General features: G+C 63.3%; 1 protein-coding gene across 2 annotated transcripts; it reads right to left on the bottom strand.

The window, feature by feature from the left end:
* Positions 1-27,519: 27,519 nt before the first annotated feature.
* CRISPLD2 (cysteine rich secretory protein LCCL domain containing 2) lies at positions 27,520-76,580 on the bottom strand. 2 transcript variants are annotated; one of them, XM_062175817.1, is made up of 16 exons: positions 76,493-76,580; positions 63,265-63,563; positions 59,530-59,648; positions 57,410-57,542; positions 56,784-56,899; positions 53,741-53,841; positions 52,856-52,981; positions 50,099-50,242; positions 48,393-48,453; positions 47,241-47,307; positions 46,687-46,817; positions 44,705-44,748; positions 43,268-43,340; positions 42,283-42,358; positions 36,854-36,987; positions 27,520-29,957 (listed from the first exon to the last, which is right to left on the bottom strand). In XM_062175817.1, the coding sequence occupies exons 2-16, from the start codon at positions 63,502-63,504 to the stop codon at positions 29,903-29,905; spliced, it is 1,620 nt and encodes a 539-aa protein (XP_062031801.1). In that variant the 5' UTR covers positions 63,505-63,563; positions 76,493-76,580; the 3' UTR covers positions 27,520-29,902. The 2 variants fall into 2 exon arrangements, with proteins under 2 accessions (XP_062031801.1, XP_062031800.1); XM_062175816.1 differs by lacking the exons at positions 52,856-52,981; positions 76,493-76,580.
* Between the last annotated feature and the right edge of the window lie 27,779 nt (positions 76,581-104,359).

Genomic DNA, 104,359 nt, shown 5'->3' with positions numbered 1-104,359 from the left:
GTCTTGACGTGGGAACCCCTCGGCGTCCTTCTCGGAGACACCGGAGCTCCTGAGGTCCCACAGAGGACCGGGGGCCACGGGGGCCACGTCAGGACTGAATTCGGGTTCCTCACCTCTTTGCTGGGGAGGGAACTGGACCATGGAACGATGTCTCTTCTGGAGCTGAGTTCTTGGGCCCAGCCTGCTGCTGACCCGGGCATGGCCACCTGGCCACAGGCGGACACCACGCTTGGCGCCGATGGCTGGGGAGACACTGCCTGGGCACGGCAGGGTGGAAACGCAGGCAGCGCCGTCACGCCCATGTTTATACTGTGGCAGTGAACACGTGTGGAGTGGTGTAAGTGGGGGGGGGCACTCAGGCCCAGTGTGCACTTGGGTGGGGGTGCGGCTCTGGGCTGGGTCCAGCAGGGAGGAGACAGAGTCCAAGACTGATACAAAAAACCAAACGGAGGCCAGCACTGTGGCGTGGTGTGTAAAGCCGCCGCCGGCAATGCCGGCATCCCATCCATATGGGCACCAGTTCGAGTCCCGGCTGCTCCTCTTCCCATCCAGCTCTCTGCTGTGGCCTGGGAAAGCAGTGGAAGATGGCCCAAGTCCTTGGGCCCCTGCACCCGCATGGAAGACCTGGAGGAAGCTCCTGGCTCCTGGCTTTGCATCAGCCCAGCTCTGGCCGTTGTGGCCAACTAGGGAGTAAACCGGCAGCTGGAAGCCCTCTCTCTCTCTCTCTCTCTCTCTCTCTCTCTCTCTCTGGCTCTCTGTAACCCTGCTTTTCAAATAAATAAATCCTCTTAAAAAAAAACACCAGCAAGTCAGCTCCGTTGGTGCTGGATGGGTCAGGAGCACAAGCCCCAAGGGGACCCAGAGCGGGATCTGGCAGCTTCTAGGGTCCCAGGTGAGGGCGCCAGGGTGAGGCGGGAGGCGGCGGAGCCGGGAGCACACCCAGGCAGGAACAAGCAGTGAGGAAGCCAGAGGGGCTAAGCCCGGGAGTGAGGGGCAGGGGCAGGTGGGGAGCCAGGCAGAGGGAACCGCAGGGGCCGCCGACTGACCCTGCCCATGGCCACGGGCTGGACTTACTGCCCCCGTGCTGGAGGCCGGACACCCAAAATCAAGGTGTGGAAGGCCCGCCCCCTCCTGCTTCAGGGGCGGGGTCTTCCTGCCTGTCGGAGCTGCAGGTGGCCGGGGGACCTCCTCCCTCACTGGGGGAACTCAACCTCACGGCCCCTGGATCACACAGAGAGGACCTGCTCCCCGCCAAGGTCCCGCCCACAGCACCTGGTGGACGTGAATTCTGGGGGAGTCCGTTCAGCCCAGGACAGACAGGCACCAGCGGCACCTGGACAGGCACGGGAGGCAGCCCACGCCCCCAGGGTTCCAGGCCCCCTCCTCCGGAACAGGTGTGACGGAGGCGCCTGCAGCCACCCAGGTGACTTGGATTTGGACTGGGGCGGGCAAGAGGCCTCGTAGGTAGCCGTGAAGCTCGCAGAGAAACGGGATGGTGGCAGCACCGTGGGCGGCCAGAGCGAAGCGGCAGCCAGACAGGACCTAAACACAACACTGCGTCCACTGTGTTCACTGGGGGCAGCTCCAGTCCCTACACCGACCACAAACCCTTCTGACACTCCTCAGCCCCTCCCAGCCCGGTCATCGCCCCGCCCCCTGGCCAGTATGGACGGTAGCTTCGGGGAACCTCTGTCACGGTGGGCAGGTGCCTCCCAGCCCCCGGCAGCTCTGCAGACGCTGCCCCTACACACATGCGCACAGACACGGGCCCACTGCGCCTTCCCAGCAGCTGCTGTGTGCCTGGGGTGCTCCAGGGAGAAACGGGGGTGGCCGTGCCTGGGCTGACTCCTTTCCGGCAGACACGGCGCAGGAGTGCGGTGTGCAAGGCAGGAGGCGTGGCTGGGCACGTGGACACAGCCTCAGCCTGGAGCCGTGTTGCCTGGGCCCAAGTCACTCGCCAGCCCCAGGGATGGCCTCGCCCCCCGGGCCAGGGTGAGCTGCCCTAGCCTGCGCTCTGACTGCCTCGTGGGCCTCGCCCCTCTGCCGGAATTCAGAGGACTTGGTCCAGTGTGTGGGCAAACAGAGGCCGGTCTGCTCCTACGGAGCCAGGGCTGGGAACGGAGCTGGTTCCCTCCCCGGTGGGGGCCTGGGCTCTCAAGACCTCCATTTTGCCATCTGTGCAATGGACAGTCACTCCCACGTGCCTCTGGGACTGCGCCCTGGGCGAGTCTGGGTGGGGGTGGGAGGGCCCCGACCACGCCACCCCTCCCCAAGGCTTCCTGCTTCTGCCGGATCAACACGGTCATCTCCCCAAACCCACGGACTCGGGCCCATCCCGCCATCTGAGGACAGAGAGCACCAGGAGGGGACAGGCTCCGCCCCCTCCCCATCCAGCCTTTCACGCCTGTGCGCTGTCAGACCTGCCAATCACAGAAGTGTCCCACCCCAGAGTGAACACGTGACACAGTCCATCATAGAACTCCCACCTGCCCCGGCCACTGTGGTAGGGCCAAGGAGTAAGCACATGACCAAGCCTAGCCAATCAAAGTCCTTCCCTGAAACAGCTGCCCCAGGCTCTGAGACTGGACATCTGCCAGCAGCTGCGCTCTCCAGACCTCAGGGAGACCCCACGGCTTCACCGCCACAGCCACGCGCCTCAGCACCTGACCCAGAATTCTGAAAAACCCACCAGACTCCTCGGAGAACTGAGAAAGGACCAGAGCTCCAGACCCACAGCCGCCTCTGAGCCTCTGCCCTGGGGAAGGGCAGCTCGGCGGCCCCCGCGGAGGGCAGGAGCCCTCTGTGACCGAAGGCCGGGCCCGGGGCACCGGCTCTCGTCAGGGCACGTGGGGACGTGCCAGGGTCCTGGGGCCGCCACAGCAACGTCTCACACTGTGGAGTTCATGTCTCACAGTCAGGGGCCAAGCTGGGCTCCTGGTGTGGGCAGTGCTGGGTCCTCCGAGGGTCTCCCGCCTGCTGTGGCCACTCCCTGCAGCCTCCACCTGGTAGAGCCGGCCAGCACCACGGGGCACCCGTCTGTCCCCCCACTGCCAGCACAGCATGAGAGAGGAGGAGGAGCCGGCGGACGGGGCCACCTGCCCTTCCCTGGCCACAGGGAGCACTTCCAAGGGGCAGGGGACAGGTCACGTGCAGGGCCGGGCAGAGCTTCTCCCCGGGGAGCGCCAGCCACGGGAGCAGCAGCAGCGAGAGCCCAGGACGGAGAGACATCCGCTCCTTCACCTTCTGGAAGGTGAGGGCGGCCCCTGGTCACTTCCCAGGCCCGGGTGTGGACACACCAATGGCCCAGCCTGGGCTCTAACCTCTAATGCCGCACCGGGCCTTGGGGGCGAGACCCTGCCGACCAAGACTCACACTTTCCGCTGAGTGCACACGGTCACCGCTGGGCTGACCCGAGACGGACCGTCCTCACTAGCAGCCCAGCCTCTGACCACTAAGGCGGGGCCAGTGGGGACCCCGACGGCGTGGTGGTTTCCAGCCATAACCCAGCCTGGGGGGGCGGGGCTAGTGGCTGGGACGCCCCCACCCCACCATGGAGCACCTGGGCTTGACTCCCAGCTGCCCCAGGTCTGCTCAGACAGACCCCGGAAGGGTGGTGATGGCTCTAGAGGTCGGGTCCCTGCCTCTTAGGTGGACGACCTGGACTGAGTCCCGGCTCCGGCCCCAGCCTGGGAGCCGTTACAGACACCTGGGGTGGCGGGGGGGGGGGGGGGGATGTGAGCCAGAGGATGGGTTAACACACATATGTAGACCCGCGTACACCTCGGGACCGGGTCCCCCGCGCATGTAGACCCGCGTACACCTCGGGACCAGGTCCCCCGCGCATGTAGACGCGTGTGCACCTCCATACGGCGTCCCCCGCGCATGTAGACGCGTGTGCACCTCCATACGGCGTCCCCCGCGGAACCAGAGCACAGCCAGAGCCCTGGAGGCGAGAGGACCCTGCCCCGCGCAGCAGGCGCGCACCCCACGCACCCGGCCTCCCCCGGCGCGGCGGCCGCAAGCCGTCTCACCTGTGAGCGAGCAGAGGCCTCGCGGACCCCCGCGGACCCCCGCGGGCTCTGAGTTCGGTCTCGGGGCTGCGGTGTCTTCAGCCGGCGAGGCTCCCAGGCCGTCTCACCGCGGGCGGTAGGACGTGCTCGGAAGGGGCGGGGTGAGTGCCCCAGGCGGAAGTAACAGGTGCAACGCGTCACTCACTGGGTAACCACCTTTCTCCGTGGCCCACGTGCTCGCCCCTCCTCCCCCTGCCCCTGCCCACGCGGCGGGGCGGGGAGCTGGGATTCACGGGCACACTCGCGAGGCTGGAGTGGGCCCACCTGGGCCGTGCGGGCCCTCAGCTGAGTCCTCCCACCTGCTGGACAACCCAGGAGCGCGCCCAGGCTCCGGGATCAGGGAGGGCGTGGGGTAGGGGCGGGCCGTGGATGCCACGGGATCCCCCCCCCAGCTTGCAGCTGTTTCCCTCTCCTGAGTGGGGCCCTGGCCCCCCTCACCCCCGAACCTGCTAGCGAGGACCTCCCCCGTCACGCTCACCCCTACCCCAGAACAGGGGCTGGGGTGGGGGTCTCATCTTTGCTTGTTTTCCCTGTCAGCACAACACGGCTGGGGCGCCCTGAGGCTGGCTCGGGACTCCCGAGGCTCCCAGCAAAGCCCCCCACCCCACCCCACCCCCGCGCATGCGCCCTGCCTAACGTCCCCGGCCCAGGACTCAGCATTGCTTGGGCCCGAGGATCACCGTGTGCACTGGGCTCAGGGTCAGTGCAGCCGCCTGCCTCTCCATGGTCTCCAGGCACAGGCCCTGCCTCTGGGTTCTCCCAGCAGCTCTGCGAGGCGGAGAGGGGGGCGGGGAAGGGGAAGGGTCACACCGCTCAGCAGGGGGGGGAGCGCCCGGGTTAGACGCCGGGCCTTCCTTCATGGCTGGGAGTCGTTAAGCCAGCTTGTACCGGGGAGGCTGTGATGGGCAGGAGAGGGGGGTCCCTGCTGCCCCCAGACGAGCGGAGCATGGCGGGGGTGGGGGCAGGAGCCCCGCGTGGGGAGATTCTGGCCCAACAGGAAACACCGGCTGCTTTCCCAGGCACACGAGGGGGCGCTGCATCAGAAGGGGAGCAGCCGGGACTCGAACCTGTGTTCCGATACGAGCTGCCGGCCTCGCAAGTGGTGGTTTCCCCCATGGCACCACAGCGCCGGCCCCAGCCACTGTATATTTAAATAAGGCCTGCAGTGTGCGGTATGGAGCAGGCTGAATAAGGGCCCTAGAACTCGCCAACGTGACCTTTCGTGGCAACTTTGCAAACGTGGTTGAGCAGGGGGCCGGTGCTGTGGCAAAGCGGGTAAAGCTGCCGCCTGCAGTGCCAGCATCCCATCTAGGTGCCAGTTTGAGTCCCGGCTGCTCCACTTCTGATCCAGCTCCCTGCTGGTGTTACTGGAAAAGTAGTAGAAGATGGCTCAAGTCCTTGGGCGCATGCGCCTGCGTGGGAGACCTGGAGGAGGCTCCTGGCTCCTGGCTTTGGATCAGCTCAGCTCTGGTCACTGTAGTCATTTGGACAGTGGATGGAAGATCTCTGGGTCCTCCCCCGGTGCCCCACAGCCCTGCCGGCTCCTCCCTTCTGGACTTGAGGCCCCAGAGACTCAAGACAGAACCCCATCTGCTCCTCTGTCTTTCCACGAAGGCCAGTTGGCCGCACTCACCCCGTCTGGGCTGAGGATGGAAAACTGCTGGGAGGGGTGTACTGGGGGCTGGGGGCCGTCTGGCAGCCCTGGGACCAGGGGCATCACTCGCCATCCATCTCCGGCAGAACTGGGCCAGGCAGGTGGTGCAGCCGTGGGTCCTGCGGGGGCTGGGGGCTGTCCGGCCTATGCAATGAGGGGGGTTACGGCATGGTGGCTGCATTGCTGCTCACTGTGTGGCCGTCAGCACAGCAAGCCACACCCCTGTCTGCAGGCCGGAGATTCAGGCCCCCCAGACGGTTCAGGGAGGGTCATGAGGACCCGGTCCTCTCCCCTGGCCCCACTCCCGATGTTGGGCCCCGCCCGGTGCGCACTGGAGAAGGCTCAGACTAGCCAAGGCTTCTGCCGTCTGCATCAGCTCCACGCCATGTGGGTGTGCTGTCTCCCACGCCCTGCACGCCTTGCTGCCTCTGCTGGGAGCCTGGCTCCTGAGAGCTGTGTCCACCTGGCGGTGGCAGGACAGGCCTTCTCAGGACCAGAGCAAGGAGGGCTTAGGGCAAGCCCAGGACCTGTCCAGGTGCCGCCCGTGGGCAAGGGAGGGTGCCATTCCCCACGCAGCCACCAGGCGGCGCTGTGCCAGCCTCCTGTGGCTTAGCCTGAAGGCCCGATTCACAAGCCTGGCTCACAAGGCAGGGGGTCGACCTGGCCCCTAACCTTTCCAGCTCCCTCACTCCCCTCCAGGCTCTGGTCCAACAACAGGGGTTTTCCCCCCAACTTCTAGAAAAGGGGACGTTGCCTGCGTCCACGGGGCTTTTGCACGTGCCCTTGCCCCTCCTGGAGGGCTGCTCCACTCCGATTGCAGATTTGGCCCAAAGGGGCCCTGGTGAAGTCACGTCAGCTCCACGGACGTCCAGGGACCTTGATCCCCTGCAATTCTGGCCAGAGATGCCACGAAGCCATCGAGTCCACTGTCTCCGCCCACCGGCTGTGTCCTCAGCCACCCTGTGGGTGCCCGGCTGTGCCTGGCTGTGGCAGGTGTACCGGGCCCTCCGTCCCAGGCACCAGGACTGGCTTCGAGTATTTCTGGCTCTCTCTCCAGGGCCCCTGGTGGTGGTCCTGTCTGATGTACGTGCGGCCATGTGCCCAGAGGCCAGAGCAGCACAAGCCAGCTGGGGCGGAGCTGGCCTGGCGCCAAGGTGCCGGAACAGTGCTGGGCAGCCCGCGGGCTGCAGAGACCTGGGGCGGCAGGAGGAGGTTGGTGCGGCCACAGCAGCAGGGCTGGGTTCAGCCCAGTCGGTCAGAGCAGCACAGCCTGCGGGGCCTCCGGGCTTCGACAGGGCCTGCGTGTTCCCGGCCCGAGGCCTGCACCCGCCGTGCTTCCTCCATGGGAGGAAGAAGTTGTGCGGTGGGCACTGTGCAGCAGGCCAAGCCGGCTCTTGGGTCTCCCACATCCCACAGCAGAGCGCCTGACCCGAGTCCGAGCTACAGGGTGTCTCCACCCCAGCTTCTTGCGAATGCACGTCCAGGGGGCAGCAGGTGAGCTCCAGGACGAGGGTTCCTGCCACCCGTGCGGAGACCTGGACGGAGCTCCTGGCTCCTGGCTTCCGCCTGGCTCAGCCCCAGCTGTTGCACGCATTTGGGGAGTGAACCAGCAGATGGAAGATTCTCTCCCTTTCTCCCCCTCCCTCCCTCTCCGTCTTTGTCTCTGCCTTTCAAACAAATTCGGAAAAAATAAATGGAAAAGGCAGTCCAGGCTGCTCTTTCTCACCAAATCTAGGAAACCCGCCTGGCCCCTTCGCAGCGTCTCTGGAACCGCGGTGCCGCTCGGCTGTGCGGGGCTGAGAAGGCCCATCAGGAGGCCCTGCCGTGGCCCCGACTCCCAGGCTGCACCGCGGTGAGACCACGCGGCTGGGAAAAGCCGGGTTCTGTAAGCGAAGTCGCGTAGTGTTTCCTGTAGGTTCGCTCTGTGCGCACGTCCGAGTGGGACAGCACCTGGGCCACTGCGGGTTTCCAGTGCCGAGGAGGCCAGAGCTGGGGCCTGGGCCATGGCCTCTGAGAGACGGAGCCGCAGGGCACGCTTCTCGCCAGAGGCAGCGCGTGGCTCCCCTGTGTGGGGTGGCTCCCCTGTGTGGGGGTGGCTCACCTGTGTGGGGGTGGCTCACCTGTGCGGGGGTGGCTCACCTGTGTGGGGCCCAGGAGCCTCAGTTTCCCCCCTTGTAGGTGTGTGGAGACTCAGGGGCCTGGCCCATGAGGGCTGCTCAGCCCCCGAAGGGCCACATGGCACCATTGTCGCCGGCTGGGGTTCCGGGTGCAGCCCCAGCCTCCGCGGCTCCCACACCGGGCACCTGCTGGCCGGCCGGCTCTGGGGCCTGTCCACAGTGAGCCACGCTTCTCTCCACCCAGGGGGAGGCGGCGGAATGAGAGTCCATTCAAGACAAAGGGCGCGGCCAAGGCCAAGCCCCGCCCTGGGCCCCTCCCGCAGCCCCGGAAACTGGCGGTGTGGGATGGCCAGAGAGGGGCCCAGGGTGAGAAGCCCGAGCTGGAGCCAAAGCCGCTGGAGAGGGCCAGGGTGCCCCCGGGCCATCAGCCTCGGGCCGCGCCCGGCCTGGCCCCCGCAGCAGGCAGGCCAGCTCTGTGGCTCAGGAAGTCGAGGGCTGCGGGGGCCCCGCGTGGGCAGGAGAAGCTGGGGGCTCGGGGCCAGGCCTCGGAGGGGGCAGCAAGATTCCTGGTTCTTTCTCTTCCCATTTTTCCCTTTCTCCAAATATCTGCTCAGGCAAATGCATCCTAGGGGAGTCGGCCTCGCAGGGAAACAGGAAACCCAGCCTGGAGGGAGGAGGAGCCGCCTGGCAGTGAGGGAGGCGACCGACCGTGCAGACAGGAGGGAAGCTCCTTCAAAGGGGCTACAGGGACAAGCAAACAAGGCAGGGGTGCCGTGCTGCGGAGGGCGGAGCCAGCGCAAAGACCCTGGGGCGGGAGTGGCCTATGCCCTAACCCTAACCCTGGCTGCCCCCATGTCCAATTTGTTTCCGGTTTCTGTCCCCCCCATTCCAGCCCTACCGGGGAGCACCCATGCCATGCCTGACGCCGCCGGTGACGCCAGCATCTCTGATTCAAGACCCAGCTGCTCCGCTTCCGATCCCGCTCCCTGCTAATGCACCTGGGAAAGCAGCGGAGGACGGCCCAAGGGCTTGGGCCCCTGCGCCTGCGGGGGAGACCCGGAAGAGGCTCCCCGCCTGGCCTGGCCCAGCTCCGGCAGACTTGGCGTGCGGGTCAGCAAGGAGGAGAAACTTACCTGTTTCTCGATCCGCGGGCCGTGGGAAGCCAGCGCTGGGTGCCTCAGATCCGGACACGGGGAGAGGGGCGGCCCCCACCCACGGCGTGACGGGCGGGGCCTGTGAGGACTCAGCTGTCACTCAGGCCCAGTCTGACAGGTGGGATCCCGATGGGATGGCAGAGGCTTCGCTTGGACAGGCTGTTCCAGAAGCTTCCATCTCAGGCCATCTGGCCGGACCCGTGTGCTCCTTCCATTGTCTGGAATTCTCGCCCCGGCCCTCTGGCCTCCCACACACATCCCGGTCCTCCTGAGCTGGTTGGAGCTCCCGCACCACCCCCACCCCAAGCCCCCACTTAAATGGCATGCATGGCGGAGCCGCTGTCCTCGACCAACCCACAGGCAGCCCGGGGCCTGCTTCCCCGCCTGCCTCCACCTTCGGCCTCTGCGACCTCCCTACCTCATCCAGGTGCGGTCGGGTGGGCCCGGCGGGAACCCCCAGCCCTGACCGAGGCCATGTCGGCTCCCCTGTCCGTGGCCTGCCTCTCGGCCAGACCCCGCCTTGTGCTTGCCACAGTCGGGAGTGAGCCCTGGGCGCCACCCGGGTCTCGGTTCCCTGTACAACGGGGCTGAGCAACATCCGGTTTTGCACCTGCAGCCCTGTCCAGCAGTGGTCCCGGCCTGCAGTCCTGTGCGCCCTGCGTGGACAGGGCGTGTCTGTCCCTAAGCCAGGAGTGGTGGAACCCAGGCGCGGCTCTGCAATCCGCCTCTGGATCGCTGGCTGAGCCTGAGCCGGGCTTTTGTCCACACCCGCGGTTTCTGCTGCAGGAACTGTGGCCAGAGAGGCCGGGACCGCAGGGCTCCGGGCCTGTGTCACTGTCACCATACTTCTGCAGTTTGGGGGACGGGGAGCAGATGTACGCGAGGGCCAGGCAACAGTGGAAGCTGTAGCCCCTGCCTACCACCCAGAGGTCCACACCTGGGCTAGGCACTTGGCGGGCCTGGGGGAGGGGCCGCTAGGGTCCCGAAGCCCCTCTCTCACGCCATCCAGGAGCTGGGCTGTGTGACCCCGTCCGCCTGGGTTTCTTTAAGAGAGCAGGGGATCTGCACGGGACAAGCAGATTCTACAGCACGCAGATCCCCGAGCCTGGCTGGGAAGGGGGCCTTGGCAGGGGTCTCGGGCGGTCCCCCCACGCAGACCCCAGGAGCGACGACATCCGGTCGAGTGCGTGCCCGGGGCCTCTGCTGCTGCGTTCGCAGGATTTCTGAGTCATCCGCGCCCTTCCGAAAGCCAGGCTGGAAATGTGAGCGAGGGAAAAAAAAAAAAAAAAAAAACCCGAAACAAACAAACACGAAAAAGAGGGCGGACGCGGCTGAAAGGGCTGGAGCCGACCCCGGGGCGGACCCGGCGGCCCACGCGGCTCCCAGCCCGCCAGCACCTGCAGCAGCCAGGGCACAACTGGTCCCCATCCATCCCGACGGGCTCTGGGCAGGTCCTAGCGGAGTCGCAAGCAGTAACTGGTTCCGATTTGGAAAAACAAACCCCAGCCGGTGACGCAGAGGCAAAGAGGTGCTGACCCCCACAGGGATCACCAGGGCACCCGTGGCGGGGTGGACGACCTCATCCACGGAGCGAAGTGAGGCCAGGGTCGGCTCTTCTCACGGGGGCGTCTTGAGCCTGCACCCAGCGGGCGGGGAGTTCCCGGCCAGGCCCCCCGCGGCGGACCCAAGAGGAAGCATAGGCCGCTGCCCCCCAGCCCCGGGCCCCACAGGCCGCTGGAGGCCACGTCTTGTTTGGGGTCTACCAGAGTCTCCATCTGAACAGCCCCGGGGAATATGGTTTGCAGACCTCAGGATCCGCCGAGTCATCCTTTTACGGCCGGCTCCGGAGGGCGGGCTGCAGGAACCAGCGGCTTCCCCGGCAGAGATCCAGGCGCGAGGGGGTTCAGGTGCTGGCACACGCACCGCCCCCCCTCCCCGCCGCTCCTGGAGAGCCCAGCCTGGGCGGGGGTGGGGGGGCTGCACTTGCGCTCCGGAGGCCGGCATTGCCAGGCGTGGGAGGTGAGCAGTGCCCCGGGAGCAGCCCGAGAAGTCCACCCTGGCCCCGGTCCAGCAGAGCTCAGCACAGGCACCGCGCTGCCCTGCTAAGTCCATCAGCTCAGCCGGGAGCCCTGTGTCAGCATCGAGACGGAGGGCAGGGGCTGGCGGCCAAGCCAGCAACCCGGGGTCAGCACCGGCCCCGCCAGGCTGAGGCCATGGAGCCAGCACAGGCCTGACCCGGGGCCAGGCGGGCGGGCCAGAGGCAGCACTGGATGCTGACCGGGCCTCAGAGGGCTTGGCACTGGGCCGCCACTGCTCCAAGGGCACCCGAGGGCACACTCTGCGCGCCCAGCCTGTCACCTGACCCCTCCCGCTGGGGGGCCGTAGCAGAGCAACCGGACGAACGAAGCCCTTGGGGAGGCCCCCGGCCCCCGCGCCTCGCCTCTGACTCAGGGTCAGGACTTAGCACAGGCCTGGAGGGGCTTCAGGAAAGGACCCCCCCAAAAAAAAAATTCCCAAACCTGTTGACAAGCCAGGGAAAGCTCGGAGAGGCAGCCTGGTCCCCGCGTTCTCCTGGGCCCTTCTGTCTTGGGTTTTAGGTCGGGTCCCCGGGGGCAGAGCCTGTGGCCAGGATCTGGGGGCAGACATTCAAGGGCGCGTGAGGGGGCACCCCACAGGGATCTCTGCACACCGGGGCCGCCGGCGCCTCCGGGTGACCAAGGTTTGCGGGGGCCTGGGATTCTCAGTGCACAGAGCAGAGCGGGTGGGTCCCCCTGAGAGCGGCCCCCGACCCCGGCCGGCGCCGGGGACAGCCCACGGACAGCCCCCAGCCCCCGGGCAGGGCGAGCGAGCACACACACAGCGGCCTGTCCGCGGGCTGTCCCTTGTCCTGCGCTCTCTCCAGTGCGCCCTGCCCTTGTATCGGTGCGGCCATGCCAGAAGCCTGGTCTGCGGAGGTCAGCGCCCGCGTGGCCCCGGCAGGCTGCGTGTCTGATTTGTCTGCTGGCAGCCGAGCTCAACCAGGCGTGAATCCAGGCCGTGGACGCCCCTCCCCGCGGGCAGCCTCACCCTGGCGTCCAGAAACCTCCGAGAAGCAACGGGGAAGCTCGCAGCGGTGATCTGGAGCCCCGGGCCGTTTTCCTGGGAGGTGACGGCCGACCCGTCTCCCCACCATGACCCCGTGGCTGCCTGGCTCAGCATGTGGCCTGCACAGCACACGCCCCTCCACGCCACGCCTCCTTCCCGAAAGGACCTTGACCCTGTGTGTGGCCTGACCACGGGCTCCAGAGGGTCCCTGCTAGGGTCTCTGCCCCCCCCCCCACAGGTGTCCCATCCAGGGGGCAGCAGGGTCCCCCGGCAGGAAGAGGAGGGGCTGCCCACGGGTGGGAGGAGGCCTTTGTTCTGACCCCTTGTTGCTCTCCACGCTTCCGTCCCCAGGGCTCTGCTGCCCCCTAGTGGCAGGCAATTCTGCGCCGCCCGTGGAACAGGCCGGAGCCCCTGGAGGAGTGCTCCCCGCGCCCAGTGCCCACCGCCCTGCATCTCCTCCCCTGGGGGACATTTACAAAGAAATCGTGCAGCCTTGGCTTTCATCTACACGGACCAGGAAAGGGGAGGGTCCTCGTAAGAGCCTGAGACCCCCAGCCTGGGCCAGCCGGCCTCGGCCCTGCCTCCCAGTCCTGGGTGCCCCTGCCCAGAGGGGAGCACAGCACAGCCGGCATTCTGCCTCCCAGGCTGCTCTCCGCCTCTGAGTGCCCACCTCGTGCTGAGGGCCGCGGCCACCCCACCCTCAGTGCAGGCCCACAGCAAAGGCAGCTCGGGCAGGCGAGAGGCGGGCTTCCTGCAGCCCAGGCGGCTGAGGCTAGAGACGGCCAGCGGCTCAGGAGGTGCGAGGGTTGAAGACTGGGGTGGAGGTGGGGCTGGGTGGGTAGCCGTGCAAGGACGGCCCGGTGCCTACAGGCACACAACCCGGACAGTTTGGGGCCGTTGGAAACTCCCCACGGCGCCGGCACTGTGCCTGGCTACAGAGCAGAGCCCGCCCCCTGGCACAGCGCCAGGTACAGCCTGCAGCCCCTGCGGGGGGGTAGGAGGTGGGCTTGAACTCCAGCGCCCGCCTGCCCCGTTCGTTTTGTTTGCTAGCTGATTCCGCAGTCCGGTACCTGCACATGCCCTGCTGGGGCTGGGTAGCACCAAGCAGTTTGGGTGGGGGCTGTGAGGGGTGGGCCGCGGGAGCCGGGCGGCGGCCCCACCTGGAGGAAGGTCTCTGCGGCTGTGGTTAAGGACAGACACAGGGGCCTGAAATCCTATGGCAGGTGACCTCGAGGCAGAGGAGGGGGAGTCGTGAGAAGGGGGCGCAGGGCCACCAGGGCCCCGGCAGCTGGGGGGGCAGGGGAGAGACCCCCCAGGGCCCCTGACCTGTGAGAGGGCGCCATGCTGGCTCAGTGTGAAGGTCACCAAAATGATGGCTGTGAAAAGGCCGTGCCTGGGTTTCAAAGATTTTTTTTTTGGCACCAAAATAAATTGGCTTTTTAATTCCATTTTCCAAACTAAGCTTTGTGGAGGCCGACGTCGCGGTACAGCGGGCTCAGCTGCTGTGTGTGACGCCGGCACCCGATACCGCAGCCCCGGAACGCGCAGAGCGGCTGCTCCACCCCGGCACAGCTCCTGGGAAGGCCCCCGAGGGCGGCCCGAGGCCCTGGGCCGCTGCACCCACGGGGACCCCTGGCTCCTGGCTCCCGGCTTCTGCGTGGCCCAGCCTGGCTGTTGCAAGCCCACAGATGGAAGATCTCTCTCTCTCTCTCTCTCTAACTCTACCTTTCAAATAAAAGTAAACAAATAAAGAAATAAGCAAATCTTTTTTTAAAAAGTAAAGCGCCTTTGCTTATCAATACCCTGCCTGCAGCTCCGGGCACTGGCAGACCTGCGGCCTCACAGGAGGGCAGGCGAGCAAGGGATTCGGGGTTCGGGGGCCCCCTGGACCTGCTGTGAGGCCGGCTGGGGCCGGGGAGGGGGCTGTGTCACAGGGACCAGGTGGTGGAAGGGCACAGGTTCAGCCTGAGGGAGCGGCCGCCCCCTCACTGACCCCTGAGGCCGCTGGGCAGCTGCTGGGGCCCAGATGTGCAGGGTCACGGGGACGGCTCCACCCCCTGGGCCAGCCGCTCTGGGGAGGAGGGGTGTTGCCGGTGCTGGGGTTCACCCTGGGCACGCGGGGCCTGCCTGAGGCTTCGGCAGCTGCTCCGGGAATTCCGGGGCCAGGGAAGCGGCCAGCGCTGACATCCTGGGAGCAGCTGGCGGGGGCAGCACCAGCTAGTTCCTTCTGGGCCTCAGGCAACACTTACGTAACTGGGGGCAAGTTTGGATGCTGGATTAGCTCAGGAGCCAGACCAGAACAGAGCGTTCCGCACACGGGCTGGGGCGGGGTCCCGGGAACGCGGATCCCGCAGGGCCAGGGACAGGAGAGGAGGGACCCTGGCTCGCAAAGTGGGGCCCCCCGGGCCAGCGGCGCAGCACCACGGAACCTGCTAGAAGCTTAGGAGCACTCAGGTGGGAGAACCAGCCTGACCTGGGGGAGGGGTCAAAGAGCAAAACAAACCCAGCCCCACCCCCCAGCCCCAGACCCCGGGAGGGGGGTGGCCAGCGACTGGGCTGAGACCCACGAGCTTGGATGAGGGGCTCACAGGGCGTCTGGCTGACGAGACTCGGATTTGAACCCTGGCCCTGCCTCTTCATAGCTGGGAGAAGGCCGGGCCTCACTCCCTCTTCTGCAAACTGAGCCCCTCCCCCCGGCCCGTGGCGGTCAGAGATCAGGTGCCCTGGAGCAGAGGGGAGGCCAGGGCCACTGTGATCACGGCCGCTGTCGCCAGCGTCACTGCCCTCACGGCAGCGCCATGGCTGCCCCCCTGCCTCCTGCCACCGCCATGGCCTTGCCCTCGCTGTCACTGCCGTCACCAGGACTGCCACGTCTCCCTGTTGCTGCCAGGCAGCGGAGCCTGGTCCCCCTGTCATATCTTCTCCGGGGCCACAGACCCAGGCCCGTCCTGCACCCAGAGCTGCCCCACCTGTGGGAGGGAAGCCCCCTCCCCTCCCCAGGACAACACAGGCACGGGGGCAATGCACACACTGCGCTGGGAAAAGCCCCGGGGTGACAGTACAGTCTGAGGTCACCCCACGCTGGGACCCATCTCTGCTGGCACCTGGGAATCTCCCACAGCAGCCGGGTCCCAGGTCTGCTCCCCTCGCCCTTGGCAAAGCAGCGAGACGACAACAAGCCCACATGGTCTGGAAGGGGAGGAGCCAGCCAAACGGGAGACCCTGCCCTCTGTCCCCAGCACGTGGGCCGCGGCCTTGTGGCCAACACTGCCACCACCAGTGACTGGTGCTCCTGGGAGGGTCTGTGCCAAAGACACCAGAGGGTAGGAGCTGAAAGCAAGACCACGGGGCTCAACTCACACCCCATCCCTATCCACACACCCCAGGTAAGGGTGGGTGCTGGCCCCAGGGGTTCCCTACGTGTCACACCCCCTTGTGCAGCAGTGTTCAGTGGCAATGCCAGCACCCCACCTCCTGGCCAGAAGACCGCTGGCAAATTAATCACACACTGGGATCCTCAGTTTGCCCACCTGCGAAATGGGCCAACAAACAGTCCCTAAACCACGGATTTGCTCAACACCATTGTGCCTGCTCTCCTCTTCCCTGGGCTAGGCCCCATCTCCTCTGAGCCTTGGCATAAACACCCGGCCCAGACAGGAGGGCGCCCCGAGCACCTGCATCCCGGCGGCAGCCGCGTGTTCTCTGCCTGGTGGTCCCCGAGGGCAGCGCTGGGGTCTGTTTCATTGGCTACTGGGCCGCGAGGGTCAGCAGGTGCCTGGTGCACACTAGGTGTTTTTGTCCCCATGGAGCCGGCAGGAGGGGCCTCCCAGGCGATCTGAGTGGTGAGCAGCCCAGCAGAGAGTCAGAGAGGCAGCCCTCAGCCCTGGGACCTCGGTCCCACTGGGACTTGCACAGGGAGTTTAATGGCTGGGCTGCACCAGCAAGGCAGGGGTGGGGCCGGGCCCTGGGCCCCAGCAGGATCACCCCCCACTGAAGGGCAGCTGGGCCTGTGGGAAGCTGGGCAGGGGTCCTGCCTCGAGCTGCGTGACCTCGGCCAAAGGACTCGACGCCAGCCTCAGTTTTCTCATCTAACAAATGGGCACATCACGTCGCGGGCTGCTGTAAAGACGCGCCAAGTTGCCAAGGCACTCAGCCAGGCCGCGCTCGCCCCCTTGGCCTCCCACCTTGCTCCTTAACTCCCCTCCCCTGAGGGCCCCCTCCCCCGGGCCTGGCCTGCCCAGTGCCAGCAGGACACTGGCTGGTCCCTGCGGGACATTCGAGCTGCACTTGTGTCCACACCCCACGCCGAGGGCCATCTTGCCCCAGTGGAAGGTCAAGTGAGCTCATGTGGGGCCGGCGCTGTGGCGTGGCGGGTGAGGCCTCAGTCTGTGACGCCGGCCTCCCATGTGGGCGCCAGCTGGTGACCCGGCAGCTCCACGTCTGGCCCAGCTCCCTGCTAACAGCCTGGGAAGTGCTTGGGCCCCTGCCACCCACATGGGAGACCCAGATGAAGCTCTTGGCTTTGGCCTGACCGAACACTGGCCGTGTCGGCCATCTGGGAAGTGAATCAGCAGATGGAAGACCTCTCTGTGTGTAACTCTGACTTCAGATAAATAAATCAATCTTTAAAAAAAAAAAAAAGTTCGCTCATGTCCATGGCCCAAAGCAAATGCCTCCATCTCGGTGGCCCATTTGGCCAGAGCAGGAGCCTCCGGGCCGGCGTGAACGGAGAGGGTGGGGGTGTGGGCGGACAGAGCGCAGCCAGGCCGTGGGGTTTCTCTCGGGTTTTCCACGCGCTCTGGACGGCGATGGCGCAATCACGGGTGACTCAACTGGAAGGAAGCTGGAGAGAACCCCCCCCCCCCCGGGAAGTCCGGGCTGAGAGCTCAGGGCGGGAGGCTCAGCCGTGCCCAGCCTCAGTTCTCTCATCCTCAAAAAAAGGGGGGTGAAGGCACGGGCTCCGGGGGCTCCAGGACTCTGCAAGCCCCAACCTGGGTGCGCAAGCAACGGTGCTGATGCGGGCCTGGGAGCTTCGACTCCGTCCCTGTCCCCGCCTCCTCAGAGGGAGAATTCGAGGCGGGGGTGTCCGTCCATGTCGCCCGAGAGAGAATGAGCAGGGACTGCTGTCCGAGTGGAGCCAGCTGTCACGCGTGGGCCGGGGGCTGCCCCGAGAGTGAGGGGAGACCCTGCGGGAGAGGTGCGGCAGGTACCTGAATCGGAGATACACACAGCGTGGGTCCTGGCCCCGGGCGAGACACGGGGGTTGCCGTGCTGCGACTTCCAGCTCCCCTACCCCGAACTGTCTCCTTACACCGCGTCGGTGCGACCTGAGCTACGTGAAACCCTTTGATCAAGTTGCTTCAGAGACACAGAGAAAGCTCCCAGTCACTGGTTCACTCCCTAAACGCCCACACCGGCCGGGGCTGGCTAGGGCCAAAGCAGAAAGCTGGGCGCTCCATCCAGGCCTCCTGCCCCGGGGGCAGGGGCCCAGCTCCTTCAGCCTGAGTCAGCAGGACGGGAGCCATATGGGATGCCAGTGTCCGAACACGCCCAGCCTGGCAGCTTCATTTTCTGTAACACAACTTGACCTTTAGACCCGGAGCCCCTTGCCCCTCCCCACCCGCAACAAACCTGGAGATCGAGCTTTCTCTAGCCGTCCGGGAAAAGGTCGCTTTTCCCCGTTATTCCAAGTTCAAGTCCATTCGTCCAGATGCTCCCCTGTGTCCCTTCTCCGTGGGGAGGTCTCGAGCAGGGGCCTGGATGGCTCCCCATTTCCCTGCCGTCAAAGCTTGACAGCGGTCCTGGCCCCGGTCCTCCCCTCCGCTGCCCGTGAGGTTGCACGGTGGTCACTCCCAACTCAGTACCCCGAAGCTGTCCTTGTCCCCTGCCTCCTCCTTCCCCTCCACCTCACCCCTCTTCAAACGCCCGCTTCGCAGAGGCTTCCTCGGCCCTCCTAGCCAACACCAGCCCAGCCCCTGCCCAACACCCGGCGCCTGTCCCTGAGCCACGATACACGTCACCTGTGCTCCTGTTCATTGCCGGCCTCCTCCACACACATACGCTCCACCGTGAGCAAACACGTGTGTGTGTGTGTGGTATCTCTAGAACTTAGAACAGTGCCCAGAACACAGTAGTGATCAATAGATATCAAGTGGAGGCATGGTGGGTGGATGTGTGAGTGCACAGAGGGTGGGTGAGTGGGTGGGTGGGTAGATGAGAACGCGGGTGGATGGTGGATGGTGGGTGGATGGATGGGTGGGTGGATGGTGGATGAGAACACAGGTGGATGGTGTGTGGGTGGTGGATGAGAACACAGGTGGATGGTGTGTGGGTGGTGGGTGGGTGGATGGTGTGTGGGTGGATGGATGGGTGGGTGGATGGTGGATGAGAACACGGGTGGATGGTGGATGGTGGGTGGGTGGTGGGTGGGTGGGTGGTGGATGAGAACACGGGTGGATGGTGTGTGGGTGGTGGATGAGAACACAGGTGGATGGTGTGTGGGTGGTGGGTGGGTGGATGGTGTGTGGGTGGATGGATGGGTGGGTGGCTGGTGGATGAGAACACGGGTGGATGGTGGATGGTGGGTGGGTGGTGGGTGGGTGGGTGGTGGATGAGAACACGGGTGGATGGTGTGTGGGTGGGTGGATGGTGGGTGGCTGGTGGATGAGAACACGGGTGGATGGTGGATGGTGGGTGGGTGGTGGGTGGGTGGGTGGTGGATGAGAACACAGGTGGATGGTGTGTGGGTGGTGGGTGGGTGGGTAGATGAGAACACAGGTGGATGGTGTGTGGGTGGTGGGTGGTGGGTGGGTAGATGAGAACACAGGTGGATGGTGTGTGGGTGGTGGGTGGTGGGTGGGTAGATGAGAACACAGGTGGATGGTGTGTGGGTGGTGGGTGGGTGGGTGGTGGGTGAGAACACAGGTGGATGGTGTGTGGGTGGTGGGTGGGTGGGTGGTGGATGAGAACACAGGTGGATGGTGTGTGGGTGGGTGGGTGGGTGGGTGGGTAGATGAGAACACAGGTGGATGGTGTGTGGGTGGTGGGTGGTGGGTGGGTAGATGAGAACACAGGTGGATGGTGTGTGGGTGGTGGGTGGGTGGGTGGTGGGTGAGAACACAGGTGGATGGTGTGTGGGTGGTGGGTGGGTGGGTGGTGGATGAGAACACAGGTGGATGGTGTGTGGGTGGTGGGTGGGTGGATGGTGGATGAGAACACAGGTGGATGGTGTGTGGGTGGGTGGATGGTGGGTGGCTGGTGGATGAGAACACGGGTGGATGGTGTGTGGGTGGGTGGTGGGTGGGTGGGTGGTGGATGAGAACACGGGTGGATGGTGTGTGGGTGGGTGGATGGTGGGTGGCTGGTGGATGAGAACACGGGTGGATGGTGGATGGTGGGTGGGTGGGTGGTGGATGAGAACACGGGTGGATGGTGTGTGGGTGGGTGGATGGTGGGTGGCTGGTGGATGAGAACACGGGTGGATGGTGTGTGGGTGGTGGATGAGAACACAGGTGGATGGTGTGTGGGTGGTGGGTGTGTGGGTGGTGGGTGGGTAGATGGGTGGATGAGTACACAGAGGGTGGGTTAGTGGGTAGCTGGGTGGATGGATGAGAACACGGGTGGGTGGTGGGTGGATGGGTGGTGGGTGGGTGGGTGGATGAGTAGATGGGTGGGTGGGTGGGTGGGTGGGGGGTGGATGGATGGGTGAGTGGATGAGTAGATGGGTGGGTGGGTGGATGGGTGAGTGGGTGGTGGGTGGATGGGTGAGTATGTGGGTGGGTGGATGGATGGGTGGTGGGTGGATGGGTGAGTGGGTGGTGGGTGGATGGGTGAGTATGTGGGTGGGTGGATGGATGGGTGGTGGATGGATGGGTGAGTGGATGGGTAGATGGGTGGGTGGGGGATGGATGGGTGGGTGGATGGGTGGATCACGGTGTACATGTCATTCTGATTTTCAGGGAGACATCAGGCAGTGGGGACCATGCATTCGGGATGGCACTACCCAGCCTCAGCTGAGACGCCTGGGCTACCCCAGGCCCTGTCCCTGTGGGGAGAAGGTGCCCTTCATCATGGTCTCAGGGACACGGGAGCCACCGCCAGCCCTTCGAAGGCACAGCCATCGAGGACTTGCTGCCTCCCAGGCGTCTCCCTCGCCCCAGTGCCTGCGCACGTCCGGGGTGGGAGTGGGGAGCGAGTCCCCTCTGCTCTCAGATTTTCCAGAACCAACCTGGGCCTCGCCCCTTCTTCCCTCCCCCCACCCCCGCCAGGGTTCAGCTCAGTGGGAGGCGGCCACAGGTGGCCCTTCCTCATCAAGGTAGAAACTGAGATAGTCTAAGGACCCCAGGACCCCCCATCCTGGCGATGCGGGAGCGGGGACCAGGCAGGGCGGCTCTGCTGCCAGAAACGACACCCAAGGCCGCTCCAGGGGGTGGCTCTGCGGTCTCCCCTGCCGGGCAGCTGAGCCCCAGGCGGCGTGCTTTGCTCCATGCGGCTCCCAGGGCAGAGTTAGTCCTGGAGCTGCCAGATAACCCACAGGAGGCCCTGGGCCACATGAACGCAGAGGAGCCAGGAGCAGATTTTCATGGTGAGCTTGGGCCACCTGACCTTCTGTTATTGTCATTACCTGATCTCGCCAACGTCCCAGCCCGCTGGCCCTGAAGTGCCCACTGCTGGACCCCTCCTCCTTGCATGGGGGGGCTCCCAATGCAGAGTCGCAGGTGCCGGCCAGCTGCAAGGGAGTCTGGGAGAGCGAGCGTCGCACGCTCGGCTCCTGTGCAGGAAGGGGCTGTGCCGCATAGGGCCCGGGAGACCCTCGGACGCCATGGGCGGCTGGCGTCAGGCCTGCTGTCTCTGCCATGGCGCGGCGCCTCGTGAGGCCCGCGTGCTCGGCCAGAGTCTCCGGTGTCTGCCGACACCCCGTCCCGCTCTGGAAGGAACCGGGCCCGCTTGGCAGGACGGCCGAGTCCGGGGCTGGGCGAGGAGAGGACGCGCCGAGCCGGGACGTCCTGCTGAGCCAGAGAGGCAGGACGTGCTCGGAGGCCAGGGCCAGCGCCAGCCGGACGGGGTCTCCCTGCCAAAGCCAGGACAGCGCGGTCAGCAGAAGCCCGGTGAGCAGGCACCGTGAGCCCCGGGCGCCCACGGCCACGTGAGTGCGTGCGCATCTGTCCGTCTCCACCATCCACCTGCGAACCACCCATGCCAATCAAGCAATCCACCCGGCCCAGCCCAGGAGCCACCGCCCACAGCGGGGACACACACACCTACGTGTGGGTGCAAGAACAAACAAGGGGAAGAGGGAAGATTTCCCGAGCGGCCGAGCCAGCCAGGCAGTCTGGAAGGAGTTGCGGAACCAGAAAAATCGCCCTGTGACCAGCATCGTAAAACACTTGTTTTAGGAGAAAGCAGTGGAGGCTGGGAACCGTGGGAGGAGGCTTTATGGGGACCAGGATGTGTGCGTGGTTTCACTGTGTCCTTCCACGAGCTAATGGCTTGTTTAAAAATAGGAACTCCACGGCACAGACGCCTGGAGACGGATCTGCTGCGTGGTCAGGACTGGCGCCCGCAGCAGCGGCACCTGGAGGGGACACCCGCCTCCTCTGTGGTCCCGGACCCAAAACGCATGCCCAAGTCTAAGAATGAAGACGTTCCGGCCACCTGACCTGCAAGGCGGTCGCCAGCGCTTGCACCGTCATCTTGAGACAGAGCCAACGGCCAGTGGGCCAGGAACCCCGGGGAACCAGACGCCAGGAGAGCAATGGGACCAGGGCGGAGCAGGCAGCTCCTGGCACCAACGGTGCTCTCCTGCTTTAGGGCGGCTCACGTGTGTAGGGAAGAGAACGCTCTCCTTCCGTCCGCAGGGTGGTGATCTTGGGAACAGTCACCGACGGGTGGGGAGGGGGAGGTGCCTTGTGTCTGCCCCCGCCGGGGCTCCCCCAGAATGCACATCCTCCCCACACCTCAGCGTGCGGCCCTGCGCCTTTGGAAAGAGGGTCTTTGCAGAGGGATTCGTGACGGGTCTCAGAGGAAGCCTCCTGGACTAGGAGTGGCCCCGAATGCGGTGCCCGACGTCCTTGTAAGGGGAGGAGAGAGCACAGCCAGCCACGCGCAGCCGGTGGGCCCTGGGAGCACAGAGCAGGGACGTGCGGGACGCAGCCAGAGCCCAGGAGGCCGGGGCCGGGCAGCGGGCAGGGCACCTTCAGAGGGAGCGCCACCGTGCCGCGGGACTGGCGGCCTCGAACCCACGGGGCGCACATGTGTCGTTGTTACATAGCTCACAGGTCAACTGCCCACTTCTTTCTAAAGACTTATCTATTTGAAAGGTAGAGTTACAGAGACAGAGACAGGACAGACAGAGAAGGGGAGAGGGAGAGGGAGAGAGAATGATCCACCCACTGGTTCACTCCCCAAATGACCACAACCAGCAGGGCTGACCAGATTAAAGCCAGGAGCCAGGAACGTCTTCTGGGTCTCCCATGGGAGTGCAGGGGCCCAAGCACTCGGGCCATCCTCTGCTGCTTTCCCAGGTCACAGCAGGGAGTGGCTGGGACTCGAACCGGTGTCCATGTGGGATGCCGGCACTGCAGGCAGCGGCTTTACCCGCTACGCCACCGCGCCGGCCCCAGGTGAGCACAAATGCTCGGCCTGTGTGCCCGTTTCCCCTTCTTGCCCCCCCCCTCGGGGTGGGACGCACTTGTGCGCGGGAGGAGCTCGCACCTTCACGGCCCCGTGCTGTGGCAGTGGCTGCGGGACCCAGATCAGACGAACAAGGAGGAAGTGGAAACTAAGTCTCATGAAAATTATTGTTGCCTTGGCTCCCTGACAAACACGCAGAGACCCGGAGCTCCTGCCTCCAGGGACGGCAGAGCCGTGATCTCAGACCGACAGGACCTCCCGGTGACCAAGAGCACCCAAGGGCGCAGGCACCGGCTGCAGCAGTTCACACGCCGCCGGGGCGCCCGCACCCTACACCGCAGAGCCTGGGGTCCACCCACCTGGGCTGGGAGCGAAGGGGACTCTCAGAGGGGACACTCAGTCCCGCGCTGAGCTCTGCCCAGGTGCCTGGCGAGGCCCTGCACGGCGTGCACAGGGCAGCCACCAGGGCTCAGGGCCCTGGACACTGGGGCAGCCCCGGTCCTCCGCGGTGGACTGGACCCCTGATTGGGCTGGGCCAGTTACTGCCTGCGGAGAGCAGCAGCTATCCGGTCCCTGTGGCGCGCTCCCTGCAGCGTCTGGATCACAGCTGGAAATGACCAGACACCCAAGGAAGTCAGGACACGCGGCCACCGCTTGACAGAAGGGGTCAGGAAACTGTGGCCCCCGGACGGCTGTGGGGTGTAGCGGGTAAGCTGGCATCCCACAGGGGCGCCAGTTCATCTCCCGGCTGCTCCACTTCCAGCCCAGCTCCCTGCTGTGGCCTGGGAAAGCAGCAGAAGATGGCCCAAGTGCTTGGGCCCCTGCACCCACGTGGGAGACCTGGAAGAAGCTCCTGGCTCCTGGCTTTGGATTGGTGCAGCTCTGGCCATTGTGGTCATTGGGGAGTGAACCAGAGTATGGAAGACCGACCTCTCTCTCTCTCTCTCTCTGTGTGTGTGTGTGTCTACCTCTCTCTCTAACTCTTTCAAATAAATCAATCTTAAAAAACAAAAAAGAAAGTGGGTCAGCTGGGCGTCCGTCCCTGGCCAGCCTGCTGCCTGCTGCCCACCTCCGGGCCAGAGCAGAGGCCAAAGGAGGGGGTTGGCTTTGGGGCCTGTGTCTTGGTTCCTGGACAGAGGCTGGTGCCAGCTCACTTGGCTGCGACGAAAGAGGAAAAGGAAGTTGCCAGGCTTTCAAAACGGTGCTGTCAGCACCAGATTTCTTAAAGGGCCTGGAAGACGTCTTAAGCCCGGTGGCGTCTAGGGCAGGTCTGGGCTCGCAGCGAAACTTGCGGAGGAAGGTGGATTTCAGACACATCCATCCCGGGGACCCCCGCCGCCCGGCCACCCACAGGGCCGCCCAGGCTGCATGTGCTGGCTTCTGCAGTGGCCAGGGCTGGAGGGCCCAGGACGCCGTCCTCCATGGCGCCCAGGGGCCGGGAGAGGGGTGCGGCAGGAAGAGGAGGGTCCACGCTGGGAGTCCGATACAGCAAGGGACGCGGCCTCTTCCAGGGAGGGGGAGCTCGCTCCCTCTCCGGGGGGGGGCCTCTCTGGGCACTGCTGCCCATTAGAACGTTTTGTTCCATTTGGGAGGAATCTGTCTCCCCGTGACCTGCACTCATCGGAATTCAGTTGTTTGTTTGTTTGTTTTTTAAGATTCACTTACTTATTTGAAAAGCAGAGAGAGAGAGAGAGAGAGAGAGAGAGAGAGAGAGAGAGAGAGAGAATGCATCTTCTGGTTCACTCCCCAGATGGCCACATAGCCAGGTGTGGGCCAGGCCAAATCCAGGAGCCAGGAGCTCCATCCTGGTCTCCCACGTGGGTGACAAAGGCCTGAGCACTCCAGCCATCATCAGCTGTCACCCAGGCGCCTTAGGAAGGAGCTGGACTTGGAGTGGAGAAGCCAGGATTCGAACAGGCGCTCTGAGACGCCGGCACGGTGAGCAGGGGCTTCAGCCCTGGGAAACAGATAGCGACCACGCGGCACGTGCTCTGTGCACACACGAGTCTGACTGCATTGAGCCTGCAAGCAGCCTTAGAACACAGACAGCCTTCCCTGTGCCCTCTTACAAGACGGGTGACAGTGCTCAGGGGCAGCCACGTGCCCAGTGTGGCACAGCTCAGGAAGTCCGAGTCCCGGCTCTGAACACCCACGGCGCCAAGCCGGCTCATGCCAGGGTAATTTTCAGTGACAGCTGTCACCACCCTGCCCCGTCTTCCTTTCTCCCATGTCAACGTTCTGGTTCTGTGTTGGATGGAGGAACGGGCACGTGGTCCATTTGGGTGCCAGGGACACAGGGCAGGCTGCTGGGTGACACTGGCAAAGCTTTTCTCGCATGAGAGAGAGAAAGTGTAAGGAGGCCCCCCCTGCTCCCACCCCTCTTCCTGCCTCCAGCCGGGGACAGTGAGCGGCATGGTGCTGTCCTGTGACCAGGAAGACAGGACCAGAGCTGGCGGAGACTTGGGCCAGGTGGCCCAGACTCGCCAAGCTCCTGCCCTGGAGTCACGCCTGCCCGCTGTCCTCAGGGTGGACAGCGTCCGACAGAGTGCACCAGGAACGCTGGGGGCCTGGGCTCAGTGGCACTAGGGTGGGGCCAGGGGGTCTGCATTCCTAACAAGGGCCCCGTGGGATCAGGATGCTGCAGGTCTGGGGGCCATGCTTTGATAACCCCCGCTTTAGAGCTGCCCACAGCCAGCATGGCTCAGTCCCCCTCCCCTCCTGGTCAGGCGCCAGCTGGCGGTGGGGTGTGATGTAGCTCCACGAGGCGCTGTCCCAGGTACCAGGGCTGGGAGGAGGGAAGGCCGCGCTCCCTGTCCGTGGCCCCTTGGGGGCGCCCTGTGCTCAGCGGGTCCTTGGGGAGCCACGGTATCTGGCCCTAAATTAACACAGCTGGCAGATCCCTGCCTAATCATGCCCCATCTCCACCTCCCTGGCTGCCATGGCAACTTCAAGGCTGGCAGTCCCAGGGCAGGCGGGGGCGTGGGATGGTGGGGTCCTAGGGGGTGAGGAGCAGGCAGGGATGGCACAGATACTGAGGGCGGAAGGCAGGAGGGGAGCCCCCCCACCCCCCGTCCCGCGGACACGACACCCGAAACATCGGTCATTGTCACCCAATCCCGGTGATTTCTGAAGCTCACCTGCACAACCTTAGCACTTCTGTGTTATGTTTACTGCAGAGGAAAACCGTCCCACCACAGTGGGAAAGGCAAAGGCAGGAGCCCCCGTGGGGAGGCCGCGACAGTGGGCTGTGTGCCCCCATCACCGGCTGATGTCACTAGATTGGGCCTTTCCCCAGCAGCTCAGGCTCTGGCTCCCGACTGCAGCCTCTCAGTGTAGACACTGGGGGGCAGCAGTGAGGGCTCAGCAGCTGGGTCCCTGCCACCCACAAGGGAGACCCAGACTGTTCCCAGCTCCAGAGCTGGCCCGGCCCGGCCCAGCCCAGCCCGGCCCGGCCCAGCCCGGCCAGCTCCGGCTTCTGGGGCAGTGAGCCAGTGGATGGGACTGTGTCCCAAGTACACAAAGAAAAAATTAAACTTAAAAATTTTTTTATTTTATTTGAAAGGGAGAGTGAGAGAGAGAGAGAGAGGGAGGGAGGGAAGAGAGGTCTTCCATCCACTGGCTCACTCCCCAAAAGGCTGCATCAGCCGGGGCTGGGCCAGGCCAAAGCCAGGAGCCAGGAGCTTCATCCAGTCCTCCCACAAGGGTGCAGGGGCCCTAGCACTAGGACCAACACCCCCACCCCCACCCTGCTGCCTTCCCAGGCCACAGCAGGGAGCTGGATCAGAAGTGGAGCAGCCCAGACTTGAACCGGAGCCCATAGGGGTGGTGGCACCGCAGGCAGTGGCCTAACCACTGTGCCACAGCACTGGCCCCGGAGTCAACCTTTCTAAGCTGATGGTGCTGTGTAGAACAATAATCCAAGTACAGCGCTCACAGGCAGAGCTGTGTGGGAGGCCGACAGCCACGGGAGTGCGTGCAGCTGGTAACTGGAGAGCTGAACGGTTCTAACAGCCGGGTTGGGCCCCGCGTGCGCTCGCTCCTGCCTGGCTCGCCACGAGCTCCCTGCCCCACGAGTGCCCAGCCCTGACGCCCACCACCCTCCTCAGAAGCCCAGCCACGCGGCTGCCTCATCTCGCAACTGAAGCTCCAGAACCACGAGCCAAAGAAATCGCCCTCCGTGGGCGGCTCATCTGGGCTATTTCACTGTAGTGGCAAAAAGCCGACCAACACGGTGGGCCTGGGAGGAGGGAGCCCGTGCCCTGGAACGGACCACGTGACCACGGAGGAGGGGCAGCCTGGAGCCAAGGCCTGGAGGGGGGAGCCTGTCACCGCCTGACTGCCGGCCCCTGGCCACCCCCTGCCCTGCCCCTGGCCTCCAACGTGGATGCATGTGGATGTGTAAGGAGGGTAAATGGGCTCTAAGGGTGGGGCCCGAAGCCACCACCACCTGTGCCCTTAAAAGGAGAGAGACCCCAGGGCTGCCCACGCCCAGAGAACAGCCCAGGTGAGGACACGGCCAGACGACGGCCTGCAGACTCTCTGAGGACGCCAGCGCAGCTGGAGCCCGGACCTGGGACCTAGACGGAACCCGAGCAGGTTAGAACGGGGGGAGGAGGAACTTGACCCATCCGCACGCAGTGTGACCTGGGGGCCAGCGGCACCCGCAGTGCCAGGGGCTCCTGAGACGCGCGGGGTCAGGCCCTGCCCCAGCCCCCAGGAGCCGGACTCTGCCTGCATGGTGCACCCCGTGGGCAGCGGTCCCGGCCCCGGCCCCGGCGGACACAGAGAGCGGAGACTGCAGTAGGTGTCAGAGGTTTTATTTCACGAACGGTTGGGACTTGTTCCTCACAGACGCGTTACAGAGACGGCAGAAACGCGCCGGCTGCACCGCACCGCCGGCGATAGCGCGGCCCCTGCTCACGCCGAGCGCACACACGCACGTACGACCAACTCCGGCCCACAGCAAGCAGGAAGACGCATTCTTCATAGAAAAGAAGGCAGGCAGACGGCAGGCTGAGTCCGGCCCAAAGGCCTGGCAGGTGCACCCCGCCCACCCTCTGTGAGCTGCCCTTCGGCCTCGCGCCCCCACCTTGCTGTAAACGCAGGGCAGGTGCGGGGGGGAGGGGGGGCTGAGGCCACCAGGACCACAGAAGGAGGGGCAGCCCGGCTGACAGGGGCTTCTCCTTTGTAGTCGTTTCTGTCTTCCAAAGAAAAATGGCTCCGACTGGGAAACGTTCGTGCAGACGGAAACGGCCAGGCCTGCTATGGGCGAGGCCGCCCCTCCTGCTCCCGGGCCCGGGTGATGGCCCCGAGGAGCTGGGGGCTGTAACTTATTTTTCAATTTATTTGAAAGGCGGAGTGACAGAGAGGGAGGGAGAGACGGGGCGGGAACAAGGGCTTCCTTCCGGGACCTCACTCTTCCCCAATGGCTGCAACAGCCAGGGCCGTGCCGGGCCAAAGCCGGGAGCCCGCAACTACCTCTGGGTCTCCCACAGGGTGGCAGGGACCCGAGCACTCGGGCCACCTCCTGCTGCTGCCCGGGCGCCTCAGCAGGGAGCTGGCTGGGAAGCGGGCAGCCGGGACTCGAACTGGCGCCCCGACTTGGGGTGCAGGTGTCATAGGCAGGAGCTTAGCTCATTGCACCATGCCAGCCCCGGGCAAACCCTGGGAGTTCCAGAAACAAGCCTCCTGGGACCCAGCCCCGGCGGCTAAGGAATCCTGAAGACCCCATGGCGGCCTCGACGCGGCTTGTCACAGGCTGCACAACTCCAGCCCAGAGATGTCGCAGGGAGGGTGGGGCTGCACACGCTCTTTCCCTCCGACATTTGACACTCAACAATCAGGACCTACAGAGAGCCACCTGCCCATCACGCCTTGCCACAGACGCTGTCCCGCCCACCGACGCTCAAGCTGAGCATCTTGGCTTTTCAGGGGCTCCCAACAGGTGTCCGGAGCCAGAGCCGGGACGCAATGAAGAGGCCTCCAGGCAGAGCTGCTCGAGGAGGGTCTTTGACCTTGAAAGGGCTTTGTCAGGGAGCTCACACGGGGAGCTGGCGTGGAGAGAGGGACAGGCGGGCCAGCCCGGAGGGGGACGCCAGAGGACTTTTTGCTCCCGCAGAGCAGAGCGATCTACAGCCGGGGCGTTCACGTCACCAGGCAAACTCCGGGCTTCAGCAGAGCTTTCGCGAAGTGATGGAAGCCAGAGACACGGCGCTCCCGGAGCCGTGGCCAGGAGCCGGCCACACAAACAGGAAGTGCGGTCTTGCCAGGGTCCCCCTCTCGCGCTGCCCAGGCGCCGCCGTGGGTTTCACAACCACAGACGGAGCCGCGAACCTCAGTGAGGAATGCGCCCAGGAATCCGGTCCTCCCACCCTGAAAAATAGGTCACCCACACCCGCCCGCGCTCGGTCGGCTTCTCAAAGACCAGCCGCAGAGCAGCGTTCTCTGCCGTTCTCAGCCGGCTCAGCGGAACCGGAGGAGACCGGGAGCCCCGAGAACGTGGGCTGCAAAGCACGGCGCTTGCATGGCAGCCGCGGGTGGGAGCGACAGACAGCAGCTGGGCAGGGTGCGAGCCGCAGAGGGAGCAGAGAGAGGATCCCGATCCTCGGTCCTCGATGGGACCAAACGTCGTGGCCACACAGAGTGCGGGGTCCCGGGGGCTCCGCTGAGCCAGCACTGCTGGGTGCAGGACCGGCCTGCTTGGGGCACCGCGCCAGCGCCTGCCAGGGCGCTTGGGCCTCTCCCGGGCCTCTCCCGGCCCCAGCCGTTTGACCAGCAAACATCAAGCCCAGTTTTCCCCGGGGCAGGGAAGAACTGCGGCTTTTGTTTTTAAATAAATCCGTTCGCTCCATTCCTGAAGCTCGCTCTGCGTCTCCTCCCGCTGCCCCTGCAGCCCTGGACGCCTCACTGAGGGGGGCTGTGCGGGCCTCCCCCTCCGTCTACCACCCAGCGAGCACCCGGCAGCGAGCTCTGAGAGACAGGTCAGGGCCCCCGAGGGAGACCCCCGGCCCCGGCGGGACCCGAGGCCCGAGACAACACCTCGCCAGGGGCCACAGAGGGACGAGACGTCGGACGCCACTCACAGGGCTCCTGACTGTCCGGATTCCCACCCACACCCACCCAGCGCTGTAAAGTAACAAGCAGAACCCCGAAGTCCTGTGCAGGACGTGCCCCAGTCCCTGGTGCTGGACTTCACTGCCTGACCGCAAAGATCCGGAAGGCCTTGCCGTCCCCAGGCGCGCTCAGGCTGCAAGAGAAGGGAGAGTGTGCGTTACCGAGAGATTGGGGCCGGGGCAGGGATGGGGTGGGGGGCAGGAGCACAGCCAAGGCCCAGGGTCTTCCCACGGCTGGGGGCCGTTGGCTGGCGAGCCTCGGCGGGGCAGGTCAGGGTGGCGAGGCTACGTCTTACCGCAGCACCGGCCCTGGCCCGTGAGAGTCGGACACACCATCCGAGGCTTCCGCCAGCCCGCTCTGTGCCACCCGGCTTGTCCCGCACCAACGCGGCTCCCTGAACAGGCTGAGCGTCAGGGCTCGGCGCCGGACAGCCGCACGCTCAGCCTCTCACCTTCCTCGGCGTACAGGTGGTCCGTGAGAGGCAGCAGGCAGCGGGTGACCCACTGCTGGGGACAGGAGGCAGGCGCTCAGCCGGCCAAGGGCAGCGCTCCAGGGCCGCCCCCCTCACGTGCACGACCCCTGGTTCTAAAGCCTGCGTGGGACTGGACAACCGCCGCTGCCATCCAGGCCGAGAGGATTTCGGTCACCTGGAGGGTGTCCCCCTGTCCCCCTGCTGTCTGTGCTGGAAACTTCACGGAGAGCCACGTAGGGGGCGGCCCCGTGTGTGGCAGTCGGTCGGGGCTGGAGCGTGTGCCAGTGTCACCTCCTCCGTGCGGCTCGGTGAGGTCGTGGCACAGGGACGGCCCACGTGGGACCCGCCCGCCCCTTGGGAGCCTGCCGTGGCTGCAGTCGCCGTGGCTGGGATCTCCCTTCTCCCGGCGACTCACGGCGCCTGGCGCCCGTAGGCCCCCGCTGGCTTCGAGCTGGGCTCTCCGCCTGAACGCTGGGCTGCAGGAGGCTGGGCGCACACCCGAGGGACCCCTTCCTGGACCCAGCCCGCAGAGGCGCTCTCCCAGCCGGGACCCATCTCTGATTTCCTAAGGTCACTGCTACGGCATAAACGTTTAAGTTGTCATTGAACCCAGTTTCTTTTTTCCACTTGAATTACACTCTGGCATCACATCTGAAAACCATTGCCTGACTCGAGGCCGTGAGTATTTAAGTTTGCTGTCCTGTGAGGTTTTTTTTTTAACTCGTTGTTGGTCAAGACAGACCAACAGGGCTTCCATCCACTCGGCCACTCCCCCAAAGCCCGCACTGGCCAAGACTGGGCTGGCCCCCGGCTGGGAGCTCACCCCAGGTCCCCCAGTGGGTGGCGGGGACCCAGGACTGCAGCCACTCCCGCTGCCTCCCAGGGCCTGCGCTGATGGGCGGCTGGACTCTGACAGGGCACACGCGTATCTTCGCTGCTGGGCTGGCGTGTCCGGCTCTCACACACAGGCCTACAATCCACGTGGAGTCCACTCTCGCACCCGCCGTGAGGCAGAGGCCCCGGCTCCAAGTTCTGCTTGCCCACATCTGGCTGTCCCGGCGCCACTGTGGGGACGCTACTCCGCCCGCTGACCGTGGACTCCGGCTGAAACCCCCGCTGTCAGCGCAAGGGGTGCTTTCCTGACCCACGTGTCTACGCCCCAGCCAGCACCACCGGTCCTGGCTGCCGCGGTGCAGCGCTCGGAGCTGGAAGCACACACACACCGCCTGCCGAATGCCAGCGACAGCACGAAGGGGCGCCGGGGGCCGCTGCTGTGGCGTAGCGGGTGAAGCCGCCGCCCGCAGTGCCGCCATCCCATATGGGCGCCGGTTCAAGTCCCGGCCGCTCCACTTCCCATCCAGCTCTCTGCTGTGTCCTGGGAAAGCAGTGGAAGATGGCCCAAGTCCTTGGGCCCCTGAGCCCACGTGGGAGAACCGGGAGAAGCTCCTGGCTTCAGATCAGCCCAGCTCTAGCCATTGCGGCCATTTGGGGAGTGAACCAGTGGATGGAAGACTGACTCTCTCTCTCTCTCTCTCTCTCCAGGGCACAGCCAGCTCGTGCTGTCCTCGCGTCTTCGGGACACTGCCGTTACCGTCCGGGGGACTCCCCGTCTGTGCACAGGCGGCCCAGGGAAAAGCTGAACAGTGGCATTGCTGGTCCAACGGACAGACGGCGGCTGCCAGACCGCGCATCACAGAGCCGACGCCCAGGAGCACTCCCGGGGACTCAGGGTCCAGGCTCCGTTCCGGCCCCGGGAATGGCATCCAGAGACTCTCAGGCTGCACCGTGCTTCCAGGCAGTGCGTCGGCTGCACACGCGGCGGAGGAGCACAGCCCCGGCGGGACTTGTCACCACGACCCCCTCTAGGGCTGGGGTCTCTGCCCCAGGCAATGGAGACCCCGAATTGGAAGCTCCCACACTAGGCAGGCAGCCCGGGCACATGCTCAAGCCTCGGCTGTGTGGAATCCCTGGTTGTTTGTCTGCCTTCCCCACGGCAGCTCTGCACATTTGGCTACCCCGGGGTTGAACTTTCGAAGCGTGTATCAGATGGGAGCACTCCCAGAGAGCGGCTGTGAAGAGAAGCCAAGAGCCAGCAGGCGGCCGGACGCGGGCCAGCAGGCGGCAGACAGCGGCTGCCCGGGGCTGGGATGACCTGGCTGGCCTGCTGCTTGCTGGACAGCTCACATACCAGGGCCCCGCCCCGTCCTCAGAGCGGCAGGAGCCCCAGGCTTCTGTGGCCCCCAGCTCTCTGCACAGCGGCCAGCCCCCGTGTCTGCAAGGTCTCGGGGCTTCACAGCCCCCTGGACTTGCCCCGGGGCTGGAGACCCTGCGGGTGGGCAGTGGGTCCTCACACTCACGGCCCCCCGCAGCCAGGGGACAAGGGAGCCACTGGGGCTGTCGGCCAGACCGGACATCTTGCCTGGACCGGCCAGGCATCCCCGTGAGCCGCCCTGGAGCAGAGCAGGCTCCCGCATCAACGCACCAGAGTTGGGGCCTGGGCCACTGCCTCGGACAGGGAACCCCCAGACCCCTACAGGGGACCCCGTCAGCTCACGGCTAAACAGTCATCAAGTCCCAGCCAGACACATCCGACGGCAAGCCCGCGTGCTTGGACAAATCACAAAATGACCTCCCCTTCCTCTTCCCAGACCCCGCCCTCCCCGTCTCTTGTGGGCGAGTCCATAGCTCCAAGGACTGGGCAGGTTCCACCAGGGGTCTCAGGGACTTTGACAAAGGTTTCAGCAAGGCCTTAGGCAGTCTGAGCAGAGTGCGGAGCCCAGCCCCGGGGGCCGCCGGGCCGCCTCGGCTCACTGTGAAACCCACGGCAGTTTCAGAGCACGGTGCCACACGCCTGCGCCGACGCCTGCGCGTGTTAAGAGCCCCTGGGGTGGCAGAGCGGCTGCGAGAGCAGGCGCTGCAAGGGGCTCTGGTTCTCCACTCTGGAAACGTCTAGAGCATGCAGGCCCGCCCTGGCCCCTCCTTGGGATGTCTGCGCCCCATGGCAGTGGCTTGTCCGGGTGCTGCTTCAAGGAGCCGATCTTGGGGCAGGTGGCCTGGGTTCACGTCCCGGCTGCTCCCCCTGTCGCCTGGGAGACCGCACAAGGGGCCCAACCTCTCTGTGAGGCCCCCTCCTAATGGACAAAGCAGGGACGCTGGGCTGGGGGCAGGGCTAGCTGGGCGAGCGTGCAGAGAGGCTGAGAAACGCTCCTTAGGGGCAATGGGAGCAGGACCCCAGAGCCCAGGAGCAGCCTGGCGTGGCGGGCGGTGCGGAGCCCCGAGCTCTGCAGATCACGGCCCGTGCTTCCTGCCTCCCATGGTTTCTGCACACGCACAGAGACGTCCAGTCACCCAAGCCTTCAGACTCCCAGAGTGGCCCTGTCACGGGCAGCCACCAAGCACCCGGGAGAGGCTTGTCCGAGGAAAACAGACCGTATCTCAGAGTTCGTCCTGAACAAACCAGGAGAGCGCGTGGAAGTCTCACTAACCGCTTCTCTCTGTTTTGAAATGACGACATCATGGACGTGTCAGGTTAAAGAACATGAATTCTAAGTCTCCCTGCCGTCTCTCTTCACCTCGGCTACCAGGAACTCGCGAAGCCTGCGTGTGGCACACAGGATACACCTGCTGGCTTCCCGGCCACGTCCACAGCCCCGCTGTGGTGCCTCTGGAAGGAGCCGCCCGTACGTGATGCCTGAGCTCACCCTGGGACAGCCGTGCACCCCCACACAGCTCTGCACACGGCCACATGCGGACATCAGGAGGTCCAGGAGCTGTCACCGTGGTGTGTGTCCCAGCTGCCTGTGACACCAGCGTCCCAAACGGGCTCCCGTTCGTGTCCTGGCCGCTCCACTTCCGATCCAGCTCCTGCTAATGCACCAGGGACAGCAGCAGAGGGCGCTCAAGTGCTTGGGCCCTGCACCCACGTGGGAGACCCACATGGAGCTCCTGGCTCCTGGGTTTGGCCTGACCCAGCCCTGGCTGTGCGGCCATTTGAGGAGTGAACCAGCAGATGAAAGATCTCTCCCTCTCCAACTCTGCCCTTCAAATAGATGGAGAAATCTTAGCACACACACACGCGCGCACACACACACACACACCACCCTGTCCCTGCGTCAGACAACACCCCGAGCTGACAATCCTCCACTTCCTGGCTAGACAACCTTCGGTCTCCTTCGCTGTCAGGTGCACCAGCGTCCCCTCTCCCCCCGCCACCGCAGGGCTGTCGATAGACTGCGTGGTGCGTGTCTGACCAAGGGGTTGGAGCCGTCCACGGGCAGTCAGCTCTCACATCTCCCTCGGGGCCGTCTGACACTGCAGGGTCCCGGCCTCCGCCGGGGACAGGGCGGCCTCTGCGTGCACTCCTGGTTCCCGCAGTCCCGACAGGAGAAACCGCTCAGCAGAGGCCGTGACCACGCCAGACCCGACGCTCCCAGCTCCCACACTGCCCTCCGTGACGCCGCCCCACCCCGGTCCTGGTGCCACATTATCCACCCCCGCTCTGGGACGCTGTGGCGAGGCAGCAAACCCCCAGGGAGGAGGGCCAGCGACTGGCAGGTGCTCCTCAGCCGGGGCCTCGCACCCCCAGCCCTGCTGGTCCCAGTGCGCGGCCCCAACACGGCGAGGAGGGCCTGGCATGCCCGGGAAGCAGCAGCAACACTAGGGTCGTCCTCCCCGGAGCCCAGCTCCAGGGACCCCAGCTCTCCTCACTTCATTTTGTGAAATGCACAGTATTTCCTAGGGAACAAAGTCTCAGAAATTGCTAGAAGCCGAGTCCCACCAGGCAGAGACCCTGGGGAAGTGATCGCCGCTGGGACCTGGCACCTAGTCCATCACGAGTGCACACGGAAGGAACCACGTGGCTGGAGGGTTGAGACAGAGCTCAGGAGCCACGCCACGGCCACAAAGGCCACCCAGTGTCCCTACACCCGCCCTGTCACACACGGATCTATCGGAGCCTCACGCAGGCCCCCGTGTCAGAGAAGGGGCCCAGGCCTGTTCCCAGTGACCCAGCCAGCAACAGGGGAGCAGGGTCCCAATGCCACCCGGCCCTGCCTGCACGTGGGGCTCGAGGACTCACGGCCTCCTGGGTGGTCTTGGAAGGCCCGCAGTGCTCGGGCCCTGCCAGCCACGTCAGTCACCTGGGGTGTGGGCCCCATGCCCGCCACTCAGCACCTGCACCTCGGGCTCACAACAGCGGCTGTCACTCCTGAGAGTCGCCGAACCACTCTTAGCACTTCCAACCCTGCAGGTCGGGCGCGGTGCCCGGGAAAGGGCTTCCCCAGCGAGCTGTCCAGGCCATGGGGCCTGTGGCCCTCCCGCCCCCCAGGCAACAGTCGCTGTGAGCGCCCCCTACAGGCGACCGAGGGGCGGCACCGCCATGGGCTGCCGTGAGATCACTGCGACCTCTCGGCGCAGGGCAGGGCCAGGTCACCTGCACCCAGGAGACGCGTCCTGCAAGGGGGCCCTCGGGCAGCCTGCAGGGGTCTGGATCCAAGGAGGACGTGAGGGACAGAGTCCACAGAGGGATGACACACGAGAGGGGAGAGGTCGCAGGAACGGCCACCTGCCCACCCCCAGGAGGACGCTGGTTCTGCCGTCTGAGCCGCCGGCTGCGGCACCTGTCGGGGTCGCCGAGCAGACCTGGATGTGCCCCCGACAGACAGATGGCCTGTGCCTCGGGAAGGGGCGGTGCCTGCTCAGAGCCTGTGACGCTCCCGAGAGGCAACGCAGCACTGCAATGCAGGTCCCTGGCTCTGGGGCCTGTGATGTCCGTGAGCGTACATGCTGGAAAACAGGCTAGGCCCCAACAAGGCCTGGGCCCTTCTGAGGAACATTCTAGAAAGGCATACCCAAAGCCTTGGAAATCTGCACAGGTGTTCTAAGGAATGTTCTGGAAAAGCATACCCAAAGCCTTGGACGCGCGCACAGGCTCTGGCCCAGAAACCTCACTTCCAGCATTTCTGTACGGACACCCCCAGGAAGATCTGCCCCCCACCGCAGCGAGAGAAGCCTGAGCGCCCCTGTGCTGCGCCCCTGTGCTAGAGCCCCACGTGGCCGTTCCCAGGGACACGCGGCCAGCAGGGGCGACCTCCGTGCGCTCTGCAGCGACGCCACTCAGCACTGGACACCGACGAGGGCAGGCGCGACAACTGTCCCCATTCCCAGGTGAGCACGCGACGCTCAGAGCCCAGCTCCAGCCCCTGAAGCTGCTCGGACTCCCCCGCCTGCCCTGCGTCTCGGGAACAGAGCCACGATCTCGCCCCACGTGTTTCTCGGGAAGCACCCGGCCTCCGGCGCCCGCACCCCGACGCCGGACAGCGACGCCCCGGGCAGCGGCCACAGGCGGCTCTTTCTCTTGGGACGCTCTGACAGACGCCAAGTTTCCTACAACAACAGGCATCCACAACAGGCAAACCAAACTCTGACTGTGAAAACCGGAAGGGAGAGAGGAGAACCCAGCCCTGAGCCCGGCGCCCCGGTGCAGCCGAGGGGATCTTCAAGCCCCACGGGCTGACCCCCGCAGGCCCCCGCATGAGCAGCCCGAGAAGCCGCCCTACCTTTCCGACTGAACCCCGTTCCTGAGCGAGCCCGCGTAGCTCTTCTTCCCGTCGACCGGCATCACGTCCACGTAACCGCCGAGTTCGTCCATGACGACCCCAGCGTGCACGGCCGCCCTGCAGATGCTCGAACTCTGGAAACACAGGGGCCGCGGTCAGTGTGGCCGCCCGGGGAGGGCCTTCCTGTCGCCCTGCGTGGCGTGGAGCCGAGGACACGGCCGCCCCGGCACGGCCTTGTGAGAGCGCCCAGCAGAAAGAAGGGGCCGTCAAAGCAGCAGGTACTTTTCTCCGAAGGGAGGAGAGAACTTCCGCTTTGCTCATGGCCCTGTCTAAACACTGCCGGAGTTTGTGGTCACAAAAGGCTTCCGTAGCCTCGGGTGGCCACTGACGTCATACGTGAGCGTGTCAATTGTTGAATCAACGACAGGAGCCGCTGTGCGCGGACGCCCCACGCAGCACCTCTGCCCTCCATGAGCTGTACTGTGAGGACGAACTGTAGAACTTCTCAGTTCTGTGTGTGGGAATGTGTGCAGATTGTTCAAATCTCTACTTACATAGAGCTGGTCTTCTGTGTACAAGGTGAATTGAAAATGAATCTTAACAGAGAATGGGATGGGGAGGGGAGAGGAGGAGGAGGAGGGGCGGGAGTGGGGGTGGGAGGGCGGGGAAGGTGGGAAAAAAAGTCACTATATTCCTAACATTGTACTTATGAAATTTGTATTCCTTAAATAAAAGGTTTCTTTGGGGGAAAAAAAAAAACTGTAAACCTCACCGAGGCGGGGGCCCTGGGTGGGGGGCGGGGCTGGGCGTGCCCGGGAGCTGCAGCATCGATCCACCTGCAGCCACGCCAGGGCCCCCTTCCTAGAGCAAGCAAGACAGAGCCACGGAGAATCCTGGGAGGTTCCCCCGGGCTGGGAAGAGAAGTCCCGCTCGCCCGGGACACGGGCTGGGGGCTGGGGCTGCCAGGCCTGGGGCGGGGCAACTGGGCCGGGGTTCAGAGGGGATAGGGGCACAGATTTGCGTGATAAGAACGTGATAGAGGCCCAGCTCCCCACGAGGTGAATGTACCCAACACACCGACCGTACATTACCTGCGACACAGAGGGGCTGCCCCAAGGCCCAGGACCGACTGCTCGGCAGCGCCCCCTAGTGCCGCCCTCGGCCATCTGGGTGCCCTGAGCGTTTCCAAGGCTGCAGACAGCGAGGGTCCCAGGACCCACAGCAAAAAACATGCTTTGTGTGCAACACGTTCACGGAGGTGGAATTGAAAGACGATTCCGGCGGGAAACATCTCGAAATTCACACAGTTTTTACGTAACACACGTTTTCCACCCACTTTCCCCCTCCTATGCTATGCATGAATCTCAACATTTTGTGCATCAAAATTAACTTTTTATAAAAAGATAAGTTTTTTACTTGAGAGGGAGAGAGTCAGTCCCCATCCCCGGTTCACCCCCCAAATGCCCACCACAGCTGGGGCCAGTCCAGGCCAAAACTGGGAGCTGGGACTCGATCGGGGTCTCCCGTGTGGGCCGCAGGGTCCCAGCCACCGGCGTCATCAATGCTGCCCCCCGGCGTTCGCAGCAGCAGGGAGCTGCAGTCGGGAGCGGGCGCTAACACCGAAGCCTGGGATGTGGGTGAGGGACACGGCATCCTAGCCAGCACCTGACTTCTAGGCCAAATGGCATCCCACAAACCTACCCTTTAATCCCCTTTTCCGTGAACTTTTTGAAGCCCCTGCACTCTGAACCAGCCTTCGGATGGGACGAGCGACACCCACGTGGGAGCCGGGGCTGCGTGGGCTCCTGGGCCCTGCCCGCGGCGGTGTCTGCGCCCAGGCCTGCACAGAAACAGCCCCACGAGCCACTGCCTCCTCACCGCCTGCCCTGCCCTGCCCTTCAAAACCCACGTCTTTCCGAGCAGGGGCCGCTGCCGGGGCACGGGAAATCCACCTTTCCCTGAGAAGGGAACGTGGCCGCTGTTCCCTGGAACATGCTAGAATCCACACACGCCCCGACCCCAGGCCCGAGCAAGGACTCCCGGCGGAGCTGCGAGCCAGCGTTTCCGCCCTGCACCGACACATGGGTACTCTTTAGTGGGGCAGCACCGAAGACACGGCTCCCCAGGCCCCCAGGCCCCCAGGCCCCCAGGCTCCGCTATCTGAGAGCGCATCGGGCAGGGGGGGCCTCCCCAGAGGAAGAGCCGCAAGTTTCCAATTCAAAGGTTAAAAAGCAATACTGGGGCCAGCGCTGTGGTATAGCAGGTAAAGCCGCTGCCTGCAGCGCTGGCATCCCATATGGCTGCCGGTTCGGGTCCCGGCTGCTCCACTTCCCATCCTGCTCTCTGCTATGGCCTGAGGAAGCAGTAGAAGATGGCCTAAGTCCTTGGGCTCCTGCACCCGTGTGGGAGACCTGGGAGAAGCTCCTGGCTTCGGATCGGCGCAGCTCCGGCCGTTGCAGCCAACTGGGGAGTGAACCAGCGGATAGAAGACCTCTCTCTCTCTCTGCTTCTCCTCTCTCTGTGTAACTCTGACTTCCAAATAAATAAATAAATCTTTTTAAAAAGAAAAAAGCACTACGGGGAGCCGCTGTTGTGGTGGTGCAGCGGGTAAAGCCACACCGGCATCGCCTGCGTCCCACCTGAGTCCCGGCTGCTCCACTCCTGAGCCCGCTCCCTGCTGACACGCACAGGAACACACGGAGAGGATGGGCCGAGTGCTCGGCCCCGGCCACCCGCCTGGGAGATCCCGATGGCATTCAGGGCTCCTGGCTTCAGCCTGACCCAGCCCTGACTGCTGCAGCCATCTGGGCAGTGAACCAGCGGACGGAAGCTCTCTCTCCCGCTCCCTCCCTCTCTCTGTAACTCTGCCTCCAACCTCGGAGAGAAGCAGGGAGCCGTGCAGATGTGAGAGGTCGGTTCAGAAGTGACCTGGCCATGAGCGGTGTAGCGCTGGCTGTCCCAGCTGGCAGGCGGGGCTGGCGTCACTGCTGCCCCCCCCCCCCCAGCACTGTGACTGCGTGACCACAAGGGAGGCCCCGGACTGCCAGGGGGACCCGTCCCTGCGGTGTCGCAAACTCGCCACGGCCGACACCGATGACATCCGTGGCCTCCCATCTTTGCAGGACCCCTGGAGACCAGCGACACAGACATGAAGCCGCTGGAGGGGGCGTGCACAGCTCCCACCCTGGGTGACCGCCGGGCCTCACGCACCTTTCTGACCACTGATGCCCAGTGAGTGTTCCCCGGTTCTGCCTGCCTTCCTCCCACACCCCGCCCCGCCCCACGCATGTGGGAAAGCCTCCAAGTGTCCACTTTCTTTCACGGGACGCGAACACCTCAACACTTACTGATGACTGATACAGGCAGCGAGCGTGGGTGGGACCCGTGCCAGCCCGCGGAGCCTGGCTTCTGTCTGAGAGGCAGGGCTCCGCACGGGTCGCGATTCCACCTGGGCAGGTGCTGCCCCAGCCTCCAGGGCGGTGTTGTCAGTGGACAGGCCACCGAGGTCAGGGAGGCCAGACGCCCCGTCCCAAGTCCCTCTGCGGGCAAATAAACAGCAGAGCCAGGCCTCTGGCCACGCTCAGCACGGAGCAGCGTCAGGGGGGACCAAGGGCGCAGCAGGTGCCGCTTATGGCTAAGAAGGCAAGCGCCACTGCCCCCATCGCGGGCAAGGACAAGGCCCCCAGGGAACCCCCAGCCCAGGGTCCTCAACAGCAGTCCCAGAGCAGCAGTGCCCCTGCACCTGGGACCTGGTGAGCAGTGCAGGTTTCCTGGCTCCACCCCAGCCACAAACGCTGGGGGGGGGGGGGCTTGGCAGCAGCCGGCAGGGGCACAGGTGTGAGAGCTGTGCCCAGCACCGCCGGGGGCAGGGAGCCCGAGGCTCAGATACGGAAGCCTCGTACCCTGCAGCCGGCAACAGGCAACCATTGGGGCTGGGGCTGAGGATGGGGGCTCCTGCCCCAGGCGCTGCCCTGTGGGCCCCGCCCTGTGGCTCCTGCCCAGCTCCCCACAAAGGGAGGGGGGCCTGCCAAGAATCGCAGCCACGGCCCTCGGAGGTCTGGAGACGGCGCTCCCAAAATAAATCTCTCGGCTGCACAGACATTTTCCAAAAGCCAGCAGCATTTCCCAGAACACAGAGTGACCTAGAAACCAGCGCAGGGTGGAGGCGGCTCCTCCTCCCCATCCTCTCCTGCCCCTCTCCTGCCCCCGCCCCCGCCCCTGCACTGCCTACTCCTCACCCTTCAGCAAACACGCAGTGAGCAGCGCACAGCCAGGGGTGGGCTCAGCTGAGCGGGGATTCCTTCCTGCGGGAAGTGGGATCCCTCAAGGGGGTGAGTTTTAAAGCAGCCGAGACAAAGGCCGCTCTCGTCCTCACCAAGCGTCTGTCTCGCTCTCCTTGTGCCCCGAGCCACCTTCTTTGTCTGCTTCATGTCTGTTGTGGGGCACGGACGCCAGGACCTCCTTCAGAAACCGCGCCTCGTGGGCTGTTCCGCCCCGTTGGCCACAGTCAACCTTCAATCCCATTTCTCAGCCAGTAACGCCGTCTGCGGCGTCTGCTCCCGCTCATCTGTGGTAGTTTTGCCCACCCTTTGTTTCCATCGCAACCTGTCTCTGCACACAGGAGCTCGGGTCCAGCACGCAGCCTAACAAGGGACAGCTCCTGCGTAAAGACCTTGGCTTTCAGAACCCGGTCTCAGCCAAATAACTTCCAAGAAGGAAAAGCACTCGTTCAGAGAAGAGACACGGGGGTGGGGAGAGCCGTCACCAAGATTGCTTCGACTTGAAAGGACTGGGGACCTCTGCCAGCGGACGCCACGTCGGTGGGGGGAGGGGGTAAGACATCACCTGCAGAGGAGCGAGGCTCGGCCCCTCGCAGGCTGAGAGGCAGGGTGGTCCCTGCAGCACGGAACCCCAGCCCTGAGCCTCGGCACAGAGGCCAGCAGGTTGGCCAGACTGCACGCCTGATGGCGAGATGGCCGGGCCCACATGCACCTGTGTGGGTCACCGCCTCCCCAGGTCGGTCCTGGACAGGTGAGGGCACGGAGGCGCTTCACAAAGGCAGGCTCCGGCTTCCCTGCCAGAGTCACGGGGGACAAAGAGAAGAAGGGACTGTGGCAGCGGCAGGTGCTGTGGCCAAGCCGCCAGTGCGGGGCCATGTGCGCCGTCTCCTGCCAGCTCTGCGCATGCGGTCAGAAACACGGCTGGTCCCCCGGCTTTCCACAGTGCGTCCGACTGTGGAGCACCTGGCCAAGCCGAGGAGGTGCGGCCCCGAGGCCTCGCCCCCCTCCCCCCTCCCCCGACAACAGCTGGGGAACAGCAGCACCCGGCGGTCGGACCAGCGCGGCCTTGGTTCAGGGCGCAGACCAGGGCCCTTGGGGTCTGGGGTCTGCAGGGGCTACGGCGGTGGGCACCAGAGGCCGCATACTCACGTCTGCATAGATGTTGGTCCCGACAACCCGCGCCGAGGAGGATGGCTCATCTCTACAGAGCGCCGGGCACCGCACTCTGCAAGACAGAACGGCTGTGATGCGGCCGCCCCAGCCAGCGACACCAGAGCCTCGCTCCCTACAGCGGTGGTCATGCCTCCCCAGCCTCTCCTGCCGCCCCCGGGCAGCCTCATGCGTCCCCCCCCCCCCAGAGGGGCACGTGGGGCAAGGGGGCGGAGCCTAGAGGAGGCGGAGCGGAGAGGGGGCGGAGTGGGGCGTGCTGGGGGCGGAGCTGAGGTGGGACAGAGGCGGAGCTGAGTGGAGAGGGGCGGAGTGGGCTTGGCACCCCCCAGGTTGCTCGCAGGGGTGCACCCTGGCGATTACAAGCACTGCTCCATGTCGGGGAGGGGGCCAGGGCCTGCCCTCGGTGAGCCCCAGAATACAACAGGAGGGGTCCCTGTGTGCACGGGGCTGGGAAGGCCTCAGCCTGGAAATGCGTGGGCCTGGGGGTCCGAGAATCAAACCAGGGAGGGCCCCGAGCTTCATGTAGGAAAGGGTCTCCCGGGCGGCGCTGTGGCACAGCGGGTAAAGCTGAGCACGCCACGCAGCATCCCACACGGGCACAGGCCTGAGCCCCGGCTGCTGCACCGGACCTCGCCCCCACTCATGGCCTGGGGGAAAGCAGCAGAGGGTGGAGCAAGTGCCAGTGGCTCCTGGCTCCAGCCCGGCCCAGCTCTGGCCGTCGTGGCCATCTGGGGAGTGAATCAGCGGATGAAGACCTCTCTCTCTGTAACTCTGCCTTGCAAGTAAACAAACCTTTAAAGTTCTGGAACTGAACACCAAGGGCCAGCGCCCAGGGACCAGAAAACCAACATGGCGGCCGGGAGCCATCGGCTGGGTCAGGCAGAGCCCCCGGAGGACGGGAGCCTGGGCCTGCGAGGACGCCCTCTGTCCCTCTCCTTGGGTGCAGTCGCTTCTCCCCACTCACCTCGGGCAGTGGGACATGGGCTTTTCAAACGGGCAGAGCTGAGCAACCGTGGTGTGGCAGTCCAGGTCCTGCACTGTGAAGAGAACACAGCGGCATGCAACGGTCAGGTCTCCAGCAAGCCTAGGCCTCAGGCTACCAGTCAGTGAAATGGGCTGCTGGACTCGGGGCTGGGGGGGGCCTTGAACAGAGTTGGGGCCAGAACCCACCAGATACCCCACAGCCCGCTGAGGGCCACCCTGGAGTGAGCTAACCCCCAAGGCCTGTGTGTGCCTGGATTGAGGGTGACTCTTGCGCAAGGTCGTTTGTTAGGTGTAAACACAACACGTAAGGACAGGCCACAGGTTCAAGTCCTGCCTGCACCATTGCCTACCCAGCTCCCTGCCAATGGCCTGGGCAAAGCAGCAGAGGACGGCCCCTGCCCCCACATGGGAGACGGGGAAGAAGCTCCTGGCTCTAGCCCGGCCCAGCTCTGGCTGCAACAACCATCTGAGGAGTGAACCAGCGGGTGGAAGACCTCTCTCTCTCTGTCTGACTCTCTCTGCAAACTCTGCCTTTCAAATAAATAAATCCTCAAAAAAACAAAACCAAAAACAAAAACGACTGGGCTTGGAAGAACACGGGAGGGCAGAGAAGCACACGATGCTTCCAGGGCCGACTCGGCCCCCAAATCCCACGCAGTTCCCCACCGTGAGCATCACCGGCTGCTGCGTGCCATGTATCACACAGGAGAAAGTAACCAGGGTGTCCGCCCACAGGTACCCGGCGGTTCCCCCGGCTGGCAGAACTCCCATGACGTTGTTCTTTAAAACGTGTCTGGAACACGCAGGCATTATTTTGTGGTGTGCAAAGACAAGGACACTACTCATTCCAGTGGAAAGTCACCTAACCCGAGACCCGCGCCGCAGCAGGGTGACAAGGGTCCCACAGTGGGGGTCGGCGGAGGGAGGATGCGGGGGCAGGGCCTCTCCCCGCGGCTTGCCCGAGGTCATGGCAGACAGCGGCTCAGCTTAGGCAACTGTCAGTCAGCCACCCACTCCCACTCCCACTCCCCCTAACCCACGTGTGCACCTGCTGGGCGTACTTCCCCCCACCCTTCTCTCATCCTTGGCACTAACCACTCAGCCACCCAGCTCTGCTTTCTGCCAAGCCCAGACTCGGGCCTCAGAATCCTTCTCCACACTACCACCCCACAGCAACGGGCACTCCCAGGGAGACCTCCCAGCCGCCCAGCCCCGGGCTGCAGTATTTCTGAGACATCAGGCGGCAACCCCAGGCCCGTGTCTTTGGTCCGCCAACTGGGGCCAATACAGGCATGTTCAGAGAGGAGATAAAGAAAGGACCCCCTCAGGAATCACAGTTCTGAGAACAACGATGCTACGGGGCGTGAGAGTGCGTGGACGCCCGAGGGTTAGGGTCCCGAGGAGGTGGGCCACTTACCTTTCACTTTGGACACCAAGAAGGAGCCGGAAGGCTTGTACTTGCTGGAAGAGAAAACGCCAGGTAAACGCCAACCAACCGGGTGAAGGGCGCACCTGCTCCGGGACCGCCCGCGTGCGACACTTCCTGTTGTCTCCCATCTCACCCCAAATCTTAGAATGTTCTGGAGCAGAGCCTAACCTTGTTGGTACCAAGGACTCCTCCAGCAGGCCCAACGGAGCTCTACTCAGAATGAAGATTTTAAAAACAACATAATCAGGGCCAGAGCTGTGGCACAGTGGGTAGCTGCCACCTGCCATGTGGGTGCTGCTCCACTTCCGATGCAGCTCCCTGCTGTGGCCTGGGAAAGCAGTGGAGGATGGCCCAAGTCCTTGGGCTCTGCACCCACATGGAAGACCAAGAAGCTCCTGGCTTCGGATGGGCACAGCTCAGGGTGTTGTGGCCAACTGGGGAGTGAACCAGCAATGCAAGACCTCTCTCTCTCTCTCCCCTCTCCTCTCTGTCTGTGTGTGTATGCGTGTGTGTGTATAACTCTGACTTTCAAATAAATAAATCTTTTTTAAAAATTGCAAAAGAAAAGGTTGGAAATGGAAATGTATAAATTAGAAAATTCTCAAAAGCTATGCCAATCAATTGTAATACAAAAACAACAACGTAAGTTCATTTTAAAATGTCACAAAGGAAATCAGCCACTATCCAAACAGTCAAACGAATTTATGTCAGAGTTGTAGCTAGGAATCACCTAGCTTCCCCAGCGGGATCCAGACGGGGGTCTCTCACCACTCACCCCATCCCCACCCCCTGGCCGCAGGGTTCCAGTGAGGGCACCAGCCCCACCAGCCCGGTCTGAGGCCGGCATTCCTTATGGAAGGAGAGGTTACATGTCAATCACTAGTTGGCAAGAATGAAACCGATCAGCTTTGCACCTCTGTTCACAGCCCCGGAATCCTACTGCGTGAGGAACCCCCGCTTGAGATGCAAAGCCAGCTGTGGGAGGGACCGAGGCCACGCCAGCCCTGGCCACGCCCCCAGCGCGGCTGCCTGCACTCTCACAGCCCGTGGGCGTGTCCTGTTTGCCCTCTGCAGACTTCCTGCTGTTCTGCTTCCCTGGCCCGAGCAGAGCCGCAGCCAAGAGAGGACAGGGCAGTCCCCATCACCTGCACCCGAGGCCCTTCCAGGGCACTGCCCCACTCTTACAGAACTTCCGCACGGCCTCACAACTCGGCTGCCTTGTAACAGCCACAGGAGCAGTGGCACGGGCCACCTCGGGACCCATCTCTTCACAGCCACAGGACACTTGTTCTCGGCCCCAGCCGGGAGGAGCAGCTTCTGCGGGGAGTAGCGCAATCCCCCCGTAGCCACAGAACAGCAGGTGACTGGCACCTGGAGGTGCTGCCACGAGCAGGAACCGGAGGGGGCGGGCACCCCGGGCGTGGAGGCAGGAGCCTTCTGTACTTCCTTAACCCCTGTGGGAATGCTGCCCCTTTTCAACCATTAGTGGCTCCCTGCACGGGGACCAGCTGGGGGACTGCCCTGAGCCTGGGCGTGGCCGCCCAGGGAGGCACACATGGCTGGAGGACACGGAAGCAGGTGTGTTGGATCTCCATGGGTAGATCAGATGGGAGCCCCCGAGACCAGGCCCCTGCCCCCAGCCTGCCTCCACTGCCCAGGAAGCCAGAGTGACAGGGCGGCCCCGCCCACCCTGGCTGACAAACATCATCTTGGGGATCAGCAAATACGCGTTGGGACCAGATCTGGGGATCTGGCACAGACCCGACTGGCTGAGCACCTCCACTCCCAGGACCCCAAACCCCAAACGCTTGGAGGGGCCGACGGGGCAGGACCGCACCTCCGTCCGGGGGACACAGGCTCAGCGGCCTGGGGCGGCCTCCACGCCCCTCCGCTCCCCAGCACTCCCGCGTCTCTGCCCGGCTCCTCACTCCCCAGCAGCCTCGGCGCAGCGTGAGCCAGGACCCCGTTACCTCAGAGACTCCACGCCGTGCTTCTGCGACTTCACGAAGAAGGGCTTCCTCCCGTTCCTGGTCACGTCCACCAGCCCGCCCGTGTCGTTGAGGACCCCGTGGTGGAGGGCGGCCCGGCAGATGCTGGACGACTGCGGGGGAGGGGACCCCTGAGTCCTTTATCAGGAAAGCCCCAGGCATCTGCGCTCAGCCCACGCGCGCCAGGCCCGGGTGGGTGGGTGGGTGCGTGCACACATGTGTACATGTACATACACACACACACACACACAGGCCCATAACCGCCTCTTTGTTCCGTGGGTTGTTTATCTTGAAAACCCCATCGGAGGCGCTTCAGGAAGTAGGCGGGGGACAAACAGCCCTTTCTGCCCACAGAGCCGGCTGAGCCAGCCGGGGGCCGGGGGGCCCAGCCCGGGCCCAGCTCCACACCGCGGCAGCACCAGCTGGCGAGCTGGCACGTGTGTGCAGGGAGCGGCGCCGGCCACGCCGGGTGAGACGGATAAACCTTGTCCCCCCAAACCACCTGCCTCCCTCGACACACAGCAGCCCCCACTTACACTTTCATAGAACAGAGACCCAAAGATCTTGGTCTTGTCGTGCAGGCAGCCGGCTGGGCAGTGGTACCTGCAGGGAGCAAACAGTGCAGCGGTCAGGGGACCCGGCGCTGGCACCTCACAGCGGCTTCCAGGTCACCGCACACGGGCAAGGTCAATGGCAACGCTTCCCTTGGCTCGGTTCCCGAGCAAGCCACGACCGAGCCAGGCCCACGCCGAAGCAACACGGCGGCCCCGCCTGCTACCTTCACGTGCCTAACTGGAGGGCACGAGAGGACACAGGCGACTCGGAGCAGGGACGGGGGGCCTCAGACACACCCCAAGCCCATCACGCCACAAGGCTGAGTTTGGAGGGCCAGCCACCTCCTAGGGATCAAACCACACATTTTTTTTTTTTAACAGAGTAAAACCCAGGCAAGATTGCCGGTCATGAAAGAATTAATACCCTAACTCCGCAGGACACCTCAGAAACCCACAGCCTCTGCCTCCCGAGTTTCCAGGGTAAAGTACACAGCACGGCCTGGGTGCAGCTCTCCCCACATTGACCACTGTGCCCGTCCCCCGTCACCAACGTGGTCATCGGCTGCCCCCAGCCGGCTGAGCAGGGCACTGGGTGTGGCTATGGCAGGAGCGCAGCCTGGGCCGCCCGAGTCTCCTTCCCGACGCCCCTGCCCAGGTGTGTGCCAAGCGCAAATCCCGGGATACAAAACGGGAGCTGTCGTCTAACGAGTGCTCTACGGAGCCCAAGTTGGCCCGGGAAGAACCGAGGCCAGGATCAGGACGACAAGGAGACACGCTTTTCCCATCGCAAACCCTGTTCGCCCCTCGTGGCAGACGCTCTCCCGAGCACACGGGCGTCATGAGTGATGCCATCCAGAGTCGGCTCAACCACAGCCCAGCTGCAGGCTGCTCCGGGGCAGCCCCACCCTGTCCTGCAGCAGACCTGGGACCTGCCAAGGCCAAGGCTCTGCCGGGCAACCTGGGCTGAACTGCGCTCCCAGCTGGGGTGGCCAGGACCGAGGGGTCTCCCAGGGCTCGCAGGAAAGTCCTGTGCAAGCCGGGACCAGGCACGGCTTCTGTGAGCTCCATTTCCCCAGGAGCCGGGCAGGACGCGACCTCTGACCCACAGCACAAGGGGGCCCAGTCAGACCTCACCTGTTGCACGTGGACCCTTGGCACCTGTCCTTCATCTTGGTGTCGCACTGGATGACTTGCGCTGGGAGAGAACGTGGGGACGCACGTCACCACAGAGCGAGTTCAGGTTAAAAGACCCCTGCCCACTCCAAGGGACCTTCCGGAAGATTCTAGAACCCATGTCACGGCAAGGGCAGTGTCTCACAGCAGCCGCTTCCCCAGGGAGACGGCACCACGGGCACTCGTGTCTAGTGGCAACGGGGCTCTGGACCAGAGCTGCCGTACGGGGGTCCGTTCCTGCCTGCAGGTAACGGGGACGGACGGTGTCTGTGTCCACGGCCAGAGTCTCCGTGTGTGTTCCAGGGAGAACATCAACGTGGCCCGCACACAGCCCCACAGGGTTCTTCACCCGAGCCCCTGGGCCGGGGACCCAGCCATTCCCGCAGGGTCACCTCCCCCCAGCCGCGGTGACCTCTGCTAGGTTGTCCTGTTCCATTTCATGCCAGGGATGGGGCGGGGTCTCAGAGCAGCGCTTCCATGGGAACATGGCAGCCCGCACGGCTACTGGACACTATCAGAAGGCACAGCGGTGCCACTCGGACTTGAGGACACGACAGGGCCCCAGAGACCTGCAGACACAGGTGCACGGCGAGTGACGGCCAAGGGCACAGGAAGACCGGAGGGGTTGGTAACAGACCGGGAGGGTTTCTGAGGAGCTGAGCACGGGCTGCTCCCCCAGGCCAGTCCTCACCGTGCCGTGAGGCTCAGCTGGGAGACTGCACTGGGGCGCGCAGCTTCCAGCCACGTCCGTGAGCGGACGCAGCCCTGGGGGCCACGGACGGGGCTGGGCCCACGCGTGCTGGTGAGGCGCCTGGGGGCCACGGACGGGGCTGGCCCACGCGTGCCGGTGAGGCGCCTGGGGGGTTCCAGGGCACACCGACGCTCTGGGGACACCGAGGCTCTGGGGACACCAAGGCTCTGGGCAGCTCCCGGGCAAAGTGTTCGACTTCCCATCCCACAGGGCTGCTGCACCCACCTCAGATAATCTCAGGGTGGGGAGACCTCAGCTGCCGCTGGGGACCGCTGAGTGCACAGCACCCCCACGGCACCCCGGCACAGGCTGGTCACCCCCACGTCATGGATGGGCAAAGGGCAGAGTCTCAGCTGGCGCCGGTCTCAGCGCTGTCCCCCAAGGGGCCGGTGCTCCAGCCAGGAGCCCAGACGGGACAGGGAAGTCTCAGCTCGCACCCCGCCCGCGGAGAAGCGCCGCCCACTCCACTCCTCCAAGGCTCGCTGTGGACGTGGCTTACAAACACCATCTCAGGGGCCGGTGTTGGGGCACAGTGGGTAAGCCGCCGCCTGCAACCATGGCCGCCCATATCGGAGTGCAAGGTGGCCTCCCGGCCGCTCTGCTTCCGATCGCTCTCTGCGCTAATGCCCCTAGGAGAGCGGCCGGGCCCTCCTGGCCACGTGGGAGACCCAGATGGAGCCCAGAGCTCCTGGCTTGTGCCTCTACCACACCTGGCCACTGTGGCCATTTGGGGAGTGAACCAGCAGATGGAAGACCTCTCCCTCTGACCTGCCCTGTTTCTATCACTCTGGCTTTCTAGTAAGTAAATAAATCCTAAAAACACAAATAAACAACAAAACCCATTACTTTTATAAATGTTTCAGGGCAGTGCTTCGGCAAGGCCCGCCCCGCCCGCTCCACGCCCCGCCCCACTCACTCATGTAGCTGCCCTCGCCTGTGCGCTCCGGCTTCATGGGCCTGGTCACGCGTGGCTGCTCCCACACGTATCTTTCTCCCGGAATGGACGCCGTCTCCACCTCGTTCGTCTCGTCCGTCTCGGGCTGTCGGTCCTGGGTCTCTTCTTAGTGGTGGCAAGCGAGAGAAACAACACGCGGGACTCAGTGGGGTGGCTTCCCCAGGGGAGGAGCGCCACTGGGCGCTGAACTTGCAGGTTAGGGTTCACGGAGACGGAGCAGCGAGCTAGTGGCGCGGCAGGCAGACCCGGCCAGGCGGAACTTCCAGCCGGGAGCGCACCTGGTCCCGCGCCCTCGGCACACGGCCCTCTGCCCCAGGGCTGCAGGCAGCCCCCCCGCAGGCCCCCCAGTCCTGCTGCCCTGAGACTTTCACAGGGCCAGGGCTCACAAGGACCTCACCGCGGCTCTCAGAACCCAATCACGCCGGGCAGAGTCCACGTGGTTCACGGCCCCCACGTCTGCCCCTCCCGGACACTGCGTCTCACGACCCCTCCCTCTGGGCCATGACTGCCCGTTCGAAACTTCCTCCTCGACCACAGCGCACTTACGCAGCGTCCACTCGCTGCCGGCGGCCAGGTCTTCACCGGGGAAGACGGTGACAACCTGCTCACCAGGGCCGGTGAACAGACCCCCAGGACTCCCAGCCACCAATCCTGGCAGGGCAGGAAGACGATCGCTCTTCCCGCTCACCCGAGTGGCCTTGCCAGGGACGACCCCGGGCATCTCTCCACCGGGGACCGCTTCGCACACAGCTGGCACCCCACCACACAGAGGTCCTTGCACCAGAGCTGCAAAACCCTCGCCTTCCACGCTCCCCGAGTGTGAAAGACAACACACACGTCCGGGAGCCCACCTCACGGTGGAACCACCACCAGTGACCGGTGCTGCAGGGAAGCAGGCTAAGCCGCCACTAGAGACCCCGGCATCCCAGGCAGTGCCGCTTCGAGCCCCGGCTGCTCTCATCCGACACGGCTCCCTGCTAATGCACCTGGGAAGGCAGCGGACAACGACCCAAGTCCTGGGTCCCGGGCGCCTGTGTGGGAAACCCGGGTGGATCTCCTGGTTCAGGCTTTGGTCTGACCCAGCCCTGACTCTTACAGCCTCCTGGAGAGGGACCCAGCAGGTGGAAGCTCTCTCTCCGCCCCTGCTCCATGCCTCTGCCTTTCAAACAAGCAATGACATTTATCTTTTTGAAAGCCGCGTTTGGCACACCCAAGCACTGTACCGTAGCCACTTCCGCCTTCACCGTGCCCGGCACCCTCCGGCCGTGTGATGCACTCACACGGCTGCTGCGATCCAGAGACCCCAAAAAGACCAAACCCCACATCCAAGGCACAACTTGTGTCGAACATGCCAGCCTCTCGCACTGCCGTGCCACCATGACGTCGGAAGTGGAGCCGACCAGGCCGGGGGCCATCTGCGGGGTGCTGGGCGAGAACGCTCCCAGGGAGGCGGCGGCCTGCTAGGGCGCCATGTGGTTCTCAGGAGAGCCCTGGCGTCGTCCGGGATTCACCCATCTCCAAGGCCCACCTCCACGCACCCCGACAGCTGTGCGCTGCCTCCGCTTACAGCCAGCAACTCCGCCCACGTGAAGGGCACGTGACCGCTCACCCCGTGCCCATCCGGGCTGGGCCGCCGCAGCCGTCTCCTGGCCGGTTCACTCCCCACCGCAGGCCAAGAGAAGGGAACGGGCGAGAACCGGACGTAGGCAGCCACTCCGAGCCCCAACCCACTCCTGGACGGGCTCACAGCTCCACGACGGTGCCCTGGCAGCCACGAACGCCCCGAGACCGGGTGCTGCCAGCTTCCCTCCCCTCCCCCACCACCATGCACTGCACTCGGCTCCCGACGTGACACGAATGACCAGACCTCCACCGAACCCTGCCACGGAAGACAAAGTACGCGCCCAGCAGCTGGGGCTCCGCCAGCGCCCACGCAGCTGCGCCACCGGCAGAAGCTGCTGGAAGACCCGGGTGAGAGGCAGCGCGCCCTGCGCATGCACGCAGCCACGCACGCCGCCCGGGACTGAAGCCCCACTGTGCTCTGCCACTGGCCTCCTAATCGCGCCTTAACGTCGCCGAACACAGCCTGGGAACGCGGGCGAAGGCCTCCGAGGGCGCCCTGCGCGAGAAGACGGGCGGACGGCCCTCGCCCCAGACGCGCACAAGGAAACCACACTTGCTCGCCCGGGGCAGCTGGGCTGAGCCCGGCCTGGTGCCGGGAAAAGCCCGGATGAGGTCACCTATGACCGGTCGGCTGCAGGCCTGGGGTGTCCACCGCCAGCCGGGCCAGCACCTCTGCCTCAGGAAGCAGCAGAGGGCCCATTTCACAGATGGCAAAACCGAGCCTTGAAGAGCCCAAATGACCACCCACGCTCCCACAGCTGGGATGGGGCCAGGCCAGGGCTCCAGCCCCCCTGCCCCAGGCCGGGAGCGGCTGGAGAGAAGGAAGTCGCGCTTATCCCCGCGTCTCCGCTACAGGTCGCGGCCTTGCCAGCCATCCTCAATTTGCGCTTATTAAGGAGCTTACGCTGATAAGACGCTTAGCCGGAGGCTCGGCATGGCCAGCCGGGAAGGCGGGGCGCCAGCCGGGGGAGCTGGGCACGTTCCTCCCCGAGCAGCGGTGAGAATACCTGGGGTTTCGTCGGGGGCTAAGGACTCGGCGGGCGTTTGCGCTCAGAAAACAGCACTCTGTGGACTCAGAGGCCTCGCGGGACACACCTGCCACCTGGCCCTGGAGCGGCCCGCTGTCGTGACCGTGGGACGGGAAAAGTCGACGAGGGACATAGGGTTGATGGGCGCACTTGGGCAGATGCAGCGTCTGTCGGCCAAATCCAGGGAAGCTTCCTGGAGGAGGGGGCAACATCAGAGCTGGAGGAGGCACGCCCAGGTTCGTCGGCCAGGTGTGCAGGCACCTGCCTTGCTGTTGTGCCTCTCGCCCCGGGAAGCCCCGCAGCGGGCAGGGTGACCCACAGGGCGTGCGACCCCTGCTCTACACAGGCTCTGACCTCGCGACCCCCTGCAGGCCCCTCCCACCTCTCGCCCAGTCTCCCAGGTGCTGCAGGGCCTGCCGATGGAGCCACACAAGTCCCCAGGCTCAGCCACATGAGCCGGCAGCCCTGGGCCACGCTGGGACCCTCCAGGAAAACTCCGGGCACGGGTAACTCCCGCCGGCCATCACCACATGGGCTAGGCAGGGAGAGCGGAGAGCGAGCTCCTGGCCTGGGAGAGCCCACCAGGGATGCACCCTGGCAGCAGGAGAAGACCCCACCCGCCTTCCACATCCCCTGCCCTTGTCCGCTTTGTGCCAGACCCCAGGGACCCAGGAGGCTGAGATGGGTCCGTGTTCAAGGCCACCTCCGGCACAGCAGGTGCTCGTGAGGGGGCAGCAAGGGGTCTCCAGGAGGCAGGGTGAGGCAGAGCCAGGCTGGCAGGCTCTGGCCACTCCCAGGGGGTCTGCAGCAGGACTGGGTCGGGGTGACACGACTCCATCTGGAGACCTGGCGGCGTTCCCTCCCCGCGGCGACAGGCCAAGGGAGTCCCACTGGCTCCACCTGGCGGCGTTCCCCACGGCATTCCCCGGGGGCACCCGGCCCGCTGGCCTACCTTTGTAGCACAGGTTGTTCCAGCAGCCGCCTCCGTAGCTGGGCGGGCACGCAGAGCAGGGTGGGCCGACTTTGTAGGGGGCTTCTCCGATCCAGTTTCCCCTGCAAACAGACCAGGGACACCCTCAGCAGGGGCAGCCACTCCCCTGGGCCCAGCTCACCCAGGGGCCCCAAACCGAGCCACCGGCTGGTTGGAAGGACGGCGCGTGCCGGGTGGGGGGGGGGGCGGTATGGGGTGAGGGCTCTCCTGGATCCTCGGCGCATGGGGTCCAGGGGATTCTGGAATCGCAGGGCACCGCGGGCACTGCGGTAAGACGTCCTGCCGCCTGGCACCTCGCCCGGCTCGTCGGTGTGTGTGCTGTCAGCCCCTCACAGCACGCCAACCACCACCCAGAACGCAGCCCGTGTGCAGGAAAAGCCGGTGCGTCTGCGGTGAGCCGCATCCAGGACAAGGAAGAAGCCAAGGCACAGAGAGGTTAACCGACTCGCCCGAGTCGGTTAACAGCAGTGAGGGGGCAGCTCAGGACCCTGGGCACACACTCTCCCCTCCGTGTCTCACAGGCACTGTCCACTTCCGGCTGGGGTCCCTCCCCTGCCCCCGCCACCCCATCAGATGCCTCCAGGGCCAGGCCCTCTGCGGCACACACTCAGGCCGCCATAACCAGCAACAGGCTGCTGCAGTGCCGTCTAGAAACTTCCATCCCAGGTGCCCAGTCGCCCATGCAGCCCCATGCCTGTGTGGGGGCCCTGCCAACTCCCCCCTGCCCTGAGCCTGTCTCTTCTGTGAAACGGACCCCGAGCAGTGCGAGTCCCCACCCACAGGAAGCCCTCCAGCCAGCATCGGCTCGGTGAAGGCTCCTGTGAGCCATGACTACACCAGCAAGCCCGCCGGGACCATCCCCTCAGTGCCCCCGGGTCAGGGCAGAGGGAGGGGCTCTGCTGTGTTGTCCATGGTGAAATCCAGAGGGGTCCTGAGCCCCCAGCCACGTCCCCGTGGTGCCCAGGGCCCCAGATGTCCCCAACGATGAAGCCCAGCTCCTGCCTCCCAGGCCCCAGGGCTAGACGGTCTCCTTGGGCCCTGGGCGGCCCTCAGCTGCCCCACCCCCAAGGGCCTGAGCCGTGCAGCAGTCCAAGGCCCCCAGCTCCGCCAGGGCCCCTGCACCTGGGTGCCCGCCGCACAGCCCCAGGCTCCGACTCGCTCCTACAGCATGTGGTCGGGGCGCGCGCACCACCACGCAGCCACCAGGAGAAAGCCACAGGCCTCACCCAACACCACGAGAGGCCCACGGAAGCCACGGAGCACAAAGACCGGGCCTCCCGTCTGGCCCCGTTCCCGTGGGCAGTCCACATAGACCACACGGACCCACAGGGAGAGAGGAGAATGGACACAGGACCCGGCACGGACGCCTGCATCCCGTACCGGGCGCGCCTGGGTCCTACCCGGGCTCTGCTTCCCAACTCCAGCTTCCCGCTAACGCTCCCTGGGGGCACAGGCGACAGCTCAAGCGCTTGGGTTCTCGCCACCCCCAGGGAAGGCACGGATCCAGTTCCCGGCTCCTGGCTCCAGCCTGGCCCAGACGTGGTTCTTGTAGGGATTTGGGGAACGAACTCCGGGGATGGGTTCTCGCCACCCCCAGGGAAGGCACGGATCCAGTTCCCGGCTCCTGGCTCCAGCCTGGCCCAGACATGGCTCTTGTAGGGATTTGGGGAACGAACTCCGGGGATGGGTTCTCGCCACCCCCAGGGAAGGCACGGATCCAGTTCCCGGCTCCTGGCTCCAGCCTGGCCCAGACATGGCTCTTGTAGGGATTTGGGGAACGAACTCCGGGGATGGGAGAGCTGTCTCCCTTTGAAACAAATAAATAAAAATGTAAATGAAATCGACGGGCGGCGGCGCACATCCTGCCCTGGGCTAAGCTGTGCCCCTCAGGCTCCTGTACCAAAGCCCCAGCTCCCAGGCGACTGCATCCGGAGACGGGGCCCCCAGGAACGGAAGCCAGGAGAGAGGAGGGCACGAGGCTGGTTCCCAGTAGCAAGCCTCTGCTCGCACGGCACAGGGGGCCCGGCCAGGCAGAGCCCTCGGCAGCACCCGCCTGCCAGCCCGGCGCAGGAACCTGCAGCCGCCAGCACCAGCCCGGCGAGAGGCACGGCTGCGGGGAAGCCCCGGCCGCAGGCCCGGTGCACTAACACGCGTGTCCAGCTGCGCGCCGCAGGCTCATGGCCTTCTGTCTAGAGTGACAGGGGCTAAGGGCGCGAAGACTGCTGATTCTGACCACGCCTTCCAGCCGGGCTTCTGACTTAAGGACAAACAGCCCTGGGCACATACGCCGGCAGGAGCCACCACGCACCTGTCCACCGAGTAGGCCAGGTGAGTGAGGGGACGGGTGAGGGACACCTGCCGACCAGGACATGCCATGGGGAGGGGTGGCTGACAGGGCCCCGTCTGGGATGACAGCCAAGCTGAGATGCGAGAGCCACACAAGTAATTCCACTGTGGAAGGCCCAGCCGACCGCTCAGGGCGCTGCCTCCCGAAACCAGCGGGGGCCATCCTGCTACGCCGTCTGTGACTGGGCGAGCTCTGGCCAGTGGCACAAGGAGAGCGACGCAGGGGTGAGGAGGTCAAAGGAGAGCGCCCCTTCCCTGCCATCCCAGTCCCTTCTGCTGGGAAGACAGGTGCAGGGGCTCTGCAGCCGTCCTGGCACCAAGAGGCATGGTAGGCAGAGCAGGAAGACAGACCAAGCCCGGGGACTCGCTGCCACCGCCCAGCCATCCGGCGCAGGGAGCGCCCGGCCCGCGGCGGTAGACGGCCGGCAGATCCCTCTGTTTCGGCCCTGCCGTGGCAACCGCAGGCGGAACTGGGAACTCAGTGAATCTGCAATAAACCCAGGCTCTACATGCGGCCCACATTACAGATACGAAAATGGCCCCAGCAGAAAAACAGGTGCCACACCCCCGCCTGGAGGCCCGGGCCACCAGCACTCACCCACGGGCCGGGCCGGCAGCCCCAGCCCCAGCCCCAGCCCCAGCCCCAGCCCGCGCTTACTTGGGAGAGTAGTTGCAGACGAGGTACACGGCGTTCTCCCAGATGCTCCCCCACACGTCCATGCGGGGGCAGGTGTTCACGGCACAGCCTATCTTGTTGGTGGTAGCCCAGACCACCTGCAGAGATAGCAGGGTGCGGCGTGGGGCGGGGCTGGGACCACAGGGCCGGCGCTGGGGCGCCAAGGGGCGACCGTTTCCCCCCAACCCTCCCGGGAGCCAACCAGTTCCTTCAGGAAGCAAAATAATAAACAACTGAACTCCCCCTAAGAAAAAAAACACACAGACACACACACAGTCACAGACACACACAGTCACAGACACACACATGCACACACACACAGTCGCAGACACACACACGCACACACAGTCACACACACAGTCACAGTCACACACACAGACACATACACACACGCACAGAGTCACACACACAGACACACACGCACACACAATGCATTGAAGACGCCCCTGGCGGTGCGACCTGGCCACGAAGTCCCCCGTCTCCTCGGTCTCTGACCTTGCTGCACGCAGCGACAGCACCGGAGACGGAGAAGCGAGAGCGCAGAGGCCGCCCCCTCCAGCGAGGGGCAGGGCAGGGGGCAGGGCTGAGGTCGCGGCCGCTCCGGTTACCTGTGTGTAGTGGGCGCACGTGGGCCCCAGGCACCTCTCCGGACACCACGGGTTGCACTCGTGGGGCTGGGGGAAGATGAAGTCCTTCACCTCGTCATACCAGGCCTGCACGTGCATCGCCGGGGAGCGGTACCTGCAGGGCACAGCGCCTGTCACTCCCGGCCACAGCAAAACCCCCGCGGGCACCGAGTGCCCGGCACTGCCGTCCGGAGGAGCAGCCCCAACCTCCACCAGCCCCTGTGAAAGGTGCCAAAAGCCAGGACGGGAGAGCAGCTTGCCTGGGGCTCGTCCCTGGGGTCCCCCTGGTGCGCCCACCCACCCCGTGGGCATGGGGCACTCTCGCTCGAGTCCTCCGATGCTTTTGTTGTTACGTCCAAGGAGACGTCTACGAGCCCCTGACCCCACATCTCAAAGATGCTGCTGAACCAGACTGAAGACCTGAGTCCGCGCCAAGCCCAGAGGGAGGAGCGTTAAGGAGGCGACACAGACGCCACCTCTGTGGCAGTGGGGGGGGGGGGCTGCAAGCTGGGAAACACCAAGCTACGGGGGCAGAGCAGCGGGGTTCCCGTCACACCCCCCTCCTGGATCCTGGGCACCCCAGGACTGAGGCCCAAACCAGGAAACTCATCCGAGGGAAGCTCCCGGGCCCCCCGGGGCCGCGCAGCCAAGGTGCACAGACTCAGGACGTCAGCACCCAGAGCCCCCGCGTCGAGAGCTCCTGTGGCGGCCACAGCTCCCCAGAGCCCCGCCCGCCAGGCTGGCCCCAGCTCTGTGAAGCAGGAAAGAAAAGCAACTGGTGCCGACCTGTGCTCACAGCCGTCACCAGCAAGGGGAGACCCAGCGTCACGCGGGAGCGGCCACCTGTGAGGGCCACGTGCCCGGGGAGACAGGCAGGGACCCGCAGTGGTCAGGGTCAGGCCCGCCTACACAAGGGAGCTGCGGCCCTGCCCCCCACCCACACCCCTGACACTGCCTCGCACATCCGTGTGTAAAAAGCAAAGTTCTGGCCGGCGCCGTGCCTCAATAGGCTAATCCTCCGCCTTGCGGCGCCGGCACACCATGTTCTAGTCCTGGTTGGGGCGCTGGATTCTGTCCCGGTTGCCCCTCTTCCAGGCCAGCTCTCTGCTATGGCCCGGGAGTGCAGTGGAGGATGGCCCAAGTGCTTGGGCCCTGCACCCCATGGGAGACCAGGAGAAGCACCTGGCTCCTGCCATCGGATCAGCGCGGTGCACTGGCCGCAGCGCGCCAGCCACAACGGCCATTGGAGGGTGAACCAACGGCAAAGGAAGACCTTTCTCTCTGTCTCTCTCTCTCACTGTCCACTCTGCCTGTCAAAAAAAAAAAAAAAAAAAAAAGCAAAGTTCCCCGTGTGGATCTCCTTCCAAGTCACTCCCTGCCCGGTGTGCCGCCAACCTAAAGGCGAGCGTCGCTGCTCCACGCCGGGGCCCTGGGCGCCCCCGGGGGTCCTAAGTCTTCATGGCCAGCGGGCGTGGTGCTGGCTCTGGTCGCTCCCCCAGTGCAGTACTCTGTCCCCGGGGGGCGGCTTCCAGCTTCCTTGGTTGCAAGGATGTGTGGCTCTGGGGGCAGCTGGCTTCACAGAGCCGGCAGCCATCAGCTCCTCCCAGGGGACACAGGTGTTGCCAGGCCAAGGGGCCGCAGAGGCTCGGAGGGGTCAGTGGAAGGAGGGGTGAGGGGCACTTTCCCCTCGAGGTGGAGCCTGGCTCAGTCTCACAGGGTGCACAGGAGCTCCTGGGGGCTGAGAGGAGGCAGTGAGTCCCTGTGCCCCTGCCCCCCAGCCAGGGCTCTGCTGACCAGCAGCAATGGGGACCGGAGCCCTTTCAGGGAGATGAGTGCAGACAGAGAACCCCACCCCTAGTCTCACCACCAGGACCCGAGATCAGCCACCCAGGCTCCAGCCTGCTTTGCCAGGCACTCAGAGAGGTGCCGGTGCCGAGCCTCAGTTTCCCCACGTGCCTGGGGGCAAGGGCTCGGCCTGTCTGTCTCTCAGGCTGCATTCCCCTGCGGCACGAGGAGGACGTGAGCACCTGCAGGTGCCCAGCAGTGGCAGCCGGCTCTCGAGGGGCCACGGCGGCCGCTCATGGGAAGCCCGCCACGCTCACCTGCCCCAGTGCACGGCCAGGTTCTGCCCGATGAACACCAGCAGGCTGGAGGGCCCGTGCTCCCAGAGGCACTGCTGGGCCCAGGACGTCGCCGACCTCTCCAGTTCTTCATCCCAGGTCTGTGGGGGAGGAGAGACAGGTGTCAGAGGCAGAGCCCTTGGCCGGCGTGCAGCACGCGATGCTGCCCCGCGAGGAGCGAGGGCCCAGCTCCGAAGGCTCCCAGGCCGGCCTCCACGCCACTGCTGACCCCAGCCAGTCCCACCTCTGCCGGCCTCGGAGACTGAACCACAGGACCCACAGACCAAACACCACACGCCGTGTGGAATGGCAGGCGAGCGACAACCAGTCCTCAGTGGGCCCGGGAGCCGCTGCTGATGGCCGTGGCCCCTGGGTGTCACCTGTGCCCTGGGTGTGCCCGGCCCCAGATTTCACCCGAATCCCTCCATCGCGCTCAGCCACAAGCCTCTGCAGCCGGGCACCCCCACTCCCACCTTACAGAGCAGGAAGCCGGGCTCTGAGTCGCAACACAACCAGGCGCCGAACCTGGTCTCCAGGGACCTGGTGGACTGCCCCCGCGGGTGAGCGCTGTTCTGTGCTGGCCACAGCAGGCATGACAACAGCAGAACGACTCGGTCTCCCACGTGGCACAGGGTGTGGTCCCGGCTGCCGGCCCCGGAACAGCCAAGTGCACCCTTTACCCTCTCCGCACCCCAGGACCCTCATCTCAAACACGGGTGTGGGTGGCAGCAGGAGAGGCGCAGCTCCAGCGCCTACACTCGCCACCCACCGACGGGAAGCTGGGCCGGCCGTGGGCCCCAGCTGCACGCTGGCCCGCTTACTTGCAGGAACCCAGTGTGAAAGCAGCAGCGAGGCCCAGGGCCACCAGGGGAGCTGCGCCAGGCAAGCTGCTCCCACCTGCGGGACACAGCAGCCGGGCTCCTGGGTGTCGAGAGAGGCAGAAGCCTCCCTGCCCGAGGGAGCCGTGGCCACCAGGCCGGGGGCGGGGGGAGGATGGGACGTGCAGCCTGGCCCTGCTATGCCATGGCCATTTTCTCTCCGTGTTTCCTGCGGTATTTCCCAGCAGGAAAAGTCCGAGCTGTGACCCTGCCAGGATCTAGAGCGGCCTGGCACAGAGAGGGCACCCCGAGGACGGAGCCCCACTCCTCTCCACACCGCGCCAGGCACGTGGGAGGCGCAGAGTCAGCGCAGAATTAATCCTTTAACTGAACCGCAGGTGTGCGGACGGCAGGGACACGGGGAAGGGAGGCCAGCCCCCTGCCACCCAGTGGTTCCGTAAGCACCACGCCTCCCACATGCAGGCTGTGGGGACAGAGTGGCCGTGCCTCGGCCTCGCTGCTCGCAGCCATGCAAGTCCTGGGCAGCATCCGTCTCTGAGCCCCAGTGCGCCGAGGCGCAGGATGGCCCCCTAACGCCCCCCGCTGCAGGGTGCGGTTCACCCCGTGCGTGTCAGCACGGCCCACCTCGGTTCTACGCCTGTGCACGTGGCCTGTGGGCTCCCTGAGCGCGGCAAATACTCCATCTCGGACGGACACCGGACTCTCTCAAAGCCGCTGGGAGCTGGCGGGTGGACTGGGGGCGACCTGTCATCAGGGCTGAGGACAGACCCTGGCAGACTGGGACCCTTCCCCTGGGGGTCCCCGAAAGCTGGCTGGGAACGGAGTTCCACACAGGAGCCTGGGGCAGCCACCCCTGGAAAACCCAGGCCAAGGCCCCAGGGTTGACCTTGGCCAACCCCTGCCCCTTACACCGTCCCTCCTTCCCCAGCTGGACAGTCCGGGGATCTGAGGAGACCGCGAGAAGAGGAAGGGACTTCAGAGACCCCAGGCGTCTGCCTGCAGCAGGAGGAGCAGACCTGGGGTGGACCCAGGCAGGCTGGCTCCCACGCTGCCCCCAGCCGCGCTCCCGGGGGAATGTGGCCGTCGGGGGGCGGGGGGGAGTCCACACCTGAACCCCACAAACTCAGCTCCATTTCCTGTACTTCTGACCCTAAGAACAGCCGCCCAAGGCGCCGGGCACTGGGTTTTTTTTAAAGGAGCCTGTATTTCCTCCCAGAATCAGCACACACCCTTGGGTAAAGGCCGGGGCAATGTTCCCAAGGGGCAGAAGGACTCGGCTTCATGACACAGTCCCGAAGGGAGAGCCTTGCGTAGGGGACGCCGCCCAGCGACCCGGCCACAGTGACGCATGAGCCGAGCAGGGTGACGCGAGGGGCTCGCGGGCACGCAGGGCGCCCTGGACCACGGCGAGTCCCCTGCCGAGTGCAGAGGGAGAAACAGGCAGTGGCCTGGGCCGGCGACGCCCCAGAGTTTCCCAAAGCCAGCGAGGAGGGGAAGGGCTCCAGGGCAGGGGCAGGGCATCCCAGGGGACACCCGGGAACTCTCTGCCGAAGCTAAGTGAGCGAGACAGGCGGCTTCCTTCTAGAAGCTCTGGCTCACCTCCCTGCACAGTGACAGGAGCCCCAGGGCAGAAGGGCTACAAGGAAGGGGGGGGAGGGGAGGCCCCTGCCATAGAGGCGTGAGGGGAACAAGGAGGGCAGGGCGGTGGGAAAGCCGGGAGGGAGGCCGGGCCGCGGCGGGACAGCGCTGGGCGTCTCGGTGCCAGCTCTGCCGCTGGCCAGCTGTGAGCACCGGCTCCAGTGTGCTAGTTCCTGGGTGGGAGACCCAGCACGCGTACACTTCAGGGGGCGAGGAGAACAGGACACGGGACACAGGGGAGACCAATCTGGGGCAAGCGCTGCCTCCCCGGCCCCTCCGACTGTCCCACACGGCAGCCAGGGGCCGCGCGTGGCGGTCTGCACGGAGCTAAGCCGAATCAAGTCAAACTAGAAATCGAGTTCCTCAGGCACCCTGCACGTTTCTCCTTCGTCTTCTTTAACAAAGATCTGGTTATGTGACGGGGGAGGGGGAGGAGGAGAGGGGGAGGGGGAGGGGGGGAGTAGAAGTGGGGGAGAGCGATCTCCCATTGCTAGGTCACTCCTCAAATACCCTCAGTGTCCAGGGCTGGGCCAGACCCAGCACTACCTCGCAGTGCCAAGAACAAAGCTGGCACCGGCGCCATGGTGTAGTGGGCTACGCCTCCACCATCAGCACCAGCATCCTATATGGGTGCCAGTTCGAGTCCCGGCTGCTCCACTTCTGTTCTAGCTCCCTGCTGTGGCCTGGGAGGGCAGTGGAAAATGGCCCAAGTGCTTGGGCCCCTGCACCCTTGTGGGAGACCCAGAAGAAGTTCCTGGCTCCTGGCTTCGGCTCAGCTTCGGCCATTGTGGCCATTCGGGGAACGGACCAGCGGATGGAGCACCTTTCTTTCTCTTTCTCCCTCTGCCTCTGCCTCTGTAACTCTGCCTTTCAAATAAATAAATGAAGAAAAAAAGAACAGAAAGCCAAGAGGCGCAGTGGGTTCAGCCGCAGCCTGGGACGCCAGCACCCTGGCACCCTAGCCGCTTTGCTTCCCGGCCAGCACCTGGGAAGGCAGCAGACTCTGGCCAAGGGCGTGGGCCCTGCCATTCACCTGGGAGACCCGGCTGCAGCTCCAGGCTCCTGGCTTGCACCTAGCCCAGCCCTGGGGGAGTGTGCCAGACAGTAGAAGATCTCCCTCTTTCAAACAAATCTTCCAAGAGAGCGAGCAAGCGAGCCAAGGGGATGTTCTCTCAGCCTGGGAGCCCCCGAGCCCGCCCCCCGGCCCGACTCGGCCCTCGCCGCCTGCCTGGCCGCTCACCATGTACTCCATGTTGGAGGCCTGCGGGTGCACCTGGCCACGTAGCTGGTTGTGCAGCATCAGGATCTCCTCGCGGTCAGCCCTGGAGATGGCCCTGCGGGAGCGGGCGTGGGGCGTGTCCTGCCGGTACTTGGCGAGCAGCTGCTCCCAGTGGGTGGCATTGGGCAGGAAGAGGCCTTGGGCCCCCCAGGCCAGCAACACCAGCCCCAAGGGCAGGACGCTGGGCAGGACGCGGCGCATGGCTCCCTGTAGCAACACCAGGCTTCCGGGTTCCTGAAGCAAAGGTGGGTGCGAGAGCCCTGGAAGGAGAGGCAGCGGGAGGAGGGAGAGTGAGTGTGCAGCCACCATGGCCTGGGCCAGAGCCGGGAAGGGGCAGGCAAAACCCCCCATTTCAGAGAGTGGACACTCACACTGCAGTGCACAGACGCCCAACGTCAGGACAGAGGTGGGAAGCGGAGCTGGGGGTCAGGGCCCATGGACAGGAAGTGGATCGGGGGTCAGGGCCCACGGGCAGGAAGTGGATCGGGGGTCAGGGCCCGCAGACAGGAAGTAGAGCGGGGGTCAGGGCCCGCAGACAGGAAGTTGAGCAGGGGTCAGGGCCCACAGGCAGGAAGTGGAGCAGGGGTCAAGGCCCATAGGCAGGAAGTGGATTGGGGTCAGGGCCCACAGACAGGAAGGAGAGCAAGGGTCAGGGCCCAAGGACAGGAAGTGGATTGGGGGTCAGGGCCCACGGACAGGAAGGAGAGCAAGGGTCAGGGCCCAAGGACAGGAAGTGGATCAGGGGTCAGGGCCCATGGACAGGAAGTGGAGCAAGGGTCAGGGCCCAAGGACAGGAAGTGGATTGGGGGTCAGGGCCCAAGGACAGGAAGTGGAGCAGGGGGACAGGAATTGGATTGGGGGTCAGGGCCCACAGACAGGAAGTAGAGCGGGGGTCAGGACCCACGGACAGGAAGTGGAGCAGGGGTCAGGGCCCGCGGACAGGAAGCGGATCGGGGGTCAGGGCCCATGGACAGGAAGTGGAGCAGGGGGACAGGAATTGGATTGGGGGTCAGGGCCCACAGACAGGAAGTAGAGCTGGGGTCAGGGCCCACAGACAGGAAGTGGAGCAGGAGTCGGGTCAGGGGCTTCCAGCTGGATTCCAACACGCTCTCCTGGAGTGGTCTCTCCTCGCCTCGTGCCCTCAGCACCCAACTTCTCACTGGGTGGGCCTTTCCTCCACTTGGGGCTCAGCTGGGTCTGTGGCCTAATTGACTTCTACGTCCCCCCCCCCCCCAGGCACTGCTGAAGTCACATCACCAATGCACACGCCGTGGACCAAGGTTAAGGGTAAAACTCCCAGGTCCTGGAAGTGAGGCTCAGTTTACCCAGCATGCTCGGCGTGGAGTATCCGTTTTGCTCTGGATCCAAGACGGAGAGGACGCTGTCCCCCGCCACCTCGGGGAGCTAGCACTGCGTGGGTGAACAGCGGAGGAAACCTCCAGTCCCCACACCGCGGGGCAGGGCTGACACAGTGCAGGGGGCCCAGGGGCCACAGTGAGGGCCCTGAGTCTGCACGGGGAGGGCGGCGGCCCTGCCCCAAAGCGCCCCTCCTGGAGCTTCGAGGGGCTGGGTCCTCGGGGACACGTCCCTGGGTCTTCGCCCACACGGCTTCGCTTGCCAAGGCTGGCTCTGGCTGCAGGAGGCCGTCCTCGGGGACCAGACGCGGACGAACGTCAAGATGGGCATCCCGGGAGTGGGCCAGCCCGTCAGGCAGCTATGGGAACGCCGCGGTTCCCACCCGCACCCTGGCGACACGCCAGGCCCCTCTGCGCCAGAGCATAACGGCCCCCCTCGGCCCCTCTGCGGCGAGCTGGACACGGCTCTCTCCTCAGAAGCGGCCTCCGGGGCACAGCCCGGCTCTGGGGGGAGGACCCGTGGGCCCTCTCCGCCAGGGCCTCAAAGCAGGAGCACAGACGTTCCCAGGGCCCCACCCGCTGCAGGCCAGGCTCGCGGCCATATATGCACATTCCCAGTGCTGAGGGTCAGCCCGAGGAGCTGGGGCCGAGTCGCAGGACGTCAGGCTGCGATTGGAGGACAGGCGCTGACATCACCGGGTGTCCCTCCTGGCGTCAGGCGAAGGCTCAATCTGCCCCAAGCCCACGAAGCAGAAATGGCTCCGTGACTCCACTGTGGCCCGAAAGATGCAAACCCCGGTGTGCACCTGCAGTGACAACCTGCAGGGCTGTCAGAGGGCCAGCAAACCCACGGTGAGCGGGGCAGGAGGCCTCTCCAGGCAGCTGACAGGAGCCAATGAGAACGCTCCGTGGCCTGAACACAGCCAAGGTCGCCGTGAGCCAGGAAGCAGGCGTGGACGTCACGCCGACGACGGAGACACGGGACCCTATTTCTCATTCGTGGAGACTTTTGTCTATGCCACAGAGACACGGGTGTGTGTTCTGTGTGTCTGTGTACACGCGTGTAGACTGGGGCTGTGGAATGAACCAGAACTAAATTCAGACCAAGTTCACGGCGCGGGGGAGGAACAGAAGTGGGGAGGAGAAGCTGGGAGTCTTCGCCTCTAAGAGCTTATTTCCAGCTGCGAATCTCAAGCCAGTAAGAGGGAAGGCGGGCGCATGCTCACTGAGGGGCCAGGCCCGGGGGCAGGAACTGCGCACCATGTGACCCGGGGGCCATCCACAGGGGCAGCCCCTGGCCGTTTCTATTGTCTTCAAATCTGCTGGGTGAAATCAAACAAAAGGCCGGCGCTCATGCACGCACAGTGCGAGCCGCTGTTGTGGTGCGGTGGGGAAAGCCCGCCATGTGGGCGCCGGTTCAAGTCCCGGCGGCTCCACTTCTGATCCAGCTCCCTGCTAATGCACCTGGGAAAGCAGCAGAGGACGGCCCAAGTGCCTGGGCCCTGCACCCACGTGGGAGAGCCAGATGAAGCTCTGACTCAGCCCCAGCTGTTACAGCCATCTGGGGAGTGAACCAGTAGATGGAAGATTTCTTTCTGCATCTCTCCTTCTGTTACTCTGCTTTTTAAATAAAGAAAAATAAATCTTTAACAAAATTAAAGATGCACGATGGCTGGCTCGGCTGCGCCTCCCGAGCACGTACTCATTCCCGGGTGCTCCCAGGCCCCTGCTCCCCATCTAGCACCAAGGCATTAAAGGGACGCCCGTGGCCAGAGCCGGGCCTTCCAGCAGCCTGCAAGGACAATGCACGGTCTCTCGAGTGGGCCGTGGGGCCGGGAGGAGCGGGGACTCAGAGGGAGCTCCTCCGTGGGCATGGGCACAAGCCGGAGGTGAGTGGCCTCTCCTGGTGCCTTTGTACACCTGCCACGGTCGCTGGCCAGGCCGACGCACACCTGCCCGTGGCCAACCCCGCACAGCACGGAGCTGGCCGGCGCGCCCTGAGGACTGGGTCTCAACGTGGTCTGGCCCGGCGGGAGCCCAGGGGCCCTGGCAGTGGGAGTGGGGGCGAAGCGTCAAGGCCCCGGCTGCACAGCCCCTGCGGAGGACACCGACGACTTTAAGCCGAGAAGCAGCGCCGCACTCAGAGCCAGCACAGGCCCCGGCCCCTCACACGGTGACCTTTAAGAGGTCACGGGGTTCAGGTGTCCTGGGGCTGGGCCCTAACCCAGCATGATGGGGTTGATACGGAGAGCAGGTGAGGACGCAGGCCCCCAGGGGAGAAGTCGGTGTCCACAAGCCGGGGCAGAGGCCCCGAGAAACCAGCCTGCCTTCACCTTGATCAACCACCTCCCCTCCCCGACCGTGAGACCATCAGCTGACCTCCGACCCTGGCTCGATAGATGCTCCTGTGCCCCCCAGCATGGTACTTCTCCCTGAGTCACCCAGGGGTCGCCAGCCGCGAGTGCCCCTTAGGGAGGCCCCCTGCTCGCTCTCCTGGCCTCCCAGCTCACCCGAGGCGGCCTCTGCGGGCTGCGCGGCTGCACGACAGACAGACACAGAGGCTTCCTGGAAGTTTCTGCCCTCTTTGGCCAGAGTTGCAAAACCAAGTCCTAAGCCCACACACAAGATAAGGGCTGCAGGACCTCTTGCAAACACACCAGACGCCGGGGCGTGACCGAGGCTGGCAGGCGACCAAAGAAAGCTCTCGAGTCCAGGATGCACGGCCAGGCCCACGCCTGGCACAGCACAGCTGTGGGGACACAGTTCCGCGGCGTGGTGCGGAGCTCACCCACGTCTGCACCTGCCAGGAGGGTGTCCGCATGCCCATTTTACAGCCCCCAAGACTGAGTCCAGAGGCACTAACTGGCGGATGAGAGGTGGCGTGGCTGAAGCGGGAGGGCACCCGGAACCCAAGCTTCCCCCCGCGTGCACAGCCTCACTCTGGGAGACTGTATTAGCCCTCCAACCGCCCCCGCCACCCCGGCCAAGGGACCAGCAGACCCCTGCCCCGTTCCCAGCAGGGTCTGCACACCCGGGCTCATGGTCGGGTCGGTTGCATCACCTCGTCCAGCTGTTCTCAAGGGTGTTTAGCTAAGTCTGCCAGAAACACGGATCTCAGGCTCAGCCTGGCGGGCGTCAGCTCCGTGTCTGGGCCGAGCTCTCAGCTTCCGCACATGCTGTTCCCAGCGCCCGTCCCGTGACCCTGGCCTGCCCCAGCCCTGCCCACGCTGCACATTCATCCCCACTCCGGAGAGCAGCGCAGGGGGTGCCACTTCCTGGAAGCCTCTTCCAGCCGAATCCTGCCGCAGACCTGCCGGCGTGATTCACAACTGACAAGCCAGCGTTCAGCAAATAGCCATGCAATGAGTGTGCGCCCCCTGCCCCCAGGCCAGGCCAGAGAGCCGTATAAGGGCTGAGTGAGCGCAGCCCAGAGAGCCGGGGGGGTCCGGTCCTGACCCTGCCCCCTGCCTGCTGCGTGGCCTCGGCACTTAGCTCCTCTGGGCCCCGGTCTTTACGTCTCTAAGGTAAGAGGGGTGAAAGGCAGGCCCTGGGCTGGAAGGAGTGACCGGGGTCACGGACATGCGTGCTCGGCCTGCACTGGCTGCCGGGGTAACGACGCCAACACCAGCCGGGCCACAGACGCAGTTCTAGAGCTGGAGAGAAGACGCAGGAGGGAAGCGGCTTTCCCTGCGAAGTATCTGAAAGCCCTGGGGTCGGGGTTGGTGCTGTGGTGTAGCAGGTAAAGCCACAGCCTGTGGCACCTGCATCTCATATGGCCACTGGTTCGAGTCCCGGCTGCTCCACTTCCAATCCAGCTCTCTGCCCAAGTGCTTGGAACCTTGCACCCACAGGGGAGACCTAGAGGAAGCTCCTGGTTCCTGACTTTGGTTTGGCTGTTGTGGCCATTTGGGGAGTGAACCAGCAGATGGAGCATCTCACTCACTGTGTATCTTTCTGTAATTCTGCCTTTCAGATAAAAAAAAATTTTAAATCCTGGGTGTAGCAGTTGAGATGCCAGCTTCCTGTATCATTGGCCCTGGGCTCAGGTCCTGGCTCTACTTCTGATCCAGCTCCCTACTGGTGCACACCCTGGGGGGCAGCAGGTGATGGCTCAAGCGCTCGGGTCCCCGGGGGGAGGTCCCGGCTGCTGGTTTCCGCCTGGCCCAGTCCTGGCTATTGGAGTGAAACACTGAAAGGGAGCACTCTCTGCCTCTTTCAAATAAATACAATTAATACATTTTTAAAAACTTTTTAAAAAATAACTATTTTCAAAAAGCAACAAAATAAAACCCTGTTGTGTTAGGGTTTTTTGTTACAATAATGAAACACCCGAGGCGGCGATATAGAGAAGAGGTATTCTGTCCACTTCTGGAGGCTGAAGTCCGAGACCAAGCACGTGGTGAGGGCACTGGATGGCAACGGCAGGTCAGGCAGAGCGAAGATCGTGTGGCCAGGGAGGGAGAGCGGCTGGGCCCAACTCAGGCTTCTACACAGCCCCTCTCCCCACACCTGTCCTGGAGGGTGCGGCCCCAGCGACCCAAGGGACCCAACCAGCTGCCACTGGACCACGCCTCCCACACTGCCATCGACGGACCTGACGTCCGCCCTCCTGGCCCCACGGTCTAGGGCTCTGGGGGTTAGAGCGCTGCCCGAGCACAGGCCCTGCCACCTGGGAGACCTGGTGGGGCTCCTGGCTTCCGCTGCCTGCCAACGTGCACCCTGGAAGCAGCAGGTGACACTCCAGTACTTGGGTCCCTGCCACCCACGTGGGAGACCTGACGGAGCTCCTGGCTTCGGCCTGGCCCGGCCCTGGCTGTTGTGGCCTTTTGGGGAGTGAGCCAGTGGCTGGAAGACCTCTCGCTCTGTTTGTCACTCTGCCTTTCAAATAAAGGAATAAATAGTAAACGAAAAATGACAAACCAGCCAATGCAGGCAACTCCTCCCATTTTCTCCTCTTCATAAGCTGATGGAGTCACTGTCATTATTAGACCCATTTTAGAGATGAGAAGATTGAGGCTCGAGAAAGAATAGCAACTTGCTCACGGTCACACTGACGCCCGAGGACAATGCCGGCTCACTCACTGCGCTCCAGCTACTGAGCTGTCCCAGCTGGGCTGGCAGCCACTGTCCGCAACACAAGGCCATCTCTGACCTACTGCCCCACGTCACAGCCACTCCCTCGGCGGAGGCACACCGCCCACGGACAGCAGCTGACCCCCAGGCCAGGGGTTCCCCAGGCTCTGCTGTTCCCCAGAACTCACAAAAATGAACTGGAACTCTGAGCAAGAGGCCAACCACAAATGAGCCATCCCCACAAACCATGCAGCAATTCCAGGAATGAGGCCACGGCCGGCGGGAGGGACACCCCCAGCCCATCCCGGAGCTGGGCAGGACGCTGTGTGGACAGGCACCAGAGTGCCAGCAGGCCCGGGCACCCCTCCCGCACCGGCTCCCGCGGGTTCGCCTCCAACCCCTCCCAGGAGCAGGGCCAGGCCTGGGGGGCAGGGGGCACAGCTGTTCTCCACTTGTAGCTCCGCAAGCACCGCATTGTGTGGGTTCCCTGAGCGGGGGGATGGCCACGGTGCCCTCGACCCGACAGCGACAGCAACAGGCCCACAGACACCCTGGAACCTTCCGTCCCCTCAGCAAACACCAAGCGCACGGGACGCAAGGCATGGTGCACCTGCCCGCTGAGCCCAGGCCGCCACAGCAGCTGTGGGCGCACGGACCCAGCGTCCTGGACGAGAGAACAATCGCTCAACAGACGCGTCCTCGTCCACTTTGTGCAAACCGCAAGCCAGACGCTCTCTGTGCAAGCCAGGGCAGTCCAGAAGCGACCGGAGACCCCGCACCCTGGGGCTGCTCTCCCTTCGCATACACGCATGGGGGCTTCCCTGCGGACAGCAGGCCCAGCAGGGACTCTGCCCCCAAAGGAGCAGAGTGACCACCCCCGATGGCACTGTGGGGCGGCTGAGGGGGCAGAACGTGGGTTCTGATCCCACCTCCACTGGAGGAGCTGTGGAGAGGCCCCTCTGCGCCTCTGTTTCCTGACCTCCATGTGAGCCCTGGGTTTCCTCCACGGCGCGGAGCCAGAACCTTCTTTCGCTTCTCCTCCTGAGTCAATTCGGGTTCTGCTCACCCCTGCTCCAGGCTGCCGGGCTGGCAGCGTGAACCAGTCTCCCTGCCCCAAATGCCCGATTCCCCGGGACAGCGTGGCACCGGCAGGGAGGAGGTAAGAGCCAGGCCATGGAGTCCCCATGCTGCTTTGCAGGTCACAGTCTCAGGGCAGACCCTGGGTGTGCAGGTAAGCACCCGCACGGAGACAGCAGCAGGCAGACGCACAGGCTGGGGTAAGCCCGAAAGGCGTTGGGGTGCTGGGGAGTTCTGGGCAGCAGTGGGGGAGGAGCGCACCGCTCAGGGGGACAGCAAGGCCACCGCGCCCTCCAGGAAGGGGAATCGCAGGGGGCAGGAAGCCCTAAGACACAACCTCAGCGGCTTGCGTGATCCAGGCATGACTGGGGGTGGGGGAGGGGAGCGAGTGGGGCCACAGAGGTGGCCAAAGCCTGGTGGCAGGGCCTCGAAGGACACGCCGGGGAGTCCCGAGGTCACTCACAGAGCAGAGGCAATCCAAGTGCGGCCGGGTGGAGTCTCATTCACGTTTTGCAACCCTTCCTTCCGGCTGCACCGTCACAGACCTCACGGAGTCAGTGCCAAGCAAACGCAGCCAGAAGCCAGAGACGAAACATGCACTGTTCCATTTATGGGAAGTTCAAAGCCACGCAAAGCCCGTCCATGCCACGAGCCGTCTGGAAACGGCAGCCCAGGGCAGGGTGCAGGCAGCCGAGGGGCTGAAGGGGCCCAGGAGCTGGTCTGGCTGAGGGAATCCACGCGGGACATGAATGACCACGCACTGCTCTCCTGGAGTCTAAAGTCCCCTTAAGACCTCCGTGTGAAGAAGGGGCTAAACACGAGCAGGAGCAGCAAGAACATCACTGTGGGGTGAGGGAGACGCCCCAGGGCGCTCCCTGCAGAGCCCCAGCGACTGAGAGGGCAGAGAGCCCTCCAGCTGAACTTGAACGTGTCCTGTCAGAGCCTAGCTAAGGCTCCGTGGCCAGCGGGGGTCTGCCGCTGGGACCATCAGAGCCCGCGACGTCCCAGACAGCGCCCAGTTCATCTGACATCCGAGAGGGCACTTTGTGCAGCCAAGCCAAAGCCCCATGGGAAATATCCGCTCAGTCCCCAGCCAGCCAGGCCTCCCAGGTCCTGGGAAGGAGCTGTGGTTTCAGGGGCGCTGCCTCCCTGGGCTGAGGACAGAGGGGCTGTGTCGGGGCGGCCGGGACGGAGCGTGCACCCAGGTGCGCCTCCGAGACCGGGAGGCACCGGCTCACTCTCGCAGGGGTGGTGGTCCCTAGGAGCTATCAATACCGGGGCGCCCAGGGCACCAGTGTGTGCCAGAGGCAGGTGCTGCACTCCTCGGGACCCTTGCTCAGCCCCGCAGCCCCGGGACTCACAGCTGCCATCTGGTGGCTCCGGAGGGGCTTCAAGGCCTCCAAGGGGGGTGGTCTCAGGGCGTCCAAGCCGCTCACTCCATTCTCTTCTAAGACCTTCCATGCATGTCCCAGCTTCACGCCAGGACCCCAGGGCACGCCTCGGTCAGCTCGAGCCTCCCCAGGGTCACAGCGCTGGAAGCTCGGCCCAGACGGAGCCAGCCCCGCCCCCACAGCTTCTGATTCTGGAGGGCTGGATGGCCTGGAAACGCCTCTCTGTCCAGTTCCCAGGGGCGGGGCGGCTGCTACTGCCAGCGGAGGGAAGCCCCTTTGAGAGTCCCCGCTCTCGCTCGCCCCAGCCTCTCACAGCTCCCCTCCCCCCAAGCTTGCCCAACTTCCTACCAACGAGAACACATTGGTGTTTTTACTGCCCCCAGGGTTCCAAGCACTTTTTTTTCAGCAGGTCACGACCATCACTGCCGCCAGGGACGGAAGGCACTGCCGTCAGGTGCCGGCCAACGCCGGCCAGGGGCGTGGCTGCAGGGGGCTCTTGCCCTTAGCTGCAAGGTACAGTCGGGGGAAGAGGTGTAAGGGACAGCGACGCTGTGGCAGCGGGACAGACCAAGAGGTGAAAAGTCAGCTCCCGGAGTCGGGACCCTTCTTGCTGCATCTGCGTGTTCTCCACCATGCGGGGAACACAGCTCACGCCAGAGGAGCCGCTACACAAAGGCCGCTGTGTTATTCCCGTGTGGTACACTGAGGGGCACAGCCCACACACCTGCTGGCAGGTCCTCGCTCCCCAAGCCTGACCCTCTGGATCCAGGCGCTCGCGACGTCCAGCCACTCTCCAAAGGTCCCTGGCCCTCGGCCACCTCTGGGCCTTGGCACGCAGGCGGTGCCTCTGCCCCGTGCATCCCGGCCAGCTCCCCTGGCCACAAGACGCTGGCTCAGTGCTCTGAAGTTCTCCGGCTCTTATCCAGCCTGCAGCTCTAAGATGCCAGCCCCGCGCTCGCTCTCAGGCCTGGACACAGCCCAGTGGGGTTTTTCCTTTGTGCGAGGGCTGGGGCAGGGTTCGTTCCAGGATCGCTGGTCTGCAGGCAGAGTGGAGGCGTGGTTCTTCCCGCTGGAGCCCAGCCACTCTGCACTCAGAGCGGGATAAGCCCCAGAGACGGGGACTGAAAATGTGGGATTTCATCATTTAAAATGTTCTTTCTAAGTGGAAGCCCGGAGGTTGCATAATCCTCATTAGGACTTTTTATTTTCCCTCTGATCCTGTGGTTTTGCTCTAAGCTGATACAGCCCTCGAGACAACAGAAGATAAATCTCCCCGGGCCGGACCACGATGTCCTCGGAGCTGGGAAAGGGGCCTCTGTCCAGCAGAACTCCAGCTGCACGGCCAGGGCAACGTGACCCCAGGCGGGACGCTCCTCAGTGCGCCCAGGAGCAAGGGTTCCCTGCAGCCACAGCAAAGGACCTCAGCCACCTCAGGAGGAGATGCCCCGAGAGGAGGCGACAAGGCGGCAGGTGCCTCCGCAGCTCTGCTCCTAGGCAGACACCCGAGAGGAACGAACCCACGCACCTGCAGCAAACCCTGCACACAAATGCTCAGAGCAGGACTGCTCACCCAGCCAAGTGCAGAGACGGCCCAAACACCCAGCGAGGGAAGAGCAGGCAGCCCCTCCACGCAGGGGAGTACTCGTCGGCCACGTGAAGGAACTGATCCACATCACCGCGTGGCTGAACCTCAGACCTGGTGCTGAGCGGCCAGCACAGAAGGCCACGTGTCTGACGGTAGCGTCCGGCATGAGCCGGTCCCCGGGGTGGGGAGATCAGTGGCGCTGGGGGCAGAGGGGAGGGAGTTGCTGTTTGTGCATACGGACGATCAGACAATACCGCCCATGCACCCTATGCCCCGGTGCGTGTACTCGGAAAACCACACCAGGGCACACCCCTGTAGGACCCCACAGGTCCCCAGGTCCCAGCCCATCTCTCTGGCTCCCTGGAGTGAAATCCAAGTATGCCTGCGTAGCATTGTCCCTTCTCAACAAGCCGTCGGCTCCTCTGAGTGATGCCGGGTGTAACATCTGGGACTGATCAAAAACTAGTGAGTTTGCAAAAAAAAAAAAAAAAAAAAAAAAAAACATCCAGAGTGGAGCAGAGGCCCCTCCCCCCACAGCAAACCGCACTCGTGACAGGAGGGAGACGGTGCAGCTCCCACAGGCCGACGGCCAGTGCTTGGGGTCCTGCTCGCAGACACCATCAAACGTGCCCTACAGGGGCCTGAGATCCACTGGAGTCTTCAGGGGATGAAGGCTGGGGGCTTTTAGGGACCTGACGCTCCTCTTACCATGGCCTCCCCACCCCCCCGCCCACTGTCCTGTCTCCACCCCAGAGGCAGAGCCCCGGGAGCCAGCCAAGAACTCAGTGCCGGTCCTGGGACCTGTCAGCAGAGCCACGCCCTGGGGCACCTGTGTCCCTGGCAAAGTGCCCATGCTGGGCACGTGTCTGCTCAAGAGGGTGATGCCAGCATCCCAGAGTGCGTGGGTTCAAGCCCCAGCTCCGGCAGAGCCCAGGAGGCTGTGGCGATGGCGCAGGTCACAGGGGACACCTGGAATGGGCCCCTGCTTTGGTCCTGGCCAGGGAGCCAATGAATCACCAGAGGGGAGATTTCCCTGTCTCTGTCTCTGTCTCAAAGAAAAAAAAAAAAAAAAAAAAAGGAAAGGAATCTAATTGAATCACCCACCTGGCTGGAGAAACTCAGTGAAGCTGTCACTCGCCGACAGGGCCAGCCAGGAGGGCCGTCTCCCTGCTCCCGGCCGCATCAGGGTGGAGTGCACGACTTCCTTGTTCCCGAACCTCAGTTTCCCCCTTGTAAAAAGTGCCCACCTCACCGGGCAGCACACCAGGTCAGCCGCGAACGCCCGGGGAAGATCCCGCCCGTGGCAATCGTCTGATGAATGCCAGCTGCCGGCGCTGTGTCACGAACCGGCACTCACCGCCGGCGCGTCCCCTCCTTGGCGCCGTCCAGCCCTGGGTGAGGGTCAGGTGCAGCCGGGCAGGCCGGAGAAGGCTGGGGAAGGAGGCCCGGCGTGCGGGGCTGGAGCCAGAGCGAGCTGGGGGGGGGAGGCAGCAGCGCACGCCAGCTGGGGGCTCTCGGGCAATCCCCTCCCCTCGCTAAGCCCCAGCCTCCTCAGCTGCGAAACAGGACCTGCACGCCTGGTGCCCAGGTGCGCTGCAGGCTTTGCTGCAGGAAGTGCGCACGGCACGGCCCCACGCGGGCTCAGCAGCCAAACAGCTCCTTCCCCCGCGTGGAAACGGCCAGACCAGGGGCGAAAACCGATACCAGGGGCCCAGCACCCTCAGCCTGTGTGCTGGAGGCCCCCAATCTCTCGCTGCCTCACCCAGCAGGCTGCACACCCCAGTGGGGGAAGGCGAGTTCCCCGGTGCTGCCGGAGCAAGGCACCCTCAGCACACGGACCCGCTCTCGTCTGCAAGGGGCACTGGGCACTTGAACACGTTTCGGCCGCTTCCCTCAGCCGGGGCCACCCTCCCTCAAGCAGCACGGCCATGAGCAGGCATCGGTGGACTCCCTCCAGGCCTGTCCACCAGCCCAACCCTGGCAAAAGGCGGCTCTGGACGGTCCCACCTGGGCAGCTGGCCCTGGCTCTCTCCGGCTGGGGCAGCAGCCGAGCGCCCAAGACCCCCAGCTGCCAGCACAATCCTCCCCAGGCGCGGAGTTACACTGCCGCCCACTCTGGCTACAGAGACTTAGGAACAAGTTCCCCGGAAGAGCCCCGGCTTGCACACAGCCATCCGAGGCGCTGGAAGCCGACGGAGCTCCGCCCGGCCCACTCACCCCAGCTCTCTGACCTTGCAGGTGTGCAGCTAAAGGAACCCCCAAAGGGGCGTGGCCCCCACGGAGCAGCATGCGCGCCCGCCCTGGTCACCAGCCAGCCACACGTGGGTAGAACCCACTGGAACGCTGTCCAATACCAAAAGTTAACATTTAGAGGGGAAGGTTTTGTCACCCGTGCCACTGGCGTCCACCTACAGACACCCACCGCCAAGGGGGGAGCGCCGCCGACGCCAGCAAGTCCCGCAGCGCACGCCGAGGAGCGCACAGCCTCCCGGGCGCGCACAGCCTCCGGGGCGCGCGTCTGCGCTCACGCCGGCTCCCCGTCCCGGCTCCTCCACCTCCTGGGCCTGGACGAACGACCGGGCCTCCCGGGGCCTCAGGGTGTTCATCTGTAACAGGGCGCGCCCCGAGGCAGGGCTCCGAGGTGCGGGGCGAGCCCCGGGCGCAGCGGTGGCACGCGGAGCTCTCGGAGGCAGGAGAGTAACGCTTACCTCCGCGGGGGTTCCAGTTGCCGCCTCGCCGGTAGCTAGCGGGCAAGCTGGGCGGGAAGAGCCGACGACACGCAGGAGACCGCGGGCGCAGACCGACGCCGAGTGGAGCCCCGAGCCCCGCTCGCCGCCTCTTGTAGTCCGCCCTGGACCCGGAGGCCACGCCCTCCAGGGGCCGGGGGCGCTGATTGGCCTGGCCCTCTCTCCCCGCCCACCGCGGGGCCCCCCGGGCGGGCGGAGGCTCGGGCAGCCGGCCGGGCTCCGGTGGCCTGGCCGCTGGCGCCGAGGGCTCGGCTCCAAGGCGGGCGCGTTCCTCGCCCCTCGGCTGTATTGAGTGCTTGATATGGGCCCAGGGCGGGGCCGAGCGCTTCCATCAGGGGTTAGCAAACTGACCAAATCCCAGCTCTCTGAGGCTGACCTGGAAAACCGGTATAGGAAGGCGACCTCCCGGGCTTGGCAACTGGGGCAAAGCCTAGCGCTTGCAGGGTTCACACGGGCGCGCGCGCCATTCCCTGCCGGGCGATGGGAGCAGGTGGGGATTGCTCCATAGGCTTGGGGCAAAGCTGCCCCCGGCTCCTGTAGCCAGGGAGCCACAGACCATGTCCAAACCTTAGCTTTCTGCCAGTGGCATCTAGCACCCTCACCCTGGGCAGGTACAGTCGGGAATCAGTGCAGAGCCAGAGGGCGTGATGCAAATCATATCCCCTGGAAGAGCCCAGGGCCCCGGTGTCCTGACGTGGGCCACCGTGCGCAGCCCTGGGTCCACGCCGTTGATCCACGCAGAAGCCCCTGCAGCGACTGGTCATCACAAGCCCCTCCTACACACTCGCTGACAGTGTCCCTGGGAGCCAGGCCCCGGGCTGCAGGCCTGGGAAGGCAGTGGAGGATGGCCCAAGTGCTTGGGCCCTGCAGCCGCATGGGAGACCAGGAGGAAGCACCTGGCTCCTGGCTTCGGATCGGCACAGTGCCGGCCGTAGCGGCCATTTGGGGTGTGAACCAACAGAAAAGGAAGACCTTGCCCTCTAACTCTGCCTGTCAAAAATAAATAAATAAACAAACAAACACAACGACCTGGCCACCGCCTGCAGTGCCTGCATCCCACATGGGCGCCAGTTTGAGTCCCTGCTGCTCCACTTCAGATCCAGCTCCCTGCTTATAGCCTGGGAAAACAGTGGAAAATGGCCCAAGTCCTTGGGTCCCTGCACCCGTGTCGGAGACCTGAAAGAAGCTCCTGGTTCCTGGGTTTTGATTGGCCCAGCTCCAGCCACTGTGACCATTGGGGGAATGAACCAGCGGATGGAAGATCTTTCTCTGTCTCTCCCTCTTCCCTGTCTGTAACTCTACCTCTGAAATAAATAAATAAAAATCCCCGGCCGGCGCCGGCCAGCGCCACAGCTCACTAGGCTAATCCTCTGCCTTGTGGTGCTGGCACACCGGGTTCTAGTCCCAGTCGGGGCACCGGATTTTGTCCCGGTTGCCCCTCTTCCAGACCAACTCTCTGCTGTGGCCCGAGAGTGCAGTGGAGGATGGCCCAAGTGCTTGGGCCCTGCACCCGCATTGGAGACCAGGAGGGGCACCTGGCTCCTGGCTTCGGATCAGCGTGGTGTGCCGGCCACAGCACGCCAGCCGCGGCGGCCATTGGGGGGTGAACCAACGGCAAAGGAAGATCTTTCTCTCTGTCTCTCTCACTGTCCACTCTGCCTGTCAAAAAAAAAAAAAATCCTCAAAAATAAAGAAAACCAGACAGCGAGCACCCCGGAAGCCAGTACCTTTCTCATACGTGTGTCAGAGGAGCTCACTCATAAACTCCTCAGTGGACGCTGTGTGAGCCCTGGTGACTAACACGCTATCCCTCACCCAGCTCTCACTCTGCTCGTCGTCAGGAACCCAGGCCACGCTCTCCCTCATGGGGCCCCTCAGGGGGCTGCGGTCAGTACTGGCCGGGGCTGGACGCCCACACGGGGCACCCCCAGGGCGGGCAGGCGGCGCGGGCCGTCTGTGGGGTCGCAGCGGCACTGTGGAGCGCACGCCTGCGCTGGCCTTCCCTGCACGGCGGTCCTGGGGTAGTCAGAGTTTTTATGTGTGGCTGACTCTCCTGGCACAAGCTTCCAGAGAGGCAGGTGGCAGATGAGAGACCTGTGACGGCCCCACGGTGGGCTGAGTCACCACGCCTGCCCAGCGCCCAAGGGGAGACACCAGCACACCTCTGTGCAGGCAGCGAGCCGGGAACTTCCCGACATGCTGTGAGAACACCTCCCACCGCACCCCCTCCTCACGGGGCTGGGCTAGGCGCCCGTTTTTGCATCTCAGCAGCCTTGAGTTTGCATCCTGACCCCCCCACCCCAGGCCCCAGCCGCGTGTCCCCACTCACGTCGCCTGAACTCTGAGCTACAGCTGCTGGGCTGGATCACCCACAGGGCAGGCGGAGTCCTTGGCCTGCTCGCGGGCACCATTTAGGCTGGGTTCAAATGCCACCGCCCCCTCTTCCAAGCTGTCCGTCTTGAGCAGTCAGTTGCTCTGTGTTCAGTGTCCCTTCCATAGAAGCAGGGCGACAGAACGGCCCCCCTGCCCGCCGAGCCTTAAACGCTAACACATGGAGACTAATGAGAACAAGGCCAGCGCGCGCCAGCGCTAGTTAATCTTTGTTATTAGGGCCAGAACGCAAAAAGAGAGAAAGGTTAGTTTGATCAGCTTTTCCATCATTTTGCAATCTCAGAATGTCATTTCCCAAAAAAATATCCTTTGAATTTGGATGAGACGGTGTGTCATGGGCCATGCAGAGCTCCGGGCAGTCCGGGGTGGGAAAGGACCAGGAGGCTCCTAGGTGTCCCCCGGGGAAGGGGGCGGTCCCAGCCCAAGACCCTATCACCATGCGGGGGGGCACTGCAGTCGTGGGGACTTTAGGACAAAGAGAAAAACCCCTCCGGTCACAGTGAGGAGCCCGGCCCCGGCCACTCTCCCTGGCTGACGGAGGGACCACCCGCCTCTGCTCGAGGTCCCAGGAGCATCACCATTCGCCGCCTCCAGCCTCCCCCTCCTCCCTCCGGTGTCTCTGCGGGGCTGCCAGCCCTCATCCTCACACCCCTCCCTCGCTCACCAGGTATTTCCGCCGAAAGCCCTGGAACCGGACCTGAGGAGCGCGGTGGAGGGCGCCAGGTTCTCGCTCATTCCCACCACGCCCGCCCGGCAGCTGCGGATGTCACCAGGCCTCGACCCAGCATCAAAGACCATGAACAGCTGGGTCACAGAGACCGGGGGTACCAGGCTGCTGGGCACGCGTTTTAGAAGGAAGACGGAGGAGCGGGGACGGGGTCCACAGCCGTGGATTGGCAGGTGCCAATCGTGTGCAGCCTGCGGGGTCAGGGGAACTGGGCCGGACGGCACACCTTACACTGCCATGCAGCTCTTGGGGTCCCGGTCAGTGAGTGGACCTGGGGCCAGATCCCGATCCGCTGAAGCTGCAACTGACAGAAACCCACCCACCTGAGCCCCAGCAGAAAAGGGGATCCCGGGTTATGGGGCAAAGCAAGGCAGCCCAGACTGCAAGAGAAGCACATTCGGCTGGGAGGAGCTGGCACCCTGCAGACTGCTTCCTGTCCCGCCCCTGCCTGTGGGCGTCCCACATCCCTGGGTCCTAGGGGCCAGTGCAGGCTGTGCCTCACCGCCTCCCAGTCCCAACCTGCGGAGACAGAATCCACGTGGCCGTGCTGGGAACACAGCCCTGGGAGAACAAGGAGATGTTGACGGGTGGCACCCACACTGGCCCAGGCCGGATCCCCGGGCGATACCCACAGCCCAGAGCCCGCGCACTGCGGTGAGCCCACGCTAGGGTCTAAACGCGCTCCCCACAACTCGGCCATGGACGAGGGAGGCTTTCGGGAGGCGATGGAGCCAGGCTGAGGACCCCGTGCTGGTCCCTCTGCAGGCAGCCCCTCCCGGGGGCCCAAGCCCGCGGCACCGTGAACTTCCCAGCCCCCAGGACTGGGAGTAAGGAAGTCTCTGCATCTTCAAATTCCCCACTGTCAGGCATTTTTTGTTACAGCAGCACAAATGACTAAGCCCGTGAGCCGGGTGGCCCAGAGGGCCTAGGATTTAGCACCCCCTCGGGACACTGGCAGGAGGTGTGAGTACCCCAGACCCGTCATCTTCGGCTGGGATGACGCAGTTCGCTCCCTCTGCTTCCCAGAGGGGCTCCGGCAGGCCAGGCGCGAGCTGGCTCCAGTAACGCAAAACATACCCGCCCGCTTCCCTTCCGCGCTCACAAACCCGTCTCTGCTGTTGGCCACCCCTCTGAAACACGCGCCGCCCCGCGAGCCCAGCCCCCGGCCTGCTGCCTCGGAAGCAGATCCAGACAGGCCCCTGAGACCCCCGAGGGGAGACGCAGGCAGGCGCGGGCCCGCCGTGCGCCGGGAAAGGCACCGCGGCCGCACAGACACTGGCTGGTAGAGGGAGCGCCCGCGCCAGCGGCTGAGCCGCGGTGTCCCTCAGCCACCGGGACACCATGACTCACGGAGGAAACCCGCGCCGGGGCCAAGCGGGGGAGCTCCTGTATCCCACCGCGAAGAGGGCATGTACCCAGCAAGGCAGAGAGGCGGGAAACCGAGCCGATGTTTTCCAGCAAATGAATAACAGGGTCTGGGAACCGGAGCACATTTCTAACTCCGAGGAGAAAGCTTTTGCTGGAGCGGTGCAGCGCGAAAGGCAGCGACAGAAGGTTCCAGAAGGCGGCCAGGCCTCACCCCCGGCACGGGCCGGCACGTCCTGCGGCCCGGGGCTCTGCCCAGCCCCCCGCCGGCCACCAGCAGCCTCCGCGCGACCCCTCCAGCGCGGTGCCCTGCCTGGCGCTGCCTCTTGCTGCCTACGGAAAAACAAAATCCCAGGGAGGCGCTGGCACCGTGGCGCAGCGCCTTAAGCTGTGGCCTGCAACTACAGCATCCCATGCGGGCACCGGTTCAAGTCCCGGCTGCTCCACTTCCCAGCCAGCTCCCTGCTCTGGCCTGGGAAAGCTGCAGAGGATGGCCCAAGTGCTTGGTCCCTGCACCCGCGTGGGAGGCCCAGAGGAAGTTCTGGCTCGGGTCTGGCCCAGCCCTGGTGGTTGTGGCCATTTGAGGGGTGAACCTGCTGATGGAAGATCTCTGTTCTCTCCCTCTCCGTGTAATTCCTCCAAATAAAATAAATGTTAAAAAAAAAAAAAATCCCAGTGAGAGGCCCCGAAGGCCAGGCTCGGGTCACGCGCCCCCTCCAGCAGATGACGCGAGCGCTTGTCCCCCCAATGACGTCACGTCGCCAGCACCCATGTCTCTGGGCCCCAGCGCTTCCGCCATTCCCCCACGCATCGTGCCACCACGCCAGCCAGCAACAACTCAAGGTACACGGGGGATCCACACCTTGGGGTTCTCTTTCCCGGGCTCCCTCCTCACGCGCCTTCGGCAAGGAACCCGAACGCCAACAGCCCGCCAGGCCAGGGGGATGGGACTGCCTGATTGGCTGGCACGGGCCACGTGCTCCTGGCAAGAGCGCCTGTGATTGGCTGTGCCAGTCACATGATCAGAGGGTGGGCCACACGCAAAGGCCACCGACCAGCCAGGCACCACCTGATTGGCTGGCACAAAGCCACGTGCTCCCAGTGAGAGTCTGTGATTGGCTGCGCTGGTCACATGACTGGAGGGAGGCACAGCTGGGAAGGGCCTGGGCGGGGAGACTGGGGGGGCAGGAGAGGAGCCGTGGCGGTTAGGGCAGAGGGCAGCGCATGTTACAGCGCTGAGCTGCAGGCCCTCGGGCAGCTGTGACTCAGGGGCTCGGGGCCCCGGGGGCTCCACAAGGCCGGATCTGCCTTCTGGGCTGCGGCTCCTGGCCCGAAGGGGTGGTCCGCCGCTTCCTCCCGGGCGCTGCGCGGGGGGTCACCTGGCCGCCGCCTCTCGCCCCGAGTGCAGGAGGCGCGGGTGCCGCCGGCGTGGCCGCCCTCAGCGCGCTGCCAGCCGGGGGTCCTGAGCGGGGAGGCCTTGCGCGTGTCCGCATCCCGGCGCGGACACGGAGAGAGCGCGCGCGCTGCGGGGTCTGACCTCAGATGCCCAAAGCACCCCACGGGGACGCCGGCCCTGCCGGAGCGGCCCGGTGGTCCTGGCGCACTCGGGAGTCTCCCGGCCGGGGGAAGGCAGGGAAAAGCCAGGAGGCGCCCGGGGAGACGGGTTGTGCTTCCCTGTCTGCCTTTTCTACCAAGCCCCTGGCGGTGGCAGACTGCTGGGATGGCCCCGAGCTCGGCTTTCTTCCTAATAACACAAAGGCTCCTGGTCTCCGTGTGACAGCGCTGTCACGCACGTCAGAGGCCGAGCTCCCGCCTCTTCTGTCCGCAGAACTTTTAGACAAAGAGAATGGGAATTGGCACATGGCCTCCAGGATGTCTCCTTAGAGGGAAGAGGACATGGGCCCCTTGTCCTGACTCCTTTCCTGGGATGTGCATATGACGGCTGGAGTAGGGCAGCCATCTGGGACCATGAGCTGCCTTGGGAACAGAAGCCAGGAAGGTGAATCCCTGGCACCAGGTCTCTAACCGGTGTCGGATCTCCTTGAAAAGTACATGTTGACGCCCATTTAGGCAGGGAAGGGTGGTGTGGTCATTGTACTCAGCGGCTAATCCAGATCCACCTCCGGTTTAAAAGTGGAGACGGAGCCTGTGTTTGAACGTGGTGTTGTTGTTGTTTCTTCCTTCTGCTCTGAGTTCCCCACCTGTTCCTCTTCACCTTCCCCACAGGGAACCGCGGAGCGGAAGCTCGGTCACATCTCCACCGAGGGGGCAGCATTGCACAAGCTCCTCAGAGCCTCCCACTCACGCTGTGTTGTCATCACCGCACGGAACAGCGCACTCGCACCCAGGCCTCACCACACACTGGGAGCCAGGCAGAAGGCCCCGCTGGGCGCCCGCAGCACCGCGGCCACGCCCGTGGCTTTCTGCTGTGGGGGACGAGCCAGAGGGGTTCATGAAGGCGGGCCATGAGTTTCACGCCCAGAGTATGGTGTTTCTGGAAGGTTCTTTTTTTTTTTTTTTTTTAATAAAGCTGGATGTAAGTCCAATCTTTTTAAGATTTATTTATTTGAAAGAGCTACACAGAGAGAGGAGAGGCAGAGAGAGAGAAGTTTTCCATCCACTGGTTCACTCCCCAATTGGCTGCAACCGCTGGAGCCGCGCTGTTCCGAAGCCAGGAGCTTCCTCCGGGTCTCCCACGTGGCTGCAGGGGCCCAGGGACTTGGGCCATCTGCTGCTGCTTTCCCAGGCCAATAGCAGAGAGCTGGATGGGAAGTGGAGCAGCCGGGTCTCAAACCAGTGCCCATATGGGATGCCAGCGCTTCAGGCCAGGGCGTTAACCTGCTGCGCCACAGCTCCAGCCCCTCTGGGAGGTTCTAGGCTTCCAGGTACGGCTCACTTCCCTGTGAATTCCCCCCCCCCCCCAGCCTCCAGCAGTGCCCCCCACGCAGTTCCTAGGTCCCTGCTGGGCCTCAAATCCAAGCTGCACCCCTTCCCAGCTGGAGACTGACTGGTCCCTTGGTCTGTTCACCGTGTGGGCGTGAAGGGAGGAGGCCCCTGGGAGTTCTCAGCCACGAGCGTCTCCCCTCCCACCTTGTCCTCTGAGCAGGACGCCCTGACCCCACCGCACACCGGGGGAGCATGGCTCGTGGGCAGGCGTGGGTGTGCGGGGCTGTCCCACAAACACAGGCTCTGCGCCCCGCACCCTCAGGACGGGACCTGCGCGCCCCCAGGCCCCGGGTTCTCCTCCGAGTCCTCTTGCCAGGACCCCAGCCCGGCCTCCTCTCACAGCTCCCTTCTACAAAGACTGGGCTTCCGAGTGCGCACTGAGGCTCCAGCCCCCAGCCGAGACCTGAGCCGGCGGTGCGCCCGGGCCAGGGGACGTGGGGGACACAGTGGAGGTGCTCAGGCAGAGTGCTGCGCGGTAAACGAACACGAGTGGCAGCGGCGGCAGCAGCAGCGTGACCATTACCACAGAGCCAGAGCGAGAGGGAGGGGGAGCAGGAGCCCCTCCCCCCACACACAGAGGAGCTGGGCCAGCGCTGGGAGGGGAGCGGCGGCCGCCCTATCAAAGGAAGAGGCCCAAACAGAGTGGGCCCTAGGGTGCCCCGTGGGGGTGGGAGAGGCAGGCACCCAGGGCCCACCCTCTGCTGCCTGCACTGCCTTGAGGAGCAGCCCCAGGAGTCTCTGACCTTGGTCTCCGGGGAGGTGCACTGGTGCCCCGCCCCCACCTCTGTGCCACGGGGGCCGGGGACTCCTCCAGAGGATGCTGGGCCCTCCTAGTCGGGGCTGCCTGCACCCCAGACACCTGCGCGGGACTCAGAGCGGCCTCGTTCTGGGGGCCGGGACCAGGAAGGAGCCATCAGCTCCCTGCTGCCCCAACAGGGACCTGGGCATCCAGTAGGCGCTCCCTAAATGCTTGCTGCCTGGGACCGAGTCCTGGGAAGGCGCGAACACCTGTGCCCATCAGACGGGATGGGGCGGAGCCTGCACCAGGACAAGCCGAGGTCTCTCTTTTGTGTCAATCTGTGACACAAAAGCATGACGGTGGGGGCTGGCGCTGCCTCCACCGTAATCCCACATGGGCGCCGGTTCGAGATCCAGCTGCTCCACTTCCCATCCAGCTCTCTGCTATGGCCTGGGAAAGCAGTGGAAGATGGCGCAGGTCCTTGGGCCCCTGCACCCACGTGGGAGACCCGGAAGAAGCTCCTGGCTCCTGGCTTGGGATCGGCCCAGCTCCGGCCGTTGCAGCTAACTGAGGAGTGAACCTGCTCATGGAAGACCCCCCCACACACACACCGCCTCTGCTTCTCTGTAACTCTTTCAAATAATCTTTTAAAGACAATCACACGAATGTGCTGTCCTGCAGGGGTCAGGGGTCAGAGGTCAGAGGGTGGGCCGGCTGTGGAGCCGCTGGTTAAGCCGCAGCCTTAGCAGCCAGCATCCCGTACTGGAGCGCCGAGCCCAGTCCCAGACACTGCACTTCTGATTCAGCGTCCTGTTAACGTGCCTGGGAGGCAGCAGAGGTGGCCCGACTGCCTGGGCCCCTGCCACCCACGTGGGAGACCCGGATGGAGCTGCTGGCCCAGGTCTGGCTGTTGTGGCCATTTGGGGAGTGAGCCAGAGGATGGAATGTTTTCTCATTCTCTCTTTCTGCCTTTCAAATAATAAAACAAATCGTAAAATAAAAAGAAGCCTGAGATGAATCTCGCTGGTCCCTCCGTGGCTCCGGTGGTCCCCTGTCCCCGCTTTCCCAGCCCCTAGGGTGGCCTGTGCGCTGTGGCTGGTGGCCCCTCCTCCATCTCCCGTGCTCACGCCACCTCCTGACTCAGCCTCCGCTCCCGCGTAAGGGGCTGCGTGGGTCGGCTCCGCCTCATCTCCCCAGCCCAGGAGCGATGCCTTCGTCACCAGACACCCTCCTGCAGCCTCTGGAGGTGAGCTCATCCACAGGGTCTGCAGGTGTGGTGAGGAGCAGCTGGGAAGGAAGGAAGCCGCTCCCTGCCCCGAGGTTAAGGTCAAGACAAGCTCGGATGCGAGGGCGCAGAGGCGCTGGCCAGGGTGTAGCTTGGGGCTGAAAGCAATGGTAGTCAGAGTTGCTGGAGCACTGGGAGGCCTGGCCAGCTCATCCCTGCGTCCTGTGACTTCCCTGCCCTCCCTCTGGGCCAGCGTGCATCCCGGCCTCCTGCGCGTCTTCTTCTTCTTCTTCTTTTTTTATTTTTAAGATTTTATTCATTTATTTGAAAGGAAGAGTTACAGAGAGGCAGAGGCAGAAGCAGAGAGAGAGAGGTGTCGTCCATCACTGGTTCACTCCCCAAATGGCTGCAATGGCCAGAGCTGTGCCAGTCCAAAGCCAGGAGCCAGGAGCTTCTTCCAGGTCTCCCACGAGGGTGCAGGGGCCTAAGCACGTGGGCCATCTCCCACTGCTTTCCCAGGCCATAGAAGAGAGCTGGATCGGAAGTGGAGCAGCCTGGACTCGAACCAGCGCACACTGCAGGCAGTGGCTTTCCTCAGAACGCCACAGCGCCAGCCCCTCATGTAGTTTTAAGCCTCTGTGTTTGTGGGCATTCATGAGAGCACCGGACCTGGGGGGCGTGGCAGCCGTGTCGAGAAGGGCGGCCACTCGGGGGATTCGGCCGCAGCCGGTGGCTCTGGGCCACACAGCACCGGGCGCAGCTCATTTGCCAGAAGTGCCTGTGCCCACAGGGCGGTTGTTCTTGCAACCAAGGATATTCCCAGAGGCAAGATCCGAACCTGGGCCGTCTCAGATGTGCACAGTGTGCGAGGGCCACGCGAGAGACCCCGCCGCGTCCTTTAGCCTGAGCGGTGGCCTTGCACCTCCAGTGTCCCTGGGGGCCCGTGGCGTCAGCACCACCACCACCACCATGGGAGGAGCCCGCAGAAGCCCTGACGGGGCGACTTGAAGGTAGCCGAGCTCGTGGACGGAAAGCCCAGGCGGCCCTGAGCCTCCTGCATCGGCGGCCACCCTGACGCTGGCGCCCACCGGGCCGTGTGAGGGGAAGGGGCAGCTCCGTGCCTTGCCACGCTGGGGCGGGCGGCTGGGTGGGCGGGGCGCCGCCTGAGCTGACAGTGAGCCAGGAGCTCTCGCTGAGTGGCCTCTGTCCGTCACAGCCTCTCCAGGCACCTGGCACGGGGCTGGGGCCTTCTCCCTCCCATCTTCGGAAGATGCTTCCCGGGGGCAGGGCCAGAAGTTTGGGGTCTCCTTGGCTTCCCAGGAGGAGAGGAGGAGCCGCCCCCAGACTCTCCTGTGCGGCACGGGGGCCAAGGTTGGTTTCTGGGGCTGCCCTGCCCGAGTGGCCCAAGCCTGGCAGCCAGCACCGTGCACTTGTGCAGACCGCAGGGCCCTGCACCTCCCGTACTCAGGGGGTGAGTGTGGGGGGCTTCCTGCCTCTTCCAGCCACCGGGGTTGCCAGGGGATCTCCCCGTCAGCCCCCTCCTTGGCGTCAGGCCACCTGGCCCCATGGCTGCTCTACCGTGAACACCCAGGCTGTGTCCGTGGCGCAAACCGAAACAGCAAGGCATGGTGTGAAGGGAGGAGTCGCCGGCCTGCCGCGCGAGGGTCTGGGGCTGACGAAGGGCTGCGGGCACGGTGTACCGGATGGCGAAATCACCAGAGCTACAGGTCCCTGGCGTGGCGCCTGGCTCCACGGCAAGTGCGCCTGAGTCGCCGTGCTCTCCCTGTGCTGTGACCAGGTCCTCCTGCTGGGCTGAGGGAAGGAGCGTGGGGTGCTGGGACGCAGGGGCGCAGCAAGCCAGAGCCAGCCCGGGAGCCGGCGCTCGGCTTCAGGACGAAGTGGTCAGAACTCTGCTTCCTACCTGACGCCCGCTCGCCCTGGCCCGGCTCTGCCCCTAACCGAGCAGGACCCAGACCATGACAGAGGCGCCTTCCCTTCCCTCCTCACACTCGCTGCTCCTGGGGCTCGCCCGTGGCTGGCTCCGCGAGCGGCCTGGCCGCCTAGGGACTTCAGGGGCAGGCAGAGGAATGAACGGCAAAGCGTCCACCCGCGCTCCTCCAAACAGCAGAGCCCTGCGCGTCACTGTGGCCGGCGGCTCGCATCCTCAGCAGCCGGCTACACCCCTTGCTCTTTCTGAGCTGACTCCTACCCCTTCCACCTACAAAAATCCTCCCGCGGGGGCCAGGGCCGCGGGCAGCGGGTCCGCCACTGCCTGCGATGCCAGCATCCGCATCTCAGCAACCAGCTCGGCCCGGCCCCGCCCCGGCCGTTGCCGTCCTTTGGGGAGTGAACCAGCAGATGGAACGCCTCCCCGCTCGCTCTCTCCCTTTCCCTCTGTCCCTCTGCCTTGGAAGTAAATGAATATACCTAAAAACAAACAAACAAACAAACAAACAAACAAACAAACAAAACCTCCTGCTGAACTGCTGGGCAGAAAGAGCGCGTGTTCCTCGGAGACTTTTTTCCCAAGACCGCCGGCGACCCCGGATAAACCGTTTCCTGCCAGCAGCGTCGTCTCTGGTGAGCTGGCGGGCCGGCGGCCAGCGGCTGGGGCCTGGTTTTGTCCAGTAACATGAGGCCCTCCCCCCTGCCCTTGGGGCCCCCCAGGAAATGCAGGCTGACCTCACCTCCACACTCTCCACGTGATCTGCACAGACCCACTGTCCACACTCCCGTGTTCGGGGCAGGGTTCCATTCAGACGGCAGGGGCTCTGCCTCTGGCCAGGTGTCCTCCCAGGTCACGCCAGGAGCCAGGGCTGCCCGTGCTCCCCGTGACGTGCATGTGAGGGACACCTCCCAGCCCCCGACCCAGGGAGTGGACCCAGGGGCGCCTGTTCAACGCCCCCAACACTGCTGGAGCTGGGGCGGGGTGGGACCTTGCCCCCTCCTGCGGAAACTGGGCTTTACTTCGTGCCTGGCTGGCAGTAGGTCAGAAGGTCAAGTTCAATTGGCTGACTCTCGATGCAGAAGGCGGGACTACAGGACACTGGGGCAGCCCCTTCTCCTCTGCCTCACAGCTCTCCAGCTGCTGTCTCTTCAAGGCTGCACACCTCGCTTCCCACCTGCCCCTGCTCCAGCCACGCGGGCCCTTAGCGGGTCGGCTCCCTCAGACTCGCGGGAGAAAAGCTGGTCTCTGGGCCCAAACACCATGGCCCCTGCCACCGACCTGGGCCTCTCTGGCGGGGGGATTCCTGGGCAGCACCCAGGCTGAGTGCACAGCTCGAGGGGCTCTCACGGCGGCCTGTGCACCCATGACCACCAGCTCCATGGCCACAAGGATGCTCCAGCCCTCTGCCCTACCCCTCTCCCCACCACCCTGGGGATTCCCGCACACCTGTTTGGCTGCACTGCCCCCTGTTCGGTAGCTGAAACCACCAGGCACGTTCAGGGGGCACTCAGTTCCTTTCTTTCCCCTCTGCACTGACTCCCGAGATGGTCCCAAGTCCAGCGTGGGAGAGGCCACCAGCTGCTCCCCTCCCTGTGGTCTGCCGCACCCTACGGGGCCGCAGAGTGGCGCCGGGGCAGCTGCCGCTCCAGGACCAGATCCCAGCCCACGAGACTCTGGCCGTGTGGCTCAGCTGTTCTCCTCTGGAGCATGGGGCTACCAGAACCAGCCCCGACGGAGGAACCGCCCCTGCGGGGAGTGCTCCGCAGCTGCCGCCAGCCACCACATTGCCGCGAGGTGCCAACGCAGGTCTCCAGAGATGGGGGACGGTCCCTGACTGTCCCTGTGCCTCCCCTTCAGTCTTCCCTCTGCAGCCAATCCCAGCCAAGCAGTCCCCTGCTCCCCGGGGTCTTCTCCCAGCCAGCACCCAACTCCCTGCCCCACCCCGTCCCCACCCACGCTCCATTCTCACCAGACGTCCTCTGGGCCTTAGCACTGTCCTTCTGCTCCACCCAGGCAGCCACACCGCCTCTGTGCAGGCATGAGGCTGGCGAGCCAGGCAGGTGCTCGGTGCCGTCTGCCGTCTGCCATGACCCCAGCTGCTTTCTCCCTCTTTCCGCACGGATCACACGGATTCTGATGCTCACACGTCACAGCTAAACGATCGGTTCCAGAGCTCCGCTCTGCGGGGAGACGTGTGTTCCCAGCCCCAGGGTCCCACGGCCTCAAGGCAGGCAGGCGGTGGCCTCCAACCTCCTGACTTGCAGCTTGGTCATGTGACTCGTTCTGACCAATGGGCTCTGCCAAGCTCACGAGGGGAACGCACCGCAAGTAAACGAGCAGCCGCAGATCTGCAGCCTGGAGGCCAGGCCAGGCCCAGCGGAGCCCAGGGGACCCCACGCTCTCCCCTCCAGAGGACCACAGGTCGAGCAAGAATGAGGCCACACACGGGTTTGTTACTGGGTGTCACCGTGGCGACAGCTAACTGGCCCGTGGTTCCATCTCCTGTCTCGCTACCAGCACCTACAAGGCAGAGGCCCTGTCTGCCTGGCCACCCCCAGCCCCAGCACAAGGCTGATGTTGAAGGAGAAGGAAATCCAGACACAGAAATGCAGGCCTGGGATAGTTTAGGGCCCTGCTTTTCCCAGCTGCCTGCCTCAGGTCTCCTTTGGTGAGTTCATCAGATACCGCCATGGTGAGCTCAGAGAAGGAAGTGAACTCTGCTTCTGGCCCAGGAGTTATCCTTTCCCAGTGGTCATCAGGGACAAACCAGAAAGTGCGCTGTTACTACTCGGCCTTCCCTGAACCAGCTGCCTTGTGACTGTTCTCAAGATTTTCTCTACATCCCTAATGAACCTTCAACTTTTAAAGAATCTACAAGGAAGTAATGCAGATTAATGGGAATGAGAAAAGCTGTGCAATTCATCTACAAGAGGCCAAGAAACATGCAAGGAGGAACGAAGAAAAGACAAGTTGAAAACAAATAGCACGTTGGCAGGTTTGAACCCAGCTGTACTGGAACTTGCATTAAACGTGAACGTTCTAAACACCAAGTAAAAGGCAGAGACTTTGTTAGACTGCCAAGAAGCAAGGCCCAGCTACATGCTGTCTACAAGAAACCAACATTTTTTTTTCAAGATTCATTGCATTTAGTTGAAATTCAGACTTACACACACAAACAGAGAGAGAGAGAGACAGAGAGACACACACAGAGAGATCTTCCACCCACTGGTTCACTTCCCAAATGACTGCAATGGCCAGGGCTGGGCCAGACCAAAGCCAGGAGCCTGGAACTCTATCCAGAGTCTCACACATGAGTGCAGGGGCCTAAGGACTTGGGCCATCTTCTGCCGCTTTCCCAGGCCATAGCAGGGAGCTGGATTGGAAGTGGAGCAGCTGGGCCTTGAACTGGTGCCCATAAAGGATGCTGGCATCACCGGCAGCAGCTTTACCTGCTATGCCACACTAGAACGCCAGCCCCAGGAAATGACAAATTTAAACAGAGAAATTTATGAGGTTGAAAACAAACTAATAGGAGAAATCAACAAACCCAAAAACTTGTTCTTTAAATCAAATCTCTAGGCTGTCGTTGTCACCCACTGGGATGAACCTGCAACACCAGCATCCCTTATGGGCACAAGTTCAAGTTCCTGCTGCTTCACTTCTGATCCAGCTCCCTGCTATTGTGCCTGGGAGAGCAGTGGGTGATGGCCCAAGTGCCTGGCATCTTGCCACCCATGTAGGAGACCTAGAGTTTCTGGCTCTGGTTTCAGGTCTGGCCCAGCTCCGACTGCTGTGGCCATTTGGGGGGCGAACTAGTGGATGAAAACCAGCTCACTCATGCTCTCTCTGTCTCTCCCTATGTCACTCTGTCAAATAAGAAAATAAATATTTTTTTTAAAATTTGAAAAAAATAGCCCCTTATAAATTAAAGCAATTGACTTTGTAGTTAAAACCCTTTCCGTAAGGAAAATCCATGAATCACTGGTGAATTCAGCCAGGCTCTCCAGGAAGAAACCACACCAAGTCCGGCCAAGTGTTCTGGAGTCGCGGGTTAAGCCGCCTGGGATGCATGTTCCGTATCAGAGTGCTGGTTTGAGTCTTGGCTCCTCCATTTCTGAGCCAGCTTTCTGCTAATGCACCCTGGGAGGCAACAGGTGATGGCCCGAGTGCTTGGGCCCCCGTCACCCACGTGGGAGATCCAGATGGAGTTCCAGGCTCCCAGCTTTGGCCAGGCCCAGCCTTGCCTGTTGTGGGCATCTGGGGAGTGGATCAGGGACGGAAGATGTTGTCTTGTCCTGTCTTTCTCTCCCTCTCTCAGTTGCTCTTCATTTTAAGTAGATGAAAATAAACAGGGGCCAGCATTGTGGCGCAGTGGGTAATGCCACCGTCTGCACTGCCGTCATCCCATACGGGCGCTGGTTCAAGACCTGGCTGCTCCACTTCTGATCCAGCTCTCTGCTGTGGCCTGGGAAAGCAGTGGAGGATGGCCCAAGTGCTTGGGCCCTGCACCCATGTGGGAGACCCAGAAGAAGCTCCAGGCTCCTGGCTTTGGATCTGCACAGCTCTGGCCATTGTGGCTATCCGGGGAGTGAACCATCAGATGGAAGACCTCTCTCTCTCTCTCTTTCTCTTTCTGTGTAACTCTGACTTTCAAGTAAATAAATTTTAATAAAAAGAAATGAAATTCTGTGAAGATAATCCTGCCACCTGCTATCAAACCCAGATGATGAAACATCAGAAAGGGAACTGAACTACAGCCTGGTATCCTGTGTAGGAACAGATGGCAGCAAAACGCAGCAACCCCAGTACAGGGGTGCAGAGCAGCAGCCGGCCGGCACCCCACCCTGCTCCACCCCCACGCCCGCCGGCAAAGGGGCCAGGGCTTCCCAGAGACGCGGGCTCTGCCGTGCCTGGACCTCTTGGCAGCACCGGAAAGCAAGGGTGCATCCAAGGCAAGCACAGGCCCCCGACCAGAGAGGTGGGGGCATGCCCCAGGACCCCCACTAGAGATGGAGGCATGTTCCAGGACCCAACCAGCTAGTCGGGGGCAAGTCCCAGGACCCCCACCAAGGGGGGGCATCTTCTGGTACCCCCACCAGAGAGGTGGGGGCGTGCCCCAGGACCTCCAGTAGAGATGGGGGCGTGTCCCTGTCCCCCCACCAATGGGGGACATCTGAGATCCCCCACCAGAGAAGTGGGGGGGTGTCCCAGGACCCCCACTAGAAATGGGGGCATGTCCCAGTCCCCAACCAGCAACTTAGGGGCGAGTCCCACAACCCCCACCAATGAAGTAGAGGCGCATCTCAATGTCCCCACCAGAGAGGCGGGGACACCAATGGCCAGGGCTGGGCGACAAGGGCCTGGGTTGTAAGACGCGGAGCAGACAGGAACTCTGCGTACCTTTGCAACTTTTCCGCGAAATCTGAACGTTGTTCCGCGTTTCCACGCTTACTAAAGCAGATCAACACGCTTCAAGACGTCCGCCTGGGCTACACAGGCCGGGCCCGGACCCGCCTACTTGTCAGTCAAGGCCCTGCCTTCCCATGAGGCACCTGTTACATCCGGGCCCCCAGGAGAGCCGCCATTTTCTCCTGCTGCCTCGGCGCTCGCTGTGAGGGCCCGCCCGGCTGCTGCTGCCCCGACGCGGCCCTCAGTGCCGCCGGGCGCTGTCCGGGCGAGGGCCCCGGCCCGGCGGACGGCTGCCCCGAGGTAACGGGCTGGGCTCGGTCCCCGCGGGGCGTGGGCGGCTCGCGGCGGCCGTGGGTTTCTCCGCGCGGGAGGGTGCGTCGACCGCGCGCCGCGTTCCTGTCTGTGCGTGGGGGCGACACGGACACACTGCGTGCCCGCGTGGACAGGACGGGCCCGAGGCCGCGGCGGCTGCCCACGTGAGCCGGCCGGGTGGCGCCGGCCGCCCTCGCTCGTGTCCAGCTCCGGCCTCGCGGGGGCGGCGTGTGTTTGTGACGAGGGCGCCTGCGCACGAGGACCAGGAAGAAGCCGCCTCGCAAACTGCGGGTGGAGCAGGCCGTGCGCGCCACGCGGGCCGCTGCCTGGAGCGGCAGCGAGATGAGGCGGCTGAGGGAGACGCGCGGCGCCGCGCCCCGGGGGTCCGCGGGGAGTTCCAGACCCTGCCGACCTCCCACCGCAGCACACGCTCAGGGCCGCGCTGGGGCTCCACTTCCGACCCAGCTCCTGGCCAGTGCACCCGGGAAGGCAGAGCAGAACGGCCCAGGGCCTCGGGGCCTGCTGCCCACGTGGGAGACCCGGATGAAGCTGCCGGCTCCAGCCTGCCCCAGCCCCAGCCGATGTCTCCATTTGGAGAGTGACCCAGAGGACGGAAGATCTTTGTCTCTCCCTCTCTCAACTCTGCCTTTTGAGTAAAATATTCTTTAAAAAGATACAAATGGGGGGCCAGCGCTGTGGTGCAGTGGGTTAAAGCCCTGGCCTGAAGCACTGGCATCCCATATGGGCGCCGGTTCTAGTCCTCGCTACTCCACTTCTGATCTATCTCTCTGCTATGGCCTGGGAAAGCAGCAGAAGATGGCCGAAGTCCTTGGGCCCCTGCACCCGCGTGGGAGACCTGGAAGAAGCTCCTAGCTCCTGGCTTGGGATCGGCTCAGCTCTGGCAGTTGAGGCCGTCTGGGGGGGTGAACCAGGGGATGGAAGACCTCTCTGTCTCTATCTCTCTGTAACTCTGTCTTTCAAATAGATAAACATAAATCTTTTTTTTTTTCCCTTAAATTTATTTTACACGTAGAGTTAGACAGTGAGAGAGAGACAGAGAGAAAGGTCTTCCTTCCGTTGGTTCACTTCCCAAACGGCCGCTATGGCTGGAGCTGTACTGATCCGAAGCCAGGAGCCAGATGCTTCTTCCTGTCTCCCATGCGGGTACAGGGACCCAAACACTTAGGCCGTCCTCCATTTATAAGTCTTTAAACACACACACACACACAAACGATCCTTAGGCTTACATCAGACTAGTGATGTGCAAGGCCCGAGCATGACCACTACAAAGGCACCGAGTGGAACTGAAAACGTAGTGGGTGGGCAAGCACACTGTCCCTGAGCTGGGAGTTGAGGATCTCCCCAAACGATCGACACAGAGTGCAATTCCAGCCAAAATCCCAACAAGCTTTTTTTTTTTTCTTCAGAAACTAAGTGGAGTCTAAAATACATAGGGGAATCCAAGGAATCTCAAATAGTCCAAGCAGCTGGGGCAGGTGGTGTGCAGTAGGTAGGGCATCCCGTATCAGAGTTCTGGTTTGAGGTCCATCTGCTCCATTTCCCACCAGCTCCCTGTCAGTGCACCTGGAAAAGCAGTGGGAGACGGCCCAAGTGCTTGGGCCATTGCCACCTATGTGGGAGACCCAGATGGGGTTCTTGGCTCCTGGCTCCAGCCTGGCCCAGTCCTGTCTGTTGCAGCCATTTGAGGAGTGAACCAATGGATGGAAGATTTCTTTTACTCTTTTTCTCCCTGTCATTCTGCCTTCCAAACAATTTTTTTTTTTTTTTTTGGACAGGCAGAGTGGATAGAGAGAGAGAGACAGAAAGGTCTTCCTTTTTGCCGTTGGTTCACCCTCCAATGGCCGCTGCGGCCGGCGCATCGCGCTGATCCGAAGCCAGGAGCCAGGTGCTTCTCCTGGTCTCCCATGCGGGTGCAGGGCCCAAGGACTTAGGCCATCCTCCACTGTCTTCCCGGGCCATAGCAGAGAGCTGGCCTGGAAGAGGGGCAACCAGGATAGAATCCGGCGCCCTAACCAGGACTAGAACCCAGTGTGCCAGCGCTGCAAGGCAGAGGATTAGCCTGTTAAGCCATGGCGCTGGCCCCAAACAAATCTTTTAAAAACAATTCAGTTCTACATGCAGATGTGAACTGGAGTTGAGCAGTGTGCCTGGCCCAGGAAGCAGTGTCTCATGGCAAAGCTCTCAGCACCATGGAGGAGGGTAGCATACATGTGCGTGTGCGCGCGCGTGCGTGTGTGGGCAAGGAAAAGAGAGAGAAAGCTCCCATTGGCTGGTTCATTCCTCAAGTGCCCACAACCCCCAGGAGCCCAGAGCTCCATCTAGGTCTCCCGTGTGAGTGGCAGGGACCCAGGCCAGGACTCACTGCCTCCCAGGGTGCATATTAACAGGAGGCTGAGACAGGAGCAGAGCTGGCACGAAGCCAGGCATTGTTAAATGGGATGTGGGTGTCCCAAGCAGTGTCTTTTAAAGTATTTATCTGAAAGAATTAGAGCTTCTCTTTGCTGCTTTGCTCCCCAAATGGCCCCAACTGTTGGGGCTGGGCCAGGCTAAAGCCAGAAACTTCATCCAGGACTTGGGCCATCTGCCACTGCTTTCCCAGGCGCATTAGTAGGGAAGTGGATGGGAAGCGGAACAGCTAGGACTTGAACCGGCGCCCATGTGGGATGCTCACAATGCTCGCAGCACAGGTGGTAGCTTATCCTATGAGGCCACAACTCCGTTCCTCCAAGCGTGTCTTCACCACTAGGCCAGATGCCTTCCTGGGAGGACCTGATTGACTTCTGGGCCCCTGTGACACAGGGTGCGCTGAGCTGCCACCAGCTCCCACATGCTACTGTCACTAAAAATAGAACAATTCATTTTATGAGGCCGACACAAAGACCATGTCCGTCAGGAACAAAGACGTGAATATCTATAACAAAATATTAGTAAAATGAATCTATAATATACTAAAAAATTAATGAAACCTCATGCCCAAGCTGGTTTATCAAGGGCAAGGCTGCTGGGATATTTTAAAAATCAGCATTACCCATCCTTTTCCCAAAGATGAAGAAAACCATAAGGTTATAAACAGAAAAAAAAAAAAAAAAGAAACAGGCAAAGTTAATATCCAGTCATGATCAAGACTCCTGGGAAGCAGGAGATGGGCATTTCCGGCATCCCATGGGTAAAGGGCCTCAGGGGACAGATGGGAAGTCAAGCCGGGGCATTAGGAGACAGTGACCCCCAGAGTCACGCAGACCGGAAGCGGAAGACGGCTCCGCACTGGCCCACGGCGGGGCTGCCTTGCAGGTTGTGTCGAGGGCCTGATCCGGACACTGGTAGAAATGCACAGCCTATCACATTTCTACGTGTGAAGTTTTAACAGACAACAAAACCTAAAAGACCATTTGCGGTAGCTCTCTCAAATCGACGTGGTCAGATTTAAGTCTGGTAGAATCACCTAAGGCCCGTGAGTTTCAGCAAAATTGAAGAGACCAACTGAACAAGAGGCACGGTGTACGTCCTCCCCAGGTGGGTGGATAGGGCTGACAGTTCCCTCTGAGGCTCCAGCCTGTGTAAAACTCAGTGTGGAAAGGCAAAGGGCCTGGGATTGGTTAAAAAAAAATTTTTTTTTTTGAAGAAGAAATTTGGAGGCATCCTGCCCAGCCCCCCGCCCTGCCGTGGGCTCACCTGGCCCGGGACTCAGAGTCTATGCCTCCAGGCATTCCTGCGTTGTGCCTCAGTTGCTGGCTCGTGCTTCCTCTCCCTGCCAGCAAAAGCTTCCAGGAAGGAGCTGTTGAAATCTCCCTGCAACTACAAGCAGAAACCAGGTAGAGTTGGCGCCCAGTAAATGCCTGATGAATGAATGAACAAATGTGCTAGATTCTGATTCTGGTAACGGTGGACGCTGCGCTTGGGGCATGTAGCTGTGGAAAGCAAAGTCTGCTGTGTGGTGGGGAAAGCTTGGCCAGATGGGGTCCCTGGTGCTCCCATAGCCAGCTTGCACGAGAAAATGCTCAGGACCTCAAGTTTATGTCTCCTGGCTGTGTACAGCACACCCAGCCTGAGCGCGCCCTTGAGACGGTTATTAAGTACCAATTAGGATTCAGGCCGCACCATGGAGGGCTTGGAAACTGTTTTCACATTATTTTCCAAGTGTCTGATGAAACCCAAGACATATTTCCCAGACATAATTTCCCCTGAAGTTAAAACCCGTAGTATTTAAAGGAGAATTTAATCCTTAGGTTTAGGTTTGTTTGTGCTGAACTCATCTGGATGGAATGGCAGCAGGGCCCCAGCCGTCTGGGCTCCCTGTAATAAACGTGGAATGAGACGCTTGCATTTGGGATGCCTGCCACTGAGCCTCCTGTCAATCCTCAACCCAGTACTTGAGTTTCAAGAGGGCATAAACTTGGCAAGGGTATTCCTCCATTATTGGAATTGAGATAAGTCTCTGGGTTGTAACAAGGCCAGACCACAGGCCTCAGAACCCACGGCCCTCGGTCTGCAGAGAGGTGAGTGTGGGCAGGCGGCTATACCAGCACCCCAGCACTCGCAGCACCTAGGCACAGCCACATAGGAAGAGACAGAAAAACGCCCATTGTGCAGAACTTCCTGGAAAACAAACCGGACAGCTGGGCACAGCCCTGGCCCCGACAAGCACAGATCCCAGTGAGGGTCTGGGGCATTTCCATTCCTCCTGCCTCCCCTGGGGCTGAAGTGAAGGCGGGCTATGTGGTGGCCTGACCAGGGCCCCCCTGCTAAGGCTTCCAGTGCAGCCATGGGGCAGGGTCCCCACCAGCAATCAGATTCCTGTGCTGGCTGCAGACCCATCCTGGGAATGGAGTCTGTGAGTCCTGCATCTCATGGTGACCTGGGAATCACAGCTGAGCCCCAAGGCCTCATTCACCCGGGGGCTAATCCTGTCCTCTCCTAAGATTTTAGTGATGAGAAGATTGTTTGCAAAGGCTTAGGTCAGCCTTTGTGTTCAGCACCTACTAACCAGGGAGAAGCACTTGGTCCAGAATCATTTGTGTGCCTTTGTCGTTGACTTATACGAGGTTACCACAACTGGCAAGTTGTCTTTTCTGGGAGCACCAACACCCTCTACTCCAACCAAGCACACATCTGCCCCAGACCCACAGTTCTACTACCGCACAGGAGAAACAGGACACAGGACACTAAGAGTGTCTGGGGCTCAGGGAGCCCCAGCTAGATCCCAGGGGCTACCCACCACAGGGCTGGGGCAGCACACGGGAGAAGGAACAACTGCTCACCTGTGACCACGCAGGTGGACTTGCGCTACAAGGACCATGGTTGTGATGGGCTGTGTGGTGCTGAGAAGTTCCCATCGGTCCTCTGGCTGTGCTTCCCACCAGGGCTGCCTGTGCCCACAGGAGGGGGGCAGCATTTGGAGACGTCCTTGGTTACTGCAGCCGCAGCAGGGTGTGCTGCTGGCATCCAGTGGAGGGAGGCCAGGGGTGCCGGGAAACCTGCAGTGCCTGGGACGGCCCCACCACAGGGCCCCCACACTATCAGTGCTGGTGCTGAGAACTGCCACGTGGTACCAGGGGTAGGGGAGTGGTTGCCGCTGGGGTGGGGACCAAGGCAGGAACCAGACACATGCTGCATTTACACAGGTGTGGCAGTGGGTCAAAAGCCAGCCAGTGAGCTACACACGTTACGAGCTTTGCCCAACGCTCTATCTCAGCAAGGCAGTGGCTCACAGGTCTGGGCCCCGCCCTCAGCCTTGCCCTGCCAGCTCTCACTTAAGTAGGCCAGAATTGTGTGAGTCATTGGATCACTTTATTACAGAGAAATGACAGGGTTTGGCTCCTGGATGTTCCAAGGCAAATACAAACCATATGAACGCCGACTCATGGTAGCTGCTTCGCGCTCTCACATCTCCCAAACCGCTGTGTCGCAGCGAGCACCAGGCAGCACGTTCCCGGCTCCCGGCTCCCCTCATTCTACCACCCTGGCATCACTGCTTCGGACATAGCCTTTCCCCAGGAAGGGCGCCAGCCCCACCCACCCCTGCCGGTGCATCCACGGCAGGTCACTGTGCAAGCCCACTGGGCCAGTGGGTCAGTCCTGGATGGCGGTGGAGCCACGGTGGGGTGAAGTGGGGCAGGTGTCAAGTGGCTTCCTCTGAGGTGCAGCCTGGGAAGCAGCAGATGATGGCTCAAGCACTTGGGCTCAAGCACTTGGGTCCCTGCACTCCCATGGGACACTTGGATGTTGTTCTAGGCTCCTGGCTTCTGCTGGCCCAAGCTCCATCACGAGCTCCTGGGGAGCAATCTGGCATGGTGGAGGATCTCTCCCCCTCTTTAGTTGTCTGCTTTTCAACTAAAAACTAACAATTTTTTTTTAAAGATTTATTTATCTTAAAGGCAGTTATAGTGAGGCAGAAGCAGAGATCTTCCAACCGCTGGTTCACTCCCCAGATGGCTGCAATAGCCAGAGCTGAGCTGATCTGAAGCCAAGAGCCAGGAGCTTCTAGGTTTCCTACGTGGGTGCAGGGACCCAAGAACCCAGGCCATTTTCCACCGCTTTCTCAGGCACATTAGCAGGGAGCTGGATCGGAAGTAGAGCAGCGGGGACTCAAACCGGTATGCATATGAGATGCCGGCACTGCAGGTGCATCGCTGATGCCTGGGGTGATGGAAGAAGGCATGTTTATTTTCATAGAGAGCAAGGTGCACAGACAGCGGCTGCTTCATTGCCGAGGGGGTGTGGTCGGCTCATGCAGTCTCTGATGGTCGAGGGCTCTGGTTCCCCTTTCATCACTGACAGGCCAGGCACTGTGTTCTGGGATTTCTGAGGTGGCATAATGGGCTGCAGGCAGTCTGGAAGCTATGTGCAATTGTCTGCTATGCTGCTCAGGGCCCGGGGTTCCTGTGGGGGAGAGTCTTGAGATGGCCCGTATGAAGGCTGGGCCTTCTCTGCTCTCTGCATAGAAGACACATGGCCTCATGAGTCGTGTGGTTTGGGCCCTAACACACCCTTCATCACCTCAGGGAGCCAGTCTATGAAGTGGCTGATTTGGAGTCACCAGAGAAGGCCAAAGGCACTACATGGAGTCTGGGGAGTTACTGTGGCTCAGGGTACAAGACCCAGGGAGGGTGCTCAGATCAGACCTCACAGCCTAGCAGACTGGGCTGCATGGAGCTTAGTGTTGCATTGGGAGGTGTGCATACCCCTACCCATCTACCCAGTGCAACAACCTGAAGCCACAAGTGAATTTTACCCACCGCATAGATAATTTACATCTGTTCAAAGCTAGGACAAAGTTTGGGGCAGGTCTTGTGGCACAGACCTGCCACAAATCGGGATGCCTGCATGTCATACTAGAGTGCTGGTTGGAATACTGGCTGCTTCACTTCTGATCCTGCTTCCTGCTCGTGCATCCTGTGAGGCAGACGATGCCTTAAGCATTTGGGCTTCTGCCACTCAACATGGGAGCTCCTGGCCTCAGCTTCACCTATCTCTGGCTATTGTGAACATTTGGAGAATGAACCAAGGGATGGAAGAGTCTCTTTTCTTTTCATTGCTCTGCTGTTCGAGTAGATGAAAATATACTTTTTCAAAATGTGACACATTTTAGCGCTGGCATTGTGGTGCAGCTGGTTAAGCTGCTGCCAGTGGTGCCTGTGTCCCACATTAGAGCACTAGTTTGTATTCTGGATACTTTGCTTCCAATCTGGCTAGCTGCTAATGCACCTCCGAAAGCTATGGAAGATGGCCCAAGTGTACCTGGCCCCCTGCCACCCACACGAGAGACCTGGATGGAGTTCTGGCTCCTAGTTCCGGTCTGGCCCAGCCCTGGCTCCTGTTGTGGGTATTTGGGAAGTGAAGTAGTCGATGAAAGACCTGTCTGCCTTTTAAATGAATAAATAAGGAAATCTAGAGCCTCGATTTGAGGCCCAGCTGCTCTACTTCCGTTGTAGCTCCCTGCTAATGCACCTGGGAAGGCAAAGCAGCAGAAGATAGCCTGAGTGCTTGGGCCCTGGAAATCCTGAACTCACGTGGGAGACTTGGATCTCAGATGGTGTATCCATCTGGGGAGTGAACAAGTGGATGGAAGATCTGTCTCTCCATTTTTGTCACTCTGCCTTTAAAAAAAACTTGTATGTCACTAAAGACAGCCTCTTTGGCCTCAAGTGTGGATGTCAGAGATGCGAATTCTGCTGGAGAGCTGAGCAGAACCAGCCTTCCTCCGTGAGCACAGGGGAATGGTGGGGATGCAGGCAGCACAGCACCTTCAGCCTGAACATGCGGCAGGCAGGGTAAGAGTCTGCAGAGATAGAACTTCTGGTCACCTGTTACCGAATCCCCAGACATGCCGAGGGCACCCATATGTTCCTTGGGAAGTGTGCATGGGACAGTGCTCCACACACCAACAGGCTCAGTGGTGCTGGTGTGATAGAGATGCGGTAAAGGAAGCTCCTGAACAGGCCCAGTAAGACCCAGCAAGCCCTTCAGTGGAGTCTACAGGAAACTGGAACATGTTGAACAAAAGCACTCAGCGTGAAACTCGAGCCCAAAGTACTCTGTAACGTAAATGCCAGAGCAGCCAAGATAGCGTCAATTTCCTTCAGCACAGTGACTCAAACTCTGGCTTGCCCTGGCTGCTGCTGCGGATGGGACGTCTGACAAACTGCTACTGTGCAGGCAAATGACCCCTTATGATGGCCACAGCGCACAGTGAGACAAAGCACCGAGTGTGTGGAGCAAAACACAGGCACATTGGAAGAGCCAATTTGCAAAGTATGGGCTTCCAAGAAACCCGCACCCGCTAATCCAAGTATGGTAGCGCCGCTGTTGGAGCGGTCGGGAGGAGCAGAGGGCAAGGCTGTGCCTGGTGTTCACCCCTGAATCACCTCACAGCCGAGTCAGCAGATGCGAGCAGGCCAGGGTCCTTTTCCAAGCAAATTAAGGGAGATAAAAGGACATTTGAACAGAAGCTTGGTGAACTGCTGGGTCCTTCTCCAGCACCAGCACCTGGCCACGTGTGTAAGTCCACCAACTCTGCAACGTGCATGGAGGATGCTGGCTTCAGCAGCCATGGACAAGAAGGTCTTTTTCTCAAGCTGGGGAATAGGGAGTCTCAGGTCTCGTGTCTGCTGCTCTGTTTTGCTCACAGACTGAACACTTGCAGAGGGAAGTGGAACACTGGGCTCACCAGCCGTGCTGGCACAGCGCAGGAATTGGTCACGGGCTGGCACACACTAGTTGGTAGCTATACAATACTAAACCCACCAGTTTAATCAATGAATTCAAACAACCCAAAAGCCACTGGCTGTGAGTACACTCAGCTGGCCACAGATGAGGATGGTTCCACAGGGTTCCTGTGACAACAGTCACACTGAGAAAGCAAAGCACAGTGTAAGCTACTCGCTCACTCTGACGTCAGACAAACTGCACTGCATCCTGTCCTGCCTCTGCCTGAATGTCAACATCCAAGTCTTGCAAAGTTACACAGGAAAGGAAGGCCTCCAGCCATGGAACCGCTGATCTTTAAGCGTCACTGATTTAAAAGCCACCTACAAAGCTGGAAGAAATGCTAATGAAGGAAAAACTCCAAGTTCATGGGCCGAGTTCAGAGTATGAATGCTGTGAAGCTCAGTGTGAACGCCCTGAGGGATTTACACAGACTGAGGGAGCACAAGACACTGATGGGCATCTGGGTCATTCCCACCTTGTGGCCATTGTGAGTAGCACTGCTCGGCCAGCGCTGTCTACACTGGGCGCTGGGTCAGGTGCCAGGCTGTCCCAGACAGAACCTCAACGAGAATGGGTGGTCCAGAACTGACTGGGGACCCTGGGGAATACCCGATTTGCTGGGTTACCACGTTCTCTATCCCTGGCCATTCACTTCAAGCATCGCATGCTTACTTTCCAGCTGGCATTCCCCTCCCCCCGTTTCCTGTCCCTTCCTGGTGTCCCCTCCTGTCCACATCTGCTTGTGTGCAGGTTCTGCTTCAGCAAAACAAAGCTGAGGAGCTGTGTCTGGATCACAGACGCAGTCTCCAGAGCTGGGTGGCACAGGGTCCTCAGATTCTCCGAATCCACAGATGGATTCTCCGAATCCGCAGATGGGTGCTGTCAGGTGAGGCCTTGGGGAGTCCTTAGACTTGATGAGGTCAGGAGGGTGCAGCCCTCACAGCGGGCCCAGAGGTGAGCTCTGCAGCGCGAGGAGTGCAGGGAGGCGGCAGCTATCCATGAGCCAGGAGTGGGCCCTTGTGGGACACCAGCTCTGCTTGCTCCGTGGTCCTGGTCCTCCAGCCTCGTTAACTCTGAGAAACACTGCTGTTTCAGCCACCTAGCCTCTGGGCTTCCTGCCATGCTGGCCCAAAGACAGGAACTCTCCATGCAGTCTTGCCAGTGCAAACTTCCACCTTTCTAACAACACAGCCACACACAAGACAAGGGGAGAATCCTCAGCTGACCACCAGGGGGCGGGATGAAGTAGCCCAGCCATACTTCCCCAGGGGCAGCGGCCTCAGTGGGATGCAGCAGCACCACACCCCACAGGCTGGGCAAGGCACCCCCATGTCCCAGGGGCCTTGGAAGATTCTCACTAAATACACAGCATGTGTTTCCCACATGGAAGCAGACTGCATATCTCGGAACCCACGCCCTGTCCAGCCCCTCAGTCTAGCTCCCTGGGAAAAGGCACTCCCACACCAGACCAGAGGGCCCTGTTCCCACTTCATGCCAGTGACACAAGACAAGCCGTCAAGTCCTGCAGGGGCATGGTC

Source organism: Lepus europaeus, chromosome 19 (assembly GCF_033115175.1).
Source record: "Lepus europaeus isolate LE1 chromosome 19, mLepTim1.pri, whole genome shotgun sequence".
NCBI lineage: Eukaryota > Metazoa > Chordata > Mammalia > Lagomorpha > Leporidae > Lepus > Lepus europaeus.
Note: the sequence above shows the minus strand (reverse complement) of the source record. Positions and strands in the feature narration are given on the sequence as shown.

Excerpts from the sequence above, each read along its gene's own strand:
- CRISPLD2 (XM_062175817.1), bottom strand. The coding sequence starts at position 63,504 with ATGCGCCGCGTCCTGCCCAGCGTCCTGCCCTTGGGGCTGGTGTTGCTG. Across the intron at positions 59,649-63,264 it reads CCTCCAACATGGAGTACATG|ACCTGGGATGAAGAACTGGA; the intron begins GTGAGCGGCCAG and ends CCTCCCCCACAG. Across the intron at positions 46,818-47,240 it reads GGTCTCTGTTCTATGAAAGT|TCGTCCAGCATCTGCCGGGC; the intron begins GTAAGTGGGGGC and ends CCTCCCCCGCAG.